A 144,179-nucleotide genomic window follows, 5' to 3' on the forward strand; every position below is an offset into this window, starting at 1 on the left:
GCTTTCTCCCTCCTACTCACAAATGAAATGATTTGAACTTAATCAAAAGAGAAATCAGTCATGTTTTTCAGAGATTTGACAACAGTCTTCTGACAAAGTCAATTGCAAATAACTATGAATGGATATGCTTCACAAAAAGACTTTCAAGTCCAAGATGTGATCCTTTTAACAGTTTGGATCTTGTGTTGCTTGTTCTGGCCACTAATGTGACTGCTCAGAAGACAGAATCTAGAAAATAGCTGAATAAAAATCCTGAACGTGAAATTCTGATGCTACTCAAGGACTTTTCTCAAGAGCCCAAAGGAAGCCTTAAGGCTATAATCTTAATATTTGACATTGATGATAACACATATATATGCTTTAATTTATACAAAATGTTTTCATGCACGTTGCTTGTTTCCAACTTCACAATAAGCCTGTGAGTTTGGTTAGGTCATGGCATGTCCATGCCCATCTTGTGGCCAATAAAATTATTCACCAGTATAGACTTTTACAAGTAAGTAGTTGATCTCAAACTATTAACTCATTTTCTGATTCCTAGCCAATTCTTAATCAAAGATACTATGTGACCTTCTAAAAAATAACCTATTTAGTTGCAAAATCTTCTAGATTCACCTGTGCTTTTCAAACAATAATACATTGTCAAATGGCTATTTCATAAATGTCTAATTTGTTTAAAAAATAAAATATAAGCATGTTTTGAAAAGCCATCATTGAATGAAACAATCACTAAATTAAATTTAATATAGAGGAGAATTGTGCAGTTATCAATAACACGTACACATATATATACATGTATAAGTATATGTATAAGTATTTAAAATAATGAGGTTCAGAAGCAAAAACATTTTTGAATGAAGTATTGACTTTTGACAGAATTAAAAAGAAATCTAAATGCCTCCCCTTCTCTCTTCCATTTTTATCCCTCCTGGGATTTCCTTGGTTTCTCCTTTGTGGTAGACTACCTTAGTATCCCAGTGGTTCAACCTTCCCCAAACATTCACCCATGCTTTTTTCTTACTTCCTTTATAATAATGTTATTATTCAGACAATAAATTATCATGTGTCAAGCACTATAGCAAGCCCTGGAGCTCTGAAGATAGAAAGATGAAGGAAATAATCTGTGCCCTTCAGGAATTTCTGAGCCACTAGGTGCAATCATACATGTACACATAGCTGACTACAATAAAAGACAAAATGCAGGGCAATATAGGATGAAATATATAACTCTGTCTTACCATCGAAACATTCATTCTCCTGATGCCTTTCTCTCAGTTACCTATGGGGGGAGATTTCTGATAAAAGATTTTAGCAAAACAGTTAAAATTATTTTTATCGCTATTATTGATATTGATTACCCTTCACAGAAGGCTTAGTAGAAGAGGATGTATAAAGATGGCTTGATTTGGTCTGAAGAAATGAATCTTACAAAATGAAGTTTCAGGTTATGTGGTAGATTTACCGTAGTCCTGTCTTATGGGGAGGAATTCTTCCAGTCCTCTTGAAACCACATGCTAAAGTTGCACGTTTGTAGAAGTACCCAGTCTTGTCTATAAATTTTTAGGACATAGTTCTACAGAACAGCTCCTGATTCAGTAAGTTCGAGCAGTGGTGCTAAAACCTCACTGTGTTTTAGCATAAGAAGCGTCTGAATTGCTTATGAATGAAAGCAGAGATACCTGTTAACTTTTTTCAGAGGGGCTCAGGAATACGTCTTTATGATAAGCATTCTAGTAATTCTGAGATGTGGTTCAAAGAGCTCACTTTGAGGAAAACTGTATTGAATGTCCATAGAAAACAAATAAGCAAGTAAAAATTCTCAATTATTATAGCATTATAACCTTGTATACATATATCTCCCAACAACCTCTAAAACATTCAGCAAATTGCCCATTCTCTTTAGTCACTCAAATGCCTTTTATGTCGAAGCAAAAAATGAGCTCCTCAGGAACAACCTTATATTATTTGACCCAATTCTAAATCCTCTTATTGAGACAAAGTGATTCATCTGATAATGGATTCCCAATTTCTAGAAATTTAAGCTTGGCAGTCACATTGATATACCCAGTTCTACGCAGAGGGTCTAGTCAATACCGAAACAAGCACGTTTTCCAACTGAAAGTTCACCTCAGTCTAGTGCAATGCCTGTCTTCTAGTTGATTCTTGATGGGCCTGGCAATTTTTTTTTTATTGGCAAAGCCACTTGATTGAATGTTCCAGGCAGATGGCTTACAAACAAGTGACACATCACCACCACCCTCAGATTTTTCAATGACTGACATGCCACAACCTTCAGATTGCATATTATTTTGCCCAGTTTCAGTCATTCATTTTTTGTCAGTTGATGTTGCCCATATTTTTTTGTATATATTTAACACATACTAGCCTTCTATTGATCAGAAACAATATATTTTAATCTCAGAGAAGAAACAACAAATCATTTACAAAAAGGCTAAAAAATCCTCCATGATTATTTCCAGAAGGCAGACCAGAAAATCCAGTATTCTGTAGCAGAAACAGGTGATGCAAAGAGAGAGGGTTAACAGCCATTATTTTCCAAAGTTGGTTTCTATTTTATCTTTAATTTCATGTGCATTTTAAGGACAATAAATGCCCTCTATTTTGTATTAATTTTCACTTACAAAAGAAACTTTTGTTGGTAGGATAACATTTTATGATAAAAATTGTGTTCCTAATATTTTGCTAATGAGGCTACTACTTTGTGTTTGATTTTTAAGAAGCAAACTAATGCAGATAATACTAAGTGGTTTTTGAATAGGTAATCTTCTAAAATAAAATAAAAAATGACATGGATAAAAAACAAATACGCATACACAGTTAAAATTTGAAGATAAATGCTACCATTTTTTAAACTTCTTAGTGCAAGAAAACAATCCAATCTAGTTATCCTAAGACTATTGTAATTAGAAACAGAAGACTTGGTTCTTAATATTGAGCAAGTCGTGAAACCTTGATGTGGTTCCCTTTCTCCTCTGCAAATAGACCTCAAGGGTTGTGCTGCCCAAGTTATGAAGCTGTAGTGAGAATCACATAAAATAAGGAACCCCAGACCCTGCCCTAGGGATTCTTATTTAGGGGGGCATGAGTGTAACTCCCATATTTAAATGTTAACATGAGGTCTGGGTGAATTTTACCATTAGGGCAGTTTAGACAATACTGAAAGGATTATTTGGAATTTTTTACTGGGAGGTAATAAGCAGCAAGGGGTTAAAGGCAGGACTAGTATTTAGCTAGAACTCACTGGCATGTCTTGGCAGTTACAGTATTGAAAGCCTTCTGATCAGGTTTGCAAATAACCACTCCTGGCAGCAGCCGCTCCCTCCTCTGACCACCAAGGCCCTTCTGTTCTCTATTCCCAACAAAAGGGCAACTGAAGAGTTAGTGGCTGTCAGAACAGGTGGCCTGCGGGACTCTGCTCTGAGCTGTGGTTTTTCTGGATTGGCCGGTACCTGTGCTATACTGTTGCTAAATGTTTTTTATAATAACGCCCCTTGGTCAAGGCATATGTTTAGTAAATCCAAGGAGAGGGTGTCCAGTATCTTTGAAGTACAGTTGTAAATGGTTGCTGGAGAGTCTAAATAAAGCTCAGAAGCAAATGAGCAGTACAGAGCGCTTGCATTATTTCAGAGGTCTTTGTTTGCCTGGAAGCTAGACTTTTTCCTCCAATTTCAGAATACGTTTCAAGGGAAAACTAGTACTTATTCTCATCCTGAATAAATTTAGTCACAAAGACAACAAATAGGAAAGAATTGAAGAACAGTAAGTAAGAGAGTGTGGAGCATTCAAGGTAGATGACTTCAGTGCCGGCAGGTGACAGCTTAATGGTAGACCATCAGCAAAGGAGACACAGAGAGGGAGAAACCTACACGCAGTGCTGAACAATGAAATATGTGAAGACTGAAATGTATAGCATAAGAGGAATGTGCAGCAAAGACAAAATATATTTTTGATAAATTGCAGCAAAAGCAACAGAGCCTTCAAAGACTTATTGAATAAATTAAAAGCTTTTGAAACTGTGCTACAATATGATATCATAAATATGTAAGACATGCATGATCACTTACCCTAGGATTTCAAAAGCTTAGAGCTTGTGGATCTAAACTTCTGCAATACTCAAGTAAAAACTGGGAGAACAATGAACAAGCAGTAGAGAAGTTATCACGGGATATTTTCATTGGAAATGCTGAGTGATCCTGAATTGCAGGAAAATGAGAGAAGAAGTGGGAACAGAAGAGACATGATTCAAAGAAAGTGTTGGTGTCAGAAACTGTGTTTTGAGACTATGATAGGAAAACAGGGCAGCGAAACAGGGTCTGGCATCTGCGAACACTGCCAACAGGTTGGTAGGCTGGGAGCCCACACAGAGCCTACACGGAGAATAATAGATATAGGAACTGTTGTTTGCAGAAGGCTTTCGTGGCTTTTATAGATTTCCTCCACCGTGATCTGTGGATACACTGACTGAATACAGTGCCAAGAACAAAGGAAAATGGAATATTAATGATCTCTTACTAACACCCTGGTGAGGAGAATGCAACTGTTCAAGCTCACCTCATAACTGAATGTGCCAACAATTTGTTAGGAAGTTTAACTTAACTGCCTGTAAATTCCCCCTTAGGTTTATATGTAACATGATTAAGTTGTTTCCAAATTATCCCCCTTTGCTTGAATTTGTAAATAAAGAAAACAAATTGGGTAATATGTGAAGCAGAGATGCCTCAATCCAGGAGACCGTACAACTATTTAACTACTGGGTTAGTCCCCAGGGCGGGGCAGCTTGACTTCAACCAATTTTGTCTATGCTCCTGTAAATAAACCTGCAGATAAATGACTGTCAAAATGTAAAGATGTTAACAGCAAAATTTGCTCTGTGATCTCCCTGAGGTTGAATTGTATTATTTATGTTCAAGTATCTTTATTCTATTCCTTGTGACTCAATAGCTAAATGCATTTAGTCACATGCATCTCGTTCCAAGTTACATGGGAGCTACTGACGAAATCTATGTTTACTCACAAACCTGTCTGAGAGACTCAAGAAAGTAACACACACCCTTATGCTTAAATTCAACAATATAAATAGGATTTCTTGCCACTGAGTTCGCATCATGTTCACACATCTAGGTTTTTCTTTGTTTCATAGTTCATTAAATAATTTGGAGTGTGATATATGCTCATTGAAATCTTTATCTTCTTCCACATCTACTCACTCACACAAAATTGCTTCAATTTCTGATTTTCTGTAAATATTGACATGACTCTGCAAAATCTCTTTCATTTCCAAAGTAAAATATCTCCAAAGCTACCCGTTTCTGCACTGCTCCTTTACTATCTGTTTGCTTGACTGTACTCCAATTCTTTTCCTCAAAGATTTTATTTCTCTCTCCTCTACTATTAATGAATATTTTTACTAGAGATTTTTTTCTTTCTGCTAATAAACGTTCTAATGTTTCTCACATGTTAAAGTTTTATTTTCCAATCTAATTACAGGGAGACAATTCTCCATGGATCTCTCACATTTCTGCGTGCCTTGCAAGCTGAGGCGTTGATTGACTTTGTTCTGGATTATCTTTTCAAGGATGTTTGTATAGCAAATAGCTTTGGAAGAAAGAGAGAGTGTCTCCCTCTGAAGAAGAGAGAAAGTTTCTTTACTGTGCAGTATACCAAGGGTAGTGTCTCCTTTCACGACAAAGGTCAAACAAGCGTATGGCCATTATAACTGGGTTTCCTAAGCCCTGGGAATTCAATTCAATTCTTCTCCTACAATTAAACCCACTGTATGTGCAGGCATCTCACCTGGATGTCTGTGAGGATTGGGGCTCAGGGAACTCATGCAAATGAGGATACTCTGCTGATACAGCTCTTGCTGTGAGTAATAAAGTTTTTTGTCTCTGACCCAGGAGTCTGTGTCTTCTGCCAGCATCCATGAAACTGTCACTGCCCAACTTATTAGCTTGCAAATAGAGTAAATTCTCAGGCTCTTCACAGCCTTTCACACAAACATGAGTTCAAGGTACCATTTCATATCATTCTCTTTTTTCACCACCCCAACCATCAAAGAATAACCTAGGCGCCCTGCTTCCATTTCCTTATGAACCACTCACTCTTTAATGCAATGAAATCTAACTTCTCCCATACCATTGCTGAAATTTCTTTCTTCAATGACACAAGATTCTCCTTTATTATTGAATTCAGAGTTCTTTCAACAACTCCTAATTTTCTTTGATCTTGCTAAAGCATTTGTTGTGTTGATCATCTTTTCCTTCTATCGGTTCCTTCTCAGTCACCATCAGTGACCTCTCTTTCACTAACATCTCATTAGAGATGTTATAGGACCAGACCGTAAAGCTCTGTTTTTGAGCATTTTTTTTCTTATGATTCATTAGTATCTTAAACATCTTCAGCTAAAAATTGTCTCTAAGTTTACCTTTCTCGAAGCCTCATTTTCATGTTTCCCCACCTGCTGATCACTTCTGCCTGAACATTCCTGTCTCCAATCCTCAAACTCAGCATATACGAAGTCAAACATCTTTCAGCTTGAACCAAAGTTATGTACTTCTGGAAAAAATGTTATTATTCACACAAGTTCCCTAATTTTGGTATTGAGAAACATCTTTTATTCTTCTCCACATGCACACTTATTGTCTTGCTGATCCTTCATTATTAATTTTTTTTCATATGCCTCCTTGTTCTATTCTTTATTTCCTTATCCTATCTAAGGGCATATTAATATCATTCTTGGAATATTACATGTATTTCCTAACTGGGAATCCATTCTCTTCGATTTGATGTATTATTAAACCAGTGATAATTCATTTTCCAAAAATGCAACTGCAACTTTTTCAAGTTCCAGCTCAAAAAACATTCTTGCCTTTAGAATAACTTATGTTGAAGATCCCCACAATTATATACCAAGTTGCTTCTCCATTTTTCTCTCTTACCACTGCTCTAAACACATATATTCATTCACTAATTCAACAAAAATTGATTATCATCTGTTTCAGGCACATTATTAGAACCCAGAAAGCAAAGATGAACAAAACATATTGCCTGTACTCAAGTATGAAGGAAAAATAAATATTAAAAGGGAAATATTACAGTACAGTGTTATAAAAACATAGTGTCCAATGATAAATACCTTTTCCATAGTCTTGTTCATGCTGTTTTATGGTACTAAATGTCGTTTTTTTTTTCCTCTTCACTTATGTATTTTAACATTTTTTTCAAGTTCGATTCTTGGCTCCAGTTTCATTGTTGTATGAGTTTTTCCTCCATACTAGAACTCTATTCATCTCTGGAGCAATTAATACTAGTACCACTCAGTTTAAACTCAGCAACAGCTATTTCATTGTATTATTAGTGTTTTTCTTTGGCTTTTGTTCTGACATGTTTATAAGATTATAAGTGTCTTTAGGCAAGCATAATAGTTAAGACTAATGTTCAACTCTTAGTAACAAAAAAGAATTCATTTTTCTTGTTATACAAGAAAACTGGAAATAAGGATTTCCTACAATAATCAGCTCAAAGATATAAAGGCTGAGATTACTGTGATTTTCTCAGCCCTTCAGCTATGTTCTCAAGCTGACCACTCCAACTATAGCAAAGATCTTTTCATTTTTGATAACTAAAGGAAGAAACAATGTGGTATAAGGTGGTGCCAAAATTAGGAAAAAGAAAAAGGTGCAGAACAGAGAGTCCAGAAGATATAAATTTTTAAAAGTTCAGAGATATAAATAGATCTCATGGGCCCAAAGTGCATCAGGTAGCTAACCTTAGCTGTAAGAGATTCTAAAAAATATAAATTGTAACATGGACAGTTGCTACTCATTACAAAATTGCAGTTCTTTTAATAAGGAAAAGAGTAAAATGGACATTTACTAGGTTACTGGTAGGATCTGTTACAGTAAAGGACTATTTCTGTCACCAGCCGCTAATATTCGTTCATTGACGTTCAATGTAAGTTACCAGAAGTGTGTTCTGTATTTTCTACCCTTTGCTGATAGATCTGTCCATTTCTATAGATATGCCTGTAGTTTGCAGAAATGACAGCTCTTTATGACAAATTAATCTTCAAAAATTGAGAGAGAAAGAGCTCTAGTTATAAACAGACTACTGTTAAATTCTAACTTCCATTACAAAGAGGGGAAGTGACATTATGTTCACATAAAGACTTACAAAAATACAGAAATCTGGCAACTTTGGTTTTACAACTTCAGCCATGACTGAAGCATGTACAGAGCACAATTTTCCATATCTTAGAAAAATGTCACAGGTAGATGCAGCAGTTCTAGAGACAGTCTCGTCAGAAAGACACAAATGACCTCAGAAGCACACTTGTGATGTTCTTTGATCTAGGGTCCATTCTCCTTCAAAAATCACACACATTTTTTTTCCTTTTTCTTTTTCTTCAATTGATTTGAAAAATTTGAGCTGGTAGTGGCAAGCAAACAGGATTAGCAACAACATTATATGCCAGAAGACATGAAACTCCTCAAGATAACAAAGACACAAACATTAAAAGACAATGATATGCGTAATCACATGGATAATTTCAATAAAGAAGCGAAAACTAAAAAGAAATTCCACATTTGAAATACATAATATCAGAAATGAACAATGTATTCAATAGCTTAACAGAAGACTGAACACAACACAAGAAAGAATAAGTGAACTTGATACAAATCAATAGAAGTTATCAAACTGAATCAAAGAGAAGAAATAATTAAACATACAAAGTGAACAGAGGTTCTGAGACATGACTCAGAATACGAAGCTCTAACAAAAGTGTAGCTGAAATTCCAGGAAAAGAGGAGAGGATAAGGCAGAGGAGAGATACTGGTGGAGAATTTTCCAAATTGGATGAAAGATATCAACCCACAGATTGAGGAAGTTTAGAAGCCTCCAATTAAAACAAATGCAAAGAAAATGCCATTGAGGAAAATCAGAGTCAAACTACTAAAAAATATGTAAAGATAAAGAAAAATATTGAAAGCAACCAGAAAAAAAAAAGTTGTATTATATTTAAGAGAACCATAAGAATGATGGGTGACTGCTCATAAAAAGCAATAGAGGCCAGATGACAATAAAATTACATTTTTAAAGTACTGAAAAATTTTTTAAAGTACTGAAATTTTTTTTTAAAACTGTAACACTGAAACTATCATTCAAAAAGGAAGGCATAATGAGGACATTTTCAGAAAATGTAAGAAAATTTATCTGTAGCAGACTAATCACAAAAAAATATTAAAGGAATTTCTTCAAGATATTGTCTCCTTAAGGCCTTAAAGCTAAAATGCTTGTTATGTATTATAAGACTTATAAGTTGTAGATGTAAACTATATGACAACAATAACACAAAATTTAAGAGACATAATGGAATTATGCTGCTTTAAAAGTCTTACATTACTGATCAGGTAGTATATTATTTATTTAAAAATTGACTTTGAGAAGTAAAAGATACACATTGCAATCTCTAGAGAAACCATGAAAAAAAATTACAGAGGTATAGCTAAAAAGTCAACAGAGGATAAAAATGGAATATTAGGAAATATTCAATCCAAGAGAGTGCAAGAATCTCAAAACATTTTGTTGAATGAAAAGTCAGACGTAAGTGAGTATGTCCATACAATTACATAAATATAAAACAATTGTACTTAATCTAAGCTGGTAGATATCAGACAGTACAGACACAGCTGCCTGGCGGGTAGGTGGGGGCACACGGGTTTATGGTCAGAAAGGACAAGATATAACCTTCTTGGGGAAGGGAAACCATCTATATCTTGATTTGCATGGTGATTACATGAGTATAAAATTGTTAAAATTCATGAGATTGTACACTTAATATCTGCGATTTTATTATACATGAATTTTATCTCAAAAATCTAAATAAAAAACAATGAGATTCTTCACCTGCTACTAAAGGCTATGTTAGTTTCATATTGTTATTGTAACAAATTTAGAGGCTTAAAACAATGTAAATTTATTCTCTTACTTTTCTGGATGTGAGAAGTCTAAAATGGGTCCACAGGGTTGTATTCCTTCTGGAGGCTCTAGGGGAGGACCCATTTCTTTGCCTTTCCCAGCATCTAGAGGCTGTCCACATTTTTGACTCATTATCCCTTCCTCCATCTTCAAAGCCATCAATCTAACCTCTATTTCCAGCTTCACATCTCCTTTTTATGACTTTTACTCACTTGCTACTCTCTTATAAACACTATGTGAATTAATACCTGCACCCCTGTCCCCATAACTAAGGACAATTCCCCCATCTCAAACTCCTCAGTTTAGTCAAATCTGCAAAATCCCTTTTAGCCATGTAAGGTAACGTATTCGCTGTTCTAGTGATTAGAATGTGGATGTCTGAGATGAGGGCAAAGCCAAATGACCAGACTAATTAAAAACAGATTCCAAGGGTCATTGACATTAACTGGGAAAGGAAAACAGCTGTGTACAAATCAGAACCATAACCCCAGACTGGTCCAAATATTAGAAGCAGGAACTGTCGGCAAAAGTATCATCTCAGTCTTTGCATGAGATTCTCCCCCAGGGGCTGAGAGAGGTATGACTGGATACAAAAATCTCATGACATGCAGTTCTTGTGAAAAGCAGCATAGTCATCTATACTGCCGTACACACTGTAGAGTAGTCACTATATTGTGAAAAGCAGCATAGTCATCATCTGCAAGTGATTCCTTCTGTGCATCTCAGTGAAATTACAGCTGTGCAACCTCCTGGTCGTATGACCTGCATCTAGTTTTTGCTCAACAAATAGTTGCCAGTCATCTTAACAAAGAGAATGACTACATTACTGTTGATGCCAATGAATTGGATTCAGAGTGATTGGCAAAAGATATGATGCTGTCCTGAGGACTTCTTTTATTCATCGGGTCCAACTGGATTGGAAAAGACAGCAAATTAATAATATTTAGTCAAACACTCAGGTATTTTACAAAAACCAATGTTAAGTCACTATGTTTCTGATTTAATTCATTATTTTAAAGTAGTTAGATCTTTAATGGAAACCCACCCTTTCTTCCTACTCTTCTTGCCCCCCAAATCAATTTTTGACTGTGCACCTTGATTCCAGAGAGGGCCAAGTTCAATTAATTATTAACTTTCCATGAATTTACAAGCCCCCTCTTAAAGTTTGTACTCAGCAAATCCCATTCTATTAACACTTGGAATCTGTTAAAACAAGCAGAAAGCTTTCACAGTCACCGTCTCAATTAAGCTAACCTGACCAATTTAGGACTGACACGTTAACCCCACAAATTGAGCTTTCTATTCCTATGGGTCTTTTATTGAGCTTATTTATTCAGCTTAGGTTTATGAGCAGAGTTGTCTGTCAGCTAGCTCTTCTTTAAACCCATATGTCTCTTGGGGAATTTTATCTCAGAAGCCTTCATATACATAATTACTTGTTTTCTTTTCAGACACACAAAGCATCTAGTCATTTTTTATTTTTAATAATATCTCATTGCCCTGGTTTTTGCAGTGATAGATCTTTAAATCAATTATTAACTATTTACATCTCTGTACTCCTTAGAATTAGTGACATAAACATTCCCAAATTACGAGGGAGCAGCTGTTTTAAAGAATATATTTTCTCTTCTCTGTTTCTCTGTTCTTGGTTAGCCAAGGATAATGACTTCAATAACTGCATCTTGTGAAATTAAACAGGTCACTGGTGAATTTAAATTGAGGATAATATTGGACTTAAGGGGTAACTTCTCTAACAGTCAATGAAAGAGTAGTTTCTTTTGTTGTTGTTTCAGGATCATTATGATTGAGAAACCAATTATATTTGCCAGGAATTACATCCAAAATAATAGGAAACTGAGAGTTTTTTCTCTTACTCTTGGAGAATACTTTGATCATTTTTTATTAAGTAGTTTGTGGTTTGAAGTAGAGTTTCCTAAGCAATCATGAGAGCTTCTTATGCATAAGGAAGGAAATGGCTTTCTTAATCTGCACATGTAATTTTATGAAAATTGGGCAATCTTTCAAAAGAATTATAGAACTACAATATAGCAGATGATTTTAAAAGCTCACTTATACCACTGTCTCTCATCCCCTGGCTTCAACTTTTATCACTTCTAAATAACCAGGCACTAGAAGTTCTATCTCATATTCAGAGATCTCCAGAGGACATTCCACAATCTCCCTGGGTAGTCCATCCCAATGCCTAACAGCCCTCACCTTCCCAATGAATTGATTCGTTCTGGTTTTGCCACAGTGGAATTAGAGGACGGTATATGAGCATAACACTATCATGAATCTCTAGAACTCAAATAGTTAAGCTAGACCTGTACCTACCCAGCTAAAACTAAATAGCACCCTGTTTCTTTGGCCTCCTTAAACTAGATCTTCTTTTAGAAACTCTCTTAATCAAAATAATGGCTTTCTTTAAGTTTTTCACAATCTTCTTGAATTTACTTTTTTCATAATTTGCACGTGCTACTTTATCTCCAGCTCAACATCTCTGAAACTCAAATCATCACCTCTTTTTCCGAGTTAGCTCCTCCTCCTGAATTCTTTATTAACTTTCATTGCGCTATCATCTTTCATATACACAGGGTCAAACTTTTGGGCCTATCGTCAGAGTATTCTTCCTCGTCCCCTCCTGTAGTCCAATCAGTGTCCGAGTCCTGCCTTTATTTAGCAGCCTCTGTTTTATTCTCTCAGACAATACCTTTAGGATCATGTTGCTTTTGGGGGGACTACTACCGTAGTCTCTTAACTTATATGCATTTTTTAGCTCTTTTCCTTTATTGTTCATTAACCTCCGTAAGATTAAATTTAATAAAGTGCAGTTGTAAACATATATGCGGACACCTATAAGATTCATTCTCAGGCCCTTTTGGACATATTTCTTATGTTTGGCGATTTTTCACCTCTAAGTAACAACTTCCTAGAAAGTAAAGCCTGAAAATTGCTTTCCAAGCCTCCTGTGCAGCTAGAGTACAGGCACATCATCCAGAATCCACCCATTGAAATCCCTGCTGTGAAATTTTGACTTGTAAGTAAGAAAAATGAGGGCTTAGAGGCCATGTGCATTTTAGTTAGGAAGGCAATGGAGACACTTGGGTTTGGAGGCATCGATGTCTACAAGGAGACTTTCCTGAAACAGAACTGGCACCGCTGAAGAAAAGCAGTAGTAGTAGTTATGCTCATTTCTTGGTCCAGAAAAGGTAGCCATGGAAAACCTTAGTTGTGGTAGTTTCCTCACAGACCTCTTCTACAGCATGACTGTGGATTGTTCCTGGAGGCCTACCCAGACGTTCATCTTTTAGCCCCTGAACAACTCTCTGAGCTATACAATATATATGTATAATCACTTCTCCAGGAAAATGAAACAGAGGAATTTCCTGCAGTCTATAAGTAAGAATCCAGAGTAATATCACATGTAATTCTCTTCTTCAAACCTTTTACATCTCTATATTTCTAAACAAAGTTCACACTGCTAATATTTTCCCAGTTTTGGCCTCAAAATTCCATTTAAGTAATTGATCTCTCTACTCCTCCATAGCGATCATACATGGCAGCTGACTTGTTCTATTCATAGTTCTTTGAAATGACTCTCACCTACTTTTGAACCCTTTTTTTGCCACTCTTCCCATATTTCCTCAAAAAATCCACCATGTCTCCTTCCAAGACTGAGATCCTGCCTTTTCTGATAAGGTATGTCTGATAAATGCAAATGGAAGCCTTATCTGGCATCACCTTTTTGGTGTTAACGTTTCTCTGTATCTTTTTGTGTCACTGCTCCAACCACCACATATGATCTTGAAGTACAGAGGGATCATTTAATTCATTCCCATAGACTACTCTTTCCCCATTCCCAATACAATACAGCCAGGTGCTCTGTAAATATTTCTCAGCAGTAAGACTGTGGGAATATTTTTCCAGGAAGGTAGTTTCTTTGTCTTGTTTCACATATATATATATTTCTAGTGCTAAGAATTGTAAGGTGTATATACTGGGCACTCAGTAAATAGATTTTGAATAAAAGGAGGTAGCCACCAACTTGTGAGGGTTTTAAATTTGGGACTTCAGAACTAGAATTTTATTTTATGCAGATGTGTGCAGAGTTTCAAGCAGGGTCTGACATGAACAAAATACCATTTTAGGAAGATTAATCAGGCAATCCTTTGTGCAATGAATTGCATTACCAAGAGTCTTGAGGGAGGGAGTTCAATTAGCAGATAATTGCCATAGCCTTAGGATGATCTGACGGTGGCTTTGATTAAAGTAGAAGAGGGTGGGTCTGGAAGAAGTAAAGGACGGTTATGTAAAACCCCATGGAGGAAAACTGGCGGGCCTTGATAAATGACTAGAAGAGTGAGTGTGTGGGGGAAATGAGCAGAAAGATAGATCAACTGACTCATCATTAATTGAGCACTCATCCTGATGTAGGACTCTTGGAGGAGTAAATTCAAGCGTGTGACATAATTATTGTTCTTTTAGTGGAATTATGGTCTTCATAGTGAAAAAGCTCGTGGAAAACAAATGAAGATGTCAGATGGATTCTGGGGTAAATGGTATACTGTGCAGAAATGGTAGCTGGAAATGTGGAAACAAATGTAGGCTAAACATATTTTGTAACTAAGACATCAAGAAAGCAAGAAAAATTATTGGAGAAATTTCATTTAGTAGGGAGATAGACTCAGATTGTTGTGTTGTTTTGAGTCTTACGATCTGTTCCGAAAATATGTATCAACAGGTATCATGTGTCAATTTTGACTTTGGAATTTATTTCAATCACTCTGAAATTCTTCATGTGTGAATATAAAACAATGATATTAATAAAAACATGACCCTTTAATAACATAACTATTATATTTATATTTTTAAGTCCAAGATAACAGCTAAGCAAGTATGAATATTTATATATATAGAATGTGAAAATTGCAAAAATTAAAGAATGAGAACCTAGTAAAAGGGCATTAAAACAAACTTAAGCTTGGTTGAATACACAGAGATGAGAAACACTGACAAAAATAGGGAGATAGAGTTCAAAAAAAATGGAATGATTGATCAAATTTACTTCCATGCTCAAAAATCATAAAGGAATAAGAGGAAGTAAGAAATATTTTATTCTCGTTATTTAACTGTAGATGTAATGACAAAGATTTCTTGATGCAATTTGATAGCACTCAATGTATCTAAAACTGGAAGCTTCATAATGACAAGATTGGGTTTTGTTTTGGGTTTAAAAAAACAAGGTTTTGAATACAATCCAAGTACTTGCATTTTCTTTTTTTTAGTTTAAAGACTAAATGAACAGGTAATTGCAGCTCAGTCTGCACCTTAAAAATGTGTCAGCTTTGGCCATTAGGTTCATTCATAGAATCCCATAAAGATAATTTTCTAAGGGAAAAACTGAATATACAGAAGTTTAGGTCTTTTACACCATTAAGGCTTGTTGGTACAAAGCAACTTCATGAGATTAATACTTTTAAAAATAATTACATATTGCATGTAATGGGAGAATGACCTATACCTTCAATTTCCTGTTGTTTTATAATTATGTGTTGATGAAACTACAATAAAAAGTGTTAGTCAATAATCACTTATCTATACAACCTAACCATTGTTTTCTTTAGTTAACCAACAAGATTTTAGAATCTTTAGAAACATGAATAGATGCTCTCCCATTTTTCACTACTAAAAATTATCATCCACATTAAAAATACAACAGTCCTAGAAATCAATGGACACTTAGCCATGTCATGGGAAGACATATGCAAAAAATAATAATGAAGACACCCAAATCAACAGTTTTTAAAGAAAAAAATTAATAGAGACAGTATAGGAAAACAGTTGCAATGTTAATTAGTAATTTGTTTGGATATACATTTAAAGTTTTCCTTTTGATTAGGCAAATTAAATTAGCCTATGACCCTGCATTTCTTTGAGGTCTCTAGCAAAAGTCATTACATGTATCAAACAAGATAGCATTGAAAGAGGTTTTTATACACGTTAGAGTGAATATTCTGTTAGGACCATCTCAGTCTTTCTGCAGGATACAAGGGATGATGCTTTCCCATGAGGCTGTCTGCTGTGATGGCTCACGTTAGACATGGCCGAGGCAGGAGATGAGGTACTCGGCATGTTCAGGGTCATGCTGCTCTAAACACACATGCTCTTGGCTTCTTGCACACACCACATATACATGTATCTAGGTCAAGGGCACTTTGACAGCTGCTTTTCAAAGCTGATGAGCAGGAGTGCTTGCTTCAGGCAATGGCCAACAGATTACAAGTACATGTGGGTTTCAGTCTATTTTCAGTGAAGAACTGGATTTGGGGACAGAGTGGGTGCAGGATGTGTTCCTCCCTTCTGTGATCTGAAGGACACACATGCACACTATCTCTATGTCTAAAGATAGGGAAATAGGATTAATTTTACAATTTTAAAATTAAACTGAGTTAAATCTAAAGGCTTTAAATTTAAATAGATATATGGCTACAATTTCTAATTATTTGTATTGGGCAGGAGTAATGTCTTATTTCATTATTGTTATTTTAATTATTTTATGAGTATGTATATGAACAAATACATTGAGTAAAATCCAAAAACATACATTGATTAAAATTAAAATCTGAACAGAACTGTATTAATTATAATCACTGCTTTTGCATTAGTTTCCAAGGCTGTTCCTAGAAAAATTGTAAGAAAGGTATCCTTCCCTGATCTGTTTTGCACCACTACTTAGAACACACGTGGGACCATACACCTCTGCTACTCACAACTATTCCCTTTTCCCTGTATCTTTTCTAAAGGCCTTGTTCTACTGTATGGGATGATATAAAATAACTAGATTACCAATTTTACTTCCTGGTACTATTACATTTCAAGAAATCCATCTGGGAAACATCGAAGTCATCTTTATCTTCTATTCCTGTGCCCTCAGATCATTTGCCCAGTTTCATAATCTACCAGTGAAGTGTCTCAGGTTTCTATCAAACCACTTTTCATCCCCGTTCCCCATTCCTAGTGTTACCACCATCATTTGGGCTGACGTCACTTCTCACTTGGATGACTGTAATCTTCCTAACTGGTTACTCATCCACAACTTCTCCTGACTCAACTGCCAGAGCTCTCTCCTCAAAGGACTGCGTCTGTGCTGGGTCAGGTTATTTCCTGCTCAGAAACTTTTTCTATTGCCCAGTAGATTAAAAATACTCATGATTAAGGCAGATAAAAATGTTCCCTCTCCTCATGGAACTGTCATTCTTTTGATGAGACAATTTTATAAAAATAAGTCATAATAAACGTATTTGAAATGTGCTAAGTATTATTTTTGCCCAGGGAAGTTAAGGAACATTATCTGATAGAAAAGGTGATATTTGATCTTGGCCTTAAAGAATGAGTAGAAGTTCAGTAGGTGAAATTGGAAAATCAGGAGAGCAGAATGAAATTCCAAGTATGGAGAAATCAGATGAAAAAAGGCAAAGTTATTTCAAAGTATAGTATGTGTTTTGGAGAATAATATTTACGTTGATGTGCATAGAGCCAAATTTCCCAAAATATGTTTCAAGGATTTTCAGTCCTGCAAAAGATTCCACAAGAAAAAATGGGAGGCTGATGAGATCCGTGGCTCAGTTAGTCTGTGAAATTAGGCAGCATTTTTTTTCCTTGAGACTAATAGTGACTTAATATATTAAAGGCTCTGAGAAGTCTTTACTTTGCTTTTCTTTAAAAGTTATCCAGAATTTTGCAAATATTTTAACATGGAATCATGCCACCTCTTTTTAAGCAAGACAGCTTTTAATATTACTTTGAATTTATGTTATGTAAAGACTGCTTTTAGAAACTGGACTGGGCAAACACAAATAATTCCTGAGGTTCTGGCACCAAGACAATTATATACCTTTCATGAAAATGTTTCTAAATAACAAAGATGACTTTTATACAGCCTAAAACACTTGATACGAGCACATACATAGTGTGGTCTGATACAGAGCATTCTATATTAAGGACATAGAATTTTCTGTTTACTCTTATTTTAATTTTTGTGAGGAAATTTGGCAAGATGAATTACAAACTATGATGTCTTTTTTTCCAGTATAGAGAGGGATGGCGTTGGGGAAAGGGGAAGTTGGAGGTGGGAGGCACTGGTCACTATAACTGACATGAACTAACATGAATACATTAACTCTGCTGGTACATTTTAAATAAAAAAGAGAATTACCAGCATCTTTATTGCAGATAGCAGAGAATGGTTTATGACCACATTATTTCAATTGCCCCATTGGCTGTCATTTTGTACAGAGGGTGAGAATTGGACAACGGTATATCACTCTGCATTCACACTGGTTAAGGACCTGCTTGGAATTTACCCCCTTCTACCACATAGTCACTACTGAATAAATTTTTATATTATCTCAAATTTGTTTCCACCTTCCAGAGACAGATACCACTCAGGAAAATTGTGCTTGACTTACACATGCGGATGTAATCTATGTTCTAGTGCAACTTATCTAACATCTCTATTAGCTCCTTAGCTGGAAAACGTGGGTAATCATAGTAACTGCCTCTTTTGAGTTTGGTGTGGACTAAATGACGTAATATATGGAAAGTGCTTGGCATGGCCCCTGGAACAAAATCACTCGATACCTATATGTTATGGTGCAGGTCACAATCATGGTGGTGATGATGTTGCTAAAGTCTGTCAAGTGAGCAGGATTTATAAATATTTATATTCCTAATTGTTTGACGTAGGGTAGATAAAGTTCCCACGAAAGGCACTTGGTCTGGTTAAAGCATTTAATTTTAATCTGTGAAATTATATGCATCAATTATGTGAGATTATAAATGTTACTTATTTAGCAATATTACTTGGTGTCTTTTAGCTGGTCTGGGTTATAGCTCCTAAGTATGTCTCGAGTAAAAATCCTTGCATTATGGATATATTTTCCCTGGATTTTGTTTGCTGTATACCAGCCAAAGGGGTGAAGGAAAAAAGAACACACAAAAAAACAAGATGAAGACGAAGAAGAAGAGAAAATGATGAAGAACAAATGCTTCCACTTTTATGAAAAACAGAGGTTGATTCTCTTTTCTTCTCTCCAATTCAGATACTTATGTCCTTGGTGATTTATAAGGATTTAGGTTGGGGATGAGGAAAAAAAGCCCCTTAGCTTTGGGATATATTTCCTGGCTGCCAATATCCTTCTGGCTGTGTTCTTTTTGAAGGACGCACCCAGTTATTTGGCAAAGCCTCCCATTGTTCACTTATTTTGAAATGTGGAAATTATAAGTCACTCCCAGGGCATGTTAAAGAAAACCTACAGACACGCTGATGGAGGCAGGCGCACTCCTGCTGCAAAACAGGGGAACACATCTTTCCGGGCAAAGGAAGAAAATCTGTATGAAATAGACACAGCCTTTAATGAATATGAGATACGTAAGCAATATTCTTATACAATGGGAATTGCTTAACCCAGAGAAGATAGACTTGAACTCGCTGTTTAGTTGCTGCTTAGTTAAAGAATACACTGTTGTGCTCAGGGTCATAGCAGCATCACATTACAATTCTCCTAGCTGTCATGGCCATTCCATCCTTTATTTCCATTCCCTAGTCTTTTTATCACGGCTAAATAATGTAAGAGTAGGGTACGGTACTCGATTCTTTGTTGGCTTGTTTCTGCCTCAGAAAGAGGATTACGCTTTCTCTCTAGTCTGAAAGTAGAGTGAGTAAAAACCTTGAGATTCGAGTGGTGTACTCTGTTTTGTCAAGGGCAGAAGTAGGAGAGAATAAAGATAATTCAAAAAGGCAATCAAAAATTAATAAGAGAGTCTCTTGGCATTTTGGACCATGGTTCAGTCATCCCTAGGGCCAGAGTTATTCTCTCTCTCCTAGAAGTTTGGTTAACTGTCTCCTTTATGGTTAAATTAAATTGCCACATAAAGCATCTTGAGTAATAATAGCATGATGGTAAAATGAGTAGCAATTTTATGGTATATGCTGGAGCTCCTGGAGATTTTTTTTTAGCTTATAAGTGTGCAGTGATATCTTTTTTTACTATAATTTGAACATATTTAGGAAAGCAATTTATACTCCTTATTAAAAGGAAGAGTCCTTCAGTTGTCATCTGATTCATCTAGAACGTTAAATTTTTAATCTCCTTTAGTTTATTTCTTATTATATCAGGGTTGTCTTCATTGTTATGATTAAATATAGTGCTTAAATGACAATAAGTTATTTATTGGGAAATCAGTTGAACAAAGTGAATAGTTTTATGATATGGTACCTATAAAATATTTTCTCTTCTGAATTTAGTACTATACATATTCAAATAAATTGTGAACATAATATTTCTCACACAAGGAGTGTTTTAGCTCTGAGATAGTGCATATGATTCTCTAGTTGCCATGATAACTAGTTTTTATTTTACAAAAGCACAGATGTACGAAGCAAGAAAAAATAGACAAGAAAAAGGCAATTTTTCCAGAAATGGCACATTTTGTTTAATCCAAATATTGAATTTCTTTTCTTTGCAACTGATAACTTTTGAATCTTTATTACAAATAAAGCATTAAAAGAGATTTTACACTTTAGATTTTGCAATACATTTTAAAATAAAAATCTAGTAAGTCTGGATGATGTACTAAATGACCTTGGCTGATATTGGAAGGTGCCCAGTTACCTGATTAGTCATTCTCTGCATTATCAGGTTTCATTATAGGCGTTGATGAGATTTACAAAATGCTTCTCAAATCCATTGTGTTTATAGAGAATGACTGTCCTGAAATGAAAGTGGGGATATGCTTTGCTTTACCTATATTGCCTAAAATATTGTCTTAATTCTCTTTAACAAAGTACCACCAATGTGCTCTACTCAGCAAGGAATGTTGTACTTTTATCTCTCACCCTTGTAGTTTCCTTGATGCTTTCAGAATAATAATATTAAATATAAAATACTAACATATGTTTAAATGTAGAGAAATTAGATCATTTTGAGGTCAATTCTAAAGAAGCACTGACCTTTGCTTGAAAAGTCAACCCTCAGTTTTGACTTAACTTTGCCTCAGAATTATATATTTTTCATTGCTATAAAATATTTCTTATCAAGGTTTTAAAAACTATTGAATTATATCTAATCTCTTAGTTGTGCAACTGTATGTGGAACATTCCTGAGCAAATACAATTATGATACATCCTCAATATCATTATTTGATATCTGTTTCTTAACTCCTTGGGAATTCTTTTAGAGTCCTCAGGGCGTTTAATAGCAAAACTCCTCGTGGGGCTCAACAGCAAGGTATTTCTCTTTAATTTGATCCTAAATGCTGAACGACATTTTTCGAAAAATCTGTCCAATTGCCGTCAAGGACATTTTTATTCCCTCAGGAAGTACCCACTGGCTCTTTCTACACGAAATTCCATGCCACTGACCAAGTCTATGAAAAAGTAGTAGAACACATTATCTCTTTTTCCAGTTCTGACTCTTAAACTTTCTCATCTTCAAATTTCACCTGATGCCCCTTTCTTCCAGAGAAGCCAGTGTCCAATCTGTACGGAGGGCCCCTGAGTTCCTGGTGATACAGTACTTTGACATGTTTAATTTGAGTATGTTAAAAAATAAATAAAATAACCAGTGACTGTCTTCTCACGCACGTCCTGAAATTAAATACTCCATAATGAAATCACAGATTTAGTATATGAGCTATCTATAGCTTTAAGGGGAAAAGAAGAAAAACTGTTGTAGAAAATAGAACCTGACTTACAAAATGAGTCACAGTAGCAGTTCAGCATGTAAATTCTGTATCTCCTGCATTTGCTTTTTAAAATCTGCCTCTCCACCTGCTAGGAGCATGGACAAAATTATAAGCATTGCTTAGAGCTTTGTAACTCAAAAGGTGCTTCCTGGACCAGGAGCATCAACATCAACTGTGAGCTTTTTAGAAATGCATAATCTTAGGCTCTACTCCAGATGAATCTGCATTTTAGCCAAAGACTTTGGTGATTTTTATGTGCATTAAAGTGTGAGAAGCACTGCCCTAGGGGAGATGTAGATATTTATCACTGTCACCCTCTTCTGCCTATATCCCCAAATGATCACAAACAAAACATCTAACAGCTCAAAAATCCACTCCCTGTGTTTATGCACATGGACCAGCATGGATTGGAATGAAATATGTGACTAAACACATTCAACTCCTATATGGCACACAGTGCTCAACGCTTTCACATACGTTTTCTCTTCTAATCTTTGCATCAATCTTTGTCAGGTGCTAAGACCCACACTGTTATTGTTATTATTATTGTCGTTGTTGTTGTTAATATTTAAATTTACATAATACTAATGAAACAGGCTCAAAAAGGTCAATCGAGACCAAATAACTGTCCCAATATTGCACAACTATTAAACACTAGACTATTTTATTAGGATTATTGAATAGCTTCCTAATTGATCTCACTGATTGCAATCTTACTATCCTTCATATTGCTACCAGAATAATTCCTCTCATATGCAAATCTAATTCTACCAGTTACCTGCTTAAAATCCTGTGATGGATTCCCACATGATTTAGGAAAAATACTTTCTGACTTTCCTTACATATCTTTCTTTCTGCATGGGTTACTATTATAATTTTAGATTCTTTCCAAACTAAATCATTTCTTGCTCTCATAACTTGTTTAAATGTGCACTTCCTGTTGCTAGAACATTCTCCCTCCTTTTATTTGTGTGCTCAACTTCAATTCTTTTTTTAAAGCCTGTTTCATTGCATCTCCTGAGAAGCCTTCCCAAACATCTCAGTTTGATATAAATGCACCCAGCATCTAACTTTATCAGCCCTTATCCCACACTACTGGGATTATTTTTCCTATCAGCCTTAGCCTCGGATCTGCAAGCCTTTGGGAGCAAGAAACGTATTTTATTTCTTCTTTTCTCACCAATTTTTAGCACTGAACTGGGCCTACAACAAGGACTTAATATTTATTGTGTGAACTAAGGTAATACAAAAATTTATTAGGACTAGATGGATCTGAAAGGTCAATATTTAGATCAAAAATAATACTTCATAAAAACTGAATTTGGTCTTAACTTTAAGGCACTATACTTTTGTCTTTTGCCTTCTTATCTCCTTCCTGATATCTAGGGATGTATTATCACTCTTAGAGGGAGAGTCAGAAGTAATCAGGTGGACCCTCCTCTTGATAATAGCTGGAAAAGAGGTACTGGAAGGTTCTACTCAATGAGACAGTATTTGATTTCCATATTGAATAAAATAATAGCAATTCGATTTTATTGAATTTTGTGGTGTGCTAAATATGCTGTTGGTAATTTATAGTTATGTAGTTAATCCTAATTTTAAAAACCTGTGAGGTTATATTATCACCCCATTTCGTAGATTAGTGAATGGAAATTTAGAGAGGTTAGTGTGTTGCCCAAGTACACACAGGCTGAAAATGACAGAACCCAGCACTCAAGCCCAGCTTTCTCTGTTCCAATGTGACTTTGACAGAATGTCGATGCTCTCCACTCTTCTGCATTATCTCTTTAAGTCAGATTAGGTCCTAGGAGGATCAACAGGGTTCCTCTAAGGATGTTGTTCCTGGACCCATGCTGTAGACAGGAGTGGGTCTCTGCCTCTAAGCTGATAATTCATACTGACTCTGAGTGCGGTGGTGTAGGTGGAGGGGATCATGCTTTACATCACAAAGGAAATGAATCTTCTTCATGTGATCTTCACTGACTTTTTCAACCTGAAGTTCTCTACTTTATATATTCAGGTTCTATTCAAGTATTTTGGTAACTAGTCTCCAAATTTCCACTGATAACACATTGCTTCTCACTTATCCTTGGGCTACTTTACAGAGAATCTGGAACATACCTGTGACTTATGAATTGAGGTCTTTGAAATCCAAGGACTACTGCCTCCCACCACCAGTTTTTCTAGCTGTAGGCACTTTTTTTTGTTTATTGTGGTAACATTGGTTTATAACATTGTATAAATTTCAGGTTATACGTCATTATACTTCTATTTCTGCATGGATTACATCATGTTCTCATGTCCACCACCCAAATGCTAATTACAACCCATCACCACACACATGTACCTAATTATCCCTTTCGCCCTCCTCCCTCCCCCCCTTTTCCTGTGGTAACCACTAGTCCAATCTCTGTCTCTAGGTGTTTGTTTGTTGTTATTATCTGCTACTTAATGAGTGAGATCATATGGTATTTGATCTTCTCCCTCTGACTTATTTCACTTTGCATAATACCCTCAATGTCCATCCATGTTGTTACAAATGGCTGGATTTCATTGTTTCTTATGGTTGAGTAGTATTCCATTGTGTATATATACCACATCTTCTTTATCCATTCGTCCCTTGATGGGTACATAGGTTGCTTCCAAGTCTTGGCTATAGTATTTTTGCTCTTTCCAGCAAATAGAGTATAATGTTCATGGTAATTGTGACTGGTATGCTGGGACAGCTCATTATCACACCTAAGTGAGCCACAACCAATAGGCCATGTGGCACAAATATATTTTTTTCATAATTTAAATCCAACTGTACTGCTAAGATATTCAAGACCTATAAAATGTTGAAACCATTTAATTATTTTAACATATTCTGTTACTTAATATTCCCTTAGATTTCACATGTTAAATTTCAGTCTACAATGAATTTTGAAGCCAGATTTAAAACTCTCAAAATAGAATTTTAATGGAAATGCTAAGATATTCTCAAGTATAGCTGCATAAAAGCTGCAGCTGTTTTTTTTAAACCATTTCCATCATGGTTTAAAACATATGGCAGGTCTTTTTTGGAAGTTTTCTGATGGTGTGTAGGATTTGTAGTTACAAATATTCTGCCATTTAAATAAGCTCACTCAACTTCACCTTTCTGAATTAGCAGAACTTAACTATTCACTGTCAACTGATTCATGAATATAGAACCAACCTCCATTTGGAACATATGGCCTAAAGACCATAAATTTAAATGCCTGATGTAAAGTAAATTAGAATTGGGAATGTAATGTTGATAGCTTTTTCGACAAGACTCTTATAACATCTGTCCAGACACTTTAATTTTTTTCAGATGTTTTTTACACATGCTGCTTCAAATCTCTATAAATGTATTGTAACTTTCCTTCAAGAGAATAGTTAGGAAAGTTGGTTATTATTTAAGAATAAAATGGCATATGTGTGCCAAAATAAAACTATATAATCTTGTCACTTTTGAAAGAGCCTTAAATTTTACCAATAGACCAAAAAACAATATTAGGAGGAAAAACTATATTGAGGTTTGAGGAGGTAAAATGCCTCTAAGTGGATTTCTATATCAAAAACAATCACTATATGAGATACAACTTCCTTTTCAAGCTTTCTCATGTATGATGGAAAGTAGAATTTGGAAACTGGATTTCCCATTGTCATCTGCCAGTATGGTTATTTCCACCAATGAGAGGTACTGCCAAAATATTTGGGAAATGGAAGCAAGGCAGAAGTAACCATTCTCCAGCCAACAGCTGTGAGTAGGCACGTGGCTTTGGCCGATGTCAGTTATGAGTCTTTGCCAGTGACTTCACGTGTCTTCCTGATAGTCATGCACTGCGTTGCTATAGACTCCTGAGAACATCAATAGCAATTTTCTACAATCCTTACACTCTCCAGTTTTGTGAAATTTACCAGGAGCTTTCTGATCTTCACTGCCCTAATTCTTACAGCAATTAAGCAAACGTCTTATTTCCACTTTTAAATCTTTTCCCGTTTTTTTTTTTTAATTTTTAAAATTTTTTTTATTGCGGTAACATTGGTTTATAACATTATATAAATTTTAGGTGTACATTATTATATTTCAATTTCTGTGTATTACATCATGTTCACCACCCAAAGACTAATTACAACCCATCACCACACACATGTGCCTTGCCTAATTACCTCTTTTGCCCTCCTGCCTCCTTGCTTCCCCTCTGGTAACCACCAATCCAATCTCTGTCTCATACCTTCCTATTTGAACTACCTCTAGCAGTTTCTATTTTCATGACTCAAGTGATACATCTACTATACGAACTTGTGATTTGCTTGAATAAATTAGGCTAGATTTCTGTCATTTGGGAATATTAGTATAAATCTACAAATATAAACCAAATTTTTTCAACAATTCAAAATCTTTTCATATGTATATAATTCCATATTTGCTTAAAGCCAGGTACATAAAATAGGAGCTCTATAGTCATTCATTTATTCAAAAAATATACATATTGAGTGCCTGCTGTATGCCATGCACAGTGCTAACAGTTGCACATATAATGAAGAACAAATCAGATACTTTTCTGTCCCCATAGTTCCTGTGGTTTAGTGTAAGAGGCAGACTTTAATAATATATAAATGTATAGATGGATAGATCAGTGGATAGATAGCTATAATCTAAAAGAGTGATAGATTTTGAAGCAATGTACCAGGATACCGGAAGCTATAAGGATATTTAGGAGAGTACCAGATCTAGTCTAGAGGATGCAAGGGGAGGGAGCCACAGAGTAAGACTTTCCCTATGAAATTTCCCTATGGGAGTAACATTTGTGCCGAAATCTGAAGGTTAATATGTCAGTTGGGATTCAGCCAGGAAAGCAGAGTCATTACACTGGTTATGGAGTCAGGGATTTAGTATAGATGTTAAACCTTACAGAGTCATGAGAAGAGGTAAGGGAACTGAAGGTTGGAAGGATCAGAAAATACATCACTAACTTCTGCCCAAAGTGATTTCTTGGGTGAGCTGGTCAAAGTTTGCAGAGGAATATGAGAAACCAAGAAAGCCCAGTCCCTTAAGAGGGCTGTGAAAGGATATTCCTAAAGAATGTGAGAGGCAGCTATTGTTTCTGTGTAACCTCTGCCTCTGTGTTGGTCTGAGGCCACTGTCAGTTATCAGATCGTTGGCAATTGGGTAGAGGAGCTGGACACAGCGTGGAGGAGAACAAGAGCAAGCTGGAACCCACCAGGTATCTCCGCATCTCTCTGCCATCTGTGTGACCACAAAAGACATTGAGAGAGTAACGTCACCCCTCCAATCTCCCACAGGTTTCTCTCTGGGCCACCTCTAACCAGGAGCCCCGCAGGAAAGGGATTTTAGTCAGCATAGGTCCCTACTGAACCAAGTAGCCAATAGAAAAATCTGGTTTACGTGAGCAGGAGTTGCCTAGGTGAGGATTACAGGAATAGGGGAAACAGAAGCTAGAAGCAGAGATACCCAGTATGCTGTGTTCAACATTTTTATTAATTATTTAATAGAGAGTAAACCATCACTTATGTACAACTTCTTTTGATCAAAATTGTTATTTCCTAGTTTGCTTTTTATGAGAAGCAGATTAAGAATTAAGAGCTGGATTTCTTTCAGCAATGTTTTATAGTTTTCAGTGTACAGATCTTTCACCTCTTTGGTTAAGTTTATTCCTAGGTATTTTATTCTTTTTGTTGCAATTGTAAATGGGATAGTATTCTTAATTTCTCTTTCTGCTACTTCATTGTTAGTGTACAGAAATGTAACTGATTTTTCTATGTTGATTTTGTATCCTGCAACTTTACCGTATTTGTTTATTACTTCTAAAAGTTTTTTGGTGGATTCTTTAGGATTTTCTATATATAAAATCATGTCATCTGCAAATAGTGACAGTTTCACTGTTCCTTTCCAATTTGGATCCCTTTTATTTCTTTTTCTTGCCTGATTGCTCTGGCTAGGACTTCCAGTACTATGTTAAATATGAGTGGTGAGAGTGGGCATCCTTGTCTGGTTCCTGTTCTTAGAGGGATAGCTTCCAGTTTTTCACCATTGAGGATGATATTAGCTGTGGGTGTGTCTTATATGGCCTTTATTATGTTGAGGTACTTTCCTTCTATACCCATTTTATTCAGAGTTTTTATCATAAATGGATGCTGTATCTTGTCAAATGCTTTCTCTGCATTTATTGAGATCATCATGTGATTTTTATTCTTCATTTTATTAATGTGGTGTATCAGACACAAAGAAATGGAAAGATATTCCACGGTCTTGGATTGGAAGAATTAACATAGTTAAGATGTCCATACTTCCTAAAGCAATGTATAGATTCAATGCAATCCCTATCAAAGTTCCAACAACATTTTTCACAGAAATATAACAAAGAATCCTAAAATTTATATGGAACAACAAAAGACCCCAAATAGCTAAAGGAATCCTGAGAAAAAAGAAAAAAGCTGGAGGTATCACACTCCCTGATTTCAAAATATACTACAAAGCTATAGTAACCAAAGCAGCATGGTACTGGCACAAAAACAGACACACAGATCAATGGAATAGAATCAAAAGCCCAGAAATAAACCCACGCATCTATGGACAGCTAATCTTTGACAAAGGAGCCAAGAACATACAATGGAGAAAGGAAAGTCTCTTCAACAAATGGTGTTGGGAAAACTGGATAGCCACATACAAAAAAAATGAAAGTAGACCATTACCTCACACCATACACAAAAATTAACTCAAAATGGATTAAAGACTTGAATGTAAGACCTGAAACTATAGAACTTCTAGAAGAAAATAGGCAGTATGCTCTTCAACATCAGTCTTAGCAACATATTTTCAAGTACCATGTCTGACCGGGCAAGAGAAACAACAGAAAATATAAACAAATGGGACTACATCAAACTGAAAAGCTTCTGCACAGCAAAGGAAACCATCAACAAAATGAAAAGATAACCTAACAATTGGGAGAAGATATTTGCAAACCATACATCTGATAAGGGGTTAATCTCCAAAATATACAAAGAACTCATGCATCTCAACAAGAAAATACTAACCCAATTTAAAAATGGGCAAAAGACCTGAACAGACATTTCTCCAAAGAAGATACACAGATGGCCAACAGGCACATGAAAAGATGTTCAACATCATTAACTATCAGGGACATGTAAATCAAAACTACAAAGAGATATCACCTCACCCCCAGAATGGCTATAATTAACAAGACAGGAAACAACAAATGTTGGAGAGGATGTGGAGAGAAGGGAACTCTCATACACTGCTGGTGGGAGTGCAAACTGGTGCAGCCACTATGGAAAGCAGTACAGAGATTCCTCAAAATGTTAAGAATAGAACTACCATATGATCCAGCTATTCCACTGCTGGGTATTTATCCAAAGAACTTGAAAACACCAATGCGTAAAGATACATGCACCCCTGTGTTCATTGCAGCATTATTCACAATAGCGAAGACTTGGAAGCAACCTAAGTGCCCGTGAGGGGACGAATGGATAAAGAAGATGTGGTATATATACGCAATGGAATAGTACTCAGCCGTAAGAAAAGATGAAATCCAGCCATTTGTGACAACATGGATGGACATTGAGGGTATTATGCAAAGTGAAATAAGTCAGAGACAGAAGGTCAAATATCAAATATCGTATGATCTTTAAGTAGTAGATAATAACAACAACAAACAAACACATAGAGACAGAGATTGGATTGGTGGTTACCAGAGGGGAAGGGGGGAGGGAGGAGGGCAAAAGGGATAATTAGGCACATGTGTGTGGTGGTGGGTTGTAATTAGTATTTGGGTGGTGAACATGAGAAGTTGATGTAATCCATGCAGAAATAGAAGTGTAATGATGCATAACCTGAAATTTATACAATGTTATAAACCAATGTCACTGCAATAAACAAAAACTTTAAAAATATAATTTAAAAATAAATAATAAAATAAATAAATAAAAAAGAGCTAGATTTAAGCATTTCACATAAAATTTAAAAACAGAAATGAAAACAAAAGAAATCAATATCACAAGCATAGATAATAACAAGAAAATCTATACTTGTCATTTCCAAATTTTTCTTTAGCATATTAAGTCAAAGAACAACTTGAGAGTTAAGGAATGGTAACTGAGAGAACTGGCGATTCAGACCTGTGTTGGGTAGTTCATGGGAGTTAATGTGATCCTGAATGAACTCTCAGAATCCCTGACAGACACACAGATTTGCCTTCCTTTGGATAATTTCTTTTTTGTTTGGGTCTATGAAACAATTCACAGATTTAGATACTTGTACAGAATTCTTATACACAGTGGAGCAAATTCTTATGTTACGTGACTTACAAAGTTCGGATCTTCAGAAAGCGGAAAGTCTCACAGATAAAAGAGGATGAGAAGTATGCGTTTGATACTAAGTTCAATTGACAAATGGTCAATATTTTTCTTCTTTTAATTTTCTCTCTCCCTTTCTCTTTCTCTCTCTAGATTACCATTGGCTATTGTTTCTAGGATCTATAATGACATAGACAATTTTTATTAAAATATTTATTTTGATTATTTATTATATATGAGGAGGTGAGACAGTAAAAACATTACTTTTGTACTTATATAACAGATATTAAGAAACAAGTGAGAGAAACCAGCTCTTCGGAAAAAAACAAGACAACTACCTCATATAACAATCAGGGCTTTTCCTTAGTCTGGAAGATACTGTACCATTTGGGTTTTATCCAATCTTGATGAAAACATCAGTGAGAAACCTCAATACCATATGTTTTGTCTCATTTAATTGATGAAATTGAACTGAAAGAAAATCAATAAAACATCACAGAAAAGTAGTTAGTATGTAATTTTAAATTTAAATTGTTAACACAGCAGTAGGAGCATCAGATCTCCTCTTTATTTTTCTCTCTTTTCAGGGAGTGTAAAAATGAAATAATTGCAATTTATAGACCTCATGAATATTTCCCAAATCAGATGTGGGTTATTATGAGAAGGAGCAATAAAAGACCATTTGCTTGCATTTCTTATTTTTTGATGAAGTGAAATCATCCCTTTGTGTTCCTGCTTTTGTTCCACAGATCAACACAGAACTGCTGAGTGTCTATACCAATTTTTTTCAATAGTATAGTGAATGCAAAAAAGATCTAATACAGTCAATAAATTGTTTTCTATTTAATAATAGTGAGAAAAGAAGCCTTCTATGCAACTCCTCAGACTCTTGGCTCTTGATTGATCTCTATTCTCAGTTTATATCATGCTTCTAAGGAAAAGACATATGACACAGGGAATACCTAACAGACACCAAAATATTTTGAAACCAGAAGGAATAGAACAGTTACATGCACAACAGGCCACAACCTCCCAACAAAGTATGAAACATAAATTTCTTCTCTTTCATGTAAACCTATGGAGTGTTTTTCAATATCGGTTGAAGGTGAACTCAATCTCTGCTCAAATATTGTTGAGAATATTTAATAAAATAATCCAAGTAACGTTATAGCAAATCCCAGATATAAATCACATTTTCAATAAATGTACACTATTAAAATAATATTACTGGCCTGGCCCAGCGGCATAGTGGTTAAGTTTGCATGCTCTGTTTCCGCGGCCAGGGGTTCACAGGGTCGGATCCTGGGCACGGACCTACATACTGCTTATCAAGCCATGCTGTGTCAGACATCCCACATATAAAGTAGAGGAGGATGGGCACAGATGTTAGCCCAGGGCTACTCTTCTTCCCACACACACACACAAAATAATAATAATATTGCTATATTATTTTATGGACACCTCCAGAGAACTCCTTCAATATTTTATATTTTTATGTGGACAAGGTACATAATTATCACCAGATATAATGTCTCTTGTGACTTCAGTCAAGTTACATTTGCCTAAACATTTCAATTCAATTTAAGAAATATTTATTGAATGCCTACTATGTACCATGTACTTTTCTAAGTGCTTGGGATGAATCAGTGAATGAAATGGGTAACAGGAACATCTCTGCTTTGTAATCCCGCTTTCTAAATATGCTTAAATATTTTCACCTAGATTTTTTCTGCTCAAATTCAATATAATTAAAATCCAATTAGTCATCTTTCATAAAGGTGTTACTATTCTTGCCTACTCTATTTTTGCTAATACTACAAGCATCTGAACGGAATTTCTAATCTTTTCTACACCTTCTTTTGCAGTTGTTTTCCAGCTCTGTCAATTCATCATTTGTAATTATTTTCGCATTCATCTTAGTAAATGGTGTTTCCATTTTTCCCCTTGTCCTTTCCTTTATTTCAGCCCTTAGTTTCTTGAATGAGCGTGTATTAAATATCTGTACTCTGTGTTAGATACCGTGCCTGAGCTAGGACAGTAGTTTCCTAATTGGCTTCCTTATCTTTGCACTCTTTTCTAACGTGTTCTACAAGTTATTGCAAGATAAGATGTTTCTTTTAAAACTGGTTTCATCAATGTCAATTTTCTTTCCATCAGCTATCACTGACACCCATGTACCAGCAGAATAAAGTTCATAGTTGTTAACTGATAGCAATATCTTGAGATTTTCTTGTCCCAATATCTGTTTTAACTTTATTACCTTGTTTACTTACAGGAAACTTTATTCCAGTAGGATGATCTGTTTTACCAGTCCTCAGATATGTCTCTTTAGTTTTCTCCTCTGTTTTTTTTCCTAATGCAAAAATACTTTCCCCACTCTCTTTCTATCTCAAGTTGATCAATCACTCAAAACCACGCTTAAGGGAGGCTGACCCCATGGCTTAGCCGTTAAGTGCCTGCCCTCCGCTACTGGCAGCCCGGGTTCGGATCCCGGGCGTGCACCGACGCACTGCTTATCTGGCCATGCTGAGGCCGCGTCCCACATACAGCAACTAGAAGATGTGAACTGTGACATACAACTATCTACTGGGGCTTTGGGGAGAAAAAGGAGGAGGACTGGCAATGGATGTTAGCTCAGGGCCGGTCTTCCTCAGTAAAAAGAGGAGGATTGGCATGGATGTTAGCTCAGGGCTGATCGTCCTCACAGGAAAAAAAAAACTAAAACTAAAACCAAGCTTAAATCCTACCTCATCCATGAAGTCTTTCAACACAGTCTAAACTGTCTTTCTATTCCATTTCAGTATCACTTAGCACCTTTATTTTATAGATAATCTTACACTATTGGAATTCTATCTGTAATCTTGTGCTTAGTGGCATGCAAGCCTAATAGATGCTTAATATTTCTATTAATTTATATGCACCTTATTCCTAAACAAGGTTGGTTCACAAAGACTGTAAATCAGATGACAATAAAAATGAGTAAAAATGATTAGATGAGACATTTGGCATGTCATGTAAGTAAATATTGAAAAAAGGAGATAAGGATAAAAACACGTATTTGGACAGGAACATGTCAACCTATTGCCATAAATTAAACTATAAAAACCAAGTAGCCAAGAGAAAGAGGGTTTTGTGATTGGTTATACAACTCACAGTGTATTCATATAATAAGTGAAATATTGCTCAGAATCACAAATTTATTATTGAAACCAGAAAAAGAAATGATTCCTATGCATTCTCATAGAGAGTGCAGTATGTAATGTAATGAATAATATCCTCAATTGTGTAAAATACAAAAATTCATTACTTAGAGGTTTTTGTTTTTAATAATAGTTTTTCAAACTAAGATAATGCAACCTGATAAAAACATATCTCAGTCAATAATATGACACAGGGATCAAACTGAGTATCTTTCATATATGCGGCTCTTATATAACATGTGTAGTCCTAATAAGAAATTTAGAGTACCTGTAGGAGATGATGGAAAATATGTTCTTCATAATTCTGTAATTTAAGGGATTTTCAATAGCAATTTGACTGAGATCAATTTACATCCTACATGCTGTCAGTAGAAATTAACCATACGTAAAATGTGACTGTACTTTAATCTAAAAGAGGAACTCTTAATTGGAGAGGAAAATGTGTGCATAAAATGCTGTGTGCAATGACTACATTTTAAAATTGCAATAAATAGAAATATGATTTGAATTAGATTTAAAACTTTATTAAAGTCTATAATTTTTTGAAATAAAGTTTCAATGATGCAATAACAACACTACTTTAGATCTAAAAGACCGAGTAAAAACTCTCCGAGCATACTAACAAAACTGAAAATTGGGAAAAAAGGATGAGAAATTTAACTATAATATATATTGTTTTATTTATAAAGTTGAGAAATATAGCAGCTATAAGCACTTTTTCAGAGTTTATATGGCTAAAAAAAATTAGAAAAAACAAACTAAAAGTGATTATTTTACTCCAATTACAGGGTTGGATGGGGAAGATGTAATTAAAGAAATTTGATCTGCAAAAAAACATAAAAAAGAAAGAAAACGGAAACAATTTAAAAAGAAAAAAAGTCGAAACAGAAAGCCTAAAGCCAGCTAGAATATATGAGACAATAAGTGTATCTATCAAAAGGAAAACATTTGGAATGTGTTTTAAAAATATATGAAATTATAAGAGTTTTACCAAAAACAAATTGTCTTAAGAAGGTTGAATGTAAATACTGTTCAAAGATGAAATAAACCAGTGCAAAAGGTAAAATAAAATCCTGAGTCAAGATATTAATACCAAATAAATTTAGAATTCATAGCAAAAAAGATCAATCAGACAAAAGAAGTAGCTTTTTAATTGTCACAGGGACTAATCCAATACAAATATATAAATACAATGAATTAAATTTATTCAACAAAGAAGCAATAAAATATATTTTAAAAACCTGATGAAAACATAAGGACAAATAATTGAAAACAAAATTGTAATGAAAGATTATCAAATCTCTGACATTTTTGACATCAAACAGAGAAAATTAGGCAATCCTTTTTTTTTTTTTTGTGAGGAAGATCAGCCTTGAGCTAACATCCATGCCAATCCTCCTCTTTTTGCTGAGGAAGACTGGCCCTGAGCTAACATCTGTGCTCATCTTCCTCCACTTTATATTGGTCACCACCACAGCATGGCCTGACAAGCTGTGCTTCGGTGCGCGCCGGGATCCGAACCTGGGCCACCAGCAGCGGAGCGCGCACACTTAACTGCTACGCCACGGGGCTGGCCCCAAAAGTAGGCAATCTTAATGATGCCCACACGAACATATTTTGCAAAGCAGAGTCAGGAATGGGATGCTTATTTAAGATAGAATAGGTGTTGTACATATGAGGTAATTTAAAAAATAAATAATTAACACCAAGTTAATTTTTTCCAAGTTAAATCAGAATATCCCTCTGTCAAAAGAGGAATGTAAATAGAGCTGTATCAAAATGGCCACAGCAAAATCACCTCATCAAAAGACCACATACCTAGATGTGGTTGAGGTGAGCCCAATATTTTGCCTTAGTTTTTGGAGGTAGTCTCAGTTTTTCCACCTGGATTTGTATCAGAATTTTTCTTTATCCTTGAAATCCAATATTTTCACCGCAATATGTCTGGTAGGAGATTTTTAAATATATTTTGTTAATAATAATTGCTTTTAAGATTTTCCTTCATTTAAATGAAGTATTCTTTCCTATCTTCAAACATGTTCTCTGATTGACTTAGTTCATTTCTGCAGTCACATCTGTTACCAATCTGATGGATCAGCCTCATCTATCCTCCATGCAAATCATCTTATTTTTCATTAATTTATCTCTTTTTGCAATGCATTCAATTCCAGCTGTTTTCCACTTGGTTTTCTATATCGTTTATCATGAGTTTTGCCGCTGGCAGTATTGATATATTTGTCTTTTAAATGAATTCTGAAACCCTTCCAATTCCCCTTTTATCTCTTATTTTATAGAATTCATTAATAATTTCCCTGAGAATGCAGAGTTATACAAGTGTATCTTCCTATCCTTGGGTGTCTCCTTCTAAAGCATATTTTCTATCATTGGCATGTTACACATATTTGCATAGTCTCATATATTTTATTTTTTTCTTACTCCCATTAACATTTGTAATTTTCACCAAAAATTACTGTTTAGATGCATTCTTCATGGTTCCCTGTTTACCTGGGCATGATTTGAGCCTTGTTTGTACCAAAAACGGATGCGTGAATGCCAATGGTTTCTCAGGACCTGTTCAGCCATGCCATTGCTTGCAGCAAGCATTGAAGGAGTGTGTTTGGAGGTAGCAGGCGATAAGAAAATTTGTCACTCTATGCATTTTTTTTTCTGTGTTAAAATCTCTACATTATGGACACCTTTGTTAAATTAAATGTAAGTCCCGTCTGTAGGGAAGTGGCTGTCTTTCAGATTTATGTTTGTTTATTGCTTTAGAGTGTGTCAGCCTCTTTAGTGGGAGGTTGAGTTTGGAAATGCTTCATAATTCATTGGATTTCCATTTGGTTCCCCATATTGAACTAAAACTATAATGTATGAGAAACATAGAGAGACGAGGTTGCAATATGACACCTACTTTGTTAATGAGAATGAATGAAAGTGAGAGAGCAATCCATTAAAAACAATTAACATTAACCACAAAAAAGCAACATTGTAAAGCAGTAGCAAAAGACTAAATTTACGATAAGATGTATCCGTAATAAAACAAAACAGTTAACAAAATATGGAGTCAGGGTGTATTAATTGCGATGGGAGTCTGCACAGAATGAAGACGTCCATTTTTAAGAGAGCAGCCTTGTCAGTTCTTATTAAAAATCTAGGTGGTGTGGGTGTCCAGTGGAGGGTGCCCTGCCGTTACATCTTTGGTCCAAGCCAAGCGCCACAGGAATAAAATCTCTCCTTAGCTAGATTTAAGGCCCCCACCCTTTGCCTTCTCAGGCTAAACTTTTAACGTGTTCCTGCCCTTTACAAGTCACAGCAGACTGAAGCAATCAAAGTGTTAACGCTATTTTCCTCAAGTATGATCCACAGCTATTTGCTCAATAGCTGTATTGATCATGGATTGATTGATGCACATGCTGGCAATAATTCTGTCATCTGCACAGTGTCAGTTATTTCGATCTGAAGTAGCTTCATCATAACTTTTATGAGGTGGTTGGTGGTTATATGGGAGATTTTCTTTGTTTGAGAATACTACAATTATCAGTATTTTAAGGTAGCTAATTACTACTGTTATTTTTTGAAAATATGTGACAAAAAATTATCCCCTGAATATAAGTTGAATAATGTATAATGAGTGGATCAAGGAATAGCAATACAGCTGTCTTTTCCTACTTACCATATATGACTTTCCAATTAAACAATAAAAACATAAATATATAAAACCAATAAAAATTAATTTGAATTCATCTATGTAAAATTTTATTAAAAGAAAAACAAACCTGTGTCTCATCTCATGGGATCAGTCAGTTCTGCACCTGTATGGATGCTGGCTCTCAGCCCACCTACTCACCAACCTGTGAGTGGAGGTCTAATGGGTTTGGAGCCAGGAAGCCTGCAAAAGAGGATTCCCCCCCAAGATAGGGAAATGGGCATTGGAGAGAGAAAAACAGATATAAAGCATGAAGCTCAAGGATTGCAAGATGGGGAAACTTAGCAGTAACACGTGTTTTTAACTCATGCCTGCCAGGTGAAACAGACATTCAACCACCAAAATTGGCTCCAGAAAAGAAAACCTAGACAGACCAATAACAATGGAAGAAATTGAGAAAATTATTTAAAAAAGAAAAGAAAAGAAAAACTATTCCCGAAAGCACCAGGCCCAGATGGTTTTACAGTGGATTTACCAGCAACTGACTCCAGGACACTGGGCATCTCTCAAGCAGAGCATGTTAGCGCTTTCATAATGTCGCTATTTTAGGAACTGTCAAACTTAGAAATGGTTTCCCCCTCTGAGTCAGGTCTAATATTAATTCTTAAAACTGTAGTGAGGCAAAAAGTTCCAGAATACCAGGGGACAACTTTACTGTCCTTTTATTCACTATCCGTGATGGTGCTAAGCAGCGTTCAGATATTAGTCACACAGACTCCAGCCCTCTGCCAAAACTAAGGTTTCTTCAAATGTTCAAAAAATCCTGAGGTGATTTGGCTCAGTTGGTCAGGAGGTGGACGTGCTGTATGGGTACCACCGGGTGAGTGTTAGGTGGGGAGAAAGGTGTTCTCACCCCTTGTCTTACCTCCCTTAGAGCAGATTTGGGACTGCAGTGGCGTCTGGTGGTAAGTCTTTTTGACTGATGGCAAGTCTATCTTCTCTAACAGAATCATAGACAGCAAGTCAGCTGGGTCTCCAAACAAGGAAACTTTGAGCCAGCGATTCCACAGATTGTACGTTTCCTGCTTTCTCAATAGAGTTTATCTTCTGGAAAAGGGTCGCAGATATGTTACTATAGCACCCTTAAGAAAAGAAGAATTTTTTTTTTTTTTTTTTTTTTTTACTATTTTGGCTCCTCTTTTTATATATTTATTTATTTATTTGTGTGTGAGGGGAGAAGATTTGTCCTGAGTTAACATCTGTTGCCATTCCCCCTCTTTTTGCCAAGGAAGATTGGCTCCAAGCCAACATTGTGCCCATCTTGCTCCACTTGGAATGTGGGATGCTGCCACAGCATGACCTGAGGAGCGGTGCATCCGTCCATGCCTGGGATTCAAACCTGCGAACCCCAGGCTGCCACCGAAGCGGCACGTGTAAACGTAACCACTGTGCCACTCCACCCGCTCCAAGTAGAAGACAGTTTTTAATTCATCTGCTTTTCAAGAAAAAGAAAAAAATATATATAATGTAGTGATGTTGGAGGGCCCTTGGATTTTCCTGAGGGTCTCCCAAAACACCGATCCTTGCCTCCTTCTCAATCCCTGTTGCCTGCTTCTCCATGCCCTCTCACTATAGAGCTCCTGCAGGCAGTAGACTCACAATGCCTCCAAATGGAGCATGGTTTTCGCTATGTCTTAGCCTTGCACTAACAACTGCTGCCTCCTAATCCTCCTGGTCCACCTTCCAAACCCACCCCAGAAGGTTAGCTCCTGGGAAGCCTGCTCTGTCATTCCGTCCAGAAGGCTGGTTAAACAAGTCTCATCTGTGGTGTCACGGTGTCCTCTACCTATTGCTATGATTGCACTTTTCATTGTAGTATAATTGTTTGCCTCACAAGCAGAATCTTTGTAGTACTTACCTCTATGATCTGTAACACCTAGCAGAACGCAGAATAAATTATAGTCATTCAATAAATTGATTGAATTCAATTAAATATCTTGGCACCTGCTAACATATAAGCAAGCAAAATAGAAAAAAATTTCCCGACGTAAGTCAATGATAGTTTTTGTTTGCTGTTATTTTTGACCACGTCATACATTAATCTGAATGAAGCTAATACAAAAGCACTTGTTTTTATTAAACAAGCATTATGTAGGAAGGACAAAAACAAAGATGACCATGTGTTGAGCCTACTACGATGACGGTACTTACCATGTTCCAGAGTGGTGTGAGGTAGCCGCACGCTGGTCCCATTTTGCTATAATCTTGCCAGAGAGAAGGTATTAGGCTCAATTTATAAATGAAAAAACTGAGGCTCACAGAGATATTTGTTCAAGGTCATTTTGGTACTTTATCTAATCTGTCTAATCTGTCACGATTTGCCGTTTACCCTTCTGATTAGGGCTTTGTCGGGTTCATGTCATAATTTTGAAAACAAAAATTTGTATAGATTGGGACAAGATTAACTTGGAATATGTATTTTTAAAAAAGAAATTATAGAATGATTATGAATTTTCAAATTTCAGATAAACTAATTACAGCTTTTATCTATACGTGTATACTTTGATAAAAATAGAATCATACCATAATATATTTTGTGACCTGTGTTTTTACACAACAGTACATTGTGAACATATTTCCGTGTCAAAAAGAAGTATTCTACTGCTTTATTTTTAATATCTTGTGGATACATCTTCATTAGTCAGTGTATTCCTCACTCATGAACATCTAATTTTTATTCAGATTTTGTTAACAAAAACATTGTTATAACAACCTTTATGGTTAATTCTTTATATACATCTTGTGCAAATAGTCATTTCTTTAGGCTACATTCCTAAAAAGGGCATTACGATTTTGTGTGTGTTCTACAGTTTTCCTATTCCTGTATTATGTATCTGTGCTGCTGCAGATTATAAATTCCTCAAGGAATGACACTTTCTGATTTTTTTCTCTATCTCAGCTGTGCGTTGTACTTTGCCTTTACAGTGATTAAATTTCTCTTCCATATCTTTTGTCTTGAATATTTAGCAGCTTATAGAAAAATGTATGGGTAGGAAAAAATTAAAGAGCTTGGTTTTATTCCAAAAACTGTAATAAGTATGTACTTGTTTTTTGTCATAGATCTGTTCGTGTGGCCCAATTGTTTTGTTTTTGTTGTTTTTTCATTGAAATCTTAAAGTGATTTTTGCTGTTGAGGAATAAAATTCAGTTTTAAACAAAGCAAAGAGGAAAATAAAATACAGCAAACACTTTTCACCCATCAAAAGAGTCACCTGTGTTTGGTGGATGATTATGAAATGAATCAAAAGGAGAGCCACGGATCAGTGAACAGAAGAGCGAAGCAGGAGGAAATCGCGCCACATCCTTCCATTCTGCAGATGCCTTCCTGTCATTCTCCTTTTCCTCTGTTAGGAGGAGTTCAAGGCCAGGCCCTCGGCTGAAGGTGAGAGAATCCCAGGGGAGGAAGGGTCTGGAATTGCCTAGGGCCAACGTCCTGACACGGGTGACATCTATACTGTCCAAAGCTGCCTGGTTCTGTGGTTTACCAGCTCTTGACAAAGTGGAGACCCCCTGAGGGTGTCCTCATCAGCAACGTCTTTTGAAAAATAGTATTAAGTTTTCGCAGTTAAGTTTTAAAATGCTTGACTTCTTTCTCAGCTTGAACTTCTCGCCCCCTACCCCATCATACCTTTTAAAACAAATTTCCTGTCAAGTGAGAGTTTACTTTCTATCCACTTTTAACAAGTATATAGGCCTGTGACTAATCCAGATATAATTATAGTGCCAATCCTATTGACAAAATCTAAATACTGAAACGGAAAAGCGTACATTTCCACTCACTTTTCCCAATAATATTAACCTGTCACTTCAGTGCTGTATCAAAATTCCTTGGCTTCTTTCCTTAAATCAAATTTGCCCAAAGCCCTGAGAACTCATATTTTCCTAAGCGACTTAGTCAGGCTAGTTCCACAAGCCCCGGGACTGAGATTGCCACACCGCTTCCATCAAAAACTTCTCTTATGTGATATTCAGGACTTTGAAAACTGACTTATGCTTCCCTACTAAACTCATCCTCGGGATTTAGGAGGATCTTAATTAGCTTCTTATGCTCTAGTTAATGTGCTAACTGGTTGAGTTTCCTTTTTAAAGGCAACATGATAGAAATGTGCATGTTTCTCATATAAGAACTACCACACTCATATCTTCCCAGTAATTTTGTATGAAAACTCAACATCATGGAAAGTATAGCAACTGTGAGAGCTATAAACATGAAGAAGAATTTGATGAAGAGGAAGAAAAACATTCATGGGGCAATTTGCATCTTGTTACCTAATTTGAATTTTAATAGACAGACCCCTACAAAAGTCACAATGCTGGAAGGAAGCCTTGATTGAAGAGTCAAGGAAGATATTACTGGACAGTTACCACATAATTTAAAACACACATTCCATTGTTCATATACAGGGCTTTTTTTTAATCAATACATCATAGAACATCAGAAATGCAATATCAAATGCAAAGCAAATTTATAAATCTCTGGATAATGTACTTTTTGTTTTCCATTAAATAACAATAAGACAAAGGAAACAACCCTCAATGATCAAGGCAAATGCTAGGCCACTAAATGTTACATCAAATGCAAAAATACAAATGTTTCATATAACGTCTGTGCACCACACGTGAAAAAACGCTGAAAGAGAGGGCCTGAGAAAGAGGAAGAATGAAGGCGATGCGGAAGAGAGAAATGAACAGTAAAAGTGTTTTAGAGCTTATGATTAACAAGGGCGTCAATCAATATCCTAAAGTCAGTGTAAGTCCATTTAAAAAGCTTTTAAATGCTCCTGGCAGTTGGTGGGCCCATTACCAGCAAAATTCTTCTGAACACACAGAAAGAATACTGTTGCCTAAGTAAACCTAAATGCAAACTAAAAATGAATTTTCTTGGTTTCCTGTGGTGAGTTCTGCCTAATGTGTCAAGAGAAACGGGCAGCTACCTGCCATATTACCATGAACAATGCGTGTATATGTGCATATATCCTCCGTACATCCCTTTTAATCAGAATGAAATCCTGGATGCCTAAACCTGGATATCCAAAGAAGCAGTGGGTAAAAAACAATTTGTCTTGTACTAGAAAGGCTTCAGCAGACAAATGATATGAGAACTTTGATTAAAAACACCTGTTGAAGGCAGAGTTGATTTTTAACTGTTATTTTAGGAAGCTAGCAGCAGAGAGCACATAAAGAGAGTATTTTAGTCTTGGCTTGAATATTTCTGTCCTAACTTAATACATGTCTATATTAACTGTGTGTGTACATTTTATACATATACACAATATATAATATATAACACATATATATAATATATTGATGTGCATATACATAATTATAGATGCTTTGTATTATTGGTAATGCTTTTTTATTTCTGTGCTTCCAGCAGCTTAAAACGACCGCAGAAACTTTGAGAAGGGAAGAGGGAGTTTATGTAGTACTATAAAACCCCATTGCCCATTTCTGTGGGGAAGAGAGACAGAAAATTCGCCCACAGCCACAGATTTGTCATCCTTTCAAGCCTCATCACCTCCTTTTCTTCCTTGTATCCTTCTACTTCCCCATATTCCACTTCCTTTGGCAAAAGCAAACAAACAAAAAATTTTTAAAAATTTGCTTAAACATATAGAACTACTTCTATTGATTCAAACAATTGAAGAGCTTCCAACCCTTTCCAGAACTGTAGTGTAATATATAAAGACATTTGACCTACTTCTGTCAGCTCCTAATTGAAAAGTACGTACATAAAAATTAGTTGCTGATTGATTAAGATTTCACTTGAAAAGTGGAACTTCTAGTTAGTTGATCACATCATATCCAGTGAATTGGTGATTCCATATAAATTTAGCACTAAGAGATGTCTGAATTCACCTGGACCTACCCAATGACTTACTGAACTCTTTCAGAAAAACACAGAAATCCAACATTTGAAATGATTTATCATGGTACAGTAGGGCTTAAGTGTAATAATTATGTGTTAATTTAAATATTTTTGTACAGTAACAAGAAAAACAAATAACAAAAATCAAATTAAAGATAATATTTCCTTAATACACTCAAAAAAATATTTTTACAATTGAACAACAAAAAAATAGATGCCCAAATTATATGTATGTTTAGATACCCATGGAAGGAAAAGGAGAAAAAATTAATAATACATATATCTAATAACCTGAAAGTTTTTGCAGAATTTTTATGGTTCATATTAGACAAATTCATTTTTATCTCTACTTTCTGAAGATTTCTTACAGTTTTCATTTTGTGTGGCCAATAAATGGACAGTGTTTTAAATGTTCTAAGTCATATTCTCTTCTCAGCTGTAATGATGGGAAAAAAATGTACACTTCAAAACAAAGCTTTGAACGAAAAGACAACTTTGAACATATGTAAGCAGTAGTTTTGTTTTTATGACTGTTTTGTGAACATTGTATTTTTAAGAGATTTTTTTCACTTTTGCTCGGTTTTGCTAAAAGCTTATCAAATAGAAATTTGTTTGAAGTGCTGTCACTTTCCCTGCAGCCTTTACTTCGTCTTCTTCTCATCCATCCTGATGTAAGTACATAACACGTTTACACCGGCTTCAGGCACAGGAAGCCTGTGTTGCTTCAGAGTCCCACACCACACAAGCGTAACCCCCGAAGGACCCGTGTCTTTGAGCAGCGTGAACTGTACGATGCACCTTCCTCTGGGAGTGTTCAAAAGTTTCTGAAACAAGAGTGCATATAATTTGTACCCTGGTGGGATTGTTGTGTCAGGCTGGTAAATGATGTCTTCAAAGAGATATTTTTCAAAAGCAGAGTGCATACTTACTCACCAAGGGTAAGTTTAAACAGAAACAGTAGCTTTGGCATATCCAGTGTTATGGACTATTCCAGAATAAAGGTGAAAGCTGGATTGAAAGGACGTATAACTATTTTGGCTTATTCTTTTACGATTAAGTGCTGACTCGTCTTTAGGCCGTATCCTGTGCTGCTTATGATGAAGTACCATCATACTGTCTATTTTATCTGTTTCTCTATTCTCTGTACACCATTATTTAGTTACAATCATATTTTCATCTATTTAACAAGCCTTTATTGATGGATTACTATGTGCAGGATACTCTGCTTCATGCCAGAAAATAAAAACAGAAAATGAAAAAAATAATTTAATATTCAGTCTCATAATCTTTTCCCAAAAGATTAAAGTAAAAGACAAGATTTTGCCAAGGATTTTCATAAAGAAGCAGGTTTTGTTTAAGTAGCATATTAATCTTACAGATAAAAATCATGTGAGAGAGATAAAGAGATCACAATCCTCTCAGTTGTGGTCAGGGAAGTCTTCCTGAAAGTGGTGGCCTTTGTTCTAGGCTTTGCTTTGGTAAAATTTGAAGAACAGCAAAGCTGTAGATATACAGAGTGTTTTTTTCTCTTCATTTATTCCTAACTCTGTTCTCCTGAATCTCTAGAACCAAATAGGTAGCTATGATGGTTAATCTTATGTGTTAACTTGATTGGGCCACAGGTGCCCAGATATTTGGTCAAACATTATTCAGGGTGTTTCTGTGAGGGTGTTTTGGGGTGAGATTAACATTTAAATTGGTGGACTGAGTAAAGATTGCCCTCCCTAATATGGGCAGGTCTCATCCAATCAGTTGAAGACCTGACTTGAATAGAACGAAAAGGCTGACCCCCTCCCCTGAGTAAGAGAGAATCTGTCCTGTCTGTCTGCTTTTGAACTGGGACACTGGCTTTTTCCTGCTTTTCAACTTGAACTGAAACATTGGCTCTTTCTGAGTCATGAGACTTCAGCTTTTGGACTGGAATTATATCATCAGTTCTGCTGGTTCTCAGGCCTTTGGGCTCAGATTGGAGCTATACAATCAGCTCTCTTGTATCTCCAGCTTACTGACTCACTCTGCAGATCTTGGGACTTGTCAGCCTCGTAATCATGTGAGATAATTCCTTGTAATAAATCACTTTATATATGCATATATCCCATTGGTCCTATTTTCTCTGGAGAACCCTGACTAATACAATGGCCAGGCAATTTTGCTTCATCCTTATCATTCATACTTGAAGATATTGCACAGGCCAATTAACCCCTGATGTGAACTGAGGGAGGTAGTTATAGCAGGATGCCAAATTCCTTCCATTCCAAAACTCTGATTTGATTGTTCAGTCCTTTGTCCTTTTTCTAAGGATCTATGTGGAGAAAGAGGACATACTGGTCATATTTTTGCCACTCAACTGTATACGTGTAAAAGATTCTCAGCTCCAGAAGGAATCTGTATAATACACTCATTCATGCATTCATTCAACAATGTTCTGAACACTTAGTGCGTTCTAGGCATCCTTCTAAGTCCTCAGAATACAGAGGTAAACAAAACAAAGTGATTGTTGATAGGGATACTATGTTTATTGAGAAAAAATAATGTGATTCATCAACAATTAAAAACTAAATATGAAAGCCAGAGGGAGTCTTTAGTGTCAAGAACTGTGAGGATCTGAGGTTTTACCCTACGTGTAACATAATTGGCTTGCCACCATTTCATGGCAGCTGATAGGAGCCATGAAAATCCTTGGCCAGAAACAAAGGTTGATTTCTTACTCATAAAAATAGAAGTAGTCAGAATATCAGCATTTTTGCAGTGGTTCCCTGAGTCCCAATTCCCACAGAGTGATGCAAAGAGCACCAGATGATACTAGCTTATGCAATCTGTTGTGTTGTAGGAAAGGAGCCTTTGCTTAGAGAACGCCATGTTTTATAATGGGCGTTAACCATGCCTGCCCTTTATTTGAGAAGGAGAGACTATTTATCTTCCAAGGCTATTAGCTATACAAACATCATATAGTCTGGAACAAAAGGTAGTCGTTGCTTCACTCTCAAGACATGAAGAAGTGTGGGAGACCATGGAGATTTGTCTGCCAGCACTTAGTAGCATACGAAATGACTAATCTCTAAAACCAAAGGGAAGAAACAGATGAATATCAAGCCTGGGAGTTATTTATAAGAGAGAAGTTTGATTTCTTATGTTGAGTGAGCCTGTTATGTCAAGGTCAAAGGCTTAATTGGGAAGGTGAGGGGCCCTGAGATATGGGGTGGGAACATTGTGTTGATGTACTTGAACATCCTGAATCCATAGAGTCCCTGAATCCTCTAGGCTCACAGACATGACCCACTCCTCTCTTTTAAAAACTGGTGTGAGGCCTCGTAACTTGCAAAATACCAAAATATCCACTTCAAGATAAATTCCCATTTCTCCTCCTAACCGCTAGATGAATAACTAGGATTAGGTCACTCAGTCTGGTCAGGCAAGTGTTGGACTTGCTAAGAGAGGAAAGGGACCCTACCTGAATGAGCCTCAGTACCTAGGCAACATTGCAAAAGTTACACAGGTTGTATAACTGGAAGGACTCAAGAAACACAACAGGACATACTCATATATAGCAGTGGGAAAAGATACAGGATAGCAGGAGAAAGAAAACCCAGGCAAGCAACAGAGACTTCCAGTCTTCCAGTGGTAGCTGCCTGGCCTCTTCCTCAGTCACACAAGATGGGCTCCATCTCTAGGTTATGAACTACCGAGATACACAGGAGGTAACTTGCTCTCAGGATGCCAAGGCACAAGTTTCCTGAAGAATCACGTATGCTTCACTTATCGTAGAGCTAAAACTAGGCCGTGTAACGCACTAAATCAAGTGCGAACCTTCAATACTACATTTTATTAAACAATGTAGATGAGATGGTACAGGTTGCCTCCATGGGAAGACTTGACTTTTAAATGGCATTTTATAAATCACTGCCTAGTAGATTTCATTCCTATCTTGACCAAGAGACAGTACCACGCTCCAGATAGTCCTCAGGATAAGCACAGAACTACCATAGACTAGCTGCAAGTTTGTCTTTACAGAGTTCACCTCTTCTCCATGACCCCTGGTCAAATATTTTTAATTACAAACACTCATCATCATTCTTCTTTCTGCATCTCTTACAATGTTCTTAAAACAAAAAAAGCAGAAGGCTATATAACAGAATATCACTTATATGTATGTATCAGCTGACAAGGTTTAGATAGTACTTTAGAGCAGGGGTCTGTAAATTATGACCGATTGGCCACATCTGACCCACAGGCATATATTTACACAGCCCTAGAGATAAGAATATTTTTCATATTTTTAAAGAGTTATTAAAACAAAAAGACAGTAAAATAAGAAAGAGAAACTGTGTGTGACCACAAAAGTCTAAATTATTTACTCTCTGGCCTTTTAAAGAAAAACTTAGCCAACTTTTGCTTTAAAGTCACATTTCAGCTTACCAAATATGCCAACATACATTCTTAATAATCATCAACAGATCGGCTCCTCGTTTACATCCTTTCACCAATGAAATTTGAATCTCATGAAAGGTATCAACCGATTGCTTCAAAATTTTATTTAACATTAGCATGATAGATAAGATTAATTTGATTATAAGAAAACATAAAAATATGTATATTAATTATTAGATGCACTCAGAGATTGAATTAAAACCCCTAAGGATGTTCTTTTATAGTTGATTAGCAAGATAAAGAACTGTATTTAATTAGTAATCACTTCAATGTCATGGTTCTTCAGCAATTTGAAGAGCTGGTAGCGCAAGTAGACCACCTAAACTCTACTATTTGTCCATTAAATTTTTAGTAGCTCTTCTATCTCCTTCATTTCTGAGCTATTTTTAATTGACTATCGGAATATTTCTACCCACTTTAATTGTTATGAGATTTTTTTCCATTCCTTTTATTTTTATGGCCTCCTCTGTTTTGAATAATCCTAACAAGTTTCCACTTTTCAATACTATTTGGGGAGATGAACTAACAGGTCTGCTACAGCCTCACACAAATCACCCTGGTCTTCCAACAGTAGGAGAGGCCTACATATGCAACAGTTGGAGCCCATCTTCTCAAAACACCACTCATCACTCGGGTCATTGGTGAAAAATTAAAGGACACTTTATTACCATCATATGTCTAATCTGAAACTGCTTGCATTCTCAACGTTTCAGCAGCCTCAGAAGTAATGTGCCAGTTAGTATCTAAGAGTGGAGTTAGACAATTCCCCTTTTCAAGGTATACTTTATGTACCGTCTCTTTTATGCTGCTCAACATACTGGGAGTTGTCTATCGATATTTCTGCAAAGTCGCAACTAAGGAGGATCAGGAATAAGGACAAACATGTCCTTCCATTTGGCAACATCTAACTCAAGGGAAATTGCTCCCTGTTGCCAAAATATAAAATCCATTTTAGCATTAGCTTCCGAGAAATCTATTCATATCAATCTACAAAGTGACTTAAATCTTTGATTAAACATCTCTCGGTTTCATCTGTCTCTTGATTTCTCCCTTCAGCAATATATATAGTCTTTTTTAGTGATTATTGGTCAGGGTTGGGGGCATTCAGATCAAAACACAAATCTGTGCAACCCCTTTTTGACATCGTGTCCCTCTCCAATATAGACAGGGTCATCAGCTGAAACTCAGCAGACCTTGAGGCCTCAGCCTCTTTCTCAATTACTTTCATTTCCATCAAAGAAAACAAAAGCATTCGAAGTACAGAATTATTGCCTGAATTCCATCGGTCTAAATTTCTCCTGTAGTCCATTGAACTATTTCCCCCACCGTGGTTCTACCTACAAGTTCCATTCTTATTTTTCCTTCTATCACTGGTGTCAGTTTAGCAACCTCAAGTCAGGGGTGGCCTGGAGCCAGCCTGACTCTTTATTCCCGTTTTTCTCATCTTTCTTTCTCCCAAAGAAAGCATTAGCTAACATTTAATCAAGAAGTTGGGGTCCTTTGAATTATCACAGTGCCAACTGTGAAAAATTGGATAATTGAAAGTTTCATAAAACTCCACTGGGTATACTCAAATAACCCTTCACTAAAAAATAGCATTAACCAAGAGAGAGAAAGCACAAACATTAGGGAAGTTGAAAACTTTCAGGTGGAGTTTCCAAGGTCTTTTTTCTTTTTTTTTTTAATTAAACTTTTTATTTTGAATAATTGTAGATTCGTATGCAGTTGTACTAAACTAAACAGAGATTCTATGTACTCTTTAATCTGTTTCCCCCAATGGTAACATCTTGAAAAATTATAGTAAAATATCATAACCAGGAAATTGGCATTGATTTAATTCACCAATCTTATTCAGATGTCCCAGTTTTACTTGTACTCTTTTATGTATACGTGTATTTACTTCTATGCAATATTATCATGTGTAGATTCATAACTCCATCATCACAGTCAAGATACAAAACACTTCTATTAACACGAGGATCCATTGTGTTGCTCTATTATAATCACAACCCCCCACCCTCCTGCCTCTTGACTCCCGTACCATGACAGCCACTAATCTTCTCTCCATTTCTATAAGGTTGTCATTTCAAATGTTTCATAAATGGAATCATACAGTATGCCACACCATGGGATATGCTTTTTTCACTCAGCATATATCCTTTGAAATCCGTCCAAGTTGCTATGTGAATTAATGGTTTGTTCCTTTTACTGCTGAGTAATATTCCATGGTCTGGTTTTTGAATGTTGAACTAGCCTTGCACATGTGGAATAAATCCCATTTGGTCTGGTGTTTAATTGTTTTCATATATTATTGGATTTTATTTGCTAATATTTTGTTGAGGATTTTTGTATCAAAGTTTATGACAGATATTGATTTATAGTTTTTTGTTGTTCTTTATTTTTGGTCTGGTTTTGGTATCCTGGTAATACTGGCCTCATAAAATAAGCTTGGTAGTGTTCCCTCATGTTCTATTTTCTGGAGAAATTGTGCAAAATTGGTGTTGTCTTCTTTAAATATTTGATAGAATTCTCCAGTGAAACCATCTGAGCCTGGAGATTTCTTATTTGGGAACATTTTAATTAAGAATTCAATAATTTTAATGGCAATAGGACTATCCAGATTTTATATTTCATCTCTGCTGAGTTCGATAACATGAGGTTTATGACGAATTGATCCCTTACTTTCTAAGTTGCTGAATTTGTAAGTATAAAGATTTTTGTAATGTTCTCTTATTATACTTTTAATGGATGCAGGGTTTGTAGTGATACACTCTGTTTTATTCCTGATATTGATGATTTGTGTCTTTTCTCTTTTTATTTTTGTCAGTCTTACTAGAATTTTAGTCATTTTATTGATTTTTTTGGGAAAAAACCCCAAATTTTGTTTCATTGATTTCTTCTATTCTTGTCATGTTTTGCATTACATTAATTTCTGCTCTTATAGTTATTAAAACCTTCTTTCTATTTGCTTTGTGTTTATTTTGTACTACTTTTTCAAGTTTCTTAAGGTAGAAATTTAATTATTGATTTTAGACATTTCCTTATTTTTAAAAAAAATAAAATTTATTTTATAACCATTTTAGATGTTCAGAAAAATTGAGAAGATATTACAGAGAATTCCATATATTTTATATCCAATTTCTCCTATTATTAGCATCTCAAATTAGTGTGGTACATTTCTTACAAGTAGTGAACAAGTATTGATACATTATTATTACCTAAAGTTCATGCTTTATTAGATTTTATTAGTTTTAGGTAGTGTCATTTTTCTGTTCTAGAACCTCATTCAGGATACCACATTACATTTATTTGTCATAGCTTCTTATACTTCTCTTGGCTGTGAAATTTTTCCAACTTTCCACGTTTTTGATGATCTTGACAGTTTTGAAGAGTACTGGTCAGTTGTTGAGCCAGAATGTTGATTTTATTAGGGTTTGTCTGATGTTTATCTGTTTATCTTGTGATTAGGCAGAATTTATGGATTTTTAGAAAGAAAATAACAGAGCTCAAGGGCCATTTTCATCACATCATATCAAGGGTACGTACTATCAACATGACTTATCACTGTTGATCCACCAGCAAAACCATCTGGGCCTGGTGATTTATTTTTCAATTCCTTTAATTGATATGGGCCTATTTAGATTATACATTTCTCTTTGTGTGAGTTTTGATAATATATGTCTTTTGAAGAATTGGTCTGTTTCACCTAATTCAGCAGATTTGTGAGCATAGAGTTGTTCATATTATTTCTTTCCTACTCAATAAATGTTCGTGCAATCAGTAGTGACAACTTGTATTTCTAATATTGTTGAGTTATGTCTTACTATTTTTTTCTTAGTTAACATGGCTAAAGTTTATTAATTTTATTGTTTTTTTCCAAAGAACCAGCTTTTGACTTCATTGATTTTTTCTATTGTTTCCTTATCTTCAATATCATTTATTTCTGCTATAATTTTTATTATTTCTTTCTTCTGCTTTCTTTAGACTTAAGGTGTTCTTTCTCTAGTTATCTAAAGTAGCAACTTAGATTACTGATTTTAAATCTTTCTTCCTTTCTAATCTATGTGTTTAGTACTATAATTTTCTCTCTTGGTGCTGCTTTCTCTGCATCCCACAATTTTAATGTTTTATTATCATTTTTACTTAGTTCAAGATATTTTTAAATTTCTCTTGAAACTTCTTTTTTGATCCATTATTTAGAAAAGTATCGTTTAGTCTCCAAATATTCAGGAATTTCTAATTAACTTTCTGATATTGATTTCTAATTTAATTCAATTGTGGTCTGAGGAAATACTTTGTATGATTCTATTCTTTGAAATTTGTTCAGGTGGGTTTTACGACCTACAATTTGGTCTATTTTGAATTCTCCATGTAAGCTTGAAAAAAATGTATATTCTGCTGCTGTTGGATGGAGTATTCTATAAATTTCAATTAGATCATGTTAATTGATAATGCTCTTCAGGTTAGCTATATGCTTTCTGATTTTCTATCTGTGCAATATATTAATTACTGAAAGAGATGCACTGAATTATCCAAATATAGCAATGGATTTGTCTTAGGTGTTTTCCTTAAGTGCTTAGCATCTTTAGATGCTTTCTAAAAGTCACTTCATTAACATAAACCCAGTTGTGGTGGAAAAGGGCTTGTTATGAATAATAAGACACTCGTTTCACCTTTATGGCTCTACAGCATTTTTAGGAACTGACAACAAATAGCCTAATGTTAAGACTAAAGATGCTCCCCTTGCTCTTATTCCTCAGGAAATTCCAAGAGTTTTGGGAGCTGTGAGCCAAGAATTATAGACAAAGACTAAATATGTATGAGAAATATGTTTTGGTTATCTGAATGACCAAATATATATTTCTTATAGATTGCAATATTACCACCACACACACACGCACACAAAGAAATCTTCTATAGGGTCAAAACTACAAGGTTTGATAGTTTTAACTCTACAAATGTAACTTCTCTACTTGGTGCTGGAAAGACTCAGCTTGAGTACTCGTTTGCGGGAGTTGTTTCAAATTCTTTTCACACTTTCCCTGGAAGATCGGTAGAACTACTGTGTAACCTCCGCATCTGTTGAGCATTAACTCCACGGTCACGGATTTCTATTTTCTTTCCAGCTGTGTGCCCTGTAAATTTGGTTTGAACTGGAGAAAGAAATAAAGGAACAAGATACAATGAAATACGAATAGCTGGATATTTAACTTCTTAGCACTATCAAATTCAAAACCAGTCATGAATCTATATTTCTGCTTTTACAAATGTTTATTTTCCCCTCTCTTAATAAAGGTTTTGTGTTAGTGGTCAGAACTGTAACGCCCCCTTTTTCTATTGTTTTCTCCTCTGTTGGTCCTATGGACAGAGCAGTTTTCTGTTGTGGTACCAAAGGAAAGATCATCCATCTGTTTGAAATAGAGCACTGCTTCAAAGTGTAAAATATTTGTCTAACAGCAAGACAGGAGCTGCAGAACAAACAAGACTGATTAAAGTAGAGGCACTTTTTGCTTGAGTAATTCAGCAGCTTTCCTAGGAGTTTGAGAAAATTAAAGAGACTAAGAAAGTTTCATTTCTGTTAAAGAATATATGGTTATAGACATTTACTTGAGAAACACATAGTAAGGTCATTTCTACAAGATCTCAAATTGTAACAAGTGGTTATAATTCTCCTGGCCGTTCCTTTGTCCATGTTGATTTTTTTCTTTTCTCATGATGAGAACCGTGAACCACGCAGGGATGCACTAAGCCACAACAATGCACACAGAGTTGACATATTAAGATATTAAGAAATAAATGAACACATTTTAAATAAGAATTCCAAACAAAATTTCCACCAGCCCAGTGGGCCTTTTTACCTGGTTTCTATTTTCTAAGTCTTATTATCTGGTAAGTAGGTGTCCCAAACTTTCCTATCCCCACTAACATTTCATATTAAGTCTGGTCACTAAAGTGCAAATGCCTGACATTTCAGATAAATTCTTTCCAGGTGGTATTTCTAACATACCGTCAGTGATCTGAGAGACTCGGAGAGATGTAAGAATTCACAAGCTCTGAAAAACAATTGAAAATAATGTTTTTAAAAGCATATGCTGAAGAAATGCTTTAAAAACAATAAAGAGCTAGAGAATTTCATTAAATAAAACAGAAGAATATATCACTGGATTCATGCTATTCTTTCCTATTAATAACTTATTATTTCAACTTCATGGTTTTCCATGAGAGGCAATAATAACAGAGATGTTAGAATATACAAACATATATATGAAGATTCAAAATGAAAATATTTGATAGGATCATTGAAACCTCAACACCTTCATATCATTCCAAGTTCCTTTTTGCTTACATATTATACCACTGTTATAAGAGAAGGTAAGGAAAAATATGTTAGATTCTCTTGGTATGTAAAGTACAACAGTAAACTATATTAATGTCATGCTTTAAATAAAAATGGACTAATCTGTTTTTATGAAAATTATAATATTTTGTACAATTTCATATACAAATTTGATGAATGTAAATTCTTCAGGTTTCTGTGTAATATCACCTAATTCCTCCCACTTCAACATAAAATACAGAAGTTTTTGACTTACATGAATTTGGTGATTTTATACAGAAACCAGAAGAATTTACATTTCTTCGCTCAATGAAGAATATATTTGCAGCTTCAATCCAACAAAGAAATAAAAATTTCTCCTCAATTGCAGGAGTCCATACAGACACAGGATAGAGAACACTCAGTATTAAGTAGTGTTTCTCAAATTACTGAGCATGCTCAACTGCATCAGAATCATCTTAGGATTCTACTATATCAGAATCATCTGAGTGCACCCAGGGATACGTATTGCGACAACATCTAAGAGAAACACCGAAATAGAAAAAGTCAACGAGGCAGCAAAACATCGTTATTCGTAGGCTGAAATGCAAATTACACAGCCATCATTTTGCAGTGCTCAGTGAAGTAAGCCAACCTCAATAGTTATTAATAGATGAAAGATGCACTTAAAATAAATTTTAGTCAATTATATGGGACTGGACACATTCTGTAAGTAGTAATTAATACTGAAACAAAAAACAATATTTTAGTATAGATCATTATCACAAATTCTAACTAGGGCAAACAAATGAGAATCAGATCTTAGAAAAAAAATAAAGAGCATAGACTCAACTAGAGCAAATACTATCCCTGTGTGTATTAAGAAGTTCTTAATATAATAAGCATTGCCTCCCCCTTTATTTTGCTTGTCACCGTGGAAGCCCCCTTTTATGCTCTAGGTATTCCCAATTTTATGAGTCTTGGTAGGTGACAGAGTCCACCACATATTTTAAGTGCTGAGTATACCAGGTAGTTTTTCATCCTGTCTCGCAGCTACGGTTCAGGCAGCCAGGCTCCCCCTACCAGAGAGATCAATACCGGGTAGTGAATTGGGAACTAATGAAAACAGCAGCAGGAACGAAAGAAAATCCTTTTCTCTGGATTTTGTAGCTACAGAAAGATTGAGTTCCTGGAGCAGCAGGGACAGCCGAGGCAGTTGCTGGTGACAGCTGTGCAGGTTGACGCTGCCCTGCAGCGGTGTGCCCACCACACTGGTTCTGGCCTGAGTTTGGGCTTGGCTGCTGGTCCTCTGGCCTCTGATCATGGTTAAAGAACCTCTCAGTGATTCTGAGAGTCAACCAATACCCACTCAATAAATTCCTTCTTTGCTTAAAGCAATCAGGCACTTCTGGCTGCTAATAATCAAGATCTCTGACAGATGGATTTGATATAAGAATTTTTATGTAAATATTTTCTTATTTATATGAAATTCTAAAATATAAACCTTTCATACAGTCCTTAGTTACTGCTTATATTAATATTTGTTAAATGCATATTACTTATAAATTATTCTAATTTTGTGGTGCAGTGTTAAATAATTTTTACTGTACAGAATGCTGTCTATACTGGCTATATTACTCTTTACAATTGCATAGAGATAAGAAAAGAAAAGAAACAAAAAATTGAAATGACTTCTCCAAGGTCACAAAGCCAGGAAATGGCAATAGAACCAACAACTTCTCTCTAAAATCCCGGGGTTTCCAACCTGATTGTGTTGCGTTTAAGAAGAGTTCCAAGGAAGAGGGAAATGAACATCTATGTAAAGGGAATTCCAATTTTTGACCATAGGAAACAAGATTAGGCAATGTAGAGTTTAAGTTTAAAATTACATATCTACATATGTATATATTTATCTATATCTGTATCTTTAGTCTTACAGAACTTCAACAGCCTACTTATTTTCTTCTGAGTTACCTTGAATATCTGAGTCCAACCTTATCTTAGAGAAAGTTTAGAGAAACCATGTCCATCCATGCTTAAAAAGAAAAAATCTACGTTGCTGCCACAGTTAAATTTTAATAGAATGCTGAGAGGGAGAGAGAGAGGAAGAGAGAATGAGAAAAAGAAAAAAAAAGGTTTATCCCTGATTTTGCTTTATTCTGGCCAAATGTATTTTTAGGGATTGATGTATGAAAGAATAAACAAACACTAATTGTCACAGGATTTTCAAAGGTACCTTCAGCATGCTGTGTGAGGCAGCGCTGAAGAGGCTGTGAAGGGGTAGCAGTATTTCCCATGGGCAAATGGCCACCACTCTTTTCTAAACTTCTCTTTCCCTCCGTGAACACACCTCCTTAGACTCCCATTCTGGTATACTCTAGTGCTGACTGTGGAGTCTGCGTTAAAATTACATCGACAAGAATTCACTTCATTTGATTTCTGAGTCTCAAATTAACAACATTTAAGGTTTATAATGTTTTGCTAGACTTGCAACAACCAATGTCACAGAACTCTGTCCCTGTACTGTGCCCTAAAGCCTCTATTCTCTTATGACCCTTGTGGAAATCTACAGGAGAACAGCGAGGGAGCCATTTCTCGTTTATAACTCAGGAAACCACCAGATATCTGAGGCTGTTTCCACGTTCACTTGTTCAAATCTTCCAAGTATCAACTTACACTCCTCATGTTACAGCTGCTGTCTGTACCTATTTCACTCCCAACTGCTTGAGCCAACACACACACACACACACACACACACACGTGCAGACAGATAAACACGTCTGCATTATCCCAGCTTCCAAACATTCTCTCATTTATGTTAGTTCTTTGAAAATATAAAAACCTACTTGGCTATGTATTAATCACTTAGAAGGGACTGACCTAAGGCTAGGATTGAACTTTTGAATTTCAAACTGCTCCCAGCCTGTAACATCACCAAACATGGAGCTCTTTGCTAGAATCTATATTCTTTTATTGCACTGTAGGCACAAGACCAAGAGGACCTTCTGGAGACCCAACAGCTATAAACCATCTCCGCCTGATGTACTCCAGCTCTCAGAGGTTCTCCTGGCAGTTACTGCATTGACACCTAACCCCACCTCTTTGAGAGTTTGTCAGAGGCACTGGAATATCTTCATGGGCAACTGTTAAAAAAGAGAAAAGAAATTAACTGAGAGGGGTCATAATTCTACCTATTCACTTCTTGTTCTCTCAGCCTAAAGGAGAAAAAAGACAAAGCCATCTTTAACCTTTATAATTCACTTCAAGTATCTAGCTGGCTGACAAGGAGAGATATAGTGTTCTGAGAAGTGGAAATGTACCCAGAGTTGAAAGTTTTAGCAACCGTGACAGAATAGCATAAGGTTCTTAGAAGAGTGGGAGTGTTCAGAGAAATTGTAGATTACAGTAATTTATTAAAATGTCTGTTAGAAAGTCATATCCTCTTTAATTGCACAAGATCTAGTTAAGAATCTAAAGGAGGGAAAGCATTTGCCCTCTTTCGGCCCCATCCCATCAATACTTCTCAATTTTATAGAATAGAATTACAAATCTTTATTGGCCAAATGCCAGGATAATTTAAGGCACCATAATCATAGGGCTGTGAGCTCTCAAAGGAATTAATGATCACAGACTGAGAGGATGAATCAAAGCTTGGAGAGTATGGCTGTAGACCTATTCTTTTTCTTTCTTTCTTTTTTTCTTTTTGCTGAGAAAACTTCGCCCTGAGCTAACATCTATGCCAATCTTCCTCTTTTTTGTATGTGGGTCGCTACCACAGTGTGGCTGCCAATGAGTGTTGTAGGCTCATGCCTGGGAACCGAACCCAGTGTACCAAAGCAGAGCATGCCGAACTTAACCACTAGGCCATGGGGCCGGCTCCCCTGTTCCTTTTATTTACAAGAATAAAATTCATTTTCCTTCCTTCCCCCTTTCTCTTTGGGTTCTTTTAGATCCCAAATGCTGACATTGAGGCAGGCTGAGGGCAGGACTTGGTTCCCCAGCCTGGGAACCTTGCTCCCAGTGGTTGGAGCCTTACAAGTTGTTAAAGGCAGGAGAGTATGTGAACAAGATCTCATTTCCTACATTTTCCTCTGGGTTTGTGATCCCAGTCCATGTGCCCAAGGAAGAAATCTCAGGTCAGCTCTGCTCTAAACACTGGGATTAAGTTTCCTTTTTCTTCCTAAGCTTCTCATTCACAAATTTGTGCAGGATAGGTAATTAGAATTGGATTCAAGTTTGGTTTTTTGTTTAGCATTAGGCAAAGAAGGCCTTCTTTTCCTGTAGGCCCTCAGGCCTATGTTGTTTAGGGAGACAAATCTCAATTCCTTCTACTTACTTAACTAACATTTTATATTAGAGAATGGAGTTTCACCTAGTAATAAAGTGATAATTTGCCCTGATTTGTTCCTCAGGAGTAGTGAAGGGAGAAATCGTTAATCAAGGAAAGGATTTGGAAATTCCTATATGCCACGATAACCTTGAATACATGAATTGCATCCCTTTTTTTAGGTACCAACTCTATAAATGGTATTTTACAGAGATATCAGCCGAAGGAAGCAATTTTATTCATTCCAACTCTTTCACAAAAGGCTCCAACTGTGAGCTCCTTTGAAGTCTGTTTGAGCCACAGACACCCTCTTCACCCAGATTGTGACCTTCCTTGGGCAGCCTAATCCAGTCACTGAGCAAGGGGTGGTAGAAAGGTCTGGAGGTTTCCACCTGACAGGGGGCAATACTCACTCTAGAGCCTCTCCAGGTTGGTTGTGGCTTTGTCAGCCCTGCATCACCGTTCACCTTCTTCCCCTGCCCAAGCCTGCTTCCTCTCCCTTCCTTTTAAAGGTTTTTATTTCTAATAAACATCTTGAACCCCAAACTCCGTGTCAGCCTCCATTCTGGAAAACCTAGGCTGTGAAACAAACATATACTGTATATAAAAAATAAACAAACAAATATAGTTTAATATGTATGAATGTGTGTGTCTGTCTGTGAGTGTGTGTATGTATGTGTGTGGTTTTGACTTCTTGCCCTGGGTCTTCTTGGTTGGGGTCCTAGTTAAGGAGCTGTGGGATATAGATAATAAACCCATTCAAGCATTTCTGTTTCCTCAAGTTTTTAAATTCCTTCCTCTGCATTATTTCAAGAGAATTTTAACCACTTAAAATTTTCATCATATGCTGATGTTAGAAGGATGTTTGCATTAAACACCCCAGCCAATGGTCAGAGCAACAAAAGGTTTAATAATTACCATATTCAATCCATATTCAAAACAGATTTAGCTTTTTTTTGAGGCCATTCCTGCTGTGAGAAGGTTTAATAGCCTGAAGCCACTTGGGGAAGGGACAGATAGTTAAAAGGGATGATCTTAGGGTCATCTGATTAATAAGAATTAGGAGAGGAAAATTAGCATGGTCAGTGCCTGTTCACTTATGACGTAATCTATTCTACTAGATCTGGTTTGAGAGTTGGTTAATTAAAAAACTTAAAAAAAAAATGTGCTGCTGACAATGGCTATTTATAGCTACTCCTGGATATAAGTCAGCAAGAAGTAGGAGACTGGGGAGAGAGAGGGAGAGGGAGGAGAGAGAGAAGGAAGATGGATGTTGAGGCTTTGAGAGATGATTACATGTCTACAAGGGTCACCAGGACCTTTAATGATAAATCACTATTACTCACAAATTCCTACAATAGCAATGTCAGTGTTCATTTATGAACGTTTAGAAACAACTGCAGAATCTGTGGTTATATTTCACCTACATCAATCACATAATTACTACAAAACATTAACTAAATTTTTAAAAATTTGCTCCAGTTCTTTGTTTTGATACCTCATTATTTCTTTCCTGGAAGTACAGAGTCTGCTCTTTCTTCCCTGTGATGTCTCAGCACACCCACGGAGTTGGGTTTGTAATATGTGACCTACTGCTCTAGCCATAGCTGAGTAAACCAGTACCAATCCACTGATCTCTGATTAACTGTACTTAGAGGTTCTTATGATGACTGATTAAATCTGTGCAGTAAGCAGCATGGTCCATATTAGACTCTCAATACTTGGCAGCTATCAAGATATTATACTGGGCCGGCCCCATGGCTCAGCGGTTAAGTGCGCGCGCTCCGCTGCTGGCGGCCCGGGTTCGGATCCCGGGCGCGCACTGACGCACCGCTTCTCCGGCCATGCTGAGGCCGCGTCCCACATACAGCAACTAGAAGGATGTGCAACTGTGACATACAACTATCTACTGGGGCTTTGGGGGAAAAATAAATAAATAAAATTATAAAAAAAAAAAAAAAGATATTATACTGATATTATATTGCTGAGACAGTTATCCTCTTTTTACTTTCTTCTTTACTTTCAGATCACTTCTATTATTGAATTCTTTTACTTTCTAGAACCACATGATTAATTATACGGGATTCCCAACGTTGCGTCCTTTTCCTCATTTTCTCCTCTACCTTTCCTCCGCTCCCCTTCTCTCTTCTTTTCTTCTTCTTTCTCTTCTTTCCTCGTCTCTCTCCTCTCCCATCCCTCTCTGTTTCATGGTGTCAACCACTTTTTCTAAGTACACATTGTCCAATCTTGGCTTCTAACTTGTTCTCCAATTCTGCAGTCTCATTCCCATTAAATATCTCTAAAGGCTGAAATTTTAAAATTGATTTTCTGATGTTTAGTGAAATAGAATATGGAAATGACAAATGCTGAGGTGCTGAAGTCATCAGTTCTGCCCTCTCTCCTCTTCTTATTTAAAAATAAGAATGGGCGGGGGTGGGGGAGTGTGAGAGGAGGCAGAGGAGCAACTATCTTTCTCCTTGAAGGGAGATGAGTAGATAAAAAACAAAGCATTGTCCTCTAAAATTACAGTAACTGATGTTAGAATGCTAGTTTGCAATTTGCAGTAGACTTCTTATATGTCTCATGGCTCTGCTTACCCCCATGTTAATGATGAAGAAACTGGTATTCAGAGAGTCTGAGTGCCTTGTGTAAGATTTCCTATACACGGTGACTAAGAAGGAACCCAGGTCTGCAGATGGAGCATGATCTGGGGTTCCTTCCATTTGACACCAAGACAGATCTGTGTGAAGAAATAAAACATGACATCGCTTAAAGCTGCTGCTGGTTCTGCCAGCTGTCAATCAGGGTCTGGTGGTAAGGCTTGAGGGAAAGGACAGTCAGAGAAAGGTTCAATGGCTTCGAGTGAAATCTCTGCTTCACCTCGATGCATTATGCAGGGCCAGCACAGTCTCTATGCACGGGAGCTCTTGATCGTGGTGTCTTCTCGTGGAGTTAAGGAGAGCAGCAGATTTTTCATCTTGTCAGTGGGAGACTTCTCCAAGATACTGTCCTATGTGGGGCAGATGAATCATTTCTGGCTCTGCCCCACCTAAAACCAGATTCTAGGTCACTTTAGGAGACTGTCAATCGAGTGTTTAATGTCACAAGCCTTGGCTTCAGTCAAACTGGGCTCTACCTGTGATTCTGGGGCACACTAGTAGCGACACACTGCATTCTTTGATCTCTCTAAACCTCAAATTCCTCACGTGTAAAATGGAGAATAAAACTGACAGTTCTTTTGAGAATTAATTGAGATACCATATATATAAGCACTTAAGTCAGTGCTTAAAACACAGTGTTACAGTGACTACCATTATCACCATCATCATTATCACTAGTTTACAACTAAGCTGTAGTGAAGAGGACACACATTTGGGGTTAAACTGATGTGAGTTCAAACTCCTTTCCTACCACCTACCCATTGTATGAAAATGGGCAGATTCTGTACCCTTCTCTGAGCTGCACATTCCCTGTGTATTGAATGCATAAACTACCCTATAGATTTGGAGTGAAGACTAAATAAATCATATATGTCAAGTTTATGGAATGCATAATGCCTGAATGACGGCCAGATATGAACAAAAGCTCTCTTCTTGCCCTTTGTCTGAACACCTTATGATCTGAAGTTCTTAGCAAAACGCACTTTTGTTCAAGCTGAAAAACCAGTGCTTTCAATCTTTGACACTACTATGTACTACCTTACTTTGCTTAACATAACATTTTCTTAACCACTTTGTTAATACCTATATATTCCCATCAATACTCTACTCACTTTTTTCCTTCTGTTTTTAAATATTTATCTTTTAAATAAAATACACAAAATTATAGAAAAATAAAACATATACTCATGTACCGAACACAAGGATTAAAAAAATATTAAAATTTTCATGTCTATTTTTCTCTTTTTAGGAATGAAACATTAAAGATATAGCTAAAGCTTTATCCTCCTCTCTGTGAGCTTCTTTCCTTCCTAGAGATACTCACAGCGAAGTGTATTCATGCCATTCATGTCCTTATGCCTTGTAACATGTATCAGTATTCATCAAATATACTACTATTTGGTGTGTTCCTTGAAGATTTGGTAGAACTCAGCTGAAAAACAACTATATCTTCGTGGTTAGATTTTTAATTACCAATTTGCTTTCTTTACTATTTAAAAGTCAATTTTATTTGCAATTTTTAAAATACATTTTAAGATACATTTTTCTAATAAATGTTTGCTTAACTTTTTATATAATGGTCATAAAGTTGTTTGATAATTTTCTATTTTTCATTCTATCTGCAGTTATACTCTTCCTTTCAATCCCATTGTTACTTATCTATACTTTCTTTCTTCCTTAGCCAAAATTACAGACTATTTTATTATTCTTCTCAAATTTGTAGATTATGGTCTTGGCAACACTGTCTTTGGTTTCTTTACTTTCTATTTTATAAATTCTAACTCTTATTTTTCTTACAGCCATCATTCTATGTTTTTAATTTGCTATTTTGTTCTTTTTCTGATTGTGTGAGCTAAATGCTTAATTCACTCTTTATATTTTCTAACATGTAAATGTGTTGTGATGGTATAGTTTTCCCTCAAAGTCCAGTTTTGTTTGGTCTCCTCTATATTAATGTATAATGCTGTCACTTTCCTTCAATTTTAATTGTTTATTTTATGTCAAATACAATTTCCATTGCCAATTAGTTATTAAAAAACATATTTTGATATTCCAAATGAAAATGGTTTGGATACAATATTTTTGCTGTTGCATTAGGATCACAGAATGTCATCTCTGTGATATTGATTTATTGGCACATTTTCAGCCTCCCTTTATGGCTTAGTACACTGGCAATTTTTGTAAATGTTCCATGTGTGCTTGAAAAGGATGTGCATTCTCCAAGTTTCGAGTGCAATGTTCTATTGTGTCCATTAGAGGAAGATGGATGTTCGTATTTTCTACATTTTGACTACTCCTGAAGTCTGCTTGAACTATCACTGAGAAATGTATAAAACTCAGCTTCAATGGAGGTGGATTTCTCCATTTCTCATTGTAATTCTGTCGCATTTTGCTTTGTATATTTTGAGAGTATACAATTCATGCCATATTGCTTGTTAAATGATAGACGTCCCTGATGTATTTTTCTTTTGTTATCGAACTACTTTCTCATCCTGAAAAATTATTTTTGCTTTAAATTCTGTTTCATGTGTTATTAATTATTTTTCGTTTACTTTTTATTTCTCTTTCCAGCTGTTTACTTTCCACCTTTCTGTCTTATTTTTCTTTAGGCACATCTCTTTTAAAGTGCATGTTCCCGTTTTATTTTTCTAAAAATCTTTGTCTTTTAACTGGTGAATTAAGTTTAGTTCATTTATTTGTGCTTGTGTGTGTGTGTATGTGTGACTGCTGATGTATTTGTTCTCATTTATAGAATCTTATTTGGTGTGATTTTTAAATTTAGTATTCATTTTCTATGAGTGTAGTTTTTTTCTGCCCTCTCCTATATTTTACTAATTAACTTTTCCACTTAACTTTTCTTACCTATACTGATTTGAAAATATTATGTCCTATGTTTATTCTTTTAGGGATTACTCTAAATATTTAACATGATTAAAATAAAAAAAAACACATAATTCCAAGATAATCAATATATCTTTCCCTTTCCTTAATAACAACAAAAAATCTTTAGAATGTTTTCTCTAAATTCTCCCTTATGTCTTACATTATAATATTTTTCTTGTCTTTTAGTTATATGCTATGCTGCTCTCTTCCAAATTTATTATAAATCTTATTGCTTTATACAAGCAATACTTAATAAAATTTTGTTATATTTTTATAAAGCCCTTCATGCTCTCTGGCTTTATTTCCTACTTACTCATTCTGAGTGAATTTATTTTTTAATTCTGAAACACATAATTTTATAGTTTTTTCAGCCAAGGATTGAGTTGAAATATTTGATGTTTAGCTAGAGATATTTTTATTTTACCCTCTTGAGCAATAGTTTAACTGCTTATAGAATTCTATGTTGACAATTAGCTACCCTTTGAATTTAGTTATACTATTATCTGAACTTTAGCCTTTATTGCTGATATGAGAAATTTTTTTTCCTTATAAGTGTTGCTCTTTCACATATATTCTGTATTTTCTCTCTCATTGTTTTCAAGATCTTCTTTTTTATTTTGATGTTTTATAGCTTTACTCTGAAGTGTCTAAAATTTTATTCTACTAGAGACTTCTAATGTTTTAGAATCTGGGGATTTGTATTTTTCATCAATTCTAGAAATTTTTCAGCCATTTTCCCTTTAACTCTTGCTTCTCCACCATTTCCAACTTACTCTGCGTCCAGAATATTTTTAAATCTCCACTGGATGCTCCCATTCTATTCCCCCGGTGTCTTAACCAATATTTACTAATTTACACATTTTTTCTTTCTCTGAGAAGCCATTCTCTGTTATTTCATCAAATGTTGTTCCGATTCACAGATTCTCTATTCAATTGTGCGGACTGCAACACATTCATTGTGATTTTATTGTAAGTCCCTTATTTCATTTCCACAAGTTTTCTGAAATTATTTTATTTTTCTGTTGCACTCCAAAATTTTTTGTTTTTTTTTTCTTTTTATTCTTCTTCAATCACTTAAAATATTGTCTTTCACTTTGTTATTTTATCATCTTAATTGCTTCTGACACTAATCTTACAGATGGTGTTCACTAATGATTTTTATTCATTGTGAATTGTTTTCGTGTGTATGTACGCGTGCACGTGTATGTCTGACTTCATTTTTAGCAGAACTTTTCTGTTTGGTGGGTATTGGGCCCAGGCTAGCCATGGGAAGTTGACACAATTTGAGTCTGCTGGATCTGCGGGGATGAGTATAGTTCAAGAATACATTTTTTGTTACTTTCTTGGCTTAGGGGAAAGTAAATTTAATCCTCAAACCTAGAAGAAGTGGAGATCAAGGTTTTTATTTCCCTGGGGATTCTGCTTTCCGTGGTCAGAGCTTCCTTGCCGTCTCCCTCAACCTTGGGAGACCTTTGTTTTCATACTTCCACTAAGTGCAGTGATCTCCGGAGTTCTGCCTTCCCGCAGACCTACCGCTTGGTCTTCTGCTTTCACGGAGGCATTAAACCCAAGCTCTCGGGCTGTTGTGGTAAGTGACTACCAGAACACCCACGCGGTTGTTTAAATGCTAATCATTCTGGGTTTTAGTTTCTTTTTTGTTTATGGCAAGTGGGGATTACCTTTCTTATTATTGGTGAGCTCAGCGATGTGTTTTACGATTGCTTCATTGTTGTTCTATTGTATACAGTACTTCTAGGTGCTTGGAACATAGGACTTATTCCTATTATGTTAGTTCACCGTCTTGCCTACAATTGGAATTCTCTTCATGTTGAACTTTTATAAGGAAGCTTAAAAATTCGGATGTTTGAGGCTATCTCTGTTTTAATATACTAGGAATTCCTTTAAAAGAAAATTAGGAACATGTTTTAGTCATTGTGTACTACCTTCAGAATTTGTGGCATAACCATTTGCAACCCTTATTATTGTTTATTTCATAGTTTTTGTTAAATAAACTCCCTAAAACACAAAACAAACAAATAAAACTAGAGCAAAAACAAAACCAAAATCTCAAGTGGATTATTTTTCTTGGACCTAAACAATAATATCTGGTAAATCATTTTTGAGAAACTATTTATAATTTTCTACTTAAGCACCAAATTAGTTATGTAGCCGCTTTTATTAATTTTGTCTGTTTTAACACCCAGGTTCACATCTCATGACATTAAGGATTCATAGCACACTTTAGGAAATTGAAATAGCAAAAATCTTTATCACCTATGATCATAAAAACTAGGTGAATATAATTACCAATGAATTTATGCTGCATATTTGAACATTTATAGATAAAATGCATAATGTGTATAAATATGAAGAGTTTACTGGATGATGAATATATTATTTTATAACATATTTTATATTATATATAATGTATAATATTATATATAATTTATATTTTATATTATTACCCTTTAATATCCTAAACACTTACACATTAGTTTTATTAATGCTTACCTTACTCCATTTTCTTTAATTATGTTTTTAAATTGTTGAAATATCACCTACCTACACTTGTTTTTGAATTCTCCTATACTCTTAGATTATAAGCCTACTGAGGACTAAAAATGCACCTCACTCATCTTTGAGTTCTCTATGATATCTAGTAAAGTACTTTGGGTGGAAATGAAACTCAATGTTAAATTAGATTAAATTGGTCAAAATAATCAAACTCACTTGGTATGTAGATGACCTTGACAATTACTGAGCAATTGTTTCTTGTGGAATAAATTGGATTCTAATTAACAGCATCGTATGAGAAGTAATGTGTCTATAGTCATTCACTCACATGGAAAAAATTCTAGTGCTTTTAGGTTTACATGCATTGATTGACATTTTTAAATGCCTCTGATATTTTCATTGTGTCCCTAAATCCTCTCTTAAGTTAAAAAGAAGTTGATGCATCATGAAAGTATTTTCTTCCACCAAAATTGCATTTCTGCTTTCAAAATTAACATAAATGTTGTTAGAAAAATGTAGCAATAAACTATAATAAATCTAATTCAGTTGCATTGTTGAAAGTCATTATAAATCCCAATAAAATTGTTACTTTTCCTAATGAAAACATTGTTGAAAACTATGACTCAATCTTATTGTTTTGCCCACAGAGGCATGAAAAACAATATTAAAAATAAAATTATTTTTCTGCTTTGCTTGTATTTATTATTTCCTAAATCCAATTATAAAAAATTGGACTGTGATAAAGTGAAAACACATATTAATTTATCAGTAACAGCTTGGCAACTCTGTAGTGAGAAATAAAGTTTTCCTAAAGTATATACATCCTGAAAGAGGAACCTTTCATTATAAAAAATTGTAAGGCTGTAGAAATTGAACTTTAATTTAATAAGTATTTATCAAGTGTCTAGTGCTACTCAAGTATTATGTTAGACACTAGGGAGGCAAAAGTAGACATTGCTTCTCTTCTCAGAAAGTTTAAAAATGTAGTGATTGTAATGATAGAAGTATGTGTAGGTTTTCAAGGCAGCACAAGGGGTAGGCTTTGATTCTGTTATAGGAGTGAGATTTCTATACAGAAGCATGAAAAGGAATTTGCTTCTTAGAACTGGGTTGTAGAGGCTGGCCCAGTGGCATAGTGATTGAGTTCCCCTGCTCCCCTTCAGTGCCCTGGTGTTCACAGGTTCGGATCCCAGGCACGGACCTACACACCGCTCATCAAGCCATGCTGTGGCAGGCGTCCCACATATAAAGTAGAAGAAGATGGGCACAGATGTTAGCCCAGGGCCAATCTTCCTCAGCAAAAAGAGGAGAATTGGCAGCACATGTTAGCTCAGGGCTGATCTTCCTCACCAAAGAGCCAAAACCAAAAACTGGATTGTAAAGGTATTTCTGGGGGAAAAAATGTAAAAATGCACAGAGACATGTAACAGTGTGACATATCAGGTGAAATAAAGTCATTTGGTGTAGCCTGATGTATGGATGAGCGGAAAGCTCTAAGAGATGAGTTTGGAAAGAGAGTATATGGACATGCCTTGTAAATTACAATTTGAGGGCATGAAATATCATAAGGAGCTTGTTTCTCCAGTATAAAACACACTTTTAAAATCCGGCATTTGGCAGTAGATAGTGATATCTCTCATGGGCATTTTCCTTAAATCAAGGTTCTGAAAACAGAAACAGAAAACTAATAAATTATTCTGAGAAGAAATGTTGCTAGCAACTTGGAGGACATTTAGTAAGAATTTGGAAATATGCTCTGATAGTTATGTAGATGTCTGCAGTGGCTGATAAAATATTTTCTGGGACTGATCTAACAACATTTGACCAAAAGGCATTTTATAGAATGTGTTTACTATTAACTGACAAGGTGTAGAATGTGGAAGCCTAAATTTTTTGTTATCTTGATTAGAGATAAGAAACATAGTTAAATGTTGTCAGCTCATTTTAGATGTACTTAATTATTAGAAGAATGTCTGCTATTAGAAAATCACCTTTTTAATAATTTATTTTCTTCATTTAATAATTTATTGAGTACTTATGTTCCATGAATATGTGTGCATATATATTAATATGGATAGATTTAGCCTTCACTAGTATTAATTTTGTAAAATATTTTTTCAATGTTTGAAAGTATGGACTTTATAATCAGAATTCCCAGAGTCTAAATTTTGGCTTTGCTATTCGCTAAGTATATGAACTTGAACAAATTTCACTTCCCTTAATTTCAATTTCTTCATCTTTACAGTGGGGATGCATGTACATTAGGGACACATGTAAAATGTCAGTACCTTTTCCCACACATAGCAAATGCAGAAATTGTCATCGTCGTTGTTGTTGGAATAGTATTATTGTTATCATTAAGATTTTTGTACAGAAATCGTATTTACTAGTCCTGGTGATGACCTACTATCAAAAACTATATTTCAGTGGCAGTCAATATTTTGTTAATTGTCCACACCACAGGTAAAAAGAAAATAACTTTATACATATCCTATCTGTCTGTCTCTTCTTATTTACGCTTTCTATATGTTCTCTTACAATTAAATCTCAAAGAAGAGTGTAGGACATAATAGTCTGTTAAAGACACTCTGTATAAATTCTGTTTCAATGAGGCATCTTGATAATCTTGGGGAGCTACCATTTTATCAGATTTTATTAGATTATTACTGATATTACCTTATAATAAGGTAATTACCTAATAAAATAATTACCTAATAAAAATCTCACCCTTGAAGTAAGAGAAATTTCAACTCTGTTATTTTCTTTTTTGTTTATCTTCCAATATTAGTACTATCTTTAATCTTTGGTTGCTTTGCAGGGATCTTGCTAAGTAACTCTACTTGGTATGAGTAAATGTAGTTAAAATTAGATAGCATTAAATGTAAATCCAATTAATTAGCACACATGTAAGCTGTTAATATATAACAATATACCGAGAGTTAATGAATAAATTTGTTATTCTTGATTCATCTTTGTTTATGCATTCATTCAAAAATATTTCCTGAGTCTATTAGATGTCTGGAACACATTTAGACAGGAGCATTAAAACAAACAACATGACTTCTATTGAGCAGAATCAAATCATCAAAAGATAAAAATAGAGGCCGGTCCTGTGGCCTAGTGGTAAATGACTCTAGCTTCACAATGTTGTTACGAACTTCTGCAAAACATCTTCATGTACCATATAGACTGCATGACCATATGACATTTGGACCTATTGAGTAAGGCAGTATGAATATAGTAATTAAACAGTAGAAAATGCAATTTCTTATTGTGTAGATAAAAATTAAATATACATAAAAAGTTGTATTTTCTAGCTTACTGTGTCATTGCTGTCTCCAGTGGAGTGAGCAGTGTTGTGTCTCATCCCGCAGCAGCTACATAGCAATGGAACAAGCCATGACAAAAGCGCTTTGCTGTAAGCCATGCCAAACTCTCTGAGTATCCAAGATGAAGAGGAGGAGCCGTCCGAAGACAAGGAATAGCAGATTTTTGAGAGATCATTACAAAAGTCGGAATTAAATCTGCAGACTACATCAACTCACACCTTCACTCCTCCTCACATATTTCTTTATCAGTTGTTTTGCCTTATTCTATATGACTAAGAATAAGAAAGAGCCCCTTGCCTACATACCACCAATAAAGGGACACAGCAGCACAAGCAAAGGCTGAATCATCAGAGAAATTACTTAAAAAAAAAAAGGAGGAAGACAATAGACAAGCATATCTAGTTAGTCTCAAAGAAACGACAAGCAATGTGGTCTCTCTAAAGAGAGTCTAAATGTCCATGAAAGAAATTGTAAGACAAGAAGGAGCCTAAAAGCAAACTAGCTAGTGTATTTGAGGAAGAAATAGAAGAGAAAAATGTGATAGTGATGAAATCACATTAAAGCAACAAAAGCAGAAAAAGGAGAATGAAAATACAGCAAATGTTCTGGCGACAGGCTTGAACAAATCATAGGGAATGAAATGGGAAAGACCAGGGATTATAAAATGACTATAAAGAAGAGGAAAACAGACAAAAATGATCCAGCTTACCCGTGGTGATCCTGAATAAGAAAACAGAGAGTGGGAAAAAAATCCAAAATGTAATAGAATAAAAGTTTTCTGGACAAATTTGCCCTGTTTTTAGGATGAATAAAAGGTTATACGACTTGCAGCAGACAAGGGAGCCATGAAGGAAAACTCCAGACGCTCTCAGGCTTCTCTATATCGATCCAGAAGAAAATAGAGTGCCCTCAACCAAGGTCTGAGGAAAGGTATGATTCAAGAATTGTATTCCAAGTAGAGTTGTCCTTCAAGTCTAGAGCAAAAAACATTTTCATATATGCAAAAAATCCAGGGAATAGCGTACTGATGATTCCCTCCTGGAAAACTACTAGAAAATATAGCAGAGCAAATAGATAAATCAAAATAAGCAATTTAGTAATAGACGTGCTGTGATAAAATGACTGATGATAACCACTGAATGTATTTAAACACAAAGCTAAAACTGATCAACTGTGCCAATCATGGTAGATTTTGAAATGAGTATAATATTTTAGACACCAAGAGACCATTTGGCATCCTGAAAATCACCTTCTATTAGGTAGTCTGACTTTCCACACACATGCAATTACGAGTCTCAGGAACTATTTTCTCTAATGTCAGAAATGGGTGGAAGCCACTCAAGATCTGGCCCCAGAGAAAACACCATTAGTGGGAGGTGTTAAAGTAATTCAACAACGAGGCCATTAGTCTGAGACGTCTCAAATGCCTTGGTAGCCTATGTAAGCAAACCAAACCCTAAGCCAGAGCCAACTCCTGTACATGTACTCCTCCTCAGAAAATGAAATTTAAAAACAGCCAATACAAACAGCCAACTAGGCTTTCCCAAATAAAGCAAGGCAACCACTTAAGCAACAGGCAATCAAATAATTTCCTTGCTTTACTTCCACGTCTGCTCTATAAAAGCCTGTCTCCTATCTCCTGTATCTTCTTCCAGTATGGCATTGGCCAATTAGAATTGATATTTGCTTAAATAAACTCTTGAAAATTTTAATGTGCCTCAGTTTACCTTTTAACAGCGGTAATGAAGCTTTGTTCCAGAAAGCAGCATAAAACACAATATGTACAGTACTTTGGGGGCTCTAGAGTTACAAGCAAACACAAACTTTATTCAGGCTCCTTCTTTGGCTTTGGTAAGTGGCTTAGCTGACTGGTAAGGCACTGTCATCTTGACGATTGATGTTTTTAATTGGACAACTAAAAAAAAATCAAAATCTTAATTCCCATATGAATGGCCACCAATAGCTGGCAAGATTGGAGAAAGTTCACTGAGACAGGCAATGAGCGAGACATTCTAGAGGCAGGTAGCTAGGAGTAAGAACAGAGTAGCTAGAAATGAAGTCAAGCTATCTTTGCATGAGAACAGGCCCAGGATACTTTCTTGGCCATCTCATATTACTGGATCCTTCATAATATGTGACAGCACAACACACTGGCTCTTATCCTGTGGTGTGCTGTTATATCTAGAGATATTGGCCTATTTGTTGCTGGAATGTAGATTGCATTTTGGACTACTTCCTGCCTGTAGTGGCAAAAGGTATGTCCCTAGAGAAGTGATTCTCATTCCGTTTACAGGTTGTTTTCCTGGACAATGGAGCCATTGAATTATCCATCATTAGAAGTTTTACTTGATTTGCAAATTATCATGAAGCATATTTAAAATCTGGTTCAGTCCAAAAGATGGCACATATTTTGAATATAAAAAGTAGCCTACTACTTTGCCCGTTAGTCCCAGTCAGAACAAAGGAAGACTCCTTAAGTCTGGGCTCCAGAGTCTTATGAACTCTTAAATTATAATAGTATGTTTCAAGTATCAGAATGATCCTGTAACAAACAGATTCCTAAACCATTAGTAAGTACAGCAGTGTTCCCCTTGGTCCTTTATACTGAGTATTGAGATTAAAGGAGCAGGCCCCAGGATACTTTACTTTATTTAATATTGGATATTCCTGTGCTTAGAGCCATCAGGATTATTACTACATAAAACCAATAAGTTGATGATTGGAGTAATATAAATATCTTATTTATGTTTAAGTGAAAGGAATGAAATGGCCTATGAAATTTAACCAGTTATGATAATACAGTGGGTAGGGAAACAAAAACTTCTTTCAAAACTAAAGAAAAAATAAATTTAAACTTTGTTCTTTACACCTATTATTAAAGTCATGAAAGTCCATCTAAATATCTTTGTGAAGATGTAAAAAGAGAAACCAAAATGGAAAATGTAATAAAACCAAAGGATAGAAATCACAAACCAGAAAAAAAAAAATCACCATACAATATGGTCTGAAGTTTTCTAGTAAAATTGGTTTGGAACAGCAACATAAAGCAATTTGGTTCATTGACTTTTTGATGGTGTACATTTTGTCCCTTCAGATCTTATATTGAACATAATATATCACTGTATATGGAATGGATATAGTTTTTATTAGAGAGAGAGAGAGAAAGCTGGGTTTCATTAGATCTTATCAAGCTGAAAAACTGTGAGCTTCAGAAAGAAATTGGTCTTCATGACAGAGAAAAGAAATATTCTGTTGAAATGTTGACTTGGAGAGTTTACAGCAGAACACATAGTTAATAAGTGTCCTGGTATGAAATTTCTTATAAATCTTCACTTTTGTGAGCTATAGATTGATTGATCTTTGATTTGAGCTTTTGCTGAAAACACAATTACATGTTATATATCAAGTGTTTGAATGTTTGCTCTTTAATAAATTTACTTCACTATTTGAAATTGTTTTTTTTAGAAAAATCTCCTTGAAGACACAAATTCAGTATTAAGTACATTTCTTAAACAAGATTTACCTCAAACTTCACATCTTACATAATTAATCACTTGAAATCATAAAGAACATGCAAATTTTATAACACATACACTGATCACGGTAAGCCCACTCTTAATCAAATCCTTTGTAGTTAACTTTCAACAGGAAGCAGGATTACCCTTGCAAGATGTAGGAAATTATATGAAAATGGATAAGACTGTTTTATCCATTAAGCAAGTCACAGATTCTGTCATCCTTTCTCCTAACTGAAGCCAACAGCAAATGCTCTTAACAAGAAATAACACCTCGCAATTTCAGACAACTAAATCAGTAAATAGAGAGAGCGATGAATTTTGCATCTCATATCAGTCAGGTACCTGAAAGAGATGAGAACAGGGAACTGGCTGGCATGTAATGTTTAAACACTTTAAGAAAAAGAACAATTGCATCAGTTTGCAATTAACTTAAATTTCTGTGCTTACAAAAATGTAAATAGATGTTCTATTTTTTAACCACTGCTATTTATTTTCTCTGAACTGTATTATAATTTCACTTTAAAGAGAGATAAAATTGTCGCTACTGTCTGGCTGTAACATGAACATGAAATTAACTTTACATATGTGTGAAATGAATGTAATAAAACAATTCATGCTTTACTTTTGATGCCTATGATATCCCCACTCTGGAGAGAATGTCTGGTTTTCCTTGACCATATAAACACCCCAGACTAAATACAGTCATTCATTGCTTTACAGTGGGGATGTGTTCTAAGAAATGCATCATTATGCAACTTCATTGTTGTGTGAACATCATAGAGAGTACTTACACAAACCTAGATGGTAGAGCATACTACTCACCTAGGCTATGGGACCATTGTTGTCTATGTGGTCTGTTGTTGACCATTATGCAGCACATGGCTGTTATTTAATCAACTTTGAAACACAATTACTAATTTAAAACAAAACCATGAGAAGAAAACTAAGGAAATAGAAATAGGTCAGAACAGTATTAAAAATTACAAAAAGAGAGAAATACAGGAAAATTTTGGTTCTTTCAGGTAATATATCCTGTTTTTTAAAAGCACAATAACTAAAACAACAGCTTAATAATAATGCTAGACTAGAGAATTGAAAAAAAGAAGAGTTAGTCCAAAAACCATCCCAATTATAGGTGCCAGTGAACACACTGGAGAAGTGAACACCACACACCACTATGTCAAAGAGTAAATGAAATATGAAAGACAAGGGCCGGCCCCGTGGCTTAGAGGTTAAGTGCGCACGCTCCGCTACTGGCGGCCCCGGTTCGGATCCCGCGCCCGCACCAACGCACCGCTTCTCCGGCCATGCTGAGGCCGCGTCCCACATACAGCAACTAGAAGGATGTGCAACTATGACATACAGCTATCTACTGGGGCTTTGGGGAAAAAAAATAAAAGGAGGAGGATTGGCAATAGATGTTAGCTCAGAGCCGGTCTTCCTCAGCAAAAAGAGGAGGATTAGCACGGATGTTAGCTCAGGGCTGATCTTCCTCACAAAAAAAAAAACAAAAAAAAAGAAATATGAAAGACAAGTAGTGAGAGCCTGCTATATAAACGGCTAAAGAACTCACATAGTATAATTACTAAAGAGGAAATACTAATAGGTAGTATATTAGTTTATTAGAGCTGCCATCAGAAAGTACCACAAAATGAGTAGCTTAGAACAATAGAAGATTATTGTCTCCCAGTTGTGGAGGCCATCAGTCCTGAGCACTGTGAGGGAGAAATCTGTGCCGTGCCTCTCTCCTAGCTGTCAGGGGTTTGACGGCAATCTTCGGTGTTCCTTGGCTTCCGCTTCATCACTCTGATCTCTGCCTTGATCTTCACATGGAGCTCTCCTGCGTGTGTGTCTGTATCCAAACTCCCCCTTTTCATAAGAACACCAGTTGTGTTAGATTAGGGGTCCACCCTACTCCAGTGTGACCTCATCCTAACCTGAGTACATCAGCAATGACCCTATTTCCAAATAAGGTCACATTATGAAGTACTGGGGGTTAGGACTTCACCATATGAATTGTGGAGGAACAAAATTCAACCCAGAGCAGGTTGAAAACACATAAATATATATTCTGTTTTGCATGTAATGAAAGAACTTCAAATTAAAATTAGCAGTATGATACTTTAAAAAATAAATATTTATATTCTTCAATGATGATAAATCACTTTCCTAAACTTCCGGTGACTTTTTATGTCTGTGCTATCTTCCTGGGGTTGGGGCGGAATCTATCAATATGAATCAAATGTCTTCAAATTCTGTGTTTGGCCAAATCAAACACACATTAACATGTGTTAATATCCTCAAAGAAAATTATTTTTAAAATAGCTATATGTTTTATAGAAAGATGTTCATCAAAACATTCTTTATTTATAAAATATTGGAAAAATAATTTCCAACCTTAAGGATAAAGAGAACAAGTTGGTTGATATGTATAAAATATAATAATATCTAGACATTAAGTAATTGTAGCTAACTTTCTTATAGCACTTACTAATGTGCCAGGTATTAATCTAAGCATTTCATGTATATTAACACAGAGAATCCTCACAAGGACCTTATGAGGCATATGCTACTATTATTTCTGTTTTATTTTTGGTAAACTTTAGGTGTAAAAACTTTAAATAACTTGTCTAGACTCACCCAGTTTTGTAAGTAGCAGAGCTAGGGTTAAAACCCAGGCAGTATGGTCCACGAATCCATTTTCTTAACCACTTTGCTATATTGACTTTATAAATTGATATTGAAATATGCATGACATCTAGTTGTTTAAATGAAACAAAGTATAATATTTTAGACATAATTTTCAATTATATGCATTGAAAAATAAGTCAGGGAGAGATTATGCCAAGATGTTAACAACCGACCATTGCCTTGGAGTTGTGTGATTATCAGTGATTTTTCCTGTTACTTATACTTTTGGTGTTCTCTTTTAATATATCAAAAATTTTAAGATGGAATAACAATAAAAATACTTAATAGGTGTTCATATGTATTTTTGACATATGTTTACTGGATCAAATGTAACAGTAAGCAAGATATTTGGTAATTTGAATTTTTGTTTCTCTCTAGGTAAGCTCTTCTTTAATTCAAGATTCAAGCAGCTAGATACACTGATGAAATATGAATAGATTACATGTTTTCTGTGATTTACCCAGGGTCATTATCTATTAGAGTTTAGTTTGCGTAGCTGCCTTGCGGAACTACGGAATACTCAAGGTGCTTCATGTGATCTCATTTGCACATGGTCCTGTGTCCCTGATAGAGAAGCATGTGCCAAAGGAATTTTATTCTGTTGCCTGGTTCTCTGGTTGCTTGATTTTGGTTACTTCCACACAAAATTATACCCTCTAAAACTCTCTGCGAGAGGTGAATTGGAGAGTTGTAGGAGATTTGAAAATAAACAATGTACCGTAGGATGATAAGCAGTCAGCAGAAGCACACCTACAGCGAGAATAAAAAATAATCCAAGGAAAAGTAGACTATGTAAAGTGAAAGGAGCAGAATGAGGAAACACGATGCTGCCCCCTCCCCAAGTTCACATTGTGTCCCCCATATCAGTGTGTATTACACTCAGTGCCTGAATATTGAAGGGGGTGGAGGGAGGAGGATGCAACTGAAATATTAACTAGTTGTATTAGTAAAGAAAGTCTGTTAAATTGATTGTTAAACACAATAATTGTTTGTGGCCTTATCATGACTAGAAAGACAAAAATATGACACTATCTGATCTCAATATGTACTGCTACACTTCAATTGTATCCCTCAAACCCAGACACTTATAAAAATTATTATTTCATTCAACATTTCTCACTAAGAATGTGATATACTGCAGTATAACAGAGGCTTATATCCCTAAAATAAATTGGAAGGACTTCAGAGAAGTCTCTTAAACCTTGAAAAAAATTTCCAAGAAAAGGCTAGTCAACAATACTTCTGAGAACAAGGAAGAAATTGAGATTTTAGAGCTGAGACACAAAGTCAGAGGTAGATCAATCACAAGGGTCATAATCTGAGTGCCAAGATTTTGCCCAGATGAAACTTTTTGTATTACTAATGGCAAAAGTCAGAATTTCCCCTACAAACTAGAACAAGGCTAGAAGAGTTTTGTTTATGGGCAAAAACATATGAAGATACTGTTGTCCATATTGGAGAAGACAAAATGTAAGAGAACAGAGCTTTGTTATAGCTTCTAACATTTAGACAAAATAAGATATTCTTCCTGCAAAATGTTCAGGACTAGTCTTACTTAAAATTGTGCGTTTGGTCATTTCTTTTTATTCTACTAGGCTTTTCAGTTATGGGTCTTTTACCCTTTCATCATAGCCAGTTTAATCATAACTCTTTATAACTTAAAATATGAAAAATACATAATATCAACCATTCATACTATGTGGATTTAAATCAGTGTTATTGCTTCTTATTTTTTTCTGTGGGGTATTTACATTTTATATTAAATTGAAGGGAAGCTTTTCTCTTTTGAAGAAATTTCAGGCACAGGTGAGAAGAGAAAGTGGGATTCTAAATTTTGGCATGAATCTCTTCATAGTGCTAAAATCATCTCAAACAGTGGTTGGGCCCTCTGCCTACACAGAAAACTAGTCTTGAGTTGGAAGATTCAAAGTAGGTCAATGTTTATCATTATCACCTGTGCTCACATTATTAGAATAATGGGTTAATTAAGTCAGCTCTCATTTTAATACGGAAAAAAAATAACTAGCATTATAGTCTAAGGCATATGATTTTAATTTAGTATTTCAAAGATGTAAGTAAGGCCAAAAGTACTTGGAAATTTCCCTGATTCATATAATATATATGCATGGTGCCAATGCACTGTTTATAATGCAAGGTGAGAAGAATCAGAGAATTTTTTTCATTCACTTACATTCACTTTCTTCTTCCTTTTTTTTTTTGTGAGGAAGATCAGCCCTGAGCTAACATCCATGCCAATCCTCCTCTTTTTTTTTTTGCTGAGGAAGACTGGCTCTGAGCTAACATCTATTGTCAATCTTCCTCCTTTCTTTTTTTCCCTTTTTCTCCCCAAAGCCCCAGTAGATAGCTGTATGTCATAGTTGCACATCCTTCTAGTTGCTGTATTACATTCACTTTCTTTAATTTAGAATCAACATTTCCTTCATTCAAATATCAACATTTAGCCATATGTAAAACGTGGCATATATTCCAACTAGTTGTCACCCATGAGAACTTTTTGTTCACAGTGACTAGACATGAGGTAGAACACGACCAATCTTCCAATGTAATGTCACACTTCAGATGTCAACATTTGGGGCCTATGGAAGATGTCTGAAAGAAGAAAGAAACTGAGAGGGTCTGATTCTAAGTGTTAAAAAAAAAAAAACACGCATAAAAAGGAGCCTGAGCACAGGGCCAGATTCTAATTGATACCCCGGGCCTGGTTCCCTCCTCTCCCTGACTTATTGGCCACTTTGTGACCATTTGACTTTGACCTCGAGTCCCAATCTGATAATTAAGTTTTTGCTCTGTTTTTCTATTCTAAAATCTTCCCTTGGTTACCTGATGACTATAACCAGCCTTATTTTATTTGCCCAAGTTTCTGGGGCTTCATGTCCATCCTCCCTCCTGTCACAAAATTATCCAAATAGTTCTATTATTGTGCTGACAATGCTGAAAATTCTTGTTTATCCTGTTGTTAATATTTGTTAATGCCTATTGTATGGCACACAATGTTTTATGTAGTAGGGATGCAAAGATAAAACATAATCACCCACCTCAAGGAATTCCATCTAAAATAGAAGGTTACACTGTCTGTAGGTCTATTCCTGTTTTGAGGGAAGAAACCAGGGAACCATGGGGAACAGATGAGGGACATCCAAATTAGATTGGCGAGGGATAGGGGTGGCATTAGAAGTGAAGTGTTGTTACAGAAGTGTTTCTAGAAAAGGTGATGCTTGAGCTGATGGCATTAAGAATTGCTTTCTTGTCCAGTGTTATGATTTGACTTTGTTGTTGTTTTTTTTTTCTTTTTTTGTGAGGAAGACCGGCTCTGAGCTAACATCTATTGCCAATCCTCCTCCTTTTTCCCCAAAGCCTCAGTAGATAGTTGTATGTCATAGTTGCACATCCTTCTAGTTGCTGTATGTGGGACGCCGCCTCAGCATGGCCGGAGAAGCCGTGCGTTGGTGGGCTCCCGGGATCCGAACCCCGGGCTGCCAGTAGCCGAGCGCGCGCACTTAACTGCCAAGCCACGGGGCCGGCCCCTCGACTTTGTTAAATTGACATTTAAGTGAAGCACAAGGTGCCAGATGATGAGCCAGGGTTCAGCAACAGACCATAGAGAAATTGAGATAGAGAAGTTCATTACTCACAGGTCCTGGAGGAAGTACACGGCATGCTTCAAGGAGCCACATGAGGAGGTCAAGGCAGGGTGCAGGCAGAGAGAGTGACGACACATATCTTTATTACAGTCCATGGATGGAGGACTTGGGGTTCCCCTGGCTAAGGCTTGATTAATCAACTCAAACCAAAAAGAGCAGGATTTTGGTAAATTCCATGGGGGTCTTATCTAAGGGATGTATAAAGGGAAAGCCCTGGGAGGCAGGGGAGTCTGTTGATCACAAGGGCTGTTGGGGGAGTCACATCAGAAACTTACATTTGCTTGTGACTCTGCAGGTTGCTATCTAGAGCATGTACCTACATGGGGGCTTAGTATCCGTTTAAGGCCCTCACAGGCCACTTGGCCGAAGAAAATGGATGCTGAGGCAGCAATACCGTGGAGTAGCTTAGCTAAATTCTCAACACCCAGATTCACTTTTTTTCCTCATCAGTACACTGGAAAAGCTACAGCTCTGTTTTTTGTGTAAAATCGGCATTAACTTACAAAAACAGTGAGAGACTCATGAGCGTGGTAGATTAGAGGAGCAATGACCCAGGTATCAGGATCTGATAGTTCAAATTCCAGTCTTCTCTTTGATGAACTTTGTGACCAAGGGCAAGTTCATTCACATCTTCATGTTTAAGTTTTCATGCAGATAACGTCAGAGATTTGAGTCTTCTCTGAAATCTCATAGTTCATGAGCTACCTCTCAGAGGTCTTCCAGGAAAAATGATAACCCTTTGTTAGTAGCATTAGGAGGGAAATCTCATGAATAAACTTGGGGTCTTTGTGCCATGTGATTTACTTTCCTTCTAACCTAACAAGAAGAGATAAATTTAACATCTACCAGCCAGCCTTTTCACTGCTCTTGACTGATAAGGAACAAACTGACCTGGGATCTTTTTCCCTATCAACAGGGCTTTACAGGGGACTATGTCAGGAGAGTAAAAAGAAAGTATTTATGTGAAAAAGAGAACTACACAGTTATTTTAAACTTTATCTGTCATTCATTTTTCAGAAACTTGTTCCACATGGATATTATCTTGCAATACTGCTTTAACAGAATTATAGAGAATATAGTAGAAATAAAAACTTAATCAAAAGCAAAGAGCAGAAATAAAACCATGGAATCTGTGGATTTGACATTGAAAATTGTAATATGATCAGTGTGGTCGTAGAAGGAGCCTCAGTTCTAATAGTACAACTTTAGAGGTATTTCAGAACATTCTCGTATTTCAGAATATGAGAGCTTCGCAAACAGAGACAGCAAGGCCACTTCAAATATATGCTTTCAAATCTCTTGAAGCTTAAAAGTCAACTACAAACTCATAATTGTGCATTAAAGAAGTTTCAGTGTCAGTGTTGTGTCTGAGGTCATGATACTGTGTCCAAAATTGGTTGACTTAGAAACCAGCACCCAATGTTCTTATTTTAGGTAATGCCTATCCACTTAATGAATTTTATACTACAAGTAAGGGGTCAGAAGCAGGAAGGACCAGAGAGGTTTGTCATGGGGGAGTTTGTTGTTGTGGAATTAATATTGGTAAGTTTCATTGCTACATGTTCATTCAATGAACTGGGCCGTGATATGAATTTATTACCAGAAAACAAAGATTGAGTAATTGAATAAATTATTCCAGAACTATGTGCTCTGTTGATGGTAAAAATCAACTTCTATTCACAACCCAGAAGTTTCAAAGATTGGAAAATGGGATCCAATTTTTGACACCTGCTGCATTTTAAGAACTGTGAAGGATCTGAGATTTTACCCTTCTGGACACTAACAATTAAGTCTGCCACAGTCTCATGGATGATGGCAGAAGACATGAGAATCCTGGGTCCGAGAAAAGGACTTTACTGTTATGGCACAGCATGAGCCTAACATTCACATCGGTTTCCCTCGTTCCCCAAGTCCCACAGGGGCAACACAGAGCGTCCCTCATGGATACTGTTCGCACAGGAGGTTTGCATCCCGGCTGAGGAACACTGAGTTTAGTTAACTCCAGTCTTTCAGATTGGGCTGCAAGCAATCCTGTCCAATCTTTGTTCCCTCAAGGAAGACACTACCTCTGTCTTCCAAGGCTGTTTGAAATACAGGTATCCTTGAGAAGACAGTCCAGAACAAAAGCTATCCGTGCCTCTGCATGTAGCATTGCAGAAAGGCAGGAGACCATGGAGAAGTGTCTCCCGAAGTGCTCATGCCTGGGGAAACTTGAGTACAGCAAGTATGCAGTTGGTTAGTTTATCGAGTCGTGGGTGTATTTCAGTGTTGAAAGCTTATTTTTTAATTTTCCTAAATACCCTTTCTCTCATTGACTTGGTCTTTTGGCATTTCATGTAATTACCTTTCGCATGTGGCCATTACTCTGCTGACAAGCGTTTTGTGATTACGTTCTTGATGATCTGGGTGACATTTTGGGTTATTTGGTTGTGCACTCAGCAACATCTCTAATTGTTACTAAGATTGCTATTTCTGAACATCTTAATATTACCCTAAATATCTTAACTGTTCTAGTCTCCAAGTTGGGAGTTGCTACTGCCTTTGTAAAGCTGTTGTGTGTTTACCTTTCTTTATTAATTTAAGAAAAAATAATACAAATCAGGATGAAATCTGTTTTTTAGAGAAAGAATCTCTAATTTTTCTAGAAGTTTTCTAGAGAAAGCTTTTTGTCATCTTCCTTTTCCTCCTTATAGTGAGAGATTATTAATATGGTAAGCGCGGTGAGAGTCATTGTTTGAGAAGTCCACTTGAATACCACCCAGAGGTACAAGGGCTAGGAAGGGCCTGAGCCCCAAAAGATTTCCTCTCAAAAGTCTGCATCCAGCAAACAACACAGCCGATTCAGTTACGCTGAGGACTTCTGCTTCAATGACGAGATGAAGGACTTGAGACAAAATGTTCTTTCTCTGAAGTCCTCACAAGCACCATGTGATACAAACTGCTTCTCTTAGCGGACAATACTTCAGTATTTGCACATGATATGAGTACCATCATTATTTTACAGATTTATTTAATGATTTCTTTTATCCATATGGTATCCATTATTTATTTCTCATGCTGGGTAGATTAAGGATGGTTTGTGTAACTGAGCTTCAGAACCAGCCTGGATTTAATTTAAGGATGATGATAAAGCCTATAGTCACATCTGAACATCCTGTACAAGTCCTCTGCTACTAATATTCATCTCATTCTAGTGGGGTCAAAGCTTAATTCAAATTATCAAACTGCTATTTTCATGCAAAATGTTTATAAAATCTTGATTTTGATTATGGATTACCAATTAAGATACTCACAGGACTCAGACAATTATGATAAATCAATGAAATGGGTCAGCAGCAAGGAAGTTCACTCTAGAATTCAGTGTCAGAAGGACAGTAAGGAACAGTGAAGTTTTGGAAAGTGCACGCCCTCTCTACAGAAGAGAATCTGTTACCCAGACTCAACAATTGTGAGAATGTGGCATGTTGACAGATTTTCCAATATTTTCAAGAGAAAATTCAAAATTTTATGTAAACTCCCATTTTTTTTTGGCTGCATTTAGATCAGCTTGTGAGCTGCCAGGCTTTGGCCCTTGCTTTTCTTAGGGAGTGGTACTTGGAAACAGGTGCTATGAAATCCTTTCATTGACGAATGAGCTACTGAATTAACTGTCCCAGTCTGAAAAGAGCTCAGGCTGTTTCTTTCTTTTGTTTTTGTTTTTGCTTTGTGAGGAGGACTAGCCCTGAGCTAACATCAGATGCCAATCCTCCCCTTTTTTCTTGAGGAAGATTGGCCCTGGGCTAACATCCGTGCCCATCTTCCTCTACTTTACATAGGATGCTGCCACAGCATGGCTTAGCATGCAGTGCGTTGGTGCACGCACGGGATCCAAACCTGCGAACCCCGGGCCGCCAGCAGCCAAGTGCGCTCACTTAACCGCTGGGCCACCGGGCCGGCCCCAAGCTCACGCTGTTTGAGAATGTAGAAGGCATCACACCTCCTTGGCTGGCTTGTCATGCACAGCTTTGATCTTGTGAAGAGGGCCTAAATTATTAGTCTTTCTCATGTGTGTTTTTTTGAATGTAAGTTCTCAAATTGACGTGAAAGAAAAATGGAGAAGATGTTTAAAAGCAAAAATTAATTTGTTGAACTAATATCCTCAATGTCATTGAATGATGTTAGGTCCCCAAAATGTAAAATAAGCACCTTCATGCATAGATCCTTGCAAATTTGCTCTTGGGAATGGTGATGTAAAGAAAATCAGGCCCATTTGTTCTGCATGGCTTTGAACCAATTCAATTGGTTTATTGACCTCTATAAAGGACGCATTTTTCAGTTGAAATGTTAAAATGCAGAACCCAACCAATGGTATGCTAAAGATTATATGGCACATTCCCTCAAAAGGATAATGGCATTTAGGTGTTATAGTCAAACTTCACCTTAGACTCAGAAAGTTTATTTTCTTTTGGCATTAAATAGGTAACCACCTTTCTTTTATTTTCTTAACTATTATGTAATGTTTTGGAAGTACTTGTAATAATTTTCACAATCAATGCTGAATCTTAATAGAGGGGAAATTAATCCTTCTAGGTATTAATTATGTAAAAAGCACTCTGGGGTTTGAAGAGGTGTTTGTTATAGTATTGAATTAATGATTAAATAATAATTATAGAATATAGTGAGTAAGATGAATATTGCAATCAAAGGCACTTGCGGAAAATTCTAATATGAAATATTCTGCCTGCCTCCCTGTGGTTGGCTCTAAGCCAATAAGAACTCATAGCAAAAAGCGAGGAAGCAAGTATATAAAAAAGAACTTTAGAAAAATCAATTGTATCTGGGTTCAGATCTTCATAATACTAAATCTAGGATACGTCATATGCTGGAAGGTGCAGAGTAGAATGTCTGAACCTAAGGTTTGAGGGCTGCCACCCAAGTGTCTTCTACCATCATGCATTCTTCACTGGAGTGTCATTCTTTAGGGCATCAGGAGTGTGCTTTCCTGAATGTCTCAGGAAGTCTGACATACTCGTAACTGTATTACTCCAACAGGGTGGCATTTTTAGGACATTAGCCAGCTGGTGGTCAGAAGGCAATAAATATCCTAAAGATACAACATGATGTGATTAAGTGGAGATTGATCTAGAATACTAAGTCACTTGCCAGGGAATCTAACCCCTCCACTGTACTTTGAAAAATCAGAAAACTCTCCTCTTCTGAAAACTTACCCTTACACTCTCTGTTATTCCTTTTTTATTCTCTATATTCACATTCCAATTCTCTCTCATGGTGTATATTAAAATATGATTAAGTCTTCCATATCTTAAAAACAAACTAACAAACAAAACACCTCCTTTGACTCCCCTACAGCCTCAGGTATCTTTCTTTTCTACCTCACAGTCAGACTGCTAAAAAGCACTGTTTATACCTCCTCCCTACTTTCTCTGGCCTTTTGTTTACTATTCAAACTGTTCCAACATGGTTTAAATTCCCACCAGTTCACTTACTAAGGTCCACTAGAGCCCAAATAACTTTCTCGTTTATGCTTCTTAATTGTATCTCTTCTTTAAAAAGTGAGCATAAAATCTGTACTCAAGGTTTCCAGGAAAACATTTTCAAAGAGCTTCTCTCCTTTCCAGGAAGGAACCAGTGGATGTTGCTGCATGTGGCTGCTCGACTTAGAGGCCCATCTTACTTGACCTCTCTGCTGCGTAATTCACATTCTTCTTCTTGTACTAAGTCTTTGAAATCCTGGGTGTTTTGTACACTTACTACAGATCTCAATTTGGACTAGCATTTCAAATGCTCAACAGATACACTTGGCTATTAGCTTTTGTACTGGACAGCAAGCCCTACACCCTTGCCTAGTTAATTCATAATAATTTTTGTCAACTCGTCTAATGCACTATTGTTCTCAAAAATGCCTTCTGTGATAGTCTAGTTAGTGTACCTTTGATATATGGTGTCATAATATCATTTTTCTCTCATCAATAGCACTTATTTTGTTTTAAAATTGTACATTTATACAGAGTGCTAATTTGTTTCATATCCCATCAAAGCAGGAAATGTATCTATTTGTTTTCATCATGGCTTTTCCTGTCCTTAGCTTGATATCTGAGTCCTAATAGGCATCCAAAATATATATTATATTAATGGACGCATAACGACTAAGTAATTGAATGTGTAGGAGGGAAAGGGAGATACTGGAAGAGAAATGGAATGACAATGAAGACAAACTATAAAACGAATGGTATGGGTTTGTACAGAGATGGATTCAGACTTACAATCTGATTCTCCTTCTTTATCTGGGTGATTTAGGCATGTTTCTTGGCATTATAATATTCATCAGTGTTGAATCAAATTAGGTATGTAAAAAAATAGCAATTGGTTGAAACCATGTCATAACAATTGATGAAGACACTTCGCCAGTATTTATCGGGGGATGACTGATGGTTGGACATTCATCAAGGATAGAATGGGACTCTGTTAAAGCTTGTTATGCGTTAATATGTGTGTGTAAGAATCCATTATATTTTGAGTCCTTATTTGTCCTCAACTAAAAGTACTTGCCTGCTAAAGACCCAAAAAGAATTTTTCTCAAAAACACAGCAATTAACTACCCTTAAAAAGGAAGGAAATCCTACCATTTGCAACAACATGGATGTGCCTGGAAGATATTATGCTAAATGAAATAAATCAGTCACAGAAGGACAAACACTGTATCATTCCTTTTATATGCAGTGTCTAAAATACCCAAACTCCCAGAAGCAGAGAATAGAATGGCGGTTGCCAAGGAATGTGGGCAAGGGAAAATGGAAATGTTGCTCAATGGGTATAAAGTTACAGTTATACAAGATGAGTAATTTCTAGAGATCTACTGTACATCATAGTGCTATAGTTAATACAGTATTGTGTTGTGTACTTAAAAATTTGTTAAGAGGATAGAGCTCATGCTAAACGTTCTTGCCACAAAAAAAAGTAAGGGGACACAAGAAATCTTTCAGAGATGATGGATTTGTTAATTACCTTTTGTGTGGTGATAGTATCACAGGTACATGCACATATGTCCAAACTCATCAGAATGTGTGCACTAAATATGTGCACCTTTTGTATATTAAGTATACATCAACAAAACTGAAAAAAAATCAATTTGACTTTACATCAGTGATAATAAAATGTGCTTATTTCCTGAATCTACGTGGTATAGGGTTAGGAAACGTAAATGTTCTGAAGAGAAAATGTGTAAAATTGTATTTGTTACACCATTGGTTTCATCCTAAGGCTGATTTTCCTAGTGGCCTCAGTGGGGACTATGACGAGGTCAGACATCATCTCTGTGTCAGGGATCCCCAAGACCACCCTCAGGTTCCATGATCCCTTAGAAGGACTCACAGGACTCAGAAGGCGTTGTCTCCTGGTTACATTTTATTGCAGTGAGAGGACACAGGTAAAAATCAGCAAAAGGAAAAAACATGTGGGTCAAAGTCTGGCGGAAACCAGGTAAAACTTCTAGGTGTTCCTTCCCAGTGAGGTTGCAGGAATGTGCTTAATTCTCCCAGTATGAATGTGTAACAACATGCACTAAGCATTGCCAATGAGAGAAGCTCACCTGAGGTTTTGTGTTCAGATTTTTATTGGGGGCATGTCACATAGGCCAACTCAGACTCTAGACCACCCCAGCAGAAACAAGCGTTCATCATAAATCACATTGTTAGCATAAACTGTCTGGTCAAACTGGTTCAGCACGGCCCATGCCTCAGGCTCACAAAGAAACTCTTACCAGGCAGAACATTCCACCGGCTCAGAGCTCAGCCACTGGAAGCTGGACAAGGGCCAGCCCTGAAAACAGGTTTTCTGGGACACATACAGGATTTGACCAACATAGGCCTGCTGAATTAACCCTTTCCTGTACAATATCTACATACAATAATATTTAGACCAAAACACAAAAGGAATTTTCACCTCTGATGTCTCTTTCACAAGAGTCTACAACCCATTCTCAGACCCTTTCTCAGGTTTCATTTCTCCAAAACAACCCCGACCAAGAGAAATTGGATTTCATGATTGGCTTCAATTTTGAATTAGTATCATCTTACCCGAGGGAAATACTAAGGACAACTGCGGTTCTCTTAGGAAGGGGTAAGGGGAGCAATGAACAATGAAGAGGCAGTCAAACGTGTTTCCTACAGCACGCTTTTTAATATTGCTGGTTGTGATGTAATAAAACATAACAGCATAATGCCTTAGTCTAAGCATATGCTTGGGCTGTTTTTACACACACACACACATACATACATGTGTATATCCATATATATCAGTATATATATATATCAATATATACGTATCTGAATATGTATTTATGTGTGTGTAAATATACACATGTACATCAGTAATGCTCTATGTGGAAAAGAAGAAATTAAAAATAAACTGAAATCCTACAACGCATTACTCTTATTTAAATATTCTTACTGTCAAACTTTGAGATCCTTTGCAATACTATCTTTTTTTTCCTAAATAAACTAACTTCTCATTTTCCTATCCTTGCTTCTAAACTTCTTTTCAATTCCCCAGAAAATTATTGTCAAAAACTCATAAAATATTAATGTCCCTCTGGAACCAGCTTCACTCATTCCCAGTAGCTTATGTTCACTTTTCTAAGCTTTTAGAGAAAATTGATGTACATAAAAATTGTCTCTTGTCCTGAATTCCTTTTATTTATCTTTTAATGCTTCCTACTACACTCTGTCCTGGTGACTAATGTTCCCATCATCCAATTTAAAGAAATTAATTCATTTTATATATTTCTAATCTAACTTTGTAGATACTTGAAATTTTAAATTTGACTTCAGAAAATTATCCGAGTTTCACTTAAAGTAATAATAAACTCTTACTTAACTTCGGACAGACAGAACATTCTGAGAAAGAGGATCCTCAAATCATACAGTTATACAAACCGTAGACAAAATCCTTCATAAATTCCTTGCCAAGCTGGCTATCTCTTCTCCTATTGTTTCCTTTCTGTTTCTGTTTTCTCCTCCCAGTAGCCTTGCCCCTTTAGAAAGAACTCAACTATAAGCTTTAAAAACATGAGGAAATTAGAAAATAAAAAGGGGAATTTTGTTGAGGAGATAATATATTTAATTCACAAACCAGAATATGGCAAGAGGTATTAAGGATGTTCATAATTGACCTCAACACGCTTGTTTGACCCATGTGATCGACCTCTTCCCTCTTTATTCCTCTCGCCTCCTCATTGTACAGAGGCCCATGTTCTAAATTCCCCAATGGTCTATAGAGCTTTTTCAGCCCTTTCTTTCTTTTCAATTCCTGTTTCCTCTGACTGGCCAGTCCCTAGCTATAGTCTCTCTTCTGCTTGGGTACCTCCTATTCTCCTTTGTTTAGTTAACTCAAACTTAACATTTTGCCAGGGACCTTTCTGATTTCCCTAAACAGAAGCAATTACTCCCTCTTCTAAGGTTACATGACACCAGTTACAAATCTCTACTAGCTTGTATCATATTATAGAAACATTTGTACCCCTTCAATGCCTAGTGCAATATCTGGCTCATAGTAGATGATCAGTAAAGCTGTGGACTGGGAGTTTTTTAAAGAAACACACCAGAGGTAAATACAAAGGGCTGTATAAATTAGATAAGAGGGTGATTCACATGGCAGTGGGAAGGAAAGCACTATTGTGACTTAGAGAAGTCTTCACAAGAAGTGATATGCAATAGTAGTCCTTACAGGGTAAATAGAATTCCACCATCTGGAGAATTATAGGAAGAGCATTACCAACAGAAGGAATTAATAGAACAAGAATCTATTTAATTAATTAGATTTTTTTTCTGCCAGAAACAGAAACTCATAGGGGCAGCTTACATAAAAAGATAAATCTGTTAAGATATATATATATCTCTCATAGAACCAAAGGTGGCCCGCCTCAAATGGCCTACAAATGTAGGCCTACCTACAAAGGTAAGGTGGGCCTTACAAATGGCCTACCTCAGGGAATAAAACCCTGCTGAGGCTCGCTTTTTCTCTTAAACACCAACTTGCTCTGTTATTCCAGACTACATGTGGGTAGGGTAGGTTCAGGGGACAAGAGGAACATGTTTTAAATCAGACTCAACTCCAAAAACATCGCCCTGGAGTGGATCAAATAGAAAGCCTCAGAGAGCCCATAGATACCCAAGAGCAGTTTCATCAAGAAATATGAGAGCCCATCTTCTCCATACTTGTCCCTAGAATTAACTCTTTACCTGGCTGAGGGCTGTTTTCATTCCCCATTACCCCCACCTCCTTTGAAATATACATATTTTTCTTTCTAACACTGATCTTGTGTATGGCTGCCTTTTATGAACTTATTCTGTTCCTTAAATTCCTCCAAACCTCTCTCAACCTATTCCTAATAGTGTATTTAGGAAGCTTCTAGAAACCTGTCAAATGAGCCTCACAAGGCAGACCCTAAACCTGATCAACACTACATGTTGGTCAAGGAAGGCTAGGTTCTTCCTCTTTTCAGCCTCTGATCATTGATCCTAATTATATGTCTTTCTGCATTAATCTTGATATATTTTTGGCTAAGAATTCCCATTATTCTTAGAGATATCTTAAAATCCCATTGTATGATGCAGTAGCCTTTAGCCACATGTGGTGTTTCCAGTTTAAATTTAAAATAATCAAAACTAAATAATATTCAAATTTCAGTCCCTTAATTCCATTAACCATATTTCAGATACTCAATAGCCAGAAAATTCTATTGGGATCATTTACCCCAAGAATAGAGTTAATGGCCCCACTCACCCTTTCAGTCTCCCAGAAAGCCCTGTGTGAATTGACTCCTACTACATTATTTTTAAGTGAATTTCCTATGTTCTTCACAGAAATGTTACTGGACACTAAATAAATTGAATTTAAAAATAATTTGAAATGATTAGTTATTATATAACTGTAAGATAACAATATAGGATGATATTGGGAAATGCTTCTGTCCCACTCCTGATGTTTTCTTCTGTATGAATACAACTGTACTAGTATAAAATCCTGGCCTCACTCAGCCCCACTAATTATTTCTATTCAGGAAGAAGGAGTTACCAAGCTTATTGGTTTGCTTGGGATGAGGAACTGAACATAGTTCGCCATGGTTCTTTCTCTGGAAATCATCTGCCTTCATGCAGCATGTGCCCTCAACTGTTCTCAGTCAAGTGGTGTCCCTCCCTGGTGGGATACCTGCAATAGTCCATTGCTGCTGGTGACTAAGTCTGTCAGGGTCAGTAAGCCCACTAGACCAGAGATTTCCAATATCCACGTTATTAGTTATAAAGGTGATTGTTTCCATCTGTCCTACTCCTTACCTTTTAATTTCTTGAAAGCTCAAGTAAGCAAGATACTTCCCTTTAATGGGGTACCATCAAACGCTGAGAGAAGAGACGAGACAGGAATTTCTCTCTGAAAAAAAAACCCGAAAAGCAAGGTGCTATTATTTAAAGTAATATTGCCTCCTCAAGTTGTTTCCATCTATGTGAGGAATGTTTTTCTGTTGTCCAAATGACAAAGTATGTTTACTTTTAAAGAGAATTGAGGAACTTACCTCCTTGTAGAGAATTCTAAACATTTATTTACAAACTCACATTCCACTCCTTAAGAAATATGAAATTATTGTCAACTTCTGGCATCTTTTTCAGGCTTATTCATATATAAACCTTCTTTGTCCAAACTAAAAGCAGATTGATCATTGGTATAACAACATAGTTTCTTAGATGCATGCTATAATGTTTTTAAAACTTTCCTTAGTAGGTAACTCACAGCAAATAAAGTCACTCAGTGGCATACTATGTAGAAATCATTCTAGTTTTTTACATGATTATTTTGTTAAAGCATCAAATATATTAAAATTAATTTAATAAAACTATATTTTATGAATTCAACTTGGAGCAAGGGAATAAAGGGTGAGGAAGGAGACACAGAACACTGAAAAAAATCGAGTTTCCTTCCACAATGCTCAAACTGTAATTTCCAGTATTAAGTTCCATTACAGGGCACTTTGGTTGTACAACATTGGCACCAGGGTTGGTAGTGTACTAAAACATTTCTGTAAGGCTTTCTTACAATTTAACGTCATTCCTTTGTAGGCAGACTGATATCACACCACTCATACTACGTATTAAAACTTTCTAGAGCTAATGAGGAAGGAACAGGGTTTGTAAAGGTGAGGTGGTCTCTGTAGAGAAGAGGGTGTTTACGGGGAGATACCTAAGAAGCACCAGCGTATGTTAACAATAAGATGACCTAACCTGTGTGTTTACTTTGTGTCTTGATGATTCCAGTTTGAATGTCTGAAGCTTTCTAAGTACATATGCATGTTCTGAAATTATGCAAATGATTTCTGCATATTTATTTTTTCCCATTTTATTTCCTTGATGGGGTCACAGGCAACATGCCCTTAAAATCAGAGCCCAGAGGACTTTTCAGGGCTTCTATAGTTGGGATATTTTGTAAGCACTAGAGTGTTCTCTAGGCAGTTAAAGATTCAGGGTGCTACATCTTCTGAAACAATTAGCGTCCGCTTCCTCTGGTAAGTCCTTCTCCCAGGGGTTACTTGTTACTGATGATCAAGTTGTTTATAGCTGTTTAGTCCTGATCTTCTCACTCTGTTCGGCTAGACAAGTAGAACTGAAATGCTGCTTATAAAGAATGAACTTATTGAAACTTTTTATTAAGGAGATGACACTTTGGTAAAGTGCATACTCTCACTCTACATGAATTTTTTTTTTGAAATTCTATTTTTATACTGCATTTAAAACTTAAATTGGTGATATATCAGTATAAAATCAATTAACCAAATTTTTCTCAAAACACTGTTTTATTTTATGGGTTATGAATGAAATATGTTGCTGCCCCTTTTATGTTTCTAGTGCCTGAAGACCATTCATTTAGAAAGGGAAAGAAGAAGTACACTGGAAAAAAATGCATGTTATTAAATATTTAATAAGAATTGTCATGGACACAATTAGGCAAAGAAGCATTCAGTAAAATAAAAATAGTTATGTTCCTCTTAAAAAAATTCAATAGATAGGTTAGTGGTCAAATTATACAGGTTACAATTACAGCAAGAGTAATGTGATACTCTTTAAAGGTTCATAAAGCTGCCCTTGGGATGCTTAAATCAAAGAGAAGATGACCAAGGAAACTTAATTGGTCTATATTTGGCTTTCATTACAGCTACAGAATTCCTTACTGTATGTCAAGTTTTTATTTTTAAATGTATATTATCTGGCTTTGGAAAAACAACTAAGATGCATGGAAACTGGAAATGTATTCAAGATTTTAAAATTTTATTATTTTACTTTCCAGAGGAGCCAAAAAAGAAAATACTTTAGAGGGAACACATCAAAACACCCCCGGAACAGAATGCTTCCCACGGAAAATGGGGTACACTGAATTATGTAAAAGGAGTGTCTTTGCACTTATTCAGCTTGTCTTTTTCCTCTGAAGAATATGTGTGGTTCATGCCGGTATGAATTGAACCAGAGCTAGGATAAATATTAAAGTGTATGTGGAATGGCTGAAGAGAAATAATTGCTAACTTTAAATGGATACTCGGATGATAAGGGAAGGAGTGGTTGCAATTGACCATTATATATAAATTTCAAATCATGCCATATACAAATGTAGGAGAATTTTTCACTTTGGGGGCTTCTTAGCATAAGGACACCTTTTCTTTAGGTAATTCTCTACCTTAGGTATCTTGGTAGGAGGCCAAAACTGTCTGCCATGACTGAAGCTGAAAATGCTGGACGCTATCTTGTCTCCCCTGAAACTTGGCTGTGGTCATGGGACCCAGGCTACCTAGCGCTCTTGTGGAGAAGTCCGTACTGCGGGGATTCGGGGATAATCGCAGCCCCTTTTCCAGGGAAGGCGCCACGCTAGTGTAAGTTCTGAGAGGAAGACAAGGTGCCAAGGAAACCAGGGTGAAAGCAGATTTAAGAAGTATGCCAAGGAAGTAACTTGAGTGTGTTTATGGCAACGAGGCTTGGCTGCAAGGAAGGAAGCCAGAAGACTACTGTGATTCTGAAGGAACGACCTTGGCCCCAAATCAGTTACCTGTCCTAACAATTATTTGAATGATTGAGCCTTAAATCAGTACTCTGGCCTAGAAACTTCAAAGAGCAGGAAGGAGGCTGCAAAAGCCATCCATCCCCACATACCCACTTCAGATGCAGTCACAGAGGATAACAGACAAACCAGGTGACGCTCCCTGAGGCTGAGAGCAGGGGTCTGGGAGAACAAAGGACTGTGGAGTTCCTCTTGGAGAACAGAATTAGAGACTTCTCAAGGAACTCTCCTCCTTACAGGGTTTTCCCCACAGAAGTCCATTATCACTGTGAGTCAATGACAGCTATTTGTCTCTTATTCATCATTTTTTATAATGGATATTTTTATTGTGCTTATTTTGTCCTTATTACGCCACTGTATATGAAGATAGGGGTATTGAAAACTTGTTTTTCTTTTTGTTTCATAGATTACAGGAATGGAAGGAATCTCTTCCAGACCTCACGGGGAAAGCTCACATAGAGAATGTGAACATTGAACTGAATGCAGAAAGTATGTGAAACCGGGTTATCTCCTGTGTGTGGGGATGGGATCATGTTCTCGGGGGAGGAGAACTGTCCATGGGTATTTATAGTCATATATTACATATTATATGGCTCAGAAGATGACCTGTATCATGAATATTATATGTGAACTTAGAAATAATGTGCTTTCTGCAGTTGTTGGCAGTTTGGACGTATAAATGATGGGTTAAGTTGGTTCACAGTATTGTTTAAATCTTCTCTATCTTTATTAAATTTTTGTCTCTTCCTTCTTTTTTGAATGAATTAACAAATTGATTTTCAAATTAATATAGAAATACAAAGGATTTAGGATAGGTAAATCAATTCTGAAAAAGGATAAAGCTGGAGCCATTACCCTACACGATTTCAAAAGCCAAAACTACATGAATCCAGACAGTGTGATATGGCATAACGACTGAAATACAAATCAGGGGAACAGAATAAGGGGTACATAAATAGATCTACACTTATATGGTTAATTGATTTTTTCACAGATGTGCCAAAGCAATTAAATAGAGAAAAGATAGTCTTTTTAGCAAATGTTTCTGGAACAAGCAGCTATCTGTATGGGGGAAAAAAAAAAAGAACCTCCACTTTTACTTCACATAAACACAAAAATTAATTTTAAATGGATCATTGGTTCTCAATATACAAACTAAAACTAGTGAATTTCTAGAGGAAAATCTAGATTTTTTAGTGACACTAGACAGTTTTCTCAAAAACTATATCAAAAGCACAAATTATACCTGAAATTAATTGAGAAAATGGACATCACCAAGATTAAAACATTTTGCTCTTTACAAGACATTTAATATAAGAAAATGGCAAGTCACAGACTAGGAGAATAATTTTCTAAAACAAATGTCAATCAAAGACCTTGTATCCAGAATGTATAAGGGACTTTTATGGTAAGAAGACATATAACCCAATAAAAATATTGGCAAAATATTTAAACAAACATCTTCACAAAAGAAGATATATGAATGCTGAATAAGCCAAGAAGAAATTCTCATCATCACTGGTCATCATAGAAATACAAACTGAAGCTATAATGAGACCTCTACACACACACACACACACACACACACACACACGAATAGTGAAAGTAAAAAGACTGACACAATGTAGTTTTGGCAAGGTTGGGGAGCCACAGTATCTCTTATACTTTGCTGATGAGGATTCAAAATAGAACAGCCACTTTGAAAAACAGTATGACATATATTTACCATAAGACACAACCATTCCACGTCTAGATATTTATCTAAGAAAAATTAAAACTTATGTGTACTCAAAAATGTGTACACTAAATATTCACATTAGAATAGTCGTGACAGCCCCAATAAAAGCAACCTTAAATCTCCATCAAATGGTGAGTGGATAACCACATTGTTGTATATCCATATCATGGAATTCTACTTAACAATAAAAAGGAACAAAATATTAATACAATACACAACATGGATGAATCTTGAAAATATGCAAAATGAAAGAAGTCAAACAAAAAACACTATGTACAATAGATGAAATTCTAAGAAAGACAACACTATAGTGGCAGAGAGCAGATTGCTTAGGGCAGGGTCTCTGGAAAGGGGATTCATTCCAAAGGGAGAAGAAAAAATATTTTATGGTGTAGTAACTTCTTTGGTTGTAGTGGTAGTTACTCAATTTTATACAATTACCAAAATTCAACAAACTGCATATAATATTGGTAATTTTTGTTGTATGTAAATAATAATTTAATAAATAAAAGGAGGACAAAAGCCCCAGAGATCAATATATTTCCCCACATTAACACAGAAAGGATATGAAAAATAGCATTCGCTGATAGAAAAACTTGCCAATTAGTAATGGAAGAGAATTACAGCTACCACAAAATGAGAGTGAACAAAAATTACAGCAAACATCATATTTAATGGGGAAATACTGTCACACATCCTCAGATTGGGAACAAACAAGGATGATCATTATTACCACCTTTAATCACTTTTATTGCACTGGAGACCAAAAAGTTAAGGAAAAGAAATAAAAGGATATGGATTAGAAGGAAGACATAAAACTCATTATTTGCAGATTCAATAGCTGAATACATAGGAAATCCAAAGCAATGTATACTATTAAAATAAATCAGTGTATTTATCAAGGTCATTGTATACAAGAGAAATATACAAGAGCAATTGCAGATTTTCTGTTTGCCCAGAGAGGGTAACGCTATTTCCCTCAGCTCCTCCCTCCCGCGCACACAGCACAACATACAATCTTAGGAAGGTTCTAAAAATGTGCAAAGAAGCAGGCCTACAGCCTAAGGACCTCGGGACTCTAGGGACTACACGGGGGTGAGCTCCCTGTTTCCTTTTTGCCTCCCGTAAATCCAGGACAGGCCACTGCAGAAGGCTGTAACCTAGAACCACCAGCAGGCACAAGGGGCGAAAAAAACCCAAGAAAAACTTGTTCCTTCCTAGCCAAAACACCAGGAAAGGGATGACCTAACAATGGAAAACCTTTCTGGCAATATCCACTTTCCTCCAACCTAACACTAAAGGAAAAAACATGCCTTCCTGCAGTGGTTCCCGTGGGGCTGAGCAGGTTCCGGCAGGTGGAAGCGTGTACCGGTGCTCCCATCCCTCCCTGGCTGGCGGTGGCAGGATGGAGCAGGGAGCCAACCTTCTGTTTCTTAGCAGGTAGTGGTCTGATTCTCCCGCCTATCGGAGTCCTCTGGATGATCAGAGAGCTAATCCTCCGTCTTGTGGCCAGTGGAAATCAGCTCCTGGGTTAGTGTTAGCAGCGCTGAGCAGGCAGGAGATCTTCCATCCACTGCCCAGTTCCCCTACTTGGATAACACTGGCAGGATGGAGCAGGAGCTGGTTGTCTGTCTTCTGCTCAGCAGAAGCAACAGGTACTCTTAATTCCTCTTGGAAGCAGACTCAGCGGGGCTGAGCAGGGAGCTGATCTTCCACTCCTGCCTGGCAAAAGCAGGAGTGCTGGGATTTGCCAGCAAGGGCAGTGTTAGTGAGGGAGGGGCCTGTGGTGTTTTGAATGGCCACCACCACCTAGCAGCACTGAGGAATTGGTGGAAGGTGGAGCTAGTAGGCACTCTGCTTCCACTCTTCCCTCTCCTGGTGTTAGTAGAGCACAGTGGGGAACCAAACTTTGGCCTCCAACACACAGCAACGCAGAGGTGTGAGTCAGCCTTCTGCTTCACGCCCCCCACCCCACCCCCGTCAGGTGCCAGTGGGGTCCAGCAGAAAACTGAACATACACACTCATCTGGCCCTAACACTACACTGCAGCAGGGGAACTGCTTGCCTGAAATAGAGGATTAAATCAGATTCAGAGTCTACACTACAACATCAAAAATTCCAGGATACAATTGAAAATCACTCCCCATATCAAGAACCAGGAAAATCACAACATGAATGATAGTCAACAAATGCCCACACCAAATTGAAACAAATTTTGGAATTATCTGGAAAGAAAACATCCCTCATAAAAAGGCTCTAACAAGCAATTATAAATTCTCTTGAAACAACTTTCTGTTTTTTTAAAAAAGGGAAAATCTCCACAAAGAAATAGAAGTTATAGAAAAAAGGAAGTAAATGGAAATTTATAAAACTTAAAAATACAGTAACTGAAATTAAGGTACATGACCTAAAAGGAAATAAGCTTTATGCACTCCACTTGAAGTGGTAAAACATCTGTAACAGTAGATGGTAATAAGTTATGTATGTGTATTGTAGTACCTATTGAGAACCAATGGGAAGCCATACAAAGCAATGTATTCAAGAATACTATAAAAAAATCAAGATAGACTCCTAAAAAATGTTCAAATAACCTACATAAAATTAAGAAAAGTGAAACAGAAAAATGAGAGACAGAGATGAAAAACAAGAAACAAAAAACAAACTATAAGTGGCAGACTTAAGCACTAGCATAGCAATAAATATCTTATATATAAATGGCCTAAATATACCAACTTAGAAAAAGAAATTGACAGAGTGGATAAAAAATATTATTCAACAATATTCTATCTAAAAGAAACTCATTTTAAATACATTGAACTAGTTAGTTTGAAGGTAAAAGGATGGAAAAATATATACCATACAGACATTAATCAAAGAAAAAAACAAGCATGGCCATATTAATATCAGAAAAAGTAGACTTCAAAGGAAAGAAATTATTAGGAACAAAGAGGACTATTACATAAAAATAAAACGATCAATCTATCAGGAAGGCATAAGAGTCCTAAATGTATAAGCACAAAACAACAAAATCTCAAACTGCATGAAGCAGAAACTGATAGAGCTGAAAGGAGAAATAGACAAAGGTACGATTATAGCTGGACATTTCAATACCCACCTATTAGCACCTGACATAACTTACAGACAGAAAATCAGCAAGGATATAGAACTCAACAACACCATCAACCAATCAAATCTAATCAACACACATAGAATGCTCCACCCAACAACATGGAATACACATTCTTTTCAAGAACCTATGGAACACATATAATGGTATATCCTGGGCCATAATACAAACTTCAATAAATTTTTTAAAAACTGATGTAATATAGAATATGTAATCTTACCATAATGGAGTCAAATTAGAATTCAATAACAGAAAGCAACAGAGAAATCCCAAAACACTTGGAAATTATACAACACATTTCTAAATAATGCATGGGTCAATGAAGTAATCTCAAAGGAAATTTTAAAAATACATAGAACTGAATGAAAATGAACACATAACATATCAAAAGTAATGGAATGCAGCTAACGCAGTGCAGAGGGATATTTATAGCACTAAATACTTGGAATTGAAAAACATTTGGAATTAGAAATTGGAAAACATTTCTTAAATCAGTAATTTAATTCTCTAGCTTAAGAAACTAGAAAATAAAGGGCAAAATAAACCCAGAGATGGGAGAAAGAAGGAAATAACAAAGATAAAACAGAAATCAATGAAATTGAAAATGGGAAAATAATAAATAAATACCCAATGAAACAAAGAACTGGTTCTACAAAAAACGTGTAATAAGATTGATAAAACTCTAGCAATTCTGACAAATATAAGAAGAAAGAACACATAAATCCTCTGCATCAGGAATGAAACAAAGGATGACAGATCTCACAGCCATTAAAAATAAAATAAATGAAAACTGCTAGCAACTTTACGCTCATAAATTTGACAACTTGGAATTTGGACCAGTTCTTCAAAAAACTAGAAACTACCCAACTCAACCAAGATGAAATAGATCATCTGAACAGTCCAACAAACATTAAGAAGTAGGATATTGAAGTTGAATACTTCAAAGACTCCTCAAAAGAAATCTCCAGACACAAGATTTCAGTGGAGAATTCTACCAAACATTTAAAGATGAACTGGTATCAATTTTATAAGTTTTTTCCTCAAATACAGGGGGAGGGAATACTTCCAAACTCATTTTATGAGGCTAGCATTACCCTGATACCAAACCAAAAACAGACAGTACAAGAAAACAAACAAAACACACACACACACACAAAGAAAGAAAAAGAAAACCATAGACTTAGATGAAAAAAAAAATCTCAATAAAGTGAATATTAACAAATGAAATCCAACTACTTATAAAAATAATTATACAACATGAGCAAGCGGGATTTAATCCAAGTATGTAAGGCTTGGTCAGCATTCAGAATTAATCAATGTACCACCGTATCAACAGATGCAAAAGGAAAAACCACATAATTATATTAACTATGCATAAAAAGCATTTATCAGAATCCAGAACCCATTCATGATAAACTCTCAGCAAACTAGGAATAGAGGAGAACTTCCTCAGCTTGATAAAGAACATCTACAAAAAGCCCGCAGCTGGCATCATACTTAATGTTGTAAGATCCAATGTTTCTCCTTTAAGATCAGGAAAAAGGCCAAGGTATCTCCTCTCACCACTCTTTTTCAATATAACACTGGAGTTCTAGCCATTGCAATATGGGAAGTAAAAGAAATAAAAGATGTTTATATTGTAAAGGAAGAAATAAAACTCTCCCTATTTGCAGATGACGTGATTTTCTACATAGAAAATCTCAAGGAATATTAAAAACAAAAACAAAAGTCTCCTAAAACTAATAAGTAAGTTTATCAACTTCACAGGATATAAGATCGCACACAAAAATCAATCACACTTCTTTATACTAAAAATGCACATATAGGAAGGCAAAATTGAAATTATAATTCATTTGCAGTCACTCCAAATATAATAAAATACTTAGGTGTACACTTAATTGAACAGAACATGTACATGACTTGTATGCTGAAAATTACAAACGCTGATGAAATCAAAGAAGCTCTAAACAAATGAAGAGGCATACTGTACTCATGGATTGGAAAAACTTGACATAGCCGAGATATCTATTTTCTCAAATTAGTCTATAGGTTTAATATCATTCCTATGAAAATTTTAGGAATGTTTTTAGTAGACATAGACAAGTTTACTCTAAAATTTATACGGAAAGCCACAGGCCCTATGATAAATAATAAAGTTTCTGCAAAAAGTGTGAGGAATCACTCTATCTGATTTTAGGACTGTAATATAGCTACAGTAATCAAGACAATGTGGTATTGTGGAACAATGGACATGTATGGACTGGAAATGTATAGAGAACCCAGAAGTAGACTTACACAAATATGCCCAACCGATTTTGACAAAGGTGTAAAAGCAACAGAGGAAGGATAGGCTTTTTACTGAACAGTGCTGGAGCATCTGGTCTCCACAGGCAGGCAGGCACAAAGAAGTGAATACATACACGTACATACGTACATACATGCATAAGTAAATAGTAACCTTGATCTAAAACTCACACTTTAAACAACTTAACTCAAAATAGATTATAAACTTCAATGTAAAACTACAAAACATTTTTTTTTTTAAAGTAAGACTAAAATTTTGGAATGTAGGGCTAGGCAAAGATTGACTAGATCTGACACTAAAACCTTGTTCTACAAAAGAAAATAATAATAAACTGAACCTCATAAAAATTAAAAAAACTTTGCTATGTGAAAGACTCTATAGGATGAAAAGAAAACCTACAGACTGAGTGATATTTGTAAACCACATATCTGATAAAGACTAGTGTCTTGGTCACAGAAAGAACTCTTAGAACTCAAAAGTAAAAAAGCAAACAATCCAATTAGAAAATGAGCAAAAGACATAGGCTGAATTTTCACAGAGAGGATATACAGATGGCAAATAAGCACAAAAAAAGATATTAAACATCATTATCCACTAGGGAAAGGCAAATTAAATCGCTATGAGATATCACTATATAGCTACTGGAGTGGCTAAAATAAAAATATTGACAAAACCAAATGCTTGAATACATGCAGAGAAACTGGATCACCCCTACATTGCTGGTGGGAATGTAATATGATACTTATAAAATAGTTTAGCAAGTTTTGTAAAACTAAACATACAAATACCATATGACCTAGCAATTGCACTCTTGGACATTTATCTCAGAGAAATGAAAATTTAGGTTTACACAAAAACCAGTATATCAATGTTCATAGCAGTTTTTATTTGTGTTAACCCCAAACTGGAAGTAACCCAGATGTCTTTCAATGGGTCAGTGGTTTAACAACTGCAGCACATCCAGACCATGAAATACTACGTAAGCAATGAAAAGAAACAAATTATCCATACGTGCAATGACTTGAGTGAACCCTCAGGGAACCCTAAATGAAATACCAGATAACAAAAGAATACCTACTATATGATTTCATTTGTATGACATTCTTAAAATGACAAGATTACAATAATATAGAACAAGACTGTTTGTTACCAGGAATAAAGGGTGAGAACAAGAAGGAAAGTGGGTGTGACTATAAAAGGGCAACATGGGGGAGGGATCTTTGCTGTGATGTCTGTCACTTGTGTTCATCTGGTCTGTAAAAACGCCACTACCTTGGTGGGGATATTGTACTATAGTTTTACAGGGTTTCCCTTGGAGGAAACCGGGAAAGGATGCATTAAGACTCTGTATCATTTCTTACAAATGGAGCTGAATCTGAAATCATCTCAAAATAAAAAGTTTACTTAATAAAAGCAGTTGGATTTACTATATGCCAGCAAGAAATAAATAAAATTTTAAATTTAAAAATTATATTTACAATATCAATTACATTTAATGCTTTAAACTACCATATGAAACTTGCACAAATCATATAAGTGAAAATTACAAAACATTATGAGGAAAATGGACAAAGACGCAAATAAGTGAAGGCATATACCAGGCTTGTGGGTTGGAAGACTCAATATTTTAAAGAAATCATTTTTTCAAATTTGTCTATGGATTCAATGCAATATCAATTATATTTTTCAGGGATTTAGATCAACAGATTCTGTCATACGGTGCTTTGGATATCGGTTTATCAGTATTTGCTAAACCTGAACTAGAGCAAGGCCAGTGATCAAGCCATTTCATTCTTAGGGTTAGATTCAGTAGAAATGCCTACCCCTATTCATCAAAAGCCACATATAAAAGTATTTTTACCAGCACTATTGGCAATTGCCAAAAATTGGAAACAACCCAAATGTTTATCAATAGTCAAATGGACTTAAATAACTGTGCTTCAACTACATATAACTCCCTGCCACTCCATGGATTAATTTCATAAACACAACATTGAGGAAAAAAATCCAGAGCAAAAAGTACAAAATGTGTATTTCATATTTATAAAGTTCAGAAAGAGGCAAACTCATCTATACTATTAGAATTCAGAATAGGGGGTGCTTGGTGGTGTCAATGGAGCAGGAGGGGGTTTCTGGTGTTCTGATAATAATGATCTGACTTTTATTCTGAATGTGGTTATATTGACTTGATGTGATCTAGTAGAGAAAATTCATCAAGTTGTGCACATGTGATAGGCACATTTTTGTATATATGTTATACTTTAACAAAAATAGTTTCGGTATAAAAGTACCACAATTATGTAATTTAATAATTTAAATAATTATCTATCAAATAAACATCACTGGGTAGATAAATCATTGATCTTCTTAATGTCATATAACTCATCGAGCTACACATACACACACTTCATTTTGTAGTCCAAATTGCATTGTATGTTGGTTAAACTGTATCCTAGAAAATCTACGTGACCTCAGATAACTTAAACTCTCTAAAATTTTGCTTCTCATTTTAAAAGAGCATTAGATTGACATCTCTAAAAATCTTCTCATCTCTCAAAAGCTATGTTTGCAAAGCACACTATGTTTATATAAGCTGTTTGCAAAATATTTAAAATGCAACACCTTTTAAATTTAGTTTATCACCTAAAATTTTAAATACATCAATAAAATTTGAAATGGCCCTGTATTTAAATATATCTTATTCATAACATGTTTCTTTCCTTACAGATTTGATTTGAAGAAAATGTTCATGTTTCTCATCATGAAAGAACCATGAACTACATACCAGCTAACTTGATGTGATAGCTTTAGTTCTAGTTCTGACATGAAGCAGCTTTGTAACCTTGAATAAATCACAAAACCTTTTTTTTGCCTCAGATTCCTGATTCTTTGAATGAATAATATACTACATCCCCTGCCACCTCACATGGCTCATGTGTTGATTAAATGAGAAAACATAAATAACTTAAAATCTATAGCACAGTCTACAAATGCAAACGGAGTTACAATTATTAACATCATTATAAGTTTTTATAACATTTTCTATTTTTGTCCATTTTAACGGAGAGAATGTGGAATGACTGTACTCAGACACACACACTCTCTTAATGAAGAAGTGGGAAAGAAAATGTAGCACAATTTTTTTTCTTTTTTCTACTGCTGAAGCTCTGCTCTGCTCATTACCCTTCCATTACTTTTCCTTCACTTTCCTCCCTTCGGACAATGATAATAAGCTCCTGTTGATAGCTCATGAATTTCAATTTGTATACCCAGGGGCAGAACATTTTCGATGGAATGTCCCCAATGTCGGAACTTCCTGCCACTTATGCTTTCAGAGACCCCATGTTTAAACCTTCAGGCTAGTATGTAAATCTGTTTTTGTTCCTTTAAACAGAAGACTTGTGGCTGTTTCAAAACAGATATGCATTAAATAAGTATTTATTCAACGTTACAGATGTTAGAACTACGAGACATTCCCAGGGACAAGGAAAGTGAATGAGAGAGCACAGACTGAGGCCGCATTTCCAAGTGCCTGGTCCTCAGCAAGTGTCCAGCATGCAAAGCATAATAGAGGGATTCTCTCGTGACAAGGAGCATGCACTTGAGCAGAAAGAGGGGACTTGCAGCCCAGTCCCTCAATGCTTAGGGCTGCTTCCTCAAAGTGACGGCATTTCACTTGGCGTTTCCTTTCTTCTTTATATTTTTAACAAATAATTTTTGCAATTATTTCACAATTAGTATGTAATTTTTATATAATTAGAAACTACATAAAGAAGATATTTTATAGTGAAAAAATAATAATGCTATTCCAATACAATCCAATATCTTTACAATAAATAGTTTTATTGAGTTTTATAAAACCTATTATACACACTGTTTAAACAAGAATTAAAAGTGAGAAATGACTGTGTGGGCTGTGCGTATTCTCCAGATTGTAAGTGCTGAATCTCTTCCCCCTCCTCTGAAGGCAATGCTGACTTGCATTTTGTTTTTATAATTCCCTTGCTCTTCTTTATTGTTGAATTAAATGTGGATATATTCTTAAGTAACATATTATCTAGTTTTGATTTTTTTGAATTTTGTATAAAATGGTTCATTCTGTATATATGTTTCTGTGACTTTTTTTTCATTCCATCTTGACTGTGAGACTTGTCTCTCATGATGCCTGTAACAATCCTTGGTTCTTTTCATTGCTGACCAGTGTTCCTTTGAAGGAATAGAGTACATTTTACTTATCCATTCTACTGCCAATAGACAAAGGGTGTTTTTCTCTAATGCTAAAAATGCTGCTAAAATTCTACAGATATTCTCATGTACATGAACAAGAGATTCCTTATGTGTGTGGAGTGGATGTACTGGGTCAGAGGACGGGTTCAATTTCATATTCATATGCCTATTGTCGACTGTATTTCTCTTGACATTGAATTTCACTATTGTATCTTTTCTATTGCTTTGTATTGTGATTATATATTTTTTATTTTTTTATTTTACATTTTTGGGGTATATATATTTTTTCTTTTCTAACTTGAATTAGATGCATAAGGGATGAGTAGTTGGTTTTCTTCTTTTCTAATGTAAGACTCAAGTTTTAAAAGTCCTTAAAGCGTTGAAGTAGCTACATCCTACAAGTTTTGATGTGTAGAATTGTTGTTTTCATTTATTTGTAAGTATTTTAGCATTTGCAAATTAATTTTAAATTTAAAAATCTTATGGGGGCTTGCCCAGTGGCATAGCGGTTAAATTCACGTGCTCCACTTTGGCGGCCTGGGGTTCGCGGGTTCAGATCCTGGGCACGGACAGTTGTACCGTTTATCAAGCCATGTGTGGCAGCGTCCCACATCGAAAATAGAGGGAGATGGGCACAGATGTTAGCGCAGAGCCAATCTTCCTCAGCAGAGAGAGGAGGATTGGCAGCAGATGTTAGCTCAGAGCCAATCTTCCTCACAAAAAGAAAAACAAATCTTATATATCTATGTATGTGTGTATTTATAATATTTTCTAATTTTAAATTTGTCAATTTTTTTTATTGATGTTTTAATGGTTTCTAACATTGTGAAATTTTGGGTTGTACATTTTTGTTTGTCCTTCACCACATATATGACTCCCTTCACCCCTTGTGCCCACCCCCCACCCCCCACCCCCACTGCCCTGGTAACCACAGTCCAGTTTTCTCTGTCCATGTGTTGGTTTATATTCCACATATGAGTGAGATCATGCAGTGTTTGTCTTTCTCTTTCTGGCTTATTTCACTTAACATAATACGCTCCAGGCCCATCCATGTTGTTGCAAATGGGACAATTTTGTCTTTTTTTATGGCTGAGTAGTATTCCATTGTATATATATACCACATTTTCTTAATCCAATCATCAGTCGAGGGACACTTAGGTTGCTTCCACTTCTTGGCTATGGTGAATAATGCTGCAATGAACATAGGGGTGCATAAGCCTCTTTGGATTGTTGATTTCAGGTGCGTTGGATAGATTCCCAGTAGTGGGATGGCTGGATCATAGGGCATCTCTATTTTTAATTCTTTGAGGAATCTCCATACCGTTTTCCATAGAGGCTGCACCAATTTGCATTCCCACCAGCTGTGTATGAGGGTTCCTGTTTCTCCACATCCTCTCCAACATTTGTTGTTTTTTGTCTTGGTGATTATAGCCATTCTAACGGGCGTGATGTGGTATCTTAGTGTTGTTTTGATTTGCATTTCCCTGATGATTAGTGATGTTGAGCATCTTTTCATGTGCCTATTGGCCATCTGTATATCTTCCTTGAAGAAGTGTCTGTTCATTTCCTCTGCCCATTTTTTGATCAGGTTGTTTGTTTTTTTGTTGTTCAATTGTGTGAGTTCTTTATATATTATGGAGATCAACTCCTTGTCAGATGTATGTTTTGCAAATATTCTCTCCCAGCTGGTTGGTTGTTTGTTCATCTTGATTCTGGTTTCATTAGTCTTATAAAAGCTCTTTAATCTGATAAAGTCCCACTTCTTTATTTTTTCTTTAGTTTCCCTAGTCTGGGTAGGCATGTCATCCGAAAAGATTCCTTTAAAACCAATGTCAAATAGTGTGTTGCCTATATTTTCTTCTATGAGTTTTATAGTTTCAGGTCTCACCTTCAGGTCTTTGATCCATTTTGAGTTAATTTTTGTGAATGGCGATAGCACATGGTCCACTTTCATTCTTTTGCATGTGGCTGTCCAGTTTTCCCAACACCATTTATTGAAGAGACTTTCCTTTCTCCATTGCATGTTCTTAGCACCTTTGTCGAAAATTAGCTGTCCGTATATGTGTGGTTTTATTTCTGGGCTTTCAATTCTGTTCCATTGATCTGTGTGTCTGTTTTTGTACCAGTACCATGCTGTTTTGATTACTATTGCTTTGTAGTATGTTTTGAAGTCAGGGATTGTGATGCGTCCTGCTTTGTTCTTTTTCTTTAGGATTTCTTTAGCTATTCGGGGTCTTTTGTTGCCCCATATAAATTTTAGTATTCTTTTTTCTATTTCTGTGAAGAATGTCATTGGGATTCTGATTGGGATTGCATTGAATCTATAGATTGTTTTAGGTAATATAGACATTTTAACTATGTTTATTCTTCCAATCCACATGCATGGGATATCTTTCCATTTCTTTATGTCATCGTGGATTTCCCTCAATAATGTCTTGTAGTTCTCATTGTATAGGTCCTTCACCTCCTTGGTAAGATTTATTCCTAGGTATTTTATTCTTTTTGATGCAACTGTAAATGGTATTATCTTTTTGAGCTCTCTTTCTGTTAGTTCATTATTAGCATATAGAAATGCAACTGATTTTTGTAGATTGATTTTGTACCCTGCAACTTTGCTGTAGTTGTTGATTGTTTCTAACAGTTTTCCAACAGATTCTTTAGGGTTTTCTATATATACAATCATGTCATCTGCAAATAGTGAGAGTTTCACTTCTTCATTACCTATTTGGATTCCTTTTATTCCTTTTTCTTGCCTAATTGCTCTGGCCAAAACCTCCAGTACTATGTTGAACAGGAGTGGTGAGAGTGGGCAGCCCTGCCTCGTTCCTGTTCTCAGAGGAATGGCTTTCAGTCTTTCCCCGTTGAGTATGATGTTAGCTGTGGGTTTGTCATATATGGCCTTTATTATGTTGAGGTACTTTCCTTCTATTCCCATTTTATTGAGAGTTTTTATCATAAATGGATGTTGTATCTTGTCAAATGCCTTCTCTGCATCTATTGAGACGATCATGTGGTTTTTATTCTTTGTTTTGTTGATGTGATGTATCACGTTGATTGATTTATGGATGTTGAACCATCCCTGCGTCTCTGGTATAAATCCCACTTGATCATGGTGTATGATCTTTTAATATATTGTTGTATTCGGTTTGCCAATATTTTGTTGAGGATTTTTGCATCAATGTTCATCAGCGATATTGGCCTGTAATTTTCTTTCTTTGTATTGTCTTTGTCTGGTTTTGGTATCAGGGTGATGTTGGCCTCATAGAATGATTCAGGAAGTGTTCCATCTTCCTTTATTTTTTGGAATAGTTTGAGGAGGATGGGTATTAAATCTTCTTTGAATGTTTGGTAAAATTCACTGGAGAAGCCATCTGGTCCTGGACTTTTATTTTTTGGGAGGTTTTTGATTACTATTTCAATCTCTTTACTTGTTATTGGTCTATTCAGATTCTCCATTTCTTCTTGGTTCAATTTTGGGAGGTTGTATAAGTCTAAGAATTTATCCATTTCTTCTAGATTGTCCAATTTGTTGGCATATAATTTCTCATAGTATTCTCTTATAATCCTCTGTATTTCCATGGTATCCGTTGTAATTTCTCCTCTTTCATTTCTAATTTTATTTATTTGAGCCTTTTCTCTTTTTTTCTTAGTAAGCCTGGCTAAGGGTTTGTCTATTTTGTTTATCTTCTCGAAGAACCAACTCTTTGTTTCATTAATCCTTTCTACTGTTTTTTTGGTCTCAATTTCATTTATTTCTGCTCTGATTTTTATTATTTCTCTCCTTCTGCTGGCTTTGGGCTTTGTTTGTTCTTCTTTTTCTAGTTCTGTTAGGTGTAATTTAAGGTTGCCTATTAGCGCTTTTTCTTGTTTGTTAAGGTGGGCTTGTATCGCTATGAGTTTCCCTCTCAGGACCGCTTTTGCTGCATCCCATATGGTTTGATATGGCATGTTATCATTTTCGTTTGTTTCCAGATAGTTTTTGATTTCTCCTTTAATTTCATCAATGATCCATTGGTTGTTCAGTAGCATGTTGTTTAATCTCCACATTTTTGTCACTTTCCCAGTTTTTTTTTCCTGGTTCATTTCCAGTTTCATAGCCTTATGGTCTGAAAAGATGCTTGTTATGATTTCAGTCTTCTTAAATTTATTGAGGCTTGCTTTGTTTCCCAACATATGGTCTATCCTAGAGAATGTTCCATGCGCGCTTGAGAAGAATGTGTAGTCAGCTGTTTTTGGGTGGAGTGCTCTGTATAAGTCTACTAGGTCCATCTCGTCCAGTTTTTCATTTAAGTCTAATATTTCTTTATTAACTTTTTGTCTGGATGATCTATCCATTGCTGTAAGTGGGGTGTTAAGATCCCCTACTATTATTGTGTTGTTGTTGATTTCTCCTTTTAGGTTTGTTAATAGTTGTTTTATGTACATTGGTGCTCCTATGTTGGGTGCATATATATTTATAAGTGATATGTCTTCTTGATGGAGTGTCCCTTTTATCATTATATATTTCCCTTCTTTGTCTTTCTTAACCTGTTTTATCTTGAAGTCTACTTTGTCTGATATGAGTATGGCAACACCTGCTTTCTTTTGTTTGCCATTAGCTTGGAGTATTGTCTTCCATCCTTTCACTCTGAGCCTGTGCTTGTCTTTAGTGCTAAGATGTGTTTCCTGAAGGCAGCATATTGTTGGGTCTTGCTTTTTAATCCATCCTGCCACTCTGTATCTTTTGATTGGATAGTTCAATCCATTTACATTTAGGGTAATTATTGAAATATGAGGGCTGAATGTTGCTGTTTTGTCACTTATTTTCTGGTTCTTTTGCATTTCCTTTGTTTCTTGTCCCATTTGTTTTGGACTGCCAATTCAGTTTGGTTGTTCTGTCTTATGATTCTTCTAGTTTTCTCTTTGTTTATCATATGTGGTTTTGCTTTGATTATTTGTTTAGTGGTTACCTTGAGGTTTGGGCAAAAAATCTTGTGTATGAGATAGTCCATTATCTGATAGCCTCCTATTTCCTTATACTAAGTCAATTCAGTCACTTTCCTCTTCCCCTTCTAAGTTGCTCTTGTTATACCTTATTCTATCTTGTGTTGTGGCTGTGTGTTTACAGTGATGAGGTTACATTTATTTTTGGTGAATTTCTTACTTTGATCTTTGAGTTTAGTATTTAAGTGGTTGCTAACCTATTCCGGTAAAGATCTACTATTTCTCTGATTTTGTCTACCTACTTTTCTCCTTACTCCAAGCTTTGTGTTCCCTTTCTCTTCTTTTTTTCAGGCCTGAGGGCCTTCTTGAGTATTTCTTGTAGTGGGGGTCTCATGGCCATGAACTCCCTTAGCTTTTGTTTATCTGGGAGAGTTACTATTTCTCCATCATATTTGAAGGATATTTTTGCTGGATAAAGTATTCTTGGCTGAAAGTTTTTGTCTTTTAGTATTTTGAATATATCATTCCAGTCTCTTCTAGCCTGAAAAGTTTTTGTTGAGAAATCCGCTGAGAGCCTGATGGGAGTTCCTTTGTACGTTATTTTTTGTTTTTGTCTAGCTGCCCTTAATATTGTTTCTTTGTCGTTGACCCTGGCTAGCCTTACCACTAGGTGTCGTGGTGAAGGCCTTTGTCTGTTAATATATATAGGTGTCCTGTTGGCTTCGCTTACTGGTATTTCCTGCTCCTTCCCCAGATTTGGGAAATTTTCAGCTATTATTTCCTTGAATAGGCTCTCTGTTCCTCTTTCCCTCTCCTCTCCCTCAGGAATACCTATAATTCTTACGTTACATTTTCTAATAGAGTCAGATATTTCTCGGAGTCTTTCTTCATTTCTTTTTAGTCTTAGTTCTCTCTCTTCTTCCATCTGGATCATATCTGTATTCCTATCCTCTAAAGTACTAATTCTTTCCTCCATATTGTCAGCTCTGTTCTTTAAAGATTCCAGATTCTCCTTTATCTCCTCCATTGTGTTCTTCATCTCCATCAGCACTGATTGGTTTTTCTTTATGATTTCAATCTCTTTTGTGAAGAAACTCCTAATCTCATTGAATTGTTTGTCTGCGTTGTCTCGTATTTCGTTGAGTGTTTTTATGATAGCTATTTTGAAATCTCTGTCATTTAGTTTATGGATTTCTGTGTCTTCGGGGTTGATTTCTGGGTGCTTGTCATTTTGTTTCTGGTCTGGTGATTTCATATATTTTTGCATTGTGGTTCCTGTGTTGGTTTTGATTTTCCTCATCCTGGAAGTCTCTGGTTGCAATTTCCACCTGCTGCCACTGTTTGGTGGTAAAGGGCTGTGTAGTCTAAGCCCCCTGCGCTCTGCCCCAGTTTTTCTGCTGCGATCCGCAGTTTTTTTTTTTTTTTTTCCACTGCGATCCACGGGTCCAGTCCAGTTTGTTCAGGTCTGCCTCGGATTGCTAGGTCTGGTCGAGCTGCAGACTCCGGGTTGCGGGGAGGGGGGAGCTCTCTCTTTTGCCCTCTGGGTCCCTGATGTGGGAGGCTTCTCGTTTGCCCCTCTTTATCCGCTCTCTGGGGCGCTCAGATGTTGATGGTAGCCCTGTGGCTCCTCTGAGTCCTCTGTGCGGGAGTTTCCCACTGGCTGAGAGAGCCCGAAGAGCTACAGTTTTCCTGCCGAGGGCCACCCCTCCCCCCTCTCTGGGAGCCGCGCGGACCGGGATCGCTGATCTGATGGGGAGGGAGCAGAGTTCTCCTCACCTCTCCCCACTTCCTCTGGGGGCCCAGCACGTTCCGCTCTCAGATGTGCGGCAGTGTGGATCCCTCCACTCTAGGTTTTCACTGTCTGGGATTCCGTTGTTGGTCTGTGGCTGTTGCTTTTGTTGTATCTTGTGGGGGAAGAATTCACGGGAAAGCTCACTCCGCCATGATGCTGACGTCACTATAAATTTGTTAATTTTTTAATTCTGGCAAGAGCAGAGAACACAATCTACAATCTATTGATTCTCTCAAATTTGTTGGGACTCTCTTGGTACTAATTATTATAAATAGTAGGTTTGCTCGAGGTTCAAAAAAAAAAGGATTTCCAACAGCTCGATACCAAATTCTGTAGATTTGATTTGGTGTGGTACGGTTTTAGCTTGTTTGTGTATGTCTATGATCTATATCAAACTAAAATTCAATATTCATTTGTTTCCATGCAGATGCCCAGTTGCTTATAGAACCATTTCCTTTTCTCAGTGAATTGCCTTGAAAACTTTATCAAAAATCAATTTATGTATATATAGTTATAAACTCTCCATTATGCTTTATTAATCTGTATTTCTATCCTTCCAGCAACAATATACTCTCTTGATTATGGTAGCTTTATAATAAGTCTTGAAATCAATAAATTTTTTGGTTGAAAATCAATGGATTTTTCAACTTTATTTTTCTTTTCTATTTTTAAAAAAATTTCTTGGGGTCAGCCCTGTGGCTTGGCGGTTAAGTGCTCGAGCTCCACTACTGGCGGCCCGGGATTGGATCCCGGGCACACAGCGACGCACAGCTTCTCCAGCCATGCTGAGGCCGCTTCCCACATACAGCAACTAGAAGGATGTGCAACTATGACATACAACTATCTACTGGGGGGCTTTGGGGAAAAAAAAAAGGAGGAGGATTGGCAATGGATGTTAGCTCAGAGCTGGTCTTCCTCAGCAAAAAGAGGAGGATTAGCATGGATGTTAGCTCAGGGCTGATCTTCCTCACAAAAAAAAAAAAAAATCTTTTGCTGTTCTAGGTCTTTAGTATTTTCATAAATATTTTACAAAGAACTCATCAATTTCATTTTTAAAAATTGCAGAAATTTTCAAAAAGGTAACTTTGCATTGATTTGGGTAGAATTGAAATTTCACAATTTTGAAGCTCTTCTAATTCATGAACATGGCATATGTCACCATTTGTTTAGCTATTCTTTATTTTCTCTAAATATTTTTGAGTTTGTAGTCTAGAAACTTGGTATGTCTTTTAAAAAATTTATTCCTTTATATTTATGAGTTTTGATGTTATTATAAGAGATTTCAAAAATTTGTTTTCTAAATGTTGCTACTAGTATATAAAAATACAATTGATTTTAATATTAACCTTGTCCCCTATGACCTAGATAATTCATTTATTAGTTCTTCTTCCTAATTTGTAGATTTCTTAGACTTTTCTAAATAAACATGTCATCGGTAAACAGAAAACTATTTACTTTTTCCTTTCAGAACTTCATATTTTTATATATTTTCCTTGCCCTATTACAGTTTTTTCAGCAAATGATTGAGTTTTTAAATCTCTCAGTTTTTGACTAAAGTATTTTTATTTCACCCTAAATCCTGAATGATATTTTAGATGATTATATTTTCATATTGATAATTATTTTCTCTGACAATTTGAAGAAATCTCTTGTGAGTCCTATTGAAACGTGCTCTTTCCTGCCAATTTTTAAAAATTTATACTTGAGTTTTTTCTCACTGGTTGATAAAAATTATCTCTTTGTCTCTGACATTATGTAATTAAAGAATCCACTACTTAGATGCTGATTAATGTTTTTCATTTTTATTTTTAAGCTTCATTTTGGTTATTTTCCTAATATGCACTTCCAGTTAATGAATTCTTTTAGGCTGAATCTAATCTGTGAACCCCTTAATAGATTTCTTAGTTTCTTTAGTTTCATATCTTTTTCACTTCTTATTTATACTTTTTATAGTATCTTGTTATATTTTTTGGTCTTCCTCTGTTAAACTCTTTAATCATTTAAAAATAATTACATTATGGTATCTTTCAGACTGTTCTATTATTTTAATTGCGTAGGGTTTGTTGTCCTCTAGTTTATTGTTTCTGCTACATAGTTCTGCTTTATATTTTTATACTGAGCTTATTTGGAATGGAAATATTTTTACAAAGGGAATTATTTTCCCCTGGGAATCCTGTGCTTCCTAATGTGTGGAAGAAAGGGTACTATTGGGCTAAGACTAAATTTTTTACATTAATTCAATGGCTTGTGTTTCCTACAACATGCGTATAATATTAAAGCAGGTTTCTAAAATCTGTGTGTGTGTGTGTGTGTGTGTGTGTGTGTGTGTGTGTTCATATTAGGGGAAGTATTTTACCCCAGGCAGTGCATAAGGAAAAACAAACAAACAAAACACAGTATTCTTTCTAGTTCAAGAGGCAGTGTGTGTTTTCCCCCTATGTCTGTAAGTGTGTATTCCTTCAAGGGATTGGCTCCAGGTAATGTTTTGCGTTTCATTTTGTTATTAAACAAAGGCTTAAATTCTGTCCTTGTGTGTGCATTAGAACCAAAATTCTTAGTCTAGGGCATATTTGGGGACAAATGGGCTACCTTTGTCCACATACCACCTAAACTGCAATGACTTATTTCCCAAATTTTTAGTGTGCTCTGCATTTCTGAGATGTTTGGATTTAATTTTATTTTTTGTGATTTTACCTGGAATTGTAGCAATCCTCTCATGTATGCATAATTTCTATTTGCTTTTAGTCTAGGGGTTCCATGTTCACTCAGCTTGCCTTGTTCTGAAATTGAAAGTCTTCATATGCACCTGAAATTTAAGTTGTAACCATCACTCAGAATCTCTCTTCATTCATGTCTACTGTGTTTTTCTTCCTACTGTCTGTGACTAAGATGAGCTTTTTACTTTTTTAGAAGTTAAGTTCATTTTTATGTTAACCTGATGCCATGCCTTTCTCATTCTCTACTGATTTCTTCTTCTTTTCTGGCCTAAAATTAATGTAGATCTCCTACACCTAAAAGAAAATAAATCATTCACTTGATCCATTTGTCTTTTTTATTAATCTCTCTTCATGCATAATTCTTTCTCCATCAAATATTTGTTATAACTTACTTTAATCTCCAGGGGTACAAGTCAGTGCTTTGTCTATTGAGAGTGGTGCTAATTAGGCACATGTATTTCATCTATATGTCTACACGCATATATTTTATTGATATACATTCATGCTATTTCCTTGTTTGCTGTTTGTTTCCAGGTGTTGTCTCTCTCAGTTACAATTTTCATTGCCTTGTAGGCAAGAACTGTGTTTCTCTTTATTTCTGGTGAATCCTAAAGTATTCAGAAAAGTGCTAGATAATTAGAAATGCTTGAAAATACTTTTAATACTTGTAAATTAATCTGTTTGATGACTTGCTATTTGATTGTTTGGAAAAGGTAAATGTTTAAGTGACACCTTTCTGGCTGAAAGGAGTTTAGAGCCTCACACGAATGAATTTGCTGTAGTTTAGAGGTTGGTTGAAGACCAGGCATTGAGATTAGAGGTAATATAGCCCCATTGTCTATTAGTATCATTATCAGATGACCCCAAACCACCATGATTTTGATTAGCTACAGAAAGGTTCGTTTACATTAATAAATTTGAGTTTTATATTTGAATGTAAATATACATGTATATAAACTATATTTTGTATATATATTCAAACCTCACAACTTCAGAACACACTACAGCATTAAGTTAGCGTTCTGTACATTACATTTCTCTCCTAAGAATTAACTAATTAAAATTCCTTCGGCCCATACTTTTGGTATAACTTATCCAATTTATAATGAAAACTAAATTAAACTAAAGACATAACTGTTTTGCAATGGAGGTGAAAGAGTCATTTACTAAACATGAGTGGTTAATTTTTTCCCCAGTTTATATGTGTACAAGTAGATATTTTGTCTATTCAGTATCAAACACCATGATCTCTTTTAGGGCTATTTAGTAGATCAAACCCACACCTTTCTCTCTACGCTGGCAAATGAGCTTTATTATGAGCTATCACATTAGACTGTCTAGGATGTTCCTGAAGGAGGTAAATTTTATTTTACTATTATTATTATTTTTTGCTGGATTCCTATGTGCCTTTATTTATCATTCTCTGCTTACTGTCAGCAATACAGTCATTCTGTTTCAAAATAACTGAACAGATTCTTTTCACTTAAAACAACAGAAATCAGAGAAAAAATAATCAGGAAGTTTAAAGGTGAAAAGTGTTCCACCTAGGTAATTGGTTTCCCTATGCATAATTAGCATGTGTGTTTGTAAGATACATAGATGAATTTATGTCTGCTTATCTTCCCAATAGAAAGTAAGAATGAGGAAAAAATAAAATAAAAAAGAGAAAATGATTCCAATTTTATTCATGAGTCCCAGTCACATTGTTTCTGGAATGTCAAACAAACTTGAAAGACATAAATACCATATGAACAATGCACACTCCTATAATTTAACACCTGTCTCCCATGAATAGGCTATGGCATTTTCATGCTTATGTGTTAATGCAATATGTTGCTTTTTGTGCTACGGCTGTGGAATATCTGGAACGGAACTATGTACATTTTGAACTTGGCTGTAGTGTGCCTGCTCTGAGGCTTCATATGCATTTTTTTCCAATTAGACTCATTTCACCTTGCATGCTTTCTGAATTATGAGTGTCACTGCATTGTTGTTTAAATGTGACTACAATACTAAAGGAGAGGGATTTAGGTTAACATAGACATAATAAAGAAGATTTAGCTTCTAGTGTATCTTTTTGGGGGAGAATATCAATAAGATAACTAACATAACGTTTTTGGTACAATATGTTTAAAAGTTGCTGGTAAAAGAAATGAAAAGTTGAGACAACAAAATACTGTGCTGCAGATTAATTGTACAGAGGGTATCACACCTCAGGCGAGCTGAGAACATAGCCTAAAACACACAGAGAACTGCAAAATATCAACGATTTTGCCCCTCGTCTTCCATGCTTTCCTTTAGGTTTGTGCAGCCCAGGATACAAAAGGATGTGTTTGGATTGAAGTGCCAGATTCCAGAGGCAGACTGGGTATGGATGGGGCAAAGTTGCAGGATGAGATGAAATCATTTTGAGCCTTTACACACTCTGTGATCCTAAGAAAGTTATAGGGAGTTGTTATGCCTCAGTTTTCACTGTGAAATGAGGATATAATGAAAATAACTTACAGATTACTTTGAAGTAATATTTGCACAGTGTTAAGTAAACTGAGTTTCAATATCAATGTCAGCTATGTTTATGTAGTGCTTACAAAGCCCCTCCTACTAAGCACATTACATCATTTATGCTCATGACAACACCATGTAGAATGTACTATTACCACCCCAGTTCCACGGAAAAGGAAACAGAGGCACAAAGAAATGGTAGTACTTGGCCAAGGTCACACTAGTAGCGGAGCTTGGGGTTTGGCCCAAGCAGTCTGACTTGGCATTCTTACTCATTTTGTTATCCTTCATCTCAGGTGAATTCAGCCTCAAGATGGTTGTCATTTCACCATCTCTCACACCCCCTTCAATGTTTCCTTGAGGCCCTTGAGGAATGACCTCTAGACGCACTAGTACATGGACTAGTTATTGCTTTTTTATTTTGCAGAAGCTTTCCCTGAAAGTTAAAATTTGCTTACATTCCGGTTTTGTTGTAAGGCCAATCTTGAATGTTAAGGATTTGGGAATCAAGTAAGAGCTGTGAGTAGGACACACCCTTAGCAGTAGTGTTGTTCCAACAGCTGAGTCTTTTAAAGACAAACTCCTAGGTCAGCTGGCAACTGCCTAGTGTGCAATCCCTGTGCTGGCCAGCGTGTCGGGGTGGGAGGTTGCCATCTTACACCAGCCACGGAAGGAGAAGCAGCTTCCTATTCCCATTGCTTCCTCCCTTCTCCCTTTTCCTTCAAGAAAGCTGTGTTCCTGCTTCTCCTTCATAACCCGCCATAACTGTAATTTCTGGAAGGTATGGATCTGGGTGAGGGGGTGGACTAATGGAAACTCTGCCTGCTGCAGTGGGTACAAGACCCCTAAGCTTGAGTAAGTTGTTCCACTTTATCCTGCAGTCCTGGAGTTCAACTTCATTATGGTTTTGTCAGGCCTTACTATTTAGTCACTACATAAAGTTTTTAGGCAACTCAGTTTCTCCTACTTGCATATTCCAGCTCCATTCTGGAACAAATCCTCCTAAAATTAAGAACACTCTTCTTTGCCCTTGGAATATACCTTCTATTTTTCCCTGTGTCTACCTAATACTTTTTTGATGTCCTTCCTGCTTACCCAGTAACAAATGTGTCTCGTGTCTGTGGACCAAATATTATACCTCCCATCTTCCAAGTTCTTAGTTATCTTTCAGCACTGATTTTTTTATTATATCAATTCACAAATAATTTCTTCTATCACCGAACTCTTTTTATGATTATATTCACACCATAATTCGAAATTTAATTGTTCCTTAATGACTTGTTCTATATGCAAGCATTAATCTCTTCAAATCCCTTTTCTGCCTTGCATAACAATAGATACGTCATAGGTTTTCAATATATGTGTTGTTGTTGAAACAGTGGCTATAACTTAGAAAATAAACTTGTTTTTCATTAAATAAAGGCAGGAAGATAGAAAATAGGATTTAGTGAAATTGTGAAAAGAAAAAGAAAGGAACAAAAGATCAATTGTACCAAATGTGTCAATTATATATGTTTAAGATTTCAAAAGAAAGGACAAAAAGTCAAAAGTGAGAGCTCTCTTAACCTAACACTAGCAATCTTTTCAAATAGCTGTAAAATGTAACACCATTTTCTTCTTTTTTTGTGTGTGAAAGTTTGGAGGGAATCTTGTACACATTCCCTCTCTCCCAGAAGAGATGTTGGCATTCAAACCTCAACATTTATTTTGTTTTAATTTTACAAAAGAGAGAAAATCTTTTAAAGTAATTTATTTGTGATGCCCTATATATTGTAGTAACTTATTTTCTTCTATGTATTTCTAACATATTTTAAAAATTTAACTAGTCTCCTGAAATGCAGTTATATTAATGTAGAAAATAATCTATCATTTCACAAGACAGAGAAGTAAAAATATATCATCTCTTCATGAAAATATATCTTTATTTCTGTAGGTTCCAATTTCTTAGACTAACTCAATGTTCTCAGATTTGAAATCCTAGTTTCATAGTGTTTTCTCCCAGCCTCTGACATCTACAAATGTCAGAATCAATCGATCTCAACCATCATTGCTTCTCTGTCTCATGAGATTTCCCTTGCACCTTCACACACCTGCTTTAAACATCCGAGTGTTGCAGTCTATAAATATCACAGTCAAAGCCAAGCTGCAATGACCAAGTCTTGGTTTTACTTATTGTATGGCAAATAGAAATTAATTTTTTCTTGAGCTTATTCTTGATTGCTTTTCCTCTGTTTAGTCCCACCAGTATATCTCAGATGTTCTACTTGAAACTTATGCTGAGTTTTTATTTTCTGAGGCCTTGGCTCAGTGCCAGGTTTGACTCCTTTGCCAATCATTTGCTATTCATGATTACTAGATTTGATTTACTCTAAGGTAAGGCAAGTCTGGATCCATTAGTTTGATTGCAGCATGCGTGACCTAATATTGAACAAATCTGTACTTTCTAACATCTTTGTTAACCCAGTAAAATGTCAAAGAATCAAATTATCCTAAAGGCAAAACTTATGTAATGTTCACATGTTCTTATATCTACCAATATTGTTTAGAAAATTTTGGCCACCTCCTAGGATATGTCCAGGTGATTGTGAAGGCAAAGAATTATAGATATTTTCCCACGTCTAGCAAGGGAAGAGTTGATTCCTGATGGTTTCTGGAATCATTGTTTACATTCCATTCAATACAGTTTTTATCTTCTAGTTTACTCCTGGATTATCACCAAAATTAATCCCAGTGTTGGGATTTCTTATTGGTGATTTTCATAGAATTGTCAGTTAAATTTCAAAACACAGTAAAATTTCTGATTTAGAGAATTTTATATTAGGGGTTTACTCTTGGGTGACCTCAAAGATCCGTGATATGAAGTAATTTATAATTTAGCTGAACGCTGGTTTATTTTCATTTATTTATTTATTTATTTATTTTTGTGAGGAAGATCAGCCCTGAGCTAACATCCGTGCTAATTCTCCTCTTTTTGCTGAGGAAGACCGGCTCTGAGCTAACATCTATTGCCAATCCTCCTCCTTTTTTTTCCCCCGAAGCCCCAGTAGATAGTTGTATGTCGTAGTTGCACATCCTGCTAGTTGCTGTATGTGGGACTCCTCAGCATGGCCGGAGAAGTGGTGCGTCGGTGCACGGCCAGGATCCGAACCCGGGCCACCAGTAGCAGAGCACGCACTTAACCACTAAGCCACAGGGCCGGCCCTGAACACTGGTTTAAAGTGCAAGAATTGAAAATACTAGTGAAGAACCCCAGCTGACCACAAACATCCTCATTGCAAAATTACTTTTGTACTCTTCCTTGTTGTGAGTACACGTTGTGGGAGAAATCATTAATAACAGAGGTGTCTCCAGAAATGTCAATCATGCTACAGAATCCATTTAGACACAGTTCAGACTTTATGTAGGATTTTAGAAAGACACATTTTGAAATTTCAATGAGTTTAGGTAAACTGTTAATTTATGCACGTTGTGGTTTTTCAGAGGTTTTCACAGTCAGCTTCAGGATACTAACTCATGGAAAAGTTCATATGTTAGACTCTCTGAAGGTATGTGCTGAAATATTAATTTATCTGGAATTTTAGGTAATTATAACATTCCTGAGATTAATGCAGTTCTGAGGATCTTGATGTTTTATAACAAAGAACTATTTGCAATTACTTTTTAAGTGGAGACAACTTTGAGTTACTTAAAATAATTAAATACTGAATTTAATTGACCTGTTTTGCCTTAAAAAGAAAATAATAGAATATAAAAATAACTTTAAAAATAACAGAAGCAGGTAGTGATTACAAGGAATGTAAATTATAGAATAAACAACAGAGAAGCTGGGTGCATATTTTAATAAAAATTAAGGCAAAATGCATTTCCTGGCAGTAGAGGGAGCTCTTATTACTTGCAAGTACCCAGTACAGTGGCATCCCACACAAAATAACTATGCTTTGTGGACAACCCAACCTGCTTACTTATTAAATTCTGTTCCCTAATGCAATCTAAAAGGCATAAGCAACAAAATTAGAAGTATTATGTACAAATGCATGTTCCATATTTCATAACGTTGATGATAAAATCACGTTTTTGCAATTTGGGTTTACACTGGAATCAGCAAATAGATCACCCTAAGTAATACTTCCCCCCTGCAATGGTGTCTTTGGAAACAAAATTAAAGTGTTTCAATTTGACAGAGAAGTGCCTCATACTTAGTAGATATTTTTTTAAAGTGGTACTAAATTGACTTTTATTGATAGGAAAGAATGTGGTTGTTAACTCTTTTCCAAGCTCGTCAAAATTGTTTATTAGAAGTTGTGGGAGATCAATATTTGGCCACCCTGAAATATATCTCTTTACTTTGATTATTTTCTGACGGACATTTGACCTCCCCCCACAACTGCCTAAAGGAATTCAACTCTGGGTGTAGACAGACTGGCAGCATCCTGGCTAAGCCCATTCTTAACAAAGTTCTGTTTACCAAATATTTACATTTGTAAAGGTCGCCCTCTGTGTAGTGGGAAGAGTGGGGGATGACCTTATCTGTGAAAACTCTTATCAGGACGGAAGAAGAAGAAATAAATGTACATACTCTTGATTATCATACTTCCTGGCTCTCCTGCAACATTCTCTATAAGTGGCCCTGCAAAGCATTGTCTGACAAACATGTACATTTCCCTCTTCCTGTAAATTGTCTTCTTCCCCTCAGAAATCCCAAAACACCACCCACCCCCAACATCCTCCTTTGTCTTTAGCTGAAAATAGTATTTAAGACAAGAATCTCTGCTATTGTGTTGAGAAACTCAGTGTCCCTGGTTTCTCCCATGTATACATGTTATTAAACTTGGTATTATTTTCTCCTGCTAACCTGTCTTGTTAATTATTTGGCCAGCCATAAGAAACTTACAGGAAAGGGCAGAGAGGGATTCTCCCTCTTTCCCCATAAAGTCCTGATATCAATGTGAAGTCTTGTGATCTGCATCCATTTAGACAGCGGATATGATCTTGGAGGTAGAGGAGAGTCTATAGGGAGCACAGCATTTCACAGAAGCAAATGACAAGTCAAATAGTTTGCTATCAGTCTCTAACTAAATAGCAATTAGCATTTGTGTCACAAAAGGCTTAGTTCTGATTACTAAGGTTGGTACTATAGTTTATTATTTTTATTACTATTATTTTTAACTCACTTGATATACTTACAAATACTTGGCTAGTTCTGCCTATTATAGAACCTAAGAATATGAGGCTTTAAGTGTGCTTAGAGATTCTCGATGTAAATAATCCATAATCAATCTATAAATCAAAATTCGGGTGAGTTTATTATGAGCCAACTTTTGAGGACCATAGCTCAGGGCCCTCCTTCCCTAAAGAAGGAAGGGCACCAAAGAAGTGGGGTGTACAGAGTGGTTATATACCATCAAAGAGCATGTATCACATATGATTGCAATGTCCCTTTTACAATAGCCACAAGATCACCCTGCCAGGTTGCCCTGCCAGAATAGCTATTGATGGACACAGCGGGGAGCAGGTCTGCTGTCTCGATGGGTGTGGCCAGTGTCTGATCTGTTGTCTTGAGCTGGGTGGTCATAGGATGAGTGCAGCAATCAAATCCTAGCCTAGGGAGAAATGCTTGTCCTTAAGGAAATGCCAATGTGGGGGGAAGTTGCATCCTTATCTTAAGGGCATTTACTCTTCTCTTTGGGACATGGTAAAGCAGATACACAATGCATGTTTGAAGGCGACAGGTCCTGTTGGAAAAACAAACTCAGGCCGAATTAGTTTTACCCCAAATGGCTTCCTCATATGCTCCAATACATCCTATTGCTTGCCATTCATTTATCAAGATATGGCACGGATTGGGCTAGAAAAAAAAGATAAGCTACAATTTTAGGCCGGGTAAAGCTTGAAATATACCTATTATGATAAGATTAGCATAGATAAAAACATAAACAAAAAGAAAATTCAAGAAACTATATAATTTCAAGCTAAATTGTGTTTACATCATTATTTCAATGGAATTTTAGTGAGTTCTCATTATCTTTCAGCTTGGTTGGTTGACAATAGGATTCAGTGTGAGTGGTCTCTTTTCTCATGAAGATTTAAGGAACTGGGGCAGAAAGATAAATGCAATTTGATAGGGGCAATATCAATGGACCTTGACAGGAAGGAAGACTCACTGAAGTCTTATTTATGGAATTCATACCAACTTTGGGATGCTGATACTACGACCACAAGTAGGATATTTTCAGAAGAGTGGATTCTGCCTGGGTGAATTGCACAATGTACCTTGTAAAATATTTTCAACAAATAAGGCTGCAGTGAGTCTTCTTTGCTTCCTTCCTTCCTTCTTTCCTCCCTTCCTCGCTTCCTCCGTTTATATTCTTTCCTTCTTTCTTTCATTTCCTCCCCCCCCCCTTTATTCTTGTAGACATTTGGCATTTTCTTAGTATCTGCTGTGTATGAAGAATTTTGTTAATTGTTGGAGATTCACTAAATGACTAGGCCCTTGAAGAAAGTCCAATTCAGCAAAAATTATAGTATCACTTTCATTTGATTTAATATGTCTTTCCATTTTAGGTTCCTTTTGTAGCAGTTCTGAAGAATATAAGGTTTGTCAGTGAATTTGAAGGTTATCCCTTTACTTGAAGTGAGAGGAAATATTCGATATCTAAAACATACAAATTGTTAAAAAATAATGGTTTTATCTGACTCTCTCAAGTATACATAGTAAACAGGTGTGGAGTAGTCACCTGTGCCATTCTCAAACCAGGGAATTCTTTTCCTTTTTGCCCTAAACAATGGGATTTAGTCACTAATGGTCTCTGTTCTCTTGAATGTTGAGGTGAGTCAATTCTTAGCATCACATTGAAATCACCATTTTGGACTCTCCTATATCTTTCCCAGTCCATCTTATATCTATCAATCTATGCTGGTATTTGTGATCAGTTTTCTCTTTCTTTATCCCTCGGACAATTTACTTCACCTGTTCACAAGAATATCTAGTCACTTATTAATCTATTCTAACAGTAATCATACTTTTATTGGTAACATATTTTCTCTTACAGGGAGGCAGTAATTAATAATTCAACAAAGTCATCAGCTGTGGATAGTGACGGTTCTGCAGTGAACATGTAGCTTTCCCACTGTGGCAGGAGCTACAGGGGTCTTTGAATGAATGCATATTTGATTCAATCAAATTGACCTCTTCCTCAGTTATATTATTTTTATAGTTGTTGTTGTTATTCATATAGAATATAACTCTTAAGAAATTGGTTAGGACAGGTGTGTTAAAATGGTAGAAGATACAAATAAAATACCTCTTGTAGGTGGAAGATTGTCCTTATCTAGAATGGAGCCTTCCTTAGACAAACACAATCAGTAGTGCCCTGTGAGGAAGACGTCTAAGTTCAAGTCAAACTTTCCCAGTTTCCTCACACTAAACTACAAACCACAAAACTCGAACGTGGTGAAGCTTGCACCTGACTTCTGGAGGGAAGGTTTGGCATAGGAAAGGGAACATGGCTTCTAAGTCTAAGAGCTGTGAGTTAGAATCCTGGTTCCACACTGTACTTGCTTTACAATCTCAGGCAAGGTATTTAACTGCTCTGAAACCCATTTGTCTCATCTGTAAATGAAGGAAAATAATGCTATTCCCAGGATAGCTGAGAAAGTATAATTAATATAAATAATGCATGCAATACCCTCCACATAGAGTTGGCACAAAGTTAGTTCTCTCCACCATTTTAGGTTGTCTAAGTTAGAATTTGGCTCTTCAGTGAAAGTTGCTGTTTTTATTCTTGTATCCACAGCCCTCAACTCAGAGTAGGCAATGTAGATTGTGGAAGTATTACTGGATTATAGTTGTTTCCATGGTTACTGTTGAAACTACCTGCTGTATAGACACATACACTCTCATTTACAAGGTATTTAAAAATGACATTCTTGACATTATTAATGTAATTATATAAGGCATATTTTGTGAAAGAGATTTTTTCGTCTGTGGAAGAGACAGAAAGTTGTTGAGAAATAAATCTGACCAAAATTTTTCATGAATAGTTGAAGATCACTGCAAATTATGTTACCTTAAAAAGATACATTTGAAGTAGAGAGGCACAAGTTTCTTGAAAAGCATGTTAATTGCAGGTGTTTTCTAGATTGAGTGTCATAGGGGAAAAAGAAAGTGAGCAAAAGAGAAGAAAATAAATTAAATACCTCTATGATTTCATGTAGAGACAAGAAAAACAAATTTAAACACCATCTGCAGTCTTTGTGTGTCAAGATAATTTTATTTATATTACATTCCCTTGGTCAAGGTGCTAAGGGCATCAAAAACACAATTAAAATGAGATAATAATAAACAATAGTTAAGATAGCATAAAAATGCATATTGAAGATAACAAACAAAAGAATAAAGAAGCCTGAGGAGAAAAAAGCATCCTTTTAATTCAAATCTAATAATCTACCAATCTGCATTCCCTGGCATGAGTGATGATGAGGGATTCATTTGCCTTGAGTAGAGCCTGACATTGCAGTTGGTCCTCTGTCAGGATTGGGAGACATAGATCATAACAGACTTGCATGTGGAGATTCATATTGAGCCTAAGATGTTGACAGCTCTGATTTATCATTATAACTCCTTACAGCTTAGCAGTCTTATTGGCTACTGTCATTATCATGCTGTTGTATTTCTAAAGAGCTTTAGTTAGCGATGCTGCTGTTCCTATAAAGGCAAAAATGTGTCTCCAGCAACTTGAGATATTAACAAGGCTGGCAGGGAATTGCTGCAATGTTGTTAAGCAAGATCATTTGTTCAAAGATGGTACCTTCAGTGATTGTCCAGGGGCTGAACTAGAGAATGAATGTGTTCAGGTATGACATCTTCAGAAATACCTTGAATCACGAGGATAAAGAGTAGACCCTGAAGGGAAGGATTAAAATGGAACAAATGCGCTTATCTAAAATGTAAACCAACAGAAATAGAGATTTTGAACCTGTGAGAACTTTTGAGATCTGTGAGGTAAGAATTTAGAGGGTACATGATTTTGGTGGTAAAAAATTACATCTTTCTTTTTAGCAATCTCTAAGTAAAATTTGTCATTTCTTTCAATTATTAATATAGCAACAAATCATGCTAGTTAGCAATGCCTGTGACTGTTACCAACAGAAACTGTAGATATTTTCATATCCCATTACTGTTTGTTGCACATACCTAAATATATTGCTTGCATTCATTACTACTTAGGAAATTATGGTAATTATTATACCTGCATTGTAATGCATTAATAAAGAAACACACACACTACTATAACACCAATTTCAGTTTATAACATATTGATAATTACATTTCAACATAATTTGTTTCCTTTGCGATAATATGTAATTTATTTTAGACAATTAAAGATATTATTTTGAGAAAGTTCCTTAGCTTTCAATGGACTTTCAAAAAGTCAAGGCATGCAATAGGTTAAGAACTCCTGATTCATTGCTAACAGACATATATTCTTCAGAAGCTAAGAAAGTCATGGCCAAACAAAACTTCAGCACTAATAAAATATTAGCACTTTTCAGAAACTAACCAAGAGAAAATTCTGTACTGACAAGCAATCCCCTCTTTTACCACTCAAGGAAACTGAGGATAGAAAACATGGTGCCAAATAGCATCTCTCCACATACAAATACTTCTGCATGGTCATAGCAAAATATGCTGGAACAGTGCTTGTCTTGCAGGATTCTCAAATTAGATGTGGAACCACCTGATGCGGTGGAAATATCACCTGGCATACGGTAATTCTATTCTAACTTCCATCACAAAATTGCTGTTTGACTGCTAGTACTTACACTTGCAGAACTTATTTCTCCAGTTATGTAATTAGGAAATTGGACACTTTTAGCTCCTTCAGGTCTAAAATCCTTCCACAGGTGTCAATATTCCCTTGATTAAAATGATTTTTTTGACTCCCAGTATAAGCAAATCTGTTACTAAAGGGCTTTATGGTGGGATTTTATTTTATCGATTCTTCTACAACTCAAAATGTTAAAACTACCCATCTTTCCACTACTAGTTGGAATTAGATATTAATGATTATCACATGTTTCAAAAGCCAGGTAGCTATGTCTTAAGAGATTCCAGCTATTCATTAGCTGCTCATGCAGGTTTCCCCGAAGATCAGCACGTGACTTATCCCTGGAGAATTTCCGTCTCTCTTCGGTACGAATTGGCAGGGCACTTAATTTGATCACTTGAAAATTTCACTTGCTGCTTGAAAAAAAATTATGTTTCCAAATCTTTCTAAATTTACTGGTAAGATGCTTTCTCTCTTGAAGGGATTTTTCAGAGAGTAACTTAAAAACATACCTACCTAATCTCAGCCTTTTTTGCCCCCTATCTTTTCCTGGTTGGGCAACGGTATACGCATTTTAATCTTGGAAACTCGATAAATTAGGAGTAACGTTTGGAGCTGGGATCTTTTAATTTTTCAAGAAGACATTTAAGCTCTTGAAAAGTTTTGCAGATGATATGAGCTTTCCTTATGAAGCTCCCTATTAACCTACTTCTCCCATTAACCTACTTAGCATTTTATAAAGAGAGTTTGAAGTTTTAGATTTTTTCTAAACTATTAATATAATAGATAGTCTGCCTATAGAATCCACACTTATTGTGTTTTTTTTCCATAAAATATTGAGAACAAAAAGAGACAAGGTTAAGAGGATTTTTATTTTTGTAAAGGACCCTCTAGTTTCTTCAGCCAAACCTCTTCCAATTGCCGTTAAGAAATGAATTGGATTGTGTGCGGACAAGGTACAGGTGAATTAGGGTCATTTTGTAGCATAGCGAGTGGGTGACTTTACCATGAGGCATTTCCATTCCTGTGGCCTTGGTGTCTTGGGTAATGCCATTAAAATTAAAAAGCTGCCCATAGCCTAGTAATGAAATAATAAACAAACAAGGACAAGTATTTCTTGCCAATGACAGGCAGTTGTTTATAAGTATGCTTTAATCCACAAATTGCTTTCACTTAATTAATAGGTTTAATATTTGCAAAGCACTTTGAGGATGAAAGGAATGAAAGGAACTATATAAATGTTAGAAATTTTTAATAGACAATTCTCTCAGAGGCTGAGAGCTCACCAGCTGCCCATCTTCCTACAGGAGGACAGGAGAAATTGCCTCTAGAATTTCTCCAGAGCAGCAGAAAGTGACCCTTTGATATTCTGGCATCTGAGCTTGTTGAGACTTTAAAAACAAACTTCCCCTTTCTTTGTATTTTACTAATTACGAAGGAGCCTCTTTGAAAGGAGGAAAGGATATGTGTAAATAGCAAAGCAGATAAATAAATTAGAGGGGAGGGTACTTATTCCCACTCTTTCTCCCTTTCAAGGCAGGACCTGAGGAGTGAGGACTGCTGGGTCACAAATAAGCCACTGTGTGAGGGAGGGCGGGATAGTTCCCCTTGATGTGGTCTCACAGTGGCAGTTTTTGTATCTGAGACAGCTAATTAAACAGCAACAGAGTTAATTTAGATTTTGAATGTGGTCACCTGAACTGCTCCTCCTTTTAGGCATCTTTCGAAAACAAAACTGATGGTCATTATAATATAGAATTCCAGCTCCCTTTTTGTTAAACTATGCAAGCGAGCAGATTCATATTAGGATCATGAGCTGATTTTCAATATGAACAAAATCCAGAGAAGATATCTTAGAAGACTCAGGATGTCACTATGCTTCTAAAAGTAAAATTAATGCCTATTTTTTAAAAGGGCGTGTATTTTAACTCCACTGCAGGAGATTCATATAGAATATTAAACATTAATATAATTTCAATCAAAAAATCTTAACTGGAGAGTAGGAAATTTGAAAATATGTTTTTGATTTATATCTTCCCAAATAAAATCTATATATTTTAAAGTAACCAAGTACTAGATCTCATTATTAAAGTATTCATATAAAGGACATTTAAATACATATATTTCTTGATCTCTAGTCATAAAAATGAAACAGGGATTGAAAAATTTTTGGTGATGTCTGTTATGTATTTGGAGCCTTTTTATGAGCTGCTGGAAATCATCTTTTTTTCAAAAAAGTGGGATGGCATATGTTCTCAAAAGAGCATGATTATTACTCAAATAAAATGTGCTCCCAAGGTGATACAAGCACTGTAATTTAATTTTCAAAGTTTGGAGGAGAGAAGGGACATACAGCATACTAAAAGAGCAAAATTAGAGGAAAAACCTAAAAGCCTCAGTTTATATTCCAAAATTCTCAGAAATATTTGACTCTACAGCAGCCAAATCTCTCAGAGAAAAAAGTTGATATTTTTGAAATAAAATAATGCTGAAAATTTAAAGCAATCTAGTCAAAATCATTTAATTTATTATTTAATTTTGATCCATCAATGGAAAACTCAATTTCTTCAGACTAAAGCTGTGCATGTACTTGGTTAAAAACAGTTGGGCATTAGATGAATTTAAACAATAAGGTCAGAATACAACTCAAGGTTTAACTTAAATTTGCCACATTTAGTAACGTACTTAAAGAGACAGAACATTTGCTTCTGCATAAAAATGCTTTTTTTTAAATAAGGATTGTAAAGTGTCAAGAATGTTGCCTGTTAAGAATGTGGGATCTGGAATGAGAATGGCAGGTAATGAATTGCGGCACCACAACCGACAAGTTAAGGACCATTGTGAACATTACCTAACCACTGCATACCTCGGTGTCCTCATCTGTAAAAGAAGGATAACTAGAGTATCCCTCAGTTAGGTTGATGTTAACTTTTAAAGAAATGATACCTATCAGGCACTTAGTTCAATGCCTGGTACATCGTGAACAGCTAACAAATGTCAGTCATGACTATTTGTAGGAAAGTCGGCAGAGTGTACTGAACGAAAATGTGGAACCTGGAATGTGGCTTCACAGGTTTGAACCCAGCTCTAAAATTTGCTAGCCATGTGGTCTTGGGCAAGTTATTAAAACTTTGTGTGTTCACCTTCCTCTCTGTAAAAAGAAATAATGGTACTCACTATTAGGATTAAATATGTTAACATACGTAATTCATTTTAAAAATACCTGGCGTTTGTTAAGTACTATATAAGTGTTAGCGAGTAAAACTTTAATGACTATTAACCTATATGATATACGCAATTATATGAGGTTTCAGGGGTGTCTAGGTTTCAATCTTGTATAGCTGTTTGAATCCATTTACTGAATGAGGAAAAACTGAAAGACAGCAGCTTTGAGGAGAAATTAATGAGCTTGATCATGTATGTGCCGAGTTCACTTCCCATTGAGACATCCAAGTGCAATATTGAGTCAGCATTTGGATATACAAGTTGGGGGCTTAGACAAGTGGTCTGAATTAAATCTAGACAAAATGGCGGCAGTGATGGTGGTGAGAATGTAGTCACTGGAGTACAGAAGAAAACTGAAGCCACAGTCATGGATGACACAGTCTATACTGGAAAACCTATAGAGGAAGAAAAAGTAAAACTTGTAATTAAAACTCAAAATACAGTTTCTTTATGAAATCTTTTTGAATCTTCTGGGCAGGCATGTAGACCAGGTATCACTATATTTCTATAGATTCTAATGGCTGTGAAATCATTGGCTTATGTGAGCTGGGATCGGTTACAAATCTGGATGCAGTCATTGGAAATAGAGCTTCTTCCTTTCTCCTTCATTCCTGGCATTGGGCAAATGGTTATGAGCCCTTTGGTTATGACCATTGCAGGTAGTTCTTGAAACCTGGGGCATGGGCTGTAATAGACTGGGAACTTAGGAAAGGTAAGGACTGGTGGGTTTTATGTAGTGGGATAGAGACTTACAAAATGGAACTAGACAGCCAAAGGTTGAGAATCAGGGATGAGAATTTCCACAAATCAGAAATTACTTGTTTTTAGGTTCATGAAGACATGCCCTTTGTGAATCTTTTGGATTCTATTCATACTCTGGATATTTGACATTTGTTCAGGGTTTGGTCTACACTGTGCTCTTTCTGCTTCTATTAGTTATGTTGCAGAACAGCTTTTTTCTTCCATTTTCTTGCCTATCAATATTGCATTGTTTTATCCTCTTGTTTCTAATGCAGTGCAAATTCCTTTGAGGACTTATTTTTCTATAATAAATGTTAACGACAATAGAAATTAGAAAATAAAACTCTTTCCCCTAACTTCACTTCTCCCTCCCATATACCTTTAATCTCGTATGTCCTAGATGTACCGAAAAGATACACGATAAAAATTTTAAAATTAGATATAGATAGGTAGATAGATAGATAGATAGATAGATAGATAGATAGATAGATAGATAGATGGTTAGATAGATTTCTGTCAATTCAGTCACATGTAATTCAATTTAGAGCTAAACAGTCTGCATAAAATGAACTGAAGGAGGAAAGTACTGGGGAATGTGAAGGTGAATGGCAACAGATCTAGAGAAGAATTAATGGTAATTAAAGATGAGGAGGACAGAAGAGAACAGAGAAGTTTATTTTCCCCCTTTCTGTCCCTTCCCTACTTACCATGGCAGCAGTCCATAACGCATGCCTCAAAGTCAGTGTATATTCACACACCTCCCTGAACACACATACCCACAAGCATAATGTAAAAGCTTACCATTTGCCACTGTAAATGCTGATGATTGTTAGCATTACCTGTAATCCTAATAAGTTGCTTTTTGTCAGGGAAATGGGTTTTTGACTTTAAGACTAAGATGTCTTAACTAAATAAAAAAAAACAAAACAAAAAGGAGATTTCCTAAATCTCGTTTATTCTTTGATGACACTTATGAACTTAATTCCCCATTTTTGTCCCATGTCCCCTTGTACGATGTCAACTAAACTCGCAGTGAGAACACTCAATCTTAGATACTTTTGCTGGCTGCCTGTAGCTGAGCCACAGACCAGCTTCACTCAAGTCTGAATGCTCAGGGAAAGTCAGATGAACTACGACATCATCTGTTTTTGTTGGTCAATTAGTAATGGCTGGGGCCATTTTGAGCATTAGCCTTCAATCTCTTTAGAATGTGAAACTGGAATTGGCAATACTAGCTTTTTTGTGCTCTTTCCTGACTGAGTATTGGAGAGAAAATACTGGATTCTCAATAACTATGGAAGGGTTGTAATTAAAGGCAAATCATTTTAGAGACACTGGTAATCTACAGAGACTACTAACAGTTGAAAACTCACTTTGCTTGATTTATATATTTCTTCAGAGCAAGTACCTTTGAGTTGAATGTAGTAAACGTCTTCTTATTTAAATGACAATTGTTGTGACTCTTATTCTTGCATAAGGGACAGCATAAAGGAGGAAGTAGACCCACGTGATCTGAAGATAATGCAAAAGAATATCTAGAAATGCATGAATACTGAATTAATGCATTGTCAAAGGGATTCCAGAAGATAGTTTATATAAGGCATCATACCTGATGCATAAAGAGACTTTATATATGATGATGGTTGGCTTTGAGCAAATTATCACATGCATGTTAATCCTGAGGCAAGGACACTAATAATTTCCAACACATGATTCTTATTTGTTATACCTCTTTACACCTTCAGTTCATTCTTTCCTTTCCCCTCCAACACCTTTTTGTCCCCATATTCTCACATAATACTTGCATTTTCATCTCTCTGTTGTTCTTCTCTACATGGTGACAATTGCTTAACCCTTGTAGTGGAACCAGAGGTCCTAAGAAAAATCCTTCCTTTTTCTTTTCACACTTCTACTACTTGAGGCACTTCACTTGTATTCTTCTATCCATCAGTATTTTTTTACAATTTCTCTATCCAAATTTCTAAGTAGAGGGCAGACCTGGTAACCACGTCCGTCACATCCATATTAACAGTGTAAGCAGGTTAAAGAGGAGGGAGAGGCAAGACAAAGAAGAATGAGACATAGGATTCAATTTTCACATTCACTATATAATAGACTTTTTGCATACTGTCATTTTTTGTAAGACAGATGTCCAGGGAGTTATGATTAGGTAGTGCATAGGCCATGCTTCTGAATAAAATTATTTAAATGGATTCTAATAATTCCATATTTCCTCAATGGAAAGCTTTTTCCTTACCTCCCTCCCTCCTTCCTTTCCTTTCTCTTCCTTCTCTTAATGCAGCTACCACGGATCACATTTATAGCTTCCCTTGTGGTTCCTTGGCAATTACCAGGTTATATCATATACCACATCCTATCGCCCTCTTGTTAAACTCACCATTTCACCCTTCAGTCCTAAATATTCTACTTGCCCACTCTCTATTTGCAAATGACTATTATTTCTACAGCCCTTCCCTTATATATACAGGTCAAAGTCATGGCGTTACATGAAATCTTCAAATTTTTTGCCCAATCTGCATCTCAGATAGTATGGTCATATAACCCTACATAATGAGTATTTCTAACTTTTTCTTATTTTGAACAGATTTTTTCTGGAACCAGTCACAAATACTTAGGTTCCAATTACAAGGTAAACTCAGTATAGCCAGTTGCATATCCTCTTGGCACCCATATTGCAATCATCTGTGTTCAAGTCTATCTCATTTAAAAAGTTGTAAACTCCTTTTATTGTTTTTTTCTCTACAGTGTTTTGCACTGTGCTGAACTTTTATTAAATACTGAATGAGAAACACTAATAAATTAAACAATGAATGGGAAATGTCCAGTGGTGTGAGAGGAAGGATGGGTATGGGATATAACATTCTTCTGCATACAAATAATGGTTCATTAAATGCTCAGGCAGAGCTAGAACAAACAGCTATAATGAGCTTTAAGTGTTCTAATTGTTTCAATGTGTCTAGACCCATCCTACACTTTAAAAAAGAAAAATAACTACATTTAGAGAATCCACACACCATCTATAGAAAAGCAGGTATTTGTGTATTATAACAGGATGGCGTAAATGAAAGAAAACTCTTCTGACTCTGTCAACACTGCAAATGAGCCTTTCTTGCATTTATGAATAAAAAAGCCCATTTATTTTATCATTATTTGTTTCATTACTAATAACAGGCTCTTTGTGCCTACACACATGGATGACAATAGCAAAAGAAGAAATCACTGGGAAAAATACAGACTATACATAATACGACCGTCTTTACCATACATTCAAGGTAATCTCAATAAATTGTTATTGCCCTCAAAATCAAGTCTTTGTGCCAGTGTTCCAAAAGGAATTACAGATTTATCAAATAGTTTCTGCTTTGCAATGAAGGCAATCATTAGCAATTTGGTTAGACCACTTAAACTTATTTAATAGTCAGAAATGTTAAAGTCCTTTGGAGATTCTCTAGTTAATAGAATTAACCTATAGTGTAATTAGACATGTCTGAATTGAAGCCCTTTTTCAATGATAATACTTGCAATAAAAGTAGTCTCCAGGGATAAAGCAATTAGTATTCACATTAGTGGTAAATTCGTTATCAGAACCACATTTATTCTTTTAGTCTTTCATTCCTGAAGGATTCTACAGCTGGGTAGATTTGGAGCTTTGCCCTTTCTCATCAACTATTTTGCTTGTTTTTATTTCAAGGAATATTGGCTTTCACCATAATTTCCTAATCCGAACTTTAACGACAAAATCACATGCCTTGTCTTTTTCCTGCTCCTACCAGGAAACGCAGAGTCGGTACAAGCAAACAGGGTACAGTCTCTCCAACCAGCCTGAAAATTGGCAAGGACATTCTTAAGAAATCAGATCACTGTATCTAAATTCATATTGGAGTTCCTAAAGATGATCTAAATACCTGTGCCCACACTTGATCTCTTTTAAACAATCTTCCCAAATTAATTCCAAGAGTGTAGATGACTCCAGGATACCCAGTAATGTTTCAGCAGCACCATGTTTATAAAGAACTAATAGCAAAGGTGTACTCATTTACCTGTTTCTAATATTTACACAAATACAAATATATGTGCATATGTTTTCCATGTCCTTTTTTTCTAAGTTTTATATTAATTTACAGGTTTCCCAAGAAGAAGTTCCTTATGTCTTCACTTCTTCACACGTTCTTTCTGTACTGTGTTGTCCTTTCTGTGAAAGATGAGCACCATATCAGTGGATGATACTGAATCTTTTTTATCTGCCATTGAAGGCAGCATATGCCATACATTTCCTTCTTTGGAAGTCTTTCAAACCCGTGTTCCTGCACCTGTTTGGCCTCAGAGAGCCTATTTAAGGCTTACATTTATGGTTTTATTTAGTACAGAAACAGACTATGTTTTGGAGTTTAAAATTTGAGGTTTACATTGTGTTACAAAATATTTGTGTTATTATTAGCTAATCTCTGAACTCCTTTGTGTCTTCCTGGTCACCCAGGACGTAAGCATACATGACTTCTAGGCGTTGTTAACAAACAAACAAAACTACACCTTACCTAAAACTCCCTGGGTGGAGCATAGTAGTGTTATCCACTCTCCCTCTTAGGGATCTTTGTGGCCACATCAGATAGACTATCACTCTCTTCTGGACTTCTGAGTTTCTTTGTTTATACAATTCCTCTTGCTCTGTTTTGTATCATGTTTATGTCATTTTTAGATATGTGTTATATTATATAGCAAATTTATAATCCCACCCAGGAACTTTGTTATACATATTTTGTACCTTCATAATGATTAATTTATTGTTTGAGCTTCACAATGTTTGTTGTGAAGATAAGTAAAATAAATCATGTGACGATGCTATGAACTGTGACTGGCTGTACAATTGCTAGGTAGCCCAACATGTATTGAAAACATGTTAACTATACAAAGGAAATTTTCTTTTCTTCATTCAAAAGTAGCTATATAAAAAGAAAGATAATTAATATGTAATTCATTTTAGAATGTGCTAAAAGTTATATGGTATTTCATTTAATCCTCACAAGCTGATCAAGTATCTCCATTTCCTGATGAAGAAAATGAAGTTTCAAGAGATTAGGTAAATTCTCAAATCTACAATATAGATATCTGTACTTTATTCACTCCCAGATCTTCTGAAGTTAATATTCATGTTCTTTCTTCTGTTGTGTATTACCTATGTGTTAGGAGCACTATGTAAGGAAACTGATATATGGTCTGTGAAAATTTTTATTTTTTAATATCAAGTCCTATCTAATATGAATTACTTTATGAAACCAAAGGAAGTTTAAACAACATTATGTTCTCCTATTTTAACTAGGGTACGTGAGTTAACATAGAAGAATGTAAGATTATATACTCAACCTCCAGCCAGATAGTCCTTTAAGAATTAGTTTCTGGTCTAATCATTCACGTGGTATTATTGTGAAGATTCCTGGCCCTCATCTATAGAAACATGTCTCTAGTTTATAGACCAGTGAGTAAAATTTCATAATGAAGGAACTGTGTTTTTGTTATTGTGTCTAGCACAGTACTTGACGCATAGAAGTTGCTCCATATGGGAACACTCATTAAATGAGCAAATGAGGGAACCATGGGAGGAAATAAAGACAATGGTGTACTATGGGAAGTGGACTATGACTAGTAGCTGGGTGAATTGGCAAACAGTCTGGGTCATTTACTAACTACTTAAATGACCTGCAAAAGACTACTATTTTTTGAGCTTCTGTTTTCTCACCTTTAAAGTCTTATATCTCTAATATCCCTTCCAGCACAAACTTCTAATTCTCTGGATTACTCAAGAAGATACTAACGTCCTTTATTCTTTCAATCACAAAACTTAAGCTGATATTAATACATATGGACTTCACAATCTCTGATGAATAGTGTAGCCTATTGGCTGTCCCCCAATTTTCAAGTTCTAATACCTCCTGGGGCATCCTCCCTGACATCTTTTATTTGGTGACACCATTGCATATTTCTTGCTGTTTGAGTTTTGTCTCATCATCTGTCTCACTTGTCCTCAGCCTTTGGTACCACTAGCAAAGACCAATTTAATGTTATGAACATAAACAGAAATAAAGACTAAAAGAAACACAGTCGCTCAACGACAGGGATCTGTTCTGAGAAATGCGTCATTAGGCGATTTTGCCATTGTTTGAGCATCATAGCGCATACTTACACAAACCTAGATGGTATAGCCTACTACACACTTAGGCTCTATGGTACTAATCTTATGAGACCACCATCATATATGTGGTCTATCGTTGACTGAAACATCGTTATGCAGTACATGACTGTTAGTGTATTGATCAGAATACTTTAGGTTATTTTATGGTAAGAAATGACCCTACCCAAATCACAGTATCTTAAAATAAGATGAAAATAATGTAAAGAACTGTGAAGGTCCTAAGATTTTCCCCATTTTGTGAGCTAAAAAGGTAGCCTAAGACAGATGCATAGACGCTGGCAGAAGACATGGATTCCTGGGTTAGGGACAAAACATCTTATTACTCAAAGCCTGGCAGGCAGCATGAGCCACATGTTTGTATCAGTTCCCCTTTCTCTGCAAGTCCCCAGAAGATGATGGCAAGTGTCTCAGGTGTACGCAGCACACACAATGGCCTATGCCACAGCTCAGAAAACCTGAGCTTAAAAAACCCCCAACAGGGCCAGCCTTGGTGGCCTACTGGTTAAATTCAGCATGCTCTGCTTTGGTGGCCAGGGTTTGCTTCCTGGGCACATGACCTTGTCAGTGGTCATGCTGTGGCAGTGGCTCACATATGAAATAGAGGAAGATTAGCTACAGACGTTAGCTCAGGGCAAATCTTCCTCAGCAAAAAAAGAAAGAAAAATGCTTGACATTATAAAGGGGGTGGCAAACAAACCTGCCCAATTTTTGCCCCAGAGGGAGACATTATCTTTATCTTCCTGGTCAGGAAACAAATCTGCCCTATGCCCTAGAGGGCGACACTACTTAATTATCCAGGAGTGTTTGCTATGCAAAAGCATAGTCTAGAACAAAAACAATCATAAGACAAGTAGAAATACCATGGAGAATTGTTCCCCAATAACATGTTTCTCACATAATCTACCCATCTATCTTGGGTTGAGCAGGATCTCTGTTTAGTGTAGTCACTCAGAGGCTAAGACTGACAGAGGTTCCATCTAGATATTTTCTTTTTAGAGTATCATTCAAGAGGAAGAGAACCCATCATATATTGACACTGCAAACTTCTACTCAGAAGGGACACATGCCACTTCAACTTCCATTTTGTTGGTAAAAGCAAGTGGCTTATTCACAAATATTTTTCTATTATTACCTAAGAAGTTGAGAGCCAGGAATACTAGGTGATCAGCACTAATAATGTAAACAGTTGAATTCCAGACTGGATGAATGACCACACCCAAATTTTGCTAACAAGTTATTTTTGCTTGAAGATCTCAAATAGTCACAATGATCTGCCATCAGATTCTATGAATTGTTTGAGCAATTGTATTCTGATGTGATTAAACTTGCAAGAAAAATCTGATAGATTGGATGAAAAATTAACAATACCTCCCTAGGCACCAAGTGCAGGCTAGTTGTGTGCTGGTTGCTAAGGGTCAAGGTGGCCAACGCAACATAACACCTGCCTTCAGGTAGCTGGCATTTTAGTGTGAGAGACAGAAAACAAGCAAGCAAACAAGATAATTGTAGCTATGGTAAGTGCTAATAGAGTATCATGGACAAAGAAGGTGAGGGTCATCAGATAATTCTTATGCAAATTTTGGTGAGTAAGGGTTCTTTAAAGTGTCCTAGGATGGAAAACATCAAATATAAAGTCCTTGAATTACAATAGAACTAGACTTGTTATAAACACGAATTGATAATCTGTGTGCCTCCATAATGACCTCAAAAGTTCAAAAAAGTTGGGCAATTTGTGCAGAGAAACATTTCGTAGGAATGAAAATAAAAATCCTTGCTGTTTGGTCCAACCACCTGTGCCTAGACTTGGAGTGCTGAAGCTTCATTAACAGCAGCACATGTGAAAATGACCTTGGGCATTCAACTGACTATGTTTTAAAGTGGAATATAAAAAATCTGACTCAATAATAACATCTACATATAATGTGCAGAAGAAAAATAAAAGGATAATTTCACTGTGTTCCGTACGGTTATACTGCATTCAGTTCTAGGAAGACATCTAGTTTTGTGAAAAGCTGGGATTCGTACAGAACATTGTTAATAGGCTAACGATGTATGTGGTTTCAATCAGGACTACACCAAACATGGGGGATGTTTAGAAATGCATGAGGGCTATTTTGTAGTTGTTCCAATGAGTTATAAATGCCACTTAGAATTTAAAAAAAGGAGTAAGCATGCTAAGAATCTGGCATTACGTGGGGAATTCCACACAATTAAGAATTGTTCCTCCCAAAATTCCAATAGTGTCCCCTTTGAGGAATATCTATCTATCTATCCTTTTATCTCTCTATCTATCCATCCATCCGTCCATCCATCCGTCCATCCGTCCATCCGTCCATCCATCCATCTATCAAATGATATTTTAGTTTATGTGGAAAGACCTGAGAGCATTTGATTTGGGGAAGAGAACAGCTGCCATCTCATATAGAGTCCAGTCAGGTAACAAAGTCTTCTGTGAAGCAGCAAATTGAAACGAGGTTAATAAAAAGAAGTTACAGGAAGGAAGGGGAAGAACAGATTTTAACTCAATATGAGGAAGAAATCTTTAAGGTTCATGATCAGAGACAAATCTGGAAAAAGGGTCATTTCTAATTCATTGGCTTTCTTCTTTTGAAAGTAACCATTTTATCAAGTTTCCATTTATCTTTCACTTGCTTAGCACAAATTGGAAGAATTTAACTTTGTCCAAAGAAGAGCCAAAATTTCCCATTTTTGAGAATTTCTGTCTTGTGTACCATGAAGGTCAGCTACATTTAAGAAGATTGACTCAGCTTTACAATTCTGGGCTAGCTGCCAATAGCTCTTCTCAGCTTATAAAGAAAACAAGAAGAATCTAATGCTGAGGTCCTGATTCTCTAAGCAGTATTTTTGTAGAATAGCTTTACTTCACTTATGCACCCTTGATATCTTTGGAGCTCAATGTTGCTACCGTTGATTGACATGGGATCATTTGCAATGTTTTGCTTCTTGCGGTTCAGGGAGGAGATTCTTGATAAATGCATTTGACTGATTATTATTCAATAATTACTTGTATCAAAATATACACTTGATTTCCATGCTACTGTTGTCCCGAGTTTCACAAATAACAACCCCAATCCCACATATCAATGTATTGGAGCATTACACACTTTATTTAAATTTAGCTTTAAATACAAAGTTTTAAATACAAAGCTTTCATTTCATTATCAGAAACAATGAAAGTAAGAAAACAGTGGAGCACCATCTTTAAAGTACTGAAGGGAAAAAACAAAACAAAACAAAACAAAATTAGTAACCTAAAATTCTTTACAGGGAAAAAATATCTTTCAAATACTAAGGCAAAATAAAGATATTTTCAGACAAATAAGGGCTGAAAAGATTAATCATGTTGTAAGAAATGTTAAAGAATTGAAATGATACCAGAAGGAAATTTCCATTCCTACAGAAAGGAATTAAGACCACTGATATTGATTATCACAAGGTTAAATATAAAAGACTTTTTAAAAATAAATATTTAAATCTCTTAAAAATCTAATTAAGTAAAAATAATGACAGTGTATTGTAGGATTTATAATATATGCAGAAATATAAAATGACCAACAATAATGCAAATTCTGGAAGAAGAGAAATGAAAGTATATAGTTCTAAGATGCTTATATTAACTTTGAAGTGGTATAGTATCACTTGAAGGTAGACTAAGTGAAGTTAAAATGTATACTATAAATACCAAGACAACCAGTAAAAACATCAAAAATTATACCTAATAATCCAACCAAAGAAATAAAATAGAACTATAAACATTACTCAATGAATCCCAGAAAGAGCAGAAAAAGAGGGAAAGAGAGCAGAAAAACAGATGGGGCAAATAGAAAACAAAGAGGATATGGTAGATTTCAACCCAGCCATAGCAATAATCACATTAAATATTGTCTCTCATCCTGACTTTTAAAACAAACACAATTATTTTTAAAAAGAGTTATTTCATTTATAAGAATTATAGAAATCAAAACATCATGTCATAAAGAAGCTTTATCTATAGTTCATACAAAAAATACATTCCAACTTGCACTTTAACGTGCAATTAGTTTCAAATCCAAATATGATGTAAGTGGTTTGTAATTTATTCGTCAATAAAACAAGCATTTTCTTACATGATTAAACAGCTTTCTTTCCCTTTTATGAGAAAAAATTAAATTTTTCCATAAAGGTATTATTGGAAAGTCTATTTAAATCTAGATATGAAGAAATAGCTTGTAATTTCACTTAAAATAATGACAGAAGCTTGGGGAAAAGCTACTTGGAGAGATTTGGAGACCAGGCAAGCCATTGAAGTCTTAAAGGGCTAAGATGCTGAAGAGTGTGAAACATATTGAGGTGAGCCCTATATTTGCTTCACCTTTTGCCCCTCAGGCATTTGCCATTTCAGCTCAAGTGACGTAGAAAAGTAATACAAACTGTGTAAATAGACCTTGTGGAAGACTCTCTTGACAGAGAAGAAAAAGACTAGATTTGGTGCTACTAAAACTGTCAAGATTGGAGAAAACAGGTTTCCAGACTGTGATATTGTGATTTATAATAAGAAATATATATATTGATCTTCATCCCTGTTCCTGGCAGTAGCTCTTAAAACTCTTGTAATTTCCTAAGTGATAAGAACAATGTAAGTGTCTTTTCTTATAATATTTGGTATTTTGTGTTCAGTTCCTGAAATAGCCCCAGAGCATTAGGTGAAAGAAGTGTGTTTTGTTATTCCTAACAGGACACTTTCAACCACACCTGAGTTTATGTTAGTGAGGTGATTTTCGGAAAGTTCTTAGATAACCACAGAATGGGGGCAGGTTGCCAGGGGAACCAACCTTGTGATTAGAGGGTTGGAGCTGTCAGCCCCATCATGACTCCTGTACTAGAGGGACTGTAGATAGGAACCGAAGGTTGAATTAATCACCAACGGGCAATGATTTAATTAATCCTGCCCATGTAATGAAGCCTCCATCAAAATCCTAAACAACGGGGTTCAGAGAGCTTCCAGGTTATGAACACGGAGATGATGGGAGGGTGACCTGCCTGGAAAGAGCATGGAACTCTGCATCCCTTCCCACATTCCTTACCCTATGCAGCTCTTCTATCTGGTTGTTCCTGAATTATATCCCATTAAAATAAACAAGTAATCAAGTAGGTAAACTATTTTCCTGAGTCCTGTGAGTTGCTCTATCAAATTATTGAACCTGAGGAGGAGGTCATGGGAACCTCTGATTTGTAGCTGATTGGTCAGAGACATAGGTGACAACCTGAGACTTGGGATTGGGATGTGCAGTGAGGACAATCTTGTGGGAGTGACGCCTTAACCTGTGGGATCGGTGCTAACCCCAGGTAGATAGCCTCAGAACTGAATTAAATTGTAGGACAACCAGTTGGTGTCAACAGAGAATTGGAGAACTGCTTGGTGTGGGAAACCCTCACACATCTGGTGTCAGAAGTGAAGGATTTTGTAATTAGACAGAAAACAGAGGAGTTTTTTCCTTTCACAGACCAAAAGGGAAGCCAGAGAAATAGCCAACATTCTGCCTGTAGTTTTTTCCTTAGGATATTTGCTGATTTCTAAACTGTGCATGTCAGGAACAAAAAGAAAAGAATGAAAGCAAATGATGATAATGATGATGATGATGTTGATGGTGATGATGACAGATAAAATGAAATAAAACTGACTGACAAATCTGCTAAAAGGCTAAAAATCCAAACAAAGCTTTCCTCTCACAAAAATTTGAAATACATCCTTGACATTTCTTAATTCCACTTTGTATCAAATCATCTGCTTGTGTTTTACCTGTCTGCTAGAAGAAACTGATATTCTCTCTACAATTTTTCATATACAATCTCAGCACTCAGTATAAAATTAATCAACTTTCCAGGCAACGTGACCAAATGACTGAAATCAAAAGGAAAAAATAAATCAATAAAAATAAACCCAAACACAATCTAATTATTAATGTAGTCAGACACACAACTTACAATAACTATGATGACTATTATTTTAACTTGTTATGGAATGATAACATATAAAGTTTACAAATCTTAAATGTAATGATCAATGTAATCTTCAAAGTATATATTTCTATAGCTATCCCCCATATCAAGATATAAAATATGACCAGCTCATCAGAAGCATCCATTGTGCCCTATCCAAGTCAGCATTCACCAGAGTTAACCATAGTAATAATGGTATCATCAAAAATTAGGTTAGTTTAGGATTGGGGTGGAGTGAGCAAAATAGGTGAAGAGAGTCAAAAGGTATAAACTTCCAAATATAAAATAATCAAGTCATGGGGATGTAATGTACTAAATGACAACTATGGTTAATCATAGTCTATTCTAATAGTCTACTGTATTGCGTTTTTAAAAGTTGCTGAGAGTAGATCTTGGAAGTTCTTATCACAAGGAAAAAAAATTCTGTTAACTATGTATGGTGACAGACGTTAACCGAACTGACTGTGGTGATCATTTTGTAATATACACAAATATCAAACCATTAATAAGTTGCACACCTGAAACTAATATAATTTTGTATGTCAATTATACCTCAATAAAATAAAATAAAATAAAACGAAAAAATAGGTTACTTTATTTTGGGGGAAAATGCAAACAAGGAACAATCTTTGAAACATATTTAAAATGTGAAAAAAAATTGTCTTTAAAGAATCATTTGTAGCTTTCATTTTAGTTTTATTTACTTATTTTTTAAGTTCCAGGATGGTATTCGAAATCTCACATTGAATTTAACTTATATGTCTCTTTAGACACTTTTATTCTGGAACGATTTTTCAGACTTTCTTTGTCCTTCACGACATTGATGTTGTTGAAGCGTACAGGCCAGTTATTTAGTAGACTTTAACGCAGTTTAGGTTCATCTGATGTTTCCTCACGACGCTATTCAGATTATGCTTCTTTGACAGGAACCTTACAGAGAGTCCTTTGTCCTTCTCAGTGTGTCACATCAGGAGGCACAGGTTGTTGGTTTGTCCCACTATTCATGATGTTAAATTGATCACTCAGTTAGGGTTCTGTCCACCAGGTTTTTTCATTAAGAAATTACTGTTTTCTCTTTCTAATTAATAGGTCATGTATAGAGATACTTTGAAACAATATAAATTTTGTGTTTCTTGTCAACTTTGTTCTACCTGTTTCAACACCCGTTAGTGATAAATGCCTGAATCAATTACCACAATAATGATTACAAAACGGTCTATAGCAGTAAACTCATCTAAAAGAAACTATTTTTTACCTTAAGCTCACTTTTTTATAAAAAAGATTAAGTAATTTTTAAATTTTCTAGCATAATCATCCAGACATTCTACTATTCCAAAAGGCATTTTGGGTTGAAATAGTCTGGAAAATGCTAGGTAAATACAAGAACACTAAATTGTGTGATTTGGGCATAGAGATTAATGGAAATAACATCAAAATATATGCATAAAAGGAATAGATTTATAAGATGAGAGATATCTGTATAATTACCAATTCTGTTGGTATGTGTTTGATTTCCACGGGCCTGTTGCAACACAAGGTAGAAATAACAAGAATATGCACAGT

This window comes from Ceratotherium simum, chromosome 15, assembly GCF_057802395.1.
Source record: "Ceratotherium simum simum isolate JZ-2026a chromosome 15, ASM5780239v1, whole genome shotgun sequence".
NCBI lineage: Eukaryota > Metazoa > Chordata > Mammalia > Perissodactyla > Rhinocerotidae > Ceratotherium > Ceratotherium simum.